A 121896-nucleotide genomic window follows, 5' to 3' on the forward strand; every position below is an offset into this window, starting at 1 on the left:
TGGAACGGAGTCCCAGATAAGATAATTCGCTTTTTGGTACAAAGTTCAGCAAGAACCTTCCAAATATCGTTATTTGGAAGGCCTTTGCTGAAATTCATACAAAAAGGAAAATTATCCTATCCGGGACACCATTCCAAAATAACTTTGGAGGACTTCGTCATGCCCTGGTTACTTCCGGCTAATGATGAAGCCATGGATTTCTTCAATACTTTGACACTAGGAAACCTCTCTCGACCCCTCGGCGATCCTCGACCCCTCGAACCCTCGACGACCCTGGAACCCTCGACCCCTAGATGACCCTGGAACCCTCGACCCTCGATCCCTCGACCCTATAGAACCCTCGAAGAAAGGAATAGCTAGAGAAGAAGGTCGAAGAAAAAAAGAAAAAAAAGAGGAGAAGAAGAAAGGAATAGTGGAGAAGAAGAGAAAATAGAATATTCTATTTTCTCTTCTTCTCCACTATTCCTTTCTTCTTCTCCTCTTCTTTTCCTTCTTTTTTCTTCTTATTTATTTCTCCTCTTCTTTTCCTCTCCTCTTCTTCTTTCTTTCCTCTTCTTATTTTCTTCTTTCCTATCCTTCTTTTTCTTATAAATTTTAGCATATTCTAAATTTTCTTCTAACTTTCTATATATGAACAAAAAACTTTCTATGAACAAAAAACTTTCTATAAATATATGAAAAAAAAATCTATGAACAAAAAAATTAAACTAACATACACATATACATTATACATTGTATATGAACATTATACATACACATATACATTATACATACACATATACATTATACATACACATAAACATTATACAAAATTTTCTATGAACATATACATACACATAGCCACATATGTACATACACATATACAAAAAATGAAGGGCAGGGGCGGCGGCACGGCAGGGCAGGGGCGGCGCGCGGCGGTAGCGAAGGGTAGGGGCGGCGCGCGGTGAGGCGGCGTGCGGCGGCAGCGAAGGGCAGGGGCGGCGCGCGGCGACCGCGCAAGGCAGGGGCGGCGCACGGCGGCAGCGAAGGGCAGGGGCGGCGGCGCGATGGCAGCGCGCGGCGGCGACGGCAGCCAGTACAGGGGGAGGAGCAGGGGAACGGGGCGGCGCTCACCGCGAGGTGGCGTCGGCGACGACGAAGAAGCTAGGCTCGGGGACGGTGGAGGCCCGCTCGGGGGCGAGGGCAGGGGCGCGCGGGCTCGACGACGGCGACGGAGACGCGACGGCGAGGCACGGGCGACGGCAGGGGCGGCGGACAGCGTTGGGACAGCCTGGCGGCGTCGGGGCAACTGGCGAGGGAAATGGTGAAAATTTCCCAAGCGTTGCTTATATAGCTAAGGCATTGGTCACGGTTCGTGGCACCAACCGTGACCAATGCCCCCCTTTAGTCCCGGTTGGTGCCACCAACCGGGACCAAAGGCCAATTTTCAGCAGCCCAAAGGGCGGGAAGCGGCGGCCTTTGATCCCGGTTGGTGGGGGCATTGGTCACAGTTCGTGACACGAACCGTGACCAATGCCCCCCTTTCGTCCCGGTTGGTGCCACCAACCGGGACCAAAGGCCTTGTGCGGTTGCTGCATCGAAAGTTTAGTCCCACCTCGCTAGTTGAGAGGGGTGCGCAGTGGTTTATAAGCCCCACTGCCGCACCCCTCTCGAGCTCCTCTCCATTGTAGGCTTACGGGCCTAATTGTCACTGCTATGCCTGTGGGCCTACTGGGCCTCCTGCGGGCCTGAATCCTGGCCCTTGGATGGGTTTCTAGTCGTATTCAGGCCGTGGGGGCCCGGTAGGTGGCATTTTTTTTGTTTTTTTGTTGCTTTATTTATTTTCTTTTGTTTTTTGCTTTATTTTTTAATTCTTTATGCTTTTAGTTTTAGAAAAATTATAAACTTTTTGTTAATGCCATTAGTTTTCAAATTTGAAAACACTTTTTTTGTTTTTTTTCTTTGTTGCTTTATTTATTTTATTTTGTTTCTACTTACAACAAAATACTTATTGTTGCTATTTTTTCCAGTTTTTTTTGTTTTCTGCATTATTTATTTTCTTTTGTTTTTTGCTTTATTTTTTTTATTCTTTTTGCTTTTAGTTTTAGAAAAATTATAAACTTTCTGTTAGTGCCATTAGTTTTCAAATTTGAAAACACTTTTTTAGTTTTTTAGATTTCTTTGTTGCTTTATTTATTTTATTTTGTGATTAACTTTACTATAAAAATAGTGTTTTCCTGTTTTTTGATTTGTTTTTTGCATTATTTATTTTCTTTTGTTTTTTGCTTTAATTTTTAATTCTGTTTGCTTTTAGGTTAGCAAAATTATAAACTTTCTGTTAGTGCCATTAGTTTTAGAAAAATTATAAACTTTCTGTTAGTGCCATTAGTTTTCAAATTTGAATAGTTAAAATTTGAATTCTTTGAAAATTGTTTGAATCACAAGTTTGTGATTAACTTACTAAAAAATGAGAATAGATGCGCTTATAGACAAAATTCAACCTAAATTCCTAGTAAATTTCTATGAATTTCAGAGAAATTCACTATGAATTTAGGTTAAACTTTTCTCTATTAGGGCATCTATTTTCACTTTGAGAGGAGCTCAACAAGGCAGAGAGGGAAGGGCTTATAAACCGGTGTGAGCCCCCTTCGGTTGGCGAGGTGGGACTAAACTCTGCCCGCAACGAGGACCAACCCTTTAGTCCCGGTTTGTGGCACAAACCGGGACTAATGGTCATGGGTCAGGGGCGAGGAGCAAAATTATAAACTTTCTGTTAGTGCCATTAGTTTTAGAAAGTTGAAAGTTGAAAGTTGGCATGGGCCAGGGACTAATGGTCATGGTATTACGAGGGCCGAACCATAAGACATGAAAGCATTTCAAATGAACTCTGAAAAAGTTGAAAGTTGGCATGGTATCATAATTTCACCCACATAGCATGTGCATGTACAAAACGGACAATGGTAGCATGTTCGTGTGTTACAAAGTTGGCATGGTATCATCATAATAGTTGCAGGAGAAAGTCTTCACTTTTTCTTCGCTTGTGTCATTTGCTTATTGCGTCGTAACCATGGATAATCTTCATTGTTTATCAAGATGCTTGGGTCAGCCTTGACATTGAAGGGAGGAATTTCATGAAACTTTTCATAATCTTCAGACATGTCTGTCTTGCCGTCCACTCCCAGGATGTCCCTTTTTCCTGAAAGAACTATGTGGCGCTTTGGCTCGTCGTATGATGTATTCGCTTCCTTATCTTTTCTTTTTCTCGGTTTGGTAGACATTTCCTTCACATAGATAACTTGTGCCACATCATTGGCTAGGACGAACGGTTCGTCAGTGTACCCAAGATTTTTCAGATCCACTGTTGTCATTCCGTACTGTGGGTCTACCTGTACCCCGCCGCCTAACAGATTGACCCATTTGCACTTAAACAAAGGGACCTTAAAATCAGGTCCGTAGTCAAGTTCCATATGTCCACTATGTAACCATAATATGTGTCCTTTCCGCTCTCGGTTGCTGCATCAAAGCGGACACCGCTGTTTTGGTTGGTGCTCTTTTGATCTTGGGCGATCGTGTAAAATGTATTCCCATTTATCTCGTATCCTTTGTAAGTCAATACAGTCAAAGATGGTCCCCTGGACAACAAGTACAACTCATCACAAACAGTGTTGTCACCTCTGAGACGTGTTTCCAACCAACTGCTGAAAGTCCTGATGTGTTCACATGTAATCCAGTCATCGCACTGCTCCGGGTGTTTGGAGCGCAGACTGTTCTTGTGTTCATCGACATACGGGGTCACCAAGGTAGAGTTCTGTAGAACTGTGTAGTTTTCTTGAGACCAAGAATATCCGTCCCTACATATTATTGAGTCTCTTCCAAGAGTGCCTTTTCCAGTCAGTCTCCCCTCATACCGTGATTTAGGGAGACCTATCTTCTTAAGGCCAGGAATGAAGTCAACACAAAACCCGATAACATCCTCTGTTTGATGGCCCATGGAGATGCTTCCTTCTGGCCTAGCGCGGTTACGGACATATTTCTTTAGGACTCCCATGAACCTCTCAAAGGGGAACATATTGTGTAGAAATACGGGCCCCAGGATGACAATCTCGTCGACTAGATGAACTAGGACGTGCGTCATGATATTGAAGAAGGATGGTGGGAACACCAGCTCGAAACTAACAAGACATTGCGCCACATCACTCCTTAGCCTTGGTACGATTTCTGGATCGATCACCTTCTGAGAGATTGCATTTAGGAATGCACATAGCTTCACAATGGCTAATCGGACGTTTTCCGATAGAAGCCCCCTCAATGCAACCGGAAGCAGTTGCGTCATAATCACATGGCAGTCATGAGACTTTAGGTTCTGAAACTTTTTCTCTGGCATATTTATTATTCCCTTTATATTCGACGAGAAGCCAGTCGTGACCTTCATACTGAGCAGGCATTCAAAGAAGATTTCTTTCTCTTCTTTCGTAAGAGCGTAGCTGGCAGGACCTTTATGAAGGAAATATGCCCTAGAGGCAATAATAAAGTTATTATTTATTTCCTTATAATCATGATAAATGTTTATTATTCATGCTAGAATTGTATTAACCGGAAACATAATACATGTGTGAATACATAGACAAACAAAGTGTCACTAGTATGCCTCTACTTGACTAGCTCGTTAATTAAAGATGGTTATGTTTCCTAACCATGAACAATGAGTTGATTATTTGATTAACGAGGTCACATCATTAGTTGAATGATCCGATTGACATGACCCATTCCATTAGCTTAGCACCCGATCGTTTAGTATGTTGCTATTGCTTTCTTCATGACTTATACATGTTCCTATAACTATGAGATTATGCAACTCCCGTTTGCCGGAGGAACACTTTGGGTGCTACCAAACGTCACAACGTAACTGGGTGATTATAAAGGAGCATTACAGGTGTCTCCAAAGGTAGATGTTGGGTTGGCGTATTTCGAGATTAGGTTTTGTCACTCCGATTGTCGGAGAGGTATCTCTGGGCCCTCTCGGTAATGCACATCACTTAAGCCTTGCAAGCATTGCAACTAAATGAGTTAGTTGCGGGATGATGTATTACAGAACGAGTAAAGAGACTTGCCGGTAACGAGATTGAACTAGGTACTGGAATACCGACGATCGAATCTCAGGCAAGTAACATACCGATGACAAAGGGAACAACGTATGTTGTTATGCGGTCTGACCGATAAAGATCTTCGTAGAATATGTAGGAGCCAATATGGGCATCCAGGTCCCGCTATTGGTTATTGACCGGAGACGTGTCTCGGTCATGTCTACATTGTTCTCGAACCCGTAGGGTCCGCACGCTTAAGGTTACGATGACAGTTATATTATGAGTTTATGCATTTTGATGTACCGAAGGTTTTTCGGAGTCCCGGATGTGATCACGGACATGACGAGGAGTCTCGAAATGGTCGAGACATAAAGATTGATATATTGGAAGCCTATGTTTGGATATCGGAAGTGTTCCGGGTGAAATCGGGATTTTACCGGAGTACCGAGAAGGTTACCGGAACCCCCCGGGAGCTAAATGGGCCATGATGGGCCTTAGTGGAAAAGAGAAGAGGCAGCCCTACATGGGCTGTGCGCCTCCCCCATCCCCTAGTCCTATTAGGACTAGGAGAGGTGGCCGGCCCCCTCTCTCTCTTTTCCCCCTCCCCGAATCCTATTCCAACTAGGATTGGGGGGGAATCCTACTCCCAGAGGGAGTAGGACTCTCCTGGCGCGCCTCCCTTGGCCGGCCAGCCTCCCCCCTCTAGTCCTTTATATACTGAGGCAGAGGCACCCCAGAAACACACAAGTTGATCCACATGATCTATTCCTTAGCCGTGTGCGGTGCCCCCTGCCACCATAGTCCTCGATAATACTGTAGCGGAGTTTAGGCGAAGCCCTGCTGCTGTAGTGCATCAAGATCGTCACCACGCCGTCGTGCTGACGGAACTCTTCCCTGACACTTTGCTGGATCGGAGTCCGGGGATCGTCATCGAGCTGAATGTGTGCTCGAACTCGGAGGTGCCGTAGTTTCGGTGCTTGATCGGTTGGATCGTGAAGACGTATGACTACTTCCTCTACGTTGTGTCATCGCTTCCGCAGTCGGTCTGCGTGGGTACGTAGACAACACTCTCCCCCTCGTTGCTATGCATCACATGATCTTGCGTGTGCGTAGGAATTTTTTTGAAATTACTACGAAACCCAACAGTGGCATCAGAGCCTAGGTTATTTATGTTGATGTTATATGCACGAGTAGAACATAAGTGAGTTGTGGGCAATATAAGTCATACTGCCTACCAGCATGTCATACTTTGGTTCGGCGGCATTGTTGGACGAGACGACCCGGACCAACCTTACGCGTACGCTTACGCGAGACCGGTTCCCCCGACGTGCTTTGCACATAGGTGGCTTGCGGGCGACTGTCTCTCCAACTTTAGTTGAACCGAGTATGGCTACGCCCGGTCCTTGCGAAGGTTAAAACGGAGTCTATTTGACAAACTATCGTTGTGGTTTTGATGCGTAGGTGAGATTGGTTCTTGCTTAAGCCCGTAGCAGCCACGTAAAACTTGCAACAACAAAGTAGAGGACGTCTAACTTGTTTTTGCAGGGCATGTTGTGATGTGATATGGTCAAGACATGATACTGAATTTTATTGTATGAGATGATCATGTTTTGTAACCGAGTTATCGGCAACTGGCAGGAGCCTTATGGTTGTCGTTTTATTGTATGCAATGAAATCGCGATGTAATGCTTTACTTTATTACTAAGCGGTAGTGATAGTCGTGGAAGCATAAGATTGGCGAGACGACAACGATGCTACGATGGAGATCAAGGTGTCACGCCGGTGACGATGGTGATCACGACGGTGCTTCGGAGATGGAGATCACAAGCACAAGATGATGATGGCCATATCATATCACTTATATTGATTGCATGTGATGTTTATCCTTTTATGCATCTTATCTTGCTTTGATTGACGGTAGCATTATAAGATGATCTCTCACTAAATTATCAAGAAGTGTTCTCCCTGAGTATGCACCGTTGCGAAAGTTCTTCGTGCTGAGACACCACGTGATAATCGGGTGTGATAGGTTCTACGTTCAAATACAACGGGTGCAAAACAGTTGCACACGCGGAATACTCAGGTTATACTTGACGAGCCAAGCATATACAGATATGGCCTCGGAACACGGAGACCGAAAGGTCGAGCGTGAATCATATAGTAGATATGATCAACATAACGATGTTCACCATTGAAAACTACTCCATCTCACGTGATGATCGGTTATGGTTTAGTTGATTTGGATCACGTAATCACTTAGAGGATTAGAGGGATGTCTATCTAAGTGGGAGTTCTTTAACTTGATTAACTGAACTTAAATTTATCATGAAACTTAGTACCTGATTAGTATCTTGCTTGTTTATGTTTGATTGTAGATAGATGGCTCGTGCTGTTGTTCCGTTGAATTTTAATGCGTTCCTTGAGAAAGCAAAGTTGAAAGATTATGGTAGCAATTACACGGACTGGGTCCGTAACTTGAGGATTATCCTCATTGCTGCACAGAAGAATTACGTCCTGGAAGCACCGCTGGGTGCCAGGCCTGCTGCAGGAGCAACGCCAGATGTTATGAACGTCTGGCAGAGCAAAGCTGATGACTACTCGATAGTTCAGTGTGCCATGCTTTACGGCTTAGAATCGGGACTTCAACGACGTTTTGAACGTCATGGAGCATATGAGATGTTTCAGGAGTTGAAGTTAATATTTCAAGCAAATGCCCGGATTGAGAGATATGAAGTCTCCAATAAGTTCTATAGCTGCAAGATGGAGGAGAACAGTTCTGTCAGTGAGCATATACTCAAAATGTCTGGGTATAATAATCACTTGATTCAATTGGGAGTTAATCTTCCAGATGATAGCGTCATTGACAGAATTCTTCAATCACTGCCACCAAGCTACAAGAGCTTCGTGATGAACTATAATATGCAAGGGATGAACAAGACAATTCCCGAGCTCTTCATGATGCTGAAAGCTGCGGAGGGAGAAATCAAGAAGGAGCATCAAGTGTTGATGGTCAACAAGACCACTAGTTTCAAGAAAAAGGGCAAAGGGAAGAAGAAGGGGAACTTCAAAAAAAGCGGCAAGCAAGTTTCTACTCAAGAGAAGAAACCCAAACCTAGACCTAAGCCTGAAACTGAGTGCTTCTATTACAAGCAGACTGGTCACTGGAAGCGGAACTGCCCCAAGTATTTGGCGGATAAGAAGGATGGCAAGGTGAACAAAGGTATATGTGATATACATGTTATTGATGTATACCTTACTAATGCTCGCAGTAGCACCTGGGTATTTGATATTGGTTCTGTTGCTAATATTTGCAACTCGAAACAGGGACTACGGATCAGGCGAAGATTGGTTTAAGGACGAGGTGACAATGCGCGTGGGAAACGGTTCCAAAGTCGATGTGATCACAGTCGGCACGCTACCTCTACATCTACCTTCGGGATTAGTATTAGACCTAAATAATTGTTATTTGGTGCCAGCGTTAAGCATGAACATTATATCTGGATCTTGTTTGATGCGAGACGGTTATTCATTTAAATCAGAGAATAATGGCTGTTCTATTTATATGAGTAATATCTTTTATGGTCATGCACCCTTGAAGAGTGGTCTATTCTTGTTGGATCTCGATAGTAGTAACACACATATTCATAATGTTGAAACCAAAAGATGCAGAGTTGATAATGATAGTGCAACTTATTTGTGGCACTGCCGTTTAGGTCATATCGGTGTAAAGCGCATGAAGAAACTCCATTCTGATGGACTTTTGGAACCACTTGATTATGAATCACTTGGTACTTGCGAACCGTGCCTCATAGGCAAGATGACCAAAACGCCGTTCTCCGGTACTATGGAGAGAGCAACAGATTTGTTGGAAATCATACATACAGATGCATGTGGTCCGATGAATATTGAGGCTCGTGGCGGATATCGTTATTTTCTCACCTTCACAGATGATTTAAGCAGATATGGGTATATCTACTTAATGAAACGTAAGTCTGAAACATTTGAGAAGTTCAAAGAATTTCAGAGTGAAGTTGAAAATCATCGTAACAAGAAAATAAAGTTTCTACGATCTGATCGTGGAGGAGAATATTTGAGTTACGAGTTTGGTGTACATTTGAAAAATTGTGGAATAGTTTCGCAACTAACGCCACCCGGAACACCTCAGCTTAATGGTGTGTCCGAACGTCGTAATCGCACTTTACTGGATATGGTGCGATCTATGATGTCTCTTATTGATTTACCGCTATCGTTTTGGGGATACGCTCTAGAGACGGCCGCATTCACGTTAAATAGGGCACCATCAAAATCCGTTGAGACGACGCCATATGAACTGTGGTTTGGCAAGAAACCAAAGTTGTCGTTTCTAAAAGTTTGGGGCTGCGATGCTTATGTAAAAAAGCTTCAACCTGATAAGCTCGAACCCAAATCAGAGAAATGTGTCTTCATAGGATATCCAAAGGAAACTATTGGATACACCTTCTATCACAGATCCGAAGGCAAGACTTTTGTTGCTAAATTCGGAAACTTTCTGGAGAAGGAGTTTCTCTCGAAAGAAGTGAGTGGGAGGAAAGTAGAACTTGACGAGGTAACTGTACCTGCTCCCTTATTGGAAAGTAGTACATCACAGAAAACTGTTTCTGCGACACCTACACCAGTCAGTGAGGAAGCTAATGATGATGATCCTGAAACTTCAGAACAAGATACTACTGAACCTCGTAGATCAACCAGAGTAAGATCCGCACCAGAGTGGTACGGTAATCCTGTTCTGGAAGTCATGTTGTTAGATCATGATGAACCTACGAACTATGGAGAAGCGATGGTGAGCCCAGATTCCGCAAAGTGGCTTGAAGCCATGAAATCTGAGATGGGATCCATGTATGAGAACAAAGTGTGGACTTTGGTTGACTTGCCCGATGATCGGCAAGCAATTGAGAATAAATGGATCTTCAAGAAGAAGACTGACGCTGACGGTAATATTACTGTCTACAAAGCTCGACTTGTCGCAAAAGGTTTTCGGCAAGTTCAAGGGATTGACTACGATGAGACCTTCTCACCTGTAGCGATGCTTAAGTCTGTCCGAATCATGTTAGCAATTGCCGCATTTTATGATTATGAAATTTGGCAGATGGATGTCAAAACTGCATTCCTGAATGGATTTCTGGAAGAAGAGTTGTATATGATGCAACCAGAAGGTTTTGTCGATCCAAAGGGAGCTAACAAAGTGTGCAAGATCCAGCGATCCATTTATGGACTGGTGCAAGCCTCTCGGAGTTGGAATAAACGTTTTGATAGTGTGATCAAAGCATTTGGTTTTATACAGACTTTTGGAGAAGCCTGTATTTACAAGAAAGTGAGTGGGAGCTCTGTAGCATTTCTGATATTATATGTGGATGACATATTGTTAATTGGAAATGATATAGATTTTCTGGACAGCATAAAGGGATACTTGAATAAGAGTTTTTCAATGAAAGACCTCGGTGAAGCTGCTTACATATTAGGCATTAAGATCTATAGAGATAGATCAAGACGCTTAATTGGACTTTCACAAACAACATACCTTGACAAAATTTTGAAGAAGTTCAAAATGGATCAAGCAAAGAAAGGATTCTTGCCTGTGTTACAAGGTGTGAAATTGAGTAAGACTCAATGCCTGACCATTGCAGAAGATAGAGAGAATATGAAAGATGTTCCCGATGCATCAGCAATAGGATCTATCATGTATGCAATGCTGTGTACCAGACCTGATGTGTGCCTTGCTATAAGTCTAGCAGGGAGGTACCAAAGTAATCCAGGAGTGGATCACTGGACAGCGGTCAAGAACATCCTGAAATACCTGAAAAGGACTAAGGATATGCTTCTCGTATATGGAGGTGACAAAGAGCTCATCGTAAAAGGTTACGTTGATGCAAGCTTTGACACTGATCCAGATGATTCTAAATCACAAACTGGATACGTGTTTACATTAAACGGTGGAGCTGTCAGTTGGTGCAGTTCTAAACAAAGCGTCGTAGCGAGATCTACATGTGAAGCGGAGTACATAGCTGCTTCGGAAGCAGCAAATGAAGGAGTCTGGATGAAGGAGTTCATATCCGATCTAGGTGTCATACCTAGTGCATCGGGTCTAATGAAAATCTTTTGTGACAATACTGGTGCAATTGCCTTGGCAAAGGAATCCAGATTTCACAAGAGAACCAAGCACATCAAGAGACGCTTCAGTTCCATCCGGGATCTAGTCCAGGTGGCAGACATAGAGATTTGCAAGATACGTATGGATCTGAATGTTGCAGACCCATTGACTAAGCCTCTTCCACGAGCAAAACATGATCAGCACCAAGGCTCCATGGGTGTTAGAATCATTACGGTGTAATCTAGATTATTGACTCTAGTGCAAGTGGGAGACTGAAGGAAATATGCCCTAGAGGCAATAATAAAGTTATTATTTATTTCCTTATAATCATGATAAATGTTTATTATTCATGCTAGAATTGTATTAATCGGAAACATAATACATGTGTGAATGCATAGACAAACAAAGTGTCACTAGTATGCCTCTACTTGACTAGCTCGTTAATCAAAGATGGTTATGTTTCCTAACCATGAACAATGAGTTGTTATTTGATTAACGAGGTCACATCATTAGTTGAATGATCTGATTGACATGACCCATTCCATTAGCTTAGCACCCGATCGTTTAGTATGTTGCTATTGCTTTCTTCATGACTTATACATGTTCCTATAACTATGAGATTATGCAACTCCCGTTTGCCGGAGGAACACTTTGGGTGCTACCAAACGTCACAATGTAACTGGGTGATTATAAAGGAGCATTACAGGTGTCTCCAAAGGTAGATGTTGGGTTGGCGTATTTCGAGATTAGGTTTTGTCACTCCGATTGTCGGAGAGGTATCTCTGGGCCCTCTCGGTAATGCACATCACTTAAGCCTTGCAAGCATTGCAACTAAATGAGTTAGTTGCGGGATGATGTATTACAGAACGAGTAAAGAGACTTGCCGGTAACGAGATTGAACTAGGTACTGGAATACCGACGATCGAATCTCGGGCAAGTAACATACCGATGACAAAGGGAACAACGTATGTTGTTATGCGGTCTGACCGATAAAGATCTTCGTAGAATATGTAGGAGCCAGTATGGGCATCCAGGTCCCGCTATTGGTTATTGACCGGAGACGTGTCTCGGTCATGTCTACATTGTTCTCGAACCCGTAGGGTCCGCACGCTTAAGGTTACGATGACAGTTATATTATGAGTTTATGCATTTTGATGTACCGAAGGTTGTTCGGAGTCCCGGATGTGATCACGGACATGACGAGGAGTCTCGAAATGGTCGAGAAATAAAGATTGATATATTGGAATCCTATGTTTGGATATCAGAAGTGTTCCGGGTGAAATCGGGATTTTACCGGAGTACCGGGAAGGTTACCGGAACCCCCCGGGAGCTAAATGGGCCATGATGGGCCTTAGTGGAAAAGAGAAGAGGCAGCCCTACATGGGCTGTGTGCCTCCCCCTTCCCCTAGTCCTATTAGGACTAGGAGAGGTGGCCGGCCCCCTCTCTCTCTTTTCCCCCTCCACGAATCCTATTCCAACTAGGATTGGGGGGGGGGGGGTGGAATCCTACTCCCAGAGGGAGTAGGACTCTCCTGGCGCGCCTCCCTTGGCCGGCCAGCCTCCCCCCTCTAGTCCTTTATATACTGAGGCAGAGGCACCCCAGAAACACACAAGTTGATCCACGTGATCTATTCCTTAGCCGTGTGCGGTGCCCCCTGCCACCATAGTCCTTGATAATACTGTAGCGGAGTTTAGGCGAAGCCCCTGCTGCTGTAGTGCATCAAGATCGTCACCACGCCGTCGTGCTGACGGAACTCTTCCCCGACACTTTGCTGGATCGGAGTCCGGGGATCGTCATCGAGCTGAACGTGTGCTCGAACTCGGAGGTGTCGTAGTTTCGGTGCTTGATCGGTTGGATCGTGAAGACGTACGACTACTTCCTCTACGTTGTGTCATCGCTTCCGCAGTCGGTCTGCGTGGGTACGTAGACAACACTCTCCCCCTCGTTGCTATGCATCACATGATCTTGCGTGTGCGTAGGAAAATTTTTGAAATTACTACGAAACCCAACAGTACGGTGACAGACACACCCGCGAGTACATTAAGGGCATGCATGAGTTTCTCGATGCGGCTGAGGCAAACAAGCAGAATGGTTTTATGTGTTGTCCATGCACTGAATGTGGGAATACGAGGTCTTACTCTAACCGGAAAATCCTTCACTCCCAGCTGCTTTACAAGGGTTTCATGCCACACTATAATGTTTGGACGAGGCACGGAGAAATAGGGGTTATGATGGAAGACGACGAAATAGGGGTTATAATAGGGTAGGTCCCAAAATATAGATTTCTTCTTCCACATGGGTGCGTGTCGCTCAGCGTCATTCGGAACAGCTAGTCCACCGGGACCCTTTCCAAAGATTACATAGTGTAAATCATTGCCCATAGCAAGCACGTGATCACCGGTGCGCATGGCGGGCTTCTTCCGGTGATATGCCTCGCCTTTGAAATGCTTGCCTTTCTTTCGACATTGATGGTTGGTCGGAAGAAATCGACGATGGCCCAGGTACACATTCTTCCTGCATTTGTCCACGTATATACTTTCAGTGTCATCTAAACAGTGCGTGCATGCGTGGTATCCTTTGTTTGTCTGTCCTGAAAGGTTACTGAGAGCGGGCCAATCGTTGATGGTCACGAACAGCAACGCCTTAAGGTTAAATTCCTCCTGTCTGTGCTCATCCCACGTACGTACACCGTTTCCATTCCACAGCTGTAAAAGTTCTTCAACTAATGGCCTTAGGTACACCTCAATTTCGTTGCCGGGTTGCTTAGGGCCTTGGATGAGAACTGGCATCATAATGAACTTCCGCTTCATGCACATCCAAGGAGGAAGGTTATACATACATAGAATCACGGGCCAGGTGCTGTGATTGCTGCTCTACTCCTCGAAAGGATTAATGCCATCCGCGCTTAAAGCAAACCATACATTCCTTGGGTCCTTTGCAAACTCATCCCAGTACTTTCTCTTGATTTTTCTCCACTGCGACCCGTCAGCGGGTGCTCTCAACTTCCCATCTTTCTTTCGGTTCTCACTGTGCCATCGCATCAACTTGGCATGCTCTTCGTTTCTGAACAGACGTTTCAACCGTGGTATTATAGGAGCATACCACATCACCTTCGCAGGAACCCTCTTCCTGGGGGGCTCGCCGTCAACATCACCAGGGTCATCTCGTCTGATCTTATACCGCAATGCACCGCATACCGGGCATGCGTTCAGATCCTTGTATGCACCGCGGTAGAGGATGCAGTCATTAGGGCATGCATGTATCTTCTCCACCTCCAATCCTAGAGGGCATACGACCTTCTTTCCTGCGTATGTACTGTCGGGCAATTCGTTATCCTTTGGAAGCTTCTTCTTCAATATTTTCAGTAGCTTCTCAAATCCTTTGTCAGCCACAGCATTCTCTGCCTTCCACTGCAGCAATTCCAGTATGGTACCGAGCTTTGTGTTGCCATCTTCGCAATTGGGGTATAACCCTTTTTTGTGATCCTCTAACATGCGATCGAACTTCAGCTTCTCCTTTTGACTTTCGCATTGCGTCCTTGCATCGACAATGACCCGGCGGAGATCATCATCATCGGGCACATCGTCTGGTTCCTCTTGATCTTCAGCAGCTTCACCCATTGCAGCATCATTGGGCACATTGTCTGGTTCCTCTTGATCTTCACCAGCTCCCCCCGTTGCAGCATCACCGTATTTAGGGGGCACATAGTTGTCATCATACTCTTCTTCTTCGCCGTCTTCCATCATAACCCCTATTTCTCCGTGCCTCGTCCAAACATTATAGTGTGGCATGAAACCCTTGTAAAGCAGGTGGGACTGAAGGATTTTCCGGTTAGAGTAAGACCTCGTATTCCCACATTCAGTGCATGGACAACACATAAAACCATTCTGCTTGTTTGCCTCAGCCGCATCGAGAAACTCATGCATGCCCTTAATGTACTCGCGGGTGTGTCTGTCACCGTACTGTTGGGTTTCGTAGTAATTTCAAAAAATTTCCTACGCACACGCAAGATCATGTGATGCATAGCAACGAGGGGGAGATAGTTGTCTATGTACCCACGCAGACCGACTGCGGAAGCGATGACACAACGTAGAGGAAGTAGTCGTACGTCTTCACGATCCAACCGATCAAGCACCGAAACTACGGCACCTCCGAGTTCGAGCACACATTCAGCTCGATGACGATCCCCGGACTCCGATCCAGCAAAGTGTCGGGGAAGAGTTCCGTCAGCACGACGGCGTGGTGACGATCTTGATGCACTACAGCAGCAGGGGCTTCGCCTAAACTCCGCTACAGTATTATCAAGGACTATGGTGGCAGGGGGCACCGCACACGGCTAAGGAATAGATCACGTGGATCAACTTGTGTGTTTCTGGGGTGCCTCTGCCTCAGTATATAAAGGACTAGAGGGGGGAGGCTGGCCGGCCAAGGGAGGCGCGCCAGGAGAGTCCTACTCCCTCTGGGAGTAGGATTCCACCCCCCCCCAATCCTAGTTGGAATAGGATTCGTGGAGGGGGAAAAGAGAGAGAGGGGGCCGGCCACCTCTCCTAGTCCTAATAGGACTAGGGGAAGGGGGAGGCACACAGCCCATGTAGGGCTGCCTCTTCTCTTTTCCACTAAGGCCCATCATGGCCCATTTAGCTCCCGGGGGGTTCCGGTAACCTTCCCGGTACTCCGGTAAAATCCCGATTTCACCCGGAACACTTCTGATATCCAAACATAGGATTCCAATATATCAATCTTTATTTCTCGACCATTTCGAGACTCCTCGTCATGTCCGTGATCACATCCGGGACTCCGAACAACCTTCGGTACATCAAAATGCATAAACTCATAATATAACTGTCATCGTAACCTTAAGCGTGCGGACCCTACGGGTTCGAGAACAATGTAGACATGACCGAGACACGTCTCCGGTCAATAACCAATAGCGGGACCTGGATGCCCATACTGGCTCCTACATATTCTACGAAGATCTTTATCGGTCAGACCGCATAACAACATACGTTGTTCCCTTTGTCATCGGTATGTTACTTGCCCGAGATTCGATCGTCGGTATTCCAGTACCTAGTTCAATCTCGTTACCGGCAAGTCTCTTTACTCGTTCTGTAATACATCATCCCGCAACTAACTCATTTAGTTGCAATGCTTGCAAGGCTTAAGTGATGTGCATTACCGAGAGGGCCCAGAGATACCTCTCCGACAATCGGAGTGACAAAACCTAATCTCGAAATACGCCAACCCAAGATCTACCTTTGGAGACACCTGTAATGCTCCTTTATAATCACCCAGTTACGTTGTGACGTTTGGTAGCACCCAAAGTGTTCCTCCGGCAAACGGGAGTTGCATAATCTCATAGTTATAGGAACATGTATAAGTCATGAAGAAAGCAATAGCAACATACTAAACGATCGGGTGCTAAGCTAATGGAATGGGTCATGTCAATCAGATCATTCAACTAATGATGTGACCTTGTTAATCAAATAACAACTCATTGTTCATGGTTAGGAAACATAACCATCTTTGATTAACGAGCTAGTCAAGTAGAGGCATACTAGTGACACTTTGTTTGTCTATGCATTCACACATGTATTATGTTTCCGATTAATACAATTATAGCATGAATAATAAACATTTATCATGATTATAAGGAAATAAATAATAACTTTATTATTGCCTCTAGGGCATATTTCCTTCAGTCTCCCACTTGCACTAGAGTCAATAATCTAGATTACACCGTAATGATTCTAACACCCATGGAGCCTTGGTGCTGATCATGTTTTGCTCGTGGAAGAGGCTTAGTCAATGGGTCTGCAACATTCAGATCCGTACGTATCTTGCAAATCTCTATGTCTCCCACCTGGACTAGATCCCGGATGGAATTGAAGCGTCTCTTGATGTGCTTGGTTCTCTTGTGAAATCTGGATTCCTTTGCCAAGGAAATTGCACCAGTATTGTCACAAAAGATTTTCATTGGACCCGATGCACTAGGTATGACACCTAGATCGGATATGAACTCCTTCATCCAGACTCCTTCATTTGCTGCTTCCGAAGCAGCTATGTACTCCGCTTCACATGTAGATCTCGCTACGACGCTTTGTTTAGAACTGCACCAACTGACAGCTCCACCGTTTAATGTAAACACGTATCCAGTTTGCGATTTAGAATCGTCTGGATCAGTGTCAAAGCTTGCATCAACGTAACCTTTTACGATGAGCTCTTTGTCACCTCCATATACGAGAAGCATATCCTTAGTCCTTTTCAGGTATTTCAGGATGTTCTTGACCGCTGTCCAGTGATCCACTCCTGGATTACTTTGGTACCTCCCTGCTAGACTTATAGCAAGGCACACATCAGGTCTGGTACACAGCATTGCATACATGATAGATCCTATTGCTGATGCATCGGGAACATCTTTCATATTCTCTCTATCTTCTGCAATGGTCGGGCATTGAGTCTTACTCAATTTCACACCTTGTAACACAGGCAAGAATCCTTTCTTTGCTTGATCCATTTTGAACTTCTTCAAAATTTTGTCAAGGTATGTTGTTTGTGAAAGTCCAATTAAGCGTCTTGATCTATCTCTATAGATCTTAATGCCTAATATGTAAGCAGCTTCACCGAGGTCTTTCATTGAAAAACTCTTATTCAAGTATCCCTTTATGCTGTCCAGAAAATCTATATCATTTCCAATTAACAATATGTCATCCACATATAATATCAGAAATGCTACAGAGCTCCCACTCACTTTCTTGTAAATACAGGCTTCTCCAAAAGTCTGTATAAAACCAAATGCTTTGATCACACTATCAAAACATTTATTCCAACTCCGAGAGGCTTGCACCAGTCCATAAATGGATCGCTGGAGCTTGCACACTTTGTTAGCTCCCTTTGGATCGACAAAACCTTCTGGTTGCATCATATACAACTCTTCTTCCAGAAATCCATTCAGGAATGCAGTTTTGACATCCATCTGCCAAATTTCATAATCATAAAATGCGGCAATTGCTAACATGATTCGGACAGACTTAAGCATCGCTACGGGTGAGAAGGTCTCATCGTAGTCAATCCCTTGAACTTGCCGAAAACCTTTTGCGACAAGTCGAGCTTTGTAGACAGTAATATTACCGTCAGCGTCAGTCTTCTTCTTGAAGATCCATTTATTCTCAATTGCTTGCCGATCATCGGGCAAGTCAACCAAAGTCCACACTTTGTTCTCATATATGGATCCCATCTCAGATTTCATGGCTTCAAGCCACTTTGCGGAATCTGGGCTCACCATCGCTTCTTCATAGTTCGTAGGTTCATCATGATCTAACAACATGACTTCCAGAACAGGATTACCGTACCACTCTGGTGCGGATCTTACTCTGGTTGATCTACGAGGTTCAGTAGTATCTTGTTCTGAAGTTTCATGATCATCATCATTAGCTTCCTCACTGACTGGTGTAGGTGTCGCAGAAACAGTTTTCTATGATGTACTACTTTCCAATAAGGGAGCAGGTACAGTTACCTCGTAAAGTTCTACTTTCCTCCCACTCACTTCTTTCGAGAGAAACTCCTTCTCCAGAAAGTTTCCGAATTTAGCAACAAAAGTCTTGCCTTCGGATCTGTGATAGAAGGTGTATCCAATAGTTTCCTTTGGATATCCTATGAAGACACATTTCTCCGATTTGGGTTCGAGCTTATCAGGTTGAAGCTTTTTTACATAAGCATCGCAGCCCCAAACTTTTAGAAATGACAACTTTGGTTTCTTGCCAAACCACAGTTCATAAGGCGTCGTCTCAACGGATTTTGATGGTGCCCTATTTAACGTGAATGCGGCTGTCTCTAGAGCGTATCCCCAAAATGATAGCGGTAAATCAGTAAGAGACATCATAGATTGCACCATATCCAGTAAAGTACGATTACGACGTTCGGACACACCATTACGCTGAGGTGTTCCGGGTGGCGTTAGTTGCGAAACTATTCCACAATTTTTCAAATGTACACCAAACTCGTAACTCAAATATTCTCCTCCACGATCAGATCGTAGAAACTTTATTTTCTTGTTACGATGATTTTCAACTTCACTCTGAAATTCTTTGAACTTTTCAAATGTTTCAGACTTACGTTTCATTAAGTAGATATACCCATATCTGCTTAAATCATCTGTGAAGGTGAGAAAATAACGATATCCGCCACGAGCCTCAATATTCATCGGACCACATGCATCTGTATGTATGATTTCCAACAAATCTGTTGCTCTCTCCATAGTATCGGAGAACGGCGTTTTGGTCATCTTGCCTATGAGGCACGGTTCGCAAGTACCAAGTGATTCATAATCAAGTGGTTCCAAAAGTCCATCAGAATGGAGTTTCTTCATGCGCTTTACACTGATATGACCTAAACGGCAGTGCCACAAATAAGTTGCACTATCATTATCAACTCTGCATCTTTTGGTTTCAACATTATGAATATGTGTGTTACTACTATCGAGATCCAACAAGAATAGACCACTCTTCAAGGGTGCATGACCATAAAAGATATTACTCATATAAATAGAACAGCCATTATTCTCTGATTTAAATGAATAACCGTCTCGCATCAAACAAGATCCAGATATAATGTTCATGCTTAACGCTGGCACCAAATAACAATTATTTAGGTCTAATACTAATCCCGAAGGTAGATGTAGAGGTAGCGTGCCGACTGTGATCACATCGACTTTGGAACCGTTTCCCACGCGCATCGTCACCTCGTCCTTAAACCAATCTTCGCCTGATCCGTAGTCCCTGTTTCGAGTTGCAAATATTAGCAACAGAACCAGTATCAAATACCCAGGTGCTACTGCGAGCATTAGTAAGGTATACATCAATAACATGTATATCACATATACCTTTGTTCACCTTGCCATCCTTCTTATCCGCCAAATACTTGGGGCAGTTCCGCTTCCAGTGACCAGTCTGCTTGTAATAGAAGCACTCAGTTTCAGGCTTAGGTCTAGGTTTGGGTTTCTTCTCTTGAGTAGAAACTTGCTTGCCGCTTTTTTTGAAGTTCCCCTTCTTCTTCCCTTTGCCCTTTTTCTTGAAACTAGTGGTCTTGTTGACCATCAACACTTGATGCTCCTTCTTGATTTCTACCTCCGCAGCTTTCAGCATCGTGAAGAGCTCGGGAATTGTCTTGTTCATCCCTTGCATATTATAGTTCATCACGAAGCTCTTGTAGCTTGGTGGCAGTGATTGAAGAATTCTGTCAATGACGCTATCATCTGGAAGATTAACTCCCAATTGAATCAAGTGATTATTATACCCAGACATTTTGAGTATATGCTCACTGACAGAACTGTTCTCCTCCATCTTGCAGCTATAGAACTTATTGGAGACTTCATATCTCTCAATCCGGGCATTTGCTTGAAATATTAACTTCAACTCCTGAAACATCTCATATGCTCCATGACGTTCAAAACGTCGTTGAAGTCCCGATTCTAAGCCGTAAAGCATGGCACACTGAACTATCGAGTAGTCATCAGCTTTGCTCTGCCAGACGTTCATAACATCTGGCGTTGCTCCTGCAGCAGGCCTGGCACCCAGCGGTGCTTCCAGGACGTAATTCTTCTGTGCAGCAATGAGGATAATCCTCAAGTTACGGACCCAGTCCGTGTAATTGCTACCATCATCTTTCAACTTTGCTTTCTCAAGGAACGCATTAAAATTCAACGGAACAACAGCACGAGCCATCTATCTACAATCAAACATAAACAAGCAAGATACTAATCAGGTACTAAGTTTCATGATAAATTTAAGTTCAGTTAATCAAGTTAAAGAACTCCCACTTAGATAGACATCCCTCTAATCCTCTAAGTGATTACGTGATCCAAATCAACTAAACCATAACCGATCATCACGTGAGATGGAGTAGTTTTCAATGGTGAACATCGTTATGTTGATCATATCTACTATATGATTCACGCTCGACCTTTCGGTCTCGGTGTTCCGAGGCCATATCTGTATATGCTTGGCTCGTCAAGTATAACCTGAGTATTCCGCATGTGCAACTGTTTTGCACCCGTTGTATTTGAACGTAGAACCTATCACACCCGATCATCACGTGGTGTCTCAGCACGAAGAACTTTCACAACGGTGCATACTCAGGGAGAACACTTCTTGATAATTTAGTGAGAGATCATCTTATAATGCTACCATCAATCAAAGCAAGATAAGATGCATAAAAGGATAAACATCACATGCAATCAATATAAGTGATATGATATGGCCATCATCATCTTGTGCTTGTGATCTCCATCTCCGAAGCACCGTCGTGATCACCATCGTCACCGGCGTGACACCTTGATCTCCATCGTAGCATCGTTGTCGTCTCGCCAAGCTTATGCTTCCACGACTATCACTACCGCTTAGTAATAAAGTAAACCATTACATCGCGATTTCATTGCATACAATAAAACGACAACCATAAGGCTCCTGCCAGTTGCCGATAACTCGGTTACAAAACATGATCATCTCATACAATAAAATTCAGTATCATGTCTTGACCATATCACATCACAACATGCCCTGCAAAAGCAAGTTAGACGTCCTCTACTTTGTTGTTGCAAGTTTTACGTGGCTGCTACGGGCTTAAGCAAGAACCAATCTCACCTACGCATCAAAACCACAACGATAGTTTGTCAAATAGACTCCGTTTTAACCTTCGCAAGGACCGGGCGTAGCCATACTCGGTTCAACTAAAGTTGGAGAGACAGTCGCCCGCAAGCCACCTATGTGCAAAGCACGTCGGGGGAACCGGTCTCGCGTAAGCATACGCGTAAGGTTGGTTCGGGTCGTCTCGTCCAACAATGCCGCCGAACCAAAGTATGACATGCTGGTAGGCAGTATGACTTATATCGCCCACAACTCACTTGTGTTCTACTCGTGCATATAACATCAACATAAATAACCTAGGCTCGGATGCCACTGTTGGGTTTCGTAGTAATTTCAAAAAATTTCCTACGCACACGCAAGATCATGTGATGCATAGCAACGAGGGGGAGAGTGTTGTCTACGTACCCACGCAGACCGACTGCGGAAGCGATGACACAACGTAGAGGAAGTAGTCGTACGTCTTCACGATCCAACCGATCAAGCACCGAAACTACGGCACCTCCGAGTTCGAGCACACGTTCAGCTCGATGACGATCCCCGGACTCTGATCCAGCAAAGTGTCGGGGAAGAGTTCCGTCGGCACGACGGCGTGGTGACGATCTTGATGCACTACAGCAGCAGGGCTTCGCCTAAACTCCGCTACAGTATTATCGAGGACTATGGTGGCAGGGGGCACCGCACACGGCTAAGGAATAGATCACGTGGATCAACTTGTGTGTTTCTGGGGTGCCTCTGCCTCAGTATATAAAGGACTAGAGGGGGGAGGCTGGCCGGCCAAGGGAGGCGCGCCAGGAGAGTCCTACTCCCTCTGGGAGTAGGATTCCCCCCCCCCCAATCCTAGTTGGAATAGGATTCGCGGAGGAGGAAAAGAGAGAGGGGGCCGGCCACCTCTCCTAGTCCTAATAGGACTAGGGGAAGGGGGAGGCGCACAGCCCATGTAGGGCTGCCTCTTCTCTTTTCCACTAAGGCCCATCATGGCCCATTTAGCTCCCGGGGGGTTTCGGTAACCTTCCCGGTACTCCGGTAAAATCCCGATTTCACCCGGAACACTTCCGATATCCAAACATAGGCTTCCAATATATCAATCTTTATGTCTCGACCATTTCGAGACTCCTCGTCATGTCCGTGATCACATCCGGGACTCCGAACAACCTTCGGTACATCAAAATGCATAAACTCATAATATAACTGTCATCGTAACCTTAAGCGTGCGGACCCTACGGGTTCGAGAACAATGTAGACATGACCGAGACACGTCTCCGGTCAATAACCAATAGCGGGACCTGGATTCCCATATTGGCTCCTACATATTCTACGAAGATCTTTATCGGTCAGACCGCATAACAACATACGTTGTTCCCTTTGTCATCGGTATGTTACTTGCCCGAGATTCGATCGTCGGTATTCCAGTACCTAGTTCAATCTCGTTACCGGCAAGTCTCTTTACTCGTTCTGTAATACATCATCCCGCAACTAACTCATTTAGTTGCAATGCTTGCAAGGCTTAAGTGATGTGCATTACCGAGAGGGCCCAGAGATACCTCTCCGACAATCGGAGTGACAAAACCTAATCTCGAAATACGCCAACCCAACATCTACCTTTGGAGACACCTGTAATGCTCCTTTATAATCACCTAATTACATTGTGACGTTTGGTAGCGCCCAAAGTGTTCCTCCGGCAAACGGGAGTTGCATAATCTCATAGTTATAGGAACATGTATAAGTCATGAAGAAAGCAATAGCAACATACTAAACGATCGGGTGCTAAGCTAATGGAATGGGTCATGTCAATCAGATCATTCAACTAATGATGTGACCTCGTTAATCAAATAACAACTCATTGTTCATGGTTAGGAAACATAACTATCTTTGATCAACGAGCTAGTCAAGTAGAGGCATACTAGTGACACTTTGTTTGTCTATGCATTCACACATGTATTATGTTTCCGGTTAATACAATTCTAGCATGAATAATAAACATTTATCATGATTATAAGGAAATAAATAATAACTTTATTATTGCCTCTAGGGCATATTTCCTTCACGTACATCCATTGCCGGTTCATCTGCGTGCATTATATATAATTAAGTGTCCAAATTAATAGAAGTTCATCATCACATTAAAACCAAAGTGCATACATAGTTCTCATCTAACAACATATAGCTCTCTAGAGCATCTAATTAATTAAACCATACATTGAAACTATGTAAAACATTTCAATGCGAAAACAAATGCGATCATAATCGCAACCAAGGTAACAATTGATCCAACGGCATAATGATACCAAGCCTCAGTATGAATGGCATATTTTCTAATCTTTCTAATCTCCAAGCGCATTGCATCCATCTTGATCTTGTGATCATCGACGGCATCCGCAACATGCAACTCCAATATCATCTTCTCCTCCTCATTTTTTTTTATTTTTTCCTTCAACAAATTGTTTTCTTCTTCAACTAAATTTAACCTCTCGACAATAGGGTCGGTTGGCATTTCCGATTCACATACATCCTACATAAATAAAATCTATGTCACGTTGGTCGGCATAATTTTCATAAACAATAAATGAACCAATAGTTATAAAGATAATATATATACCACATCCGAATCATAGATAGGACGAGGACCGACGGGGGCGGATACCAAAACCATCGCATTATATAAGATGCAATAATAAAAGTAAGAAAATAATACAAGTATCTATGTAAACATACAAGTAAGAATATTTTTCCTTTCAGAAAGAAGATAAAACAAGAGGCTCACCACGGTGGTGCCGGCGATGAGCTCGGCGCGGGTGATCGACGGCGGTGAAGACGGGGACGGGGCGTGACGGACCGCTAAACCTAGACAAATATTATGGAAAATGGAGCTTGGAGGTCAAGCTTGGAGAGGAGAAAGCTTAGGTAGTGTGGCTCGGGCATTCCATCGAACACCTTGTGTGCATAGGAGGTGAGCTAGAGCACCACCAAACCCTCTCCCCCTCGGCCAGAGAAAAACAGAGCACTGGGGTGCTCTGCTCGCGAGCGAGGGGTATATATAGGCACCTCATTGGTCCCGGTTGGTGACATGAGCCGGGACTAAAGGGGGGCCTTTGGTCCCGGTTCAAGCCACCAACCGGGACCAATGGTGGTGGGCCAGGAGCGAGGCCCATTGGTCCCGGTTCATCCCACCAACCGGGACCAAAAGGTCCAGATGAACCGGGACCAATGGCCCACGTGGCCCGGCCGGCCCCTGGGCTCACGAACCGGGACCAATGCCCACATTGGTCCCGGTTCTGGACTGAACCGGGACTAATGGGCTGACCCGGCCTGGACCAAAGCCCTGTTTTCTACTAGTGGTTGTCTATGTATCCGCACATGTATCTGAGTTTCCTATCAATACAATTCTAGCATGGATAATAAACGATTATCATGAACAAGGAAATATAATAATAACTAATTTATTATTGCCTCTAGGGCATATTTCCAACACGACCACGGCAGAAGATAGAGAAAAATGAGTGTCATCCCCTATGCCTCAGCCATAGGGTCTATTATGTATGCCATGTTGTGTACCATACCTGATGTAAACCTTGTCGTAAGTTTGGTAGGAAGGTACCAAAGTAATCCCGGCATGAAGCACTGGACAGCGGTCAAGAATATCCTGAAGTACCTGAAAAGGACTAAGGGTATGTTTCTCGTTTATGGGGGTGACGAAAAGCTCGTCGTAAGGGGTTACGTCAATGCTAGCTTCGACACAGATCTGGATGACTCCAAGTCACAAACCGGATACGTGTATATTTTGAATGGTGGGGCAGTAAGCTGGTGCAATTGTAAGCAAAGCATCGTGGCGGGATCTACATGTGAAGCGGAGTACATGACAGCCTCGGAGGTAGCGCATGAAGCAATTTGGATGAAGGAGTTCATTACTGACCTAGGAGTTGTTCCCAATGCGTCGGGCCCGATGACTCTCTTTTGTGATAACACTGGAGTTATTTCCCTTGTCAAGGAGCCCAGGTTTCACAAGAAGAACAGACACATCAAGCGTCGCTTCAACTCCATTCGTGAAAATGTTCAAGATGGAGACATAGATATTTGTAAAGTGCATACAGATCTGAATGTCGCAGATCCGTTGACTAAACCTCTTCCACGGGCAAAACATGATCAACACCAGAACTCTATGGGTGTTCGATTCATCACAATGTAACTAGATTACTGACTCTACTGCAAGTGGGAGACTGTTGGAAATATGCCCTAGAGGCAATAATAAAATGATTATTATTATATTTCCTTGTTCATGATAATTGTCTATTGTTCATGCTATAATTGTGTTATCTGGAAATCGTAATACATGTGTGAATACATAGACCACAACATGTCCCTAGTGAGCCTCTAGTTGACTAGCTCGTTGATCAACAGATGGTCATGGTTTCCTGACTATGGACATTGGATGTCGTTGATAACGGGATCACATCATTAGGAGAATGATGCGATGGACAAGACCCAATCCTAAGCATAGCACAAGATCGTTTAGTTCGCCTGCTAGAGCTTTTCTAATGTCAAGTATCATTTCCTTAGACCATGAGATTGTGCAACTCCCGGATACCGTAGGAGTGCTTTGGGTGTGCCAAACGTCACAACATAACTGGGTGGCTATAAAGGTGCACTACAGGTATCTCCGAAAGTGTCTGTTGGGTTGGCACGAATCGAGACTGAGATTTGTCACTCCGTATGAGGGAGAGGTATCTCTAGGCCCACTCGGTAATGCATCATCATAATGATCTCAATGTGACCAAGTGGTTGATCACGGGATCATGCATTACAGTACGAGTAAAGTGACTTGCTGGTAACGAGATTGAACGAGGTATTGGGATACCGATGATCGAATCTCGGGCAAGTAATGTACCGATTGACAAAGGGAATTGTATACGGGATTACTTGAATTCTCGACATCGTGGTTCATTCGATGAGATCATCGTGGAACATGTGGGAGACAACATGGGTATCCAGATCCCGCTGTTGGTTATTGTTCGGAGAGCTGTCTCGGTCATGTCTGCGTGATTCCCGAACCCGTAGAGTCTACACACTTAAGGTTCGATGACGCTAGGGTTATTAGGAAGACTTGTATGTGATTACCGAATGCTGTTCGGATTCCCAGATGAGATCCTGGACGTCACGAGGAGTTCCGGAATAGTCTGGAGGTGAAGATTTATATATGGGAAGTTGTCATACGGTCACCGGAAAGGTTCGGGGGCATATCGGTATTGTACTAGGGCCACCGGAGGGGTTCCAGGGGTCCACCGGGAGGGGCCACCTCTCTCGGAGGGCCTCATGGGCCGTAGAGGAAAGGGAACCAGCCCTTGGAGGGCTGGGCGCATCCCCCCCCCTTGGGCTCATGCGCCTAGGGTTGGGGGGGGAACCCTAGAGGGGGCGCCCCCTTGCTTGGGGGGCAAGCCCCCTCCCCTTGCCCCCCCCTCTAGATCTCATCTAGAGGGGGCAGGCCCCCTTCCCCCTTCCCCTATAAATAGAGGGGCGAGGGGAGGGCTGCACATGACATCCAAGGCGCAGCCCCTCCCCTCCCCAACACTTCTCCTCCTCCGCAAGAGCTTGGCGAAGCCCTGTCGGAGTACTGCCACTCCATCACCACCATGCCGCCGTGCTGCTGTTGGAGCCCTCTTCCTCAACCTCTCCCTCCTCCTTGCTGATCAAGGCGTGGGAGACGTCACCGCTCCGTACGTGTGTTGAACATGGAGGTGCCGTCCGTTCGGCGCTAGGATCATTGGTGATTTGGATCACGACGAGTATGACTCCATCAACCCTGTTCTCTTGAACGCTTCCGCTCGCGATCTACAAGGGTATGTAGATGCACTCCTCTCTCTCTCGTTGCTAGATGACTCCATAGATTGATCTTGGTGATGCGTAGAAAATTTTAATTTCTGCAACGATCCCCAACAACCCCCCCCCCTTCGCCGGTAGCGTGTAGCACCGCGTTAGAACACGTCTAGCTCTGCGTGTTATCCTGTTATATGCTCTTGCTTGCTATGTATTTACTGTTTCTCCCCCTCTTCTCTTCGGTAGACCCCGTGATGGCTGTCGATGCCACTGTGATCGACTACGTCACCGACGACCCGTCCTTGCCAGAGCAACCAGGCAAGCCCCCCCTTTGATCATCCCGATATCTCCCATTCCATTCTCTCATGCTTGCATTAGATTTTGCTACTGTTATTGTTTGATCCTATTCTGATGCATAGCCTGCTTTTGTATCTGCTGTTGTACTACTTGCTTATCCTAAACTACTTAGTATAGGTTGGTTAGTGATCCACCGGTGACCTCCACCTTGTCCTTGTTGCCCCTGCTTCATCATCGAAGACCCGATCAACGGGATCGAAGACCAGGCCCCAGCACCGCACATCCCTTTCCCCTTTTGTTGCTCGACTCTGCAGAGTTACTATCGAGTGCCGAGGGTGAGACCTCTACAGCACTTCTGATGTTAACCCTGTAGTGTAGCTATTTGGTCATGGTAATCGAGGGTGATTCCGCCTTAACCACTTCCGATACGACTTTGTCGTGCAACCCCTCAAGTGTGAACCTCGGGGGTGGTTCCTCTTACGTTCACCTTGATGATTACATCGAGTGGAATTCACCAGGGGTGATTCCTCGAGTTTTCCCCTTGATGTTTGGACACACAGTTACTTGGTTACTATGACTTTACACTGAAGCATGTTACTAAAGACGGGTCGGCCCTGAGGGGTACCCGCACGAGCATATTTGCGAGTGATGTGGAGTCGGGTTGACTTGGAGGGTGCCCGCGAGATAATTACGAGGCATGACCGGGCATTCCTAGCCCTTGCCGCAAGTCCTCGAGACGGGGCAACGGGGTCACATCTTTCGTGAGTCTCTGCTTGTTACCGCGCGTTCCCAATCCACTACGATTTGGATATTTGATCCGAGGGGCCTCTGGCCTGATAGCACTAACCATCACGTGGGCATAGTATGCGTGTTCTGCGTCGTATGCATCAGTCGAAGCTTAATAGACGTCGGCGACTGAGCGGCGCGCGCCGGGTTGGACTGGTAAGCTCCTGCCTTTTTAGGGAGGTAGCTAGGTCTACTCACCAGCCGCGTACGCAACGTGCAGGAGTTCCCGGGGAGATGACCCATGACCCCTGGGGCCATAGGTTTAGTCCGGCGTGCTGGCCTCTCTATTAAGCCTAGGTCGGGTTGCGGCGTATTGTTTGGCCGAGGCCGGGCATGACCCAGGAAAGTGTGTCCGGCCGGAGTTAATCGAGCGTGGTGGGTAAGTTGGTGCACCCCTGCAGGGAAGAAAACATCTATCGATAGCATGTCCTACGGTAACGGACACTTGGAGTTGTATCCCGATCGATACAACTAGAACTGGATACTTGTGATGAGAACTGGATGGTGATGAGAATTGGATTGTGATGATAACTGGATAGTATGGCTCTGGGATTACTTTCTCGCAGGGAGTCGAGAAAGGATCTCTGGCCGAGGTTGATAACACTACTACCGCTTTACTTTATGCTACTCTACTCCCTCCTGTTGCTGCAAGATGGTGGTTTCCAAAAGATGCTAGTCTTCGATAGGCTAGGCTTTCCCCCTTCTCTTCTGGCATTCTACAGTGCAGTCCACAGATACAACCCTTTTCATTGATACCGATGCATATGTAGTGTAGATCCTTGCTTGCGAGTACTTTGGATGAGTACTCACGGTTGCTTTGCTCCCCCTTTTCCCCCTTTCTTCTTCTTTCCGGTTGACGCAACCAGATGCCGGAGCCCAGGAGTCAGATGCCACTGTCGATGCCTACTACTACGTGGAGACCGCCGACGACCAGGAGTAGTTAGGAGGCTCCCAGGCAGGAGGCCTTGCCTTTTCGATTGTTGTTGCTTTTGTGCTAGCCTTCTTAAGGCAAACTTGTCTAACTCATGTCTGTACTCAGATATTGTTGCTTCCGCTAACTCTTTTGTTTTCGAGCTTGTGTATTCGAGCCCTCGAGGCCCCTGGCTTGTAATATAAAGCTTGTATTATTTTAATTTGTGTCTAGAGTTGTGTTGTGATATCCTCCCGTGAGTCCTTAATCTTGATCGTACACATTTGCGTGTATGATTAGTGTACGATTGAATCGAGGGCGTCACAAGTATGACACCGTTGATGGCGAGAAGAAGAGATGCCTCACATACACTGCCGACAATTGGGTTGATGGTGTGGAGTCCCGGGACACAATACAAGCAAGATGTAGTTGCTTCCCTCTCTTCTAAATGTTTGTTTTGACCTGGGTCACATATATTATAATTTACCTGACATGAATTTTATTTATCATGTAAAATGTACAGTCAAATTATGGGTTTTAATGGTTGCTTGCTTTTCAATACCAATTTAGATTATGATAGCAGTAGTTTGTTTTAATGGTCAAGGTGGACTTGATTGCGAGGCCATGGGGGAAATAGTAAATGTAACGTTTGAGGGGAGGTGCAACGATGAGACATGGTGGGTTTGTACCAACAATATGCAACAGTTAAGTTTTCTTAGTGAGAAGTTCAAAAAATAGGGACAAAGTTACATTTTAGTTAATCAAGTCTCTATATTATTTATGCGCAAAGAAAAAGTTCGTATTAGTTTGAAGTCTTATTTTTGTTGTGGTCGGAAAATAAGGTGGGATAAACATTTCTTGCAGCGTGTACATCCTTCGTTGTTCGCAAATCAGAAATAAAAATCAAAATATTCTTTTGTATCGATAAATATTATATATTTGTAGAAGTGCAAGATAAAAAATGAAGACGGGGCGAAAGGAGGGATGGGGAGAAGCTTAGATAACGCTTTGTCGTCTTGCAAGGAGACGATGGTTGTGAAGAAATGACGATAGCCCGGGGGGAGAAGTAAGCGAAATCAGTTTATTCATGTATGTTCAACAAATTTCTGAATTGAAACAAATTATTTGATCGCTATGTTTTTAACCATGGCAATGCACAGGCATTAAACTAGTAATTTTGTAATATGGGTGTCCGCTAGAAGCGTTAGTGAGCAAAGATATGCTCGCTAGCTAGACGCGTCCAACAAATAATCTTTCATGCACCTAAGCCATAGGTGCTCCCGAAGTAAAATACTCTCTCCGTCCCACAATGTAGGAAGTTTTCTGACACGAGCATTACGGGACGGAGGGAGTATAACGGAGAGAACTTCACCTGCTGATATTCAGGAGCGCGTTCTAGACCTTTTTAGATCATTCTTGTATTATTTTTCACTGGTGTGCTACCTGAATGAATGCACAGCCTGGGGAAAAATAAATATAGGTCGCGCGAGGACGGCGTGTGCTGCTGCCGTCTGGTACGACTGGCGTCGCGTGCCGCAGCTGGGTGGCGTAATCTCACAGAACGCCCCTGCAGAGTCCGTTTGTTAGCATGCATGCAGTTGTTATCACAGAAAGATGAGCCGTGCAGGAGCAGACCGATCGAGCCCACAATCATACACGCACCCATGATGCATATATATCTTGATCTCGGCCCATACATACCATCGGACGGACCGCGCGCACCGAAACAAAGCCGGCGGATTATCGTTCCGTTCCACCCGCACAAAACCTAACTCAATCCTCCAATCTCTCTCGGCAACTAGGGCATTACGATGGCCAGGACAAAGCAGGGCCTCCCAGTTTCCACGCAGGGTATACGGCGGCGGATACTGGTCGCGTCTGTCCTCCCCCAAAGCCCTACGGCCGCCGCCGGCGACGACGTTGTCGCGATCGAGCGTGAGGCCGTTGGGGAACCTGTGGCGAGGCGGACACGCAGTCGCCGCGCCCTCCACCGCCTCCCGGAGGACTTCGTGGTGTGGGAGATCCTCGTCCGCCTCCCTGCCAGGGACATCCTCCGCTGCCGTGCGGTCTGCCGCTCCTGGAGCCGCCTCGCCTCCGCCCCCGATTTCCTCCTCGCCCACCACCGGCGTCAGCCGTCGCTCCCCCTCGCCGTGCTCTACGGCGGCACGGCCAGTTCAAGTACAGAAGCTGGCCACCGAGTTTTGGGGCGAGGCCGAAGCCGGCCTGTCCTCGGGTTCGATGACCACGATGGCTGCATGCTGCACGCCTCCTGCGACGGCCTCCTCCTGCTAAGCATGTCTAACGGCTGCTTCAGCATCTGCAACCCAGCCACGCGCCAGTGCGCTTCACTCCCGGACCTCCCCACCGCAGGTGACATCAAAATCGCGGCACTGTACTTGCATCGCAAGTCCCGCGAGTACCGTGTCCTTTACCGGAAAGCAGCTGTGTACTACATCCTTACGGTGCCGGTGGGCTCGCCGAGCTGCATCGTGGTTCCTTCGGATAGCCCTGGCATGAAGCTTTGTTATTTGGCCCCACCCGTCGTGTTCCGCAATCACCTTCACTGGGGACCTGATTGGCCTCACTACGATGTCGGCCTACTTGTTTTCGACACAGTGGTCGAGTCATTTAGGTCCATGCGCTGCCCGGCTGGTGCTACCGGCGGCTCCGCTCATCTGTGTGACATGGAAGGTTTGATTGGCTTCAGTTGCTTAGACTATTTGAGGTTAGTCGTTACAATCTGGGTACTGGAGGACTACGAGAGGGAGGTCCGGGCATTCAAGTACCATGTTAAATTCCCAGCGGAGATCTTGTGTCGCAGTAGCATTGCATATACACGCCATTGCATTTTGTCCCATGAGGGAGATGTGCTGGTCTACAATATTTGTGACTGTCGCATGTTCCACTGTGACTGCGACGGCAAGTTGCTAGAGGAATTCCAGTGGGAATACAACTCACAACGTTTGAAAATTATTGGGCACAAGTTTAAAGAAAGCCTCGTCGAGCATGAGTTGTTCTCGAGGCGAGGTGTCGCATGTGTTGAACAACCAAGTTTCTTCCAAAGGCTCTAAATTAAGGTATCACAACATAACAGTACGTGGTTCTGATTGATCTATATACTTCCCATCTTTATGGATTTACTGTAGTGATTGCGTAGAGCTATTGTCTAGTTACATCGGGGAGTGTCTACATATTTGTAAACATTTTAGTGCCCATACATGCATAGATGCTTAAAGTATGTATAATAACTAAAGATGAAAACAATTAGCTAGTTTAATGCCTCTCCACTTATGAAGTGGTCAAATTGCTCAAATTTGATCCATCTAATTTGGGAAATTCTTGAATCGATCAGGGTGTAGGTACACCCCACCCCCACTAACTACAAAACTTAAGATGACATGTGTCATAAATGGAGAACGCAATTAAAATTGCGTGCTTGACATGATTAGAAAAAGGCGCGTTAGGAATTTCAGATCTTGTTAGTTGTTTTTCTATGCGATTCGTGAAGCGTGAAGATGAACTCGGCAAAGTTCAACATTAGAAGAAGTTAGCTGCCACTCAATTGGTGTTGGTCTATTTTTTTTCATAGCAAACGTTGGCACGGATAAAGTTTATTTGTCTTTTTTTTGGGTCAAAAACAGGGTTGTGACTTGGCGGTAGACAACAGCTTAACCACCATCTCTTTATGTTGTGTGAAAGTTTTCTATAGTAAAGATACAGTATAGTACATATACAACATCAAGACATACAAGTATGGTGGAATTTTTGGTGGATTAGTCAGCACTACTATTGTACTCCAGCATGTAAGGTATTGTGTCTTTGATGCCTCCTGAATTTAAGCTATTTTATTGATGTTTGAAATGCATTTTGGGTTTGTATGATTCGGGGGTGAATGTTATATTTCCATTTGTTACAGTTGTTCCCAAGAAACCGGACGCGGCCGCTCTCTCTGACTACAGGCCGATCAGCCTGATTCACATCATCGCCAAACTTTTCGCCAAGGTCCTCTCCCTTCATCTGGCGCCTAGGATGGGCCAGATCGTCTCCGCCAACCAGAGCGCATTCATCGCCGGCCGGAGCGTGCACGACAACTTCCTCCTTGTCCAGCAAACAGCGCCTGCTTCACAACCTCAAGGCCCCGCGCATCCTTCTCAAGCTCGACATTGCGAAGGCGTTCGACACCGTATCCTGGCCCTTCCTTCTTCAAGCTCTTCGCCACCCTGGCTTCGGGCATCGCTGGTGCGAATGGGTGTGCATCTTAGTCCCCACTGCATCCACGCGGGTTCTCATCAACGGCAACCCAGGCCCCCCAGTGGATCATGCCTGCGGGCTCCGCCAAGGCGACCCGATATCCCCGCTCCTCTTCGCGATCGTGATCGACACCCTGATTATACGGAGCCATGATTGGAGCCTGTTAGCACTATCACAACTGACCCTTTTTTATGGAGTTGTGTTTCTTATTTGGATTTGAATTTCCATGTAAAACTATATTCTTTCTTTGTTGTAAACCATTCAAACCTTTATGCACCTTGTAATATCTGATTACAAACTTAATTGTGCGGGCAAGAGGGGGAAAGGCCAAAACATGAGTATATGGGGATGCAAAATGCCAAAAAAAAACTCATCTAAGCCCTCCACCGAAAAAAAACACCGTTTGGTCCAAGAGGGGGGGGGGGGGCACCGCCCCCTGAGTTGTACATAGCTCCGCCACTAGAACCTACGGTTAATGACAGGGCCTATGTACCACAAGGCCTTGTACCAGTACAACCCGTTGGGCGCGACGTGGGCCGCCGGCAACCTCTTTTGGGGTCATTCCGTCTCGACCCCACCGCCTCCTTCAACGCGAGTGGTTGTTGATCGGGCTCCGCCATAGTTTTCCCTGGTGGCATCCCAGCCTTGTTGTACACCGACATCGTCACCACAAGGTGCAGATGCAGAACTTTGCCTTGTTCCCGAAGAACCATGTCGACCCGTTCCTACGCGAATGGGTGAAGCCCGCCGACAACATTGTCATCCCGAACCTATCCGGCATCCCTGGCGACACCTTCTGCGACCCTTGCACCTTGTGGATAGGCAGCGACGGCTTGTGGCATGTCACCATTGCGGCCAAGGTCGGTGGCCCCATAGTCATTGCCTCCACACTCGTCTGCCGGAGCAGGGACTTCCGGTGCGGGGAGATGATGCCTCACCATTGTACGAGTCACGTGCCGCCGTCATGGTCGAGTGCCCGACCTGTTCCCTGTGGCGGGGCCTAGCATGGGCGAGGGGCGGCTCGACTACGCTTCTATGTACCACAAGGGTGTGTACCACTTGTTCTACCAGTACAACCTGCTGGGCGCAACGTTTGCAGCAAGCTTTGGTACACAGGATAACCTGCATAGACACAAAAAAAACATGTGGGCGCCTGCATCATAGGCTATAAGAGAACAATATGATGCGCCATGTCCAAGCCCAAAACAATGTGGTGTCATTTTTTATATTTTCAATCGAATAAAGGGTAAAATCAGAAAAAAAATGCAGAATCTTGGCTCCGAAACTCCAGTGATTTCTTAATTTTTAAAAACAATTACAAGGTGCCTCTATAAGTTTCAGAACGACCCTTGCATGTATGTGTTAGAACACAGTATTGCTCAGTACAATTTCGTACAAAACAATTTCAAGCAGGGCTGCACAAAAAAGACGAATTGGTGATCTAGAATTGCAAACAACAGCAAGTCTATTTAGTATCATATATTAATTCTTTTACTGAAATACCGTGGGGGCTTCCCCCACTGTTCCAGTAATTATTTTACTGAAATCAGACATTCACCTAATTGTGAAAGATCAGACATAACACTCCCTTGCAGGCTAGCACCATAATTTTCTTATAATTGGGGGGGGGGGGGGGGGGGGGGGGGGGGGGGGGGGGGGGGGGGTCTTGTAATTTTAGTTACACTTGTGTCCGGTATAGAACATTATGATTTTTTTATCTGCATAAAAATATTCACCTAATGGTGAAAATATTTGTTGTTTAGAGAGAAATGCTGAACTTCCGAAGAAAAGGAACAATATAATAATTTCTAGAAGATGTTCGATCGCTCAAAAGAGGTATTTTTGTAAATAAAATGTCAGGGCAGCAGGGGTAAGCAGATTAGGGTGCTGCATAAAGCTTTCACAAAAATCTTGGTAGCCCACTATCCACCCTTGGCCTTCATCATGAAGCTTCCAGGAGAAAGAAGAAACCAAGTAAATACTAAATGGATTTCATCAGGGGCAGATATTGTGAAGATCAATGCTGACGCTGGGATTAACTTTCCTCTATGAAGTCCTTTGAAATTCCTTTAAACCAAACCGTCTCTACTAAGTTCTGATGACACGCACTAGTATAATTGATCATGTATGTAAAACTATACACCATCTTTTCTTATATGACCACAAAATGAAGTACTATATCTTTCTCTCATCTATGATATGATCCTAGCATTTTCTCTCATCAGTCATCATCGTCATCATCATCCTATAGTAACACAAAATAAGTCCAGTGTCCTATGCATGGGCGTCATCGTTGAGCCGAGGCGGTGGGGTACTAAGGCCTATCGTCGAGGCTATCGTTGCCACGGAAGCAATCCCCGGCATCGACGCTGACCTTACGACGCCACGGTCATGGCTGCTCGGTGGCGGTGACGACGGCGCGGAGGCTGAGGCCGAGCCCTGTCGCTGGAGCAGCGCGTGCTGAGAGCTGCCGCCGGGGGTCCAGTTGCTGCCGCCCGTCGGAAGATGGTGGCTTGGCATGCCCTGTCCCGGAGTGGCACCGCCGCCCTGCATGGGACGCAGCTCGATCTTGAGGTATGGCGGCAACCTGGGTGTCGTGGCATAATCGGAATGGCCATGGCCGTCGTCGTCTTCGTCCTCGTAGTCGAGGGAGCACACGGTGCTGGTCTCTGTGCGGATGGTGGAATCGTCGCCGCGCCGCTTCTTCCTCCTCTTCCTTGTGTCCTTGCCCCACCCGTGCATGGTTTCTCTGATCCTGTTGGGGATCAGGGCGGCTTTGTACTTTGATCCCATCTGTATGTTGTCGTATCGGCAACAAACAGTGTATTAGCCGTATTTTTTGCTGAAAAACAGCAGATGTGAATGTGGAACTATATGCATCCCCAGATGCATAATCGGATCTTGATGATTCATTCAACTAGTTTAAAATGTTCTTGTGGCGTGGCATGTGAATAAACAAATTGTTACCTGCGTGACAAGCGCATAAACGGGCAACGTACTGTAACTGCAGAGGAACTGTCCGGCAAACCTGAAATTATAGATTGTAGCTTATATCATAATGAGGGACATGATAAAATGAAGGGAACAACGAGAAACTAAGTAGTAGCTTGTCCAAACTGCTTCATTACCCCAATACAAGGCGGCAGTAAACCAGTAGGTGGTTTTTGATGAAGCATGACTCATAACCAAATTGCCACTGCAGCACAAGGATACAGGTATGTTAACTCCTCATGACACTTCTAGCAGAATTTCCCATAAATATATATGGTTAACAGTAGCCAAATAAGAAGTGGTACCCAGAACCAGAAGAAAGAGGCCAGCTCGAATGCATTCTGCAGAAATTTTTAAACCACGGCATGCATAAGTTTAGGTTTGTGCTTTATTTGTTTCGAACCAGAGGAAGTGTCATTTGAGCACATTAAAAAGCATTGCAGGTAATAATTACCTGGAAGAGAACAAAATGAATCAACCACAGGAGAAACTTTGGTTTCTTGAACCAAAAGAGATCATCGCGTGGCTTTATCCTTGGTCCAAATGCAGTCAGCTTTGCACCCTCTGATGTTAAAATCGCTATTATATGCTGCAGTTTCGCACCGACTAGAAGAACAAGCTATGGAGCATTTGAATCCAGTTGAGACCATCAAAATTTGAGGGGAAACTACCTACATTACTGAATATACAAGAAGCAGGCTGCGACTTACAGCAACAGGGAGGATGGCTATCCAAAAGTAGAGGTTAGATCCTGCGACAAAATCAAACCATGTCTGACGTTAGATAAACGAGGAAGCAGAAATATATCGCTGGAAGAAAAAGTAGTTCAAAGTTTACCATCAACATTAAATAGCATGAAAGCAACAACGAAGCCCCACAGCACTCCACTGCATCAAAGGATCGAGTTAGCTGATAAGATTTCTCCAATGCAAGAATAAAATAAAACAGAGCACGGTTAACATTCATAAGCAGGCAAGCATGCAGACAAGCTAACCTCACTCCAACAATCTTCTCAAACTCCTCTTCCATGGAGCGTATCATATAAGTGTGGAAGTCGTATGTTGGTGCAAGATTGTGGTTCTGAAATTATTAACAAGTCGAGCACGAGTGTGTGACTAATAAATATCAAGTTCGGTGTAACTTCAGTATGCCTTTCTCATAAGGTATAAGTTCAACAAAACAAATAAACAGAGTATCTGCCCGATAGATACAACATTTCTATCCAAGATGGCCCAGGATAACTATCTTACCATTATGAAACCCTTGCGAAGGATAAGGTAGTCGGCTCGAACAACAGATTGGCCAAATTGTGCGAGGAAGCAAAACTGTATAATGACACAACAAGAATCTTAAGTGGTGGCTATAACAGTGAAATAACAGTAGCTCTATACATGAAAGGAGAAATTTATGCCTAAGATGAGCAACAAGAATTATTTTCCTCAACATACCACCCACATGACCGCATTATTTTGACTCCAAAATCTGAATGAAGAGGATTTGGTAAGTGCTGGTGGTTGCCTTCTAGTTGCTGATGCATACGCAATCTCTGTTACAGACAAATTAGAAGAGGAACTGTCAGATGGAGGTTAATGTCAACATGGCTAAGTATACAGTGGCACCAATAACACGAGGATATTGCTTGCTACAGTTACAGAAGTAAAACAACGGTGTATTTGATGCATTAGAAGGTTTCTCCTACCTAGATTCTCAAAACATTTGTTTAGGAAAAGAAAACAAATATGATCACAAAATTATATTTAGAGGAATTAACGTGGTTGCAAAATTCAGACAAGAGGAACTGCTAAAGCAAGCATAAAAGAAGTGCTTAAAATCTTCCTAACCAAACCATGTAACAAATATTATCTCAGGATCTGCTATTTCGATGGGACCATATAAGAAACTTATACTGATTTCATCGTCCTCAATTGCTTCTGTTAAGTCATGCATTCTGAATTGCTTCTGTTTAAGTTATGCATTCTAAATTTGAGAAGCTCACAGATCTTCTTTGCGGCATGAATTCAGATGTGTTTCAACATTGTATCATGTCCTTTCTTCTGAAAGATGAAGGGGGTAAAGATAAGTACACTTACGGGAAAAAGATTCGTGATTATCTCTAAATGCTTCATCCTCCCATTTTCTCCATGTATGGACCTGCCAACATCCAAAGAATAGGCATCAAGCCCACATTCATGCCCATCTTCTAAATATAACAAACGAAGGTGAAAATGCTAATCCACATGATAATGGGGAAAAACCTTGAGTATAGCTAGCAACATCGTCAAGCAACTGTAAGTCACATGGGTTACCGCCATGACAAATATGAAGCGGTGGAGCTGCTCCAGACCCTCATGTGAAACAAACGACTCGAAGCCCTGCAACCGAAATGAGCTTCCTCAATCACCCAAAGGATTCCCAAACAAGTTTAGGCATTCCAAGGAAGCTTTGCAAACACACCTCGTGGCAACTCTCCACCTGATGGGACTGCGCCTTAAGGTTCCTCCTGAGAGAACGATGCAGGATGGCATCGATTATGTGGTTGCGCTTGCGAGTCAGCATGTGCTCGGTGCTCAATGAATCCTCCACCTCCTCTTTGGTGCACGGGGAGAACCTGCTGTTGTAGTACTTGGAGTCGATGCAGATACCGGAGATCATCCTCGACGTCGCCGCTAAAAGCAGGGATATGAAGCCGAGCAACATCATTTCTGCACCGAAACAGAGCAAAGCATTAGCTAACATTCCAGAGCATTCAGAGAAGAGGAATGAGAACAGAGGACAAACAAAGGAACAGCAGATGGGCAGGTACCTTCTTTCATCTTCTCCATTGCCTTGTGGAGCGGGTTCCGGTGAGTCTTCTTCAACCACTGAACAAGCACAAGAACGCCATGAATTAGTCCATCAAGTGATAATGAGAAAATTAAAATCGGGTGCTTTATGTTTGGAACTCAGTGCGCAACTTTCTGCTCGCTTATGGTTGGAATTCGGTGTGGCACACACACAGTACAGTACTAGGAAAAGTAATAGTGGATACTCCTAATAGGGATTTCGTTCCCTTTTCTAGAAGAAAGTAGAGGACAAAATTCCGTAACAGAGGAAAAAATGAGCCGTTTGAGTTGTTAGTATTCAGAAGAGCACTTGAGACCAACTGTTTGGTGTTTGGTGAAAAAGGGAAGAAAAGGACAGGAAAAAATTGCAGAGAGAGAGAGAGAGAGAGACTGACGTTGCTGAGGCGGTGGATGGAGCGCTCGACGATGAGCGAGGCGGCGACGAGGAGGGTGAGCACGGTGGCGACGGACCAGGTGGGCGTGAGCGCCAGCGACCGCATCTCCCCCGTCCCGCCCGCCGCGCCCTCGCCGCCCCCGGCCATCTTGCCTTGCCCTCACTCTCTTCTTGCTCCCACTTCCTTGTGTCCCGCGCGAGCGAAACCAAGACCAACACTGGAGAGATGGGCAGACGGACGCCTCCTATTCCTCTCCCAGGCCCGGCGCGCGCCGCCGCATTGCTCACCAGTCAGGGAGGACCCGGGGCGCGACGGCTACGCGGCGCGCCACGTCGCCGGTCGGCGGCGGGGAGCTCGAAAGGAGATGGAGATCTTGGAGGGGGAGCAGCAATGGATATCCTATCCCCCCTTGTTCTTTCTCTCTCGCTCTCTGTGTCGGCCGTGGCGGCCACGGCGCGTATATCTAGGCTGCTGCTGCTTGCTTCTCCCCAATGGCGCCGCGGACGGCGGGAGAAGAAGAAGAGCAAAAGTGGGGAGAGAATGCAGAGCAAGAGCAGGAGCAGGAGCGGATCGGCCTCCTCTGGGAGCCCGGCGCAGAGCCTGGCTAGGAAGGAAGTGGATGGACGGAGGCTGGAGAATGGCGGCAACAGTTGGCTCAACAGTGAGCACGGGAGGAAGAAGAAGAAGAAGAAGAAGAAGAAGAAGGAGCAGTGGAAGCAGCTAAATGCCAGCAGATTGAAAGGGGATCTGGACTGTCACATGGCGTAGTGGTACTCCTACTAATCTTCTTGGCATCTCACAGACCTCGCTCGCATGGATGGAATGGAATGAATCATTAGCCGCTGATTGGGCGTTAAACAAATGAGATGATGCGGGAAGAAGATTCGGAGGCGGGGTGGGGCTGCCTTCCTTCCTCGCTGCTTCTGCAAGTACAGGTACAGGGAGCTCTGACAGGAGCACGAGGGGGGGCGGGGGAGGCTGGCAGCGGCAGGCACATGACTGACTCCCTCGCCGTGAGCTACGTAGACGCTGACGTGCTCCGGCTGCCACCTGGGGCCGGCGGGGGGTGGGCTCCGGCGGGTCAGCGTCGCTGCATGTGCCGATGGATGCAGCCTACGTGCGTGTCCGGTGCGGCGGTTGGAGGCTTAATTAAACCTTTTCTCTCCCTCTCCCGCTTATCAGACAGAGCGAGGACGAGGCTATCAATTCAAAGGCAAAGGGAAGGCGTTGCCCCCACCCCGACCCGCCCCGCCGGCCTAGCAACCCTAGGTGTGCGCCTACGTGCGTGCTCCCGGAATTTGATGCGCTACCTAAACAAACCTCACCTCGCCTGGCCTGCGTGGGGCGCACGGTCAACTCCCATATCAGGCCAATCAAGAACTATTATTATTATTTGCGAAATAAAACCTATAAAATTAGTAAGTGTTGTCTAGAGATCGCCACGCAGAAACAAATAAATTTGTTATGATGCTGCTTAAGATTTATCGTGTTCTAAAGTGAACACTGCCGTTTACTCTCTCTCTCTCTCTCTCTCTCTCTCTCTCTCTCTCTGTAAACAAATATAGTGATCTAAACATTCTTATATTTCTTTACATAAGGAGTAGTACTAGTATAATATAAGAAAACAAATGTCAGCAAGTTTGTCATGTGACGTGCCTGAGGGCGCCAGATTTTTAACTCTAAAAATCTGACATTGGATGTGTATTGTAGTTCAAAAAAAAATGGTTAGCATCAGCCCTGGAGCATCATTTTCAAGTGTCTCTTGCTTAGCATCATAGTACGAATCAACTGGTTACGCGCTGGGCCGTTGACCTTCAGTGAGTGAATTTACCTCTTTGTTCCTGTGCAGCCCTCACATGCGCTGTGAGTGAAACATAGCCCCTGGTATAGTAAACAAACTGATGAAAGATGAGACCTCGGCATACAAAAAGAATGCGTGCGCCCATGCATCGCATCGGTCCAGAGAAGCGCATGTGCATGCATGAACCTACCCACCAATCTGCATCCAGTTCGATTTTGATTCTGCAGGGCAAACTTGAATGGCGCCATCGTATATCCACCAGAATCAACCAGCACAGTGCCCATTAATCCATGGCTCTGGCTGGGCCACCACAGCCCGTGTCCCTCTAACCTCTTTTTCCAATGTCACCAGGCCGGCTCAATTCCATTTCCACCGCGTGAATGGATTGTAAACAGAGCCAGGGAAACTCTGTTGCATTATTTTCTTTTCCTTCTGTATAATAAAGTTCCAACTCTGTTGTGTGTGTGATTTTTTTTTCTACAACACACAGAAGAACTCTGTTGTGTGTGATCCGTGATGTAGAGCTGTCCCTGCTGTAGTAGAGGTGCCGCCACCGATTTGTATCTTCATTCACTCGATGTAGGCGACGGTGCACCCGTAGTTGAGGGGGCTCTCGTCCTCGATCCTCACCACCCGGGGATGGCTCCGGAGGACGTCCAGTGCGCACTCCTTCACCGCCCCGGTGCCCATGCCGTGGACCACGAAGAGGACCTGGTATGGCCTGCACTCGTCGATCGCCATCTCCAGCTCTTGAGACGCCTCCCCGACCCTCCTCCCCCGCAGGTCCACCGTGTTCCTCGACGTCTGCACCGCCGGGGCAAAGGACACACTGCCAGTAGCCGCAGTCCCCGCCGGAGACCGCTTCTGCGCTCGTCCCTGCCAAATGCCGCCGTAGATGTAAAACATTAACTTAGCAGAACATTACAGGGCCTGCTGAATAATAGAGTAGCTTATACTGAGGGAGAACATTACAGGGCAGGATTGAAAAATCAACGTGATAATAGACAATGTTGGCCATACACCAATCATACGCTCCCTACATGATATATGATGGGAGTTCAGTTAATTAAGGTGCATGCATGGATCCACTCCACCGGTCTAGCTTTGCATGGACCAATGTGTGCCCAGTCCAGCCTAGCTTGCTCCACACTGCTGCGCTGCATCTACCCGAACTAAAGCCGGAATCATCAATAGTACCAGCAATGTCAGATTCAATGCATCCTGTAGGACTCGAGCTAACTCCGTTTCCCTCCCAAGATTGACATGCTAACATGCCACGTGTGGGACGAGGAGCGTACCGACATAAAGTAGGATGGTGGATATGCCATCAGTGCGTACGTGCGTGCGTGGCTCAAAAGATAATGGGCAGTTGGCTGGGGAACACATGATACCAGTCGTCTAATGGGGCATCCGACGACCCAACTCGATGGAAAGGAAAGATATATGCAAGCCTAAAGTTGAGTCCGTCCTTCGGAGAAACTGGATGTGCTAGCCTAGCGCATCGGACAGCGCAGATTTTCTGAAACGGTTAGAACGAACCAGCATTGAATACACCATGTTTCTATGCACAACAGCACATGATGGGACTACTGAATACTGATGAGTGTTAACGAGACCTGCTTTACCCAACTCAGCCTACAGATATTTGAATAGGGTCTGAGAAGAACCTAGATGCCAGTGAGAACCTCAGAAAAATATCATTTCATACTACATTTTATCACGGACATGGCAGTCAAAGAGACACCATTGGCCCTTGACCACAGTTATGTTGACGAAATATATTGTATGAACAATGTATATAGCTACACTATAAGTGGTTTCCAGCATTCCGAATAGGTTTACCATGTTGCAAGCTAAATGATGAGTAAAACCAAAATAAATGCAGCTGGATAATCTATTATAGAGCAGATGTAAAGCGCACCTTTCCTTGTGCCGAGGAAGAAGCCGATGTTTCCTTCGTGTCTCTCTGGGCCAACTTCATCTTGTTATTCTTGGCCCGGACCTTTATTTTTCCATACTGAACCATACAGCTCCCATCTTCACTGAGTATCTCAACAACAGTGGCCATACTCCCGCCTCCCAGTCCTTCCACATACACTTTGTCTCCAATTTGAGGAACATATAAACTTTTGTTCTCATCGTCGCTGACAGCAAACTCAGTTGGCTGATGAGCAGCAGCCAATGAGGCGGTCGCAGATTCTGCTTTCCTCATTATTGAGTTGTACTGTTCAAGTTTTGAATTCTTTAGTTGAACTTCAAAGTTCTTGATTAGAAGGTCCATCTGAGACTTTACAGACTTCAACTCTTGTTGCACCTTTTGAGACTCTCTTGCCTTCAAAGCAGCTACTCGGTTATCTAGCTCATCAGCTTCTAAGCGAATCTTCAAAATCAAATTATTATCAAGTGAGGTTTCAACTGAAAGTATGAGAATCACTACTGTGGAAATGTCAAAACAGATAATAACAATAAAGAGATGTACCTCATTGTAAAGATCCTCAACTTCTGAAAGAACAGATGCTACTTCATTTGCCTGGGACTCCAGAAGGTTTCTTTCGTCCAGCAGAGAGCCGTAAAGTAAACCTTGGCGTTCCTTCTGTTTGTCAGGCAATAGTTTCTCAACCCATTCTTGTGCACGATCAAGTACTTTCTGATCAAAGCCAATTGACTTTGCAATGCTCAATGCATTTGAATTACCGGTACTTCCCCATAATACTCGATATGTTGGTTTCAGGGTTTCCAAACAAAATTCCATTGCAGCATTCTCAAATCGATCATCAACAGCTTTAAGACGGCTTAGATCAGCATAATGGGTTGTCACGACAGCCAAGTTTAGTCTACTAGCAAGATACTTCAAAATGCTAGTTGAAAGGGATACACCTTCTGATGGGTCAGTACCGCTGCCAATCTCATCAATAAGAACAAGAGAATCTGTTGATACAACCTGCGCAATCTTGCGAAGACGTGATATGTTCCCGCTGAAGGTAGAGAGGCTATTCTCCAGAGACTTCAATCCAGAAAACAGTTTGCATCAATAAGCATATTTGTCCCGCAAGTGATTAGAGAAACTCTCTTCAAAAGACAGAGACTACCTGGTGGTCACCAATGTCTGCAAGAACCTGATCAAACCATGGAAGCCTAGGCCTTCCTTTGGCCGGGAAGAACATTCCAGCTTTTGACATTAGAGAGGCCAATCCCAACGTCTTCATAGTAGCAGTTTTGCCTCCAGTGTTAGGTCCGGAGATCACAACTATCCTAGTATCATTCTTCACATGCATGTCCAATGGAACAGGCATTGAAGGGACAGGGTGGTCTTCAGATAGTTGTTCTTTCCCCACTTCAGTTGCTTCAGTGGTGGCCGATTCTTCTGCAATGCCAAGGGACTGTTCAAGGAGCAAAGGATGTCGAATGCCTTCAATAAATACTGAATATGCGCCACTTGGGTCCGATTCACTACTGCTATCCCTGTCACTGAAGGCAGGCCTCACACCATTTATCCATAGGGCATATGAACCTCTAGCACAAGCCAGGTCCAGCTCCAGTATTTTCCCCATCAAATGCCTGATCTTCGTTCGGGAATCTGCTATTCTTGAAGTTAGTAAGCCCAATACCGCCAACTCCTCAGCTCTCTCATCTCCTGAGAGTTTGACTTCAGTGTTGTTCAGCTTGACGGCATCCCTTGGCTCCATAAAGTAGGTCGCACCAGAGCCACTGGAACTCAGAACAATTCCACCAGGCACCAAATGCTTGTGAGAAGCTTTAACACCAACACACATTCTAGAGCGGCGCTTAGTGACCACAGGGCTATCAGCCCCGCCTGCCTGGAAAATCTTCACAGATGTATCTCTCAACAGGGATTCTAGCATCTCGATGTTCATCCTCCTTTCCTTGCGGATCGTTCTTAGTCTTTCGCTGGCCCTATCAAGGACCATAGAGAGATTGGAGTCAAGGCAGAACTCGATCATTTTTACAAGCTCTGTCAAGAAGTCGCAGCCCTGCAGTATATCCAGAAGAGGGGAGTACCTGCAGAGGATGAACCAATAAAATATCTTAAGTTCTTATGCCATCGGTAACAATAATACAACCCAAGCTGAGTTGCATAACTGGATATAGTCCAAACCGCGCACTGCATTCAAAATTTTAGCCCCAAACTGTATGTTATTGCACAAACAAACCTTATGAGCTACAAGCTGAAACTACACTGATTCGAATTCAACAATGTTGTGTTTCAATGTTCCCTATATACAGAAAATTGTTCATCAAGCTGATTTGCGTAACTGGATATAGTGCAAACAGGGATCTGCATTTAGAATTTTAGCCCAAAATTGCATGTCACTTGCACAAAGAACCCTTATGAGCTACACTGATTCGACTTCATTTCATCAATGTTGTGTTTCAGTGTTCCGATACTGCTTTGCGCTGAACCTACTGTGTTTTGGTAGGTTTTGTGTCTGATGAAATAGAACCAGGGAGATTTTATGCAAAGAAAATGTTGCATTTCTACCAAATCACTGCTACATTTTAGCTCGATTCCATTCCCAGCCAACAATGAAGCTGAAGCAGTCCCTTACCTCCCATCTGCTGGCATCTCCTCGGCGAGCCTCTTCACTTGGTCGAACACCCCGCGCGCGGCCCGGAGGCTGCGCCCGACGCCGCATATCTCCCGCACGGCGAGCAGCCGGCCACGGGCGGCCGCGGCGACGACGGCGGACACGTCGCCCACGCCGCCGAAATCCAGCGGCGCCGTAAGCAGCGACGCGGCGGCGGTCTGCTCGAGCAGCCGCTCACTCTCCTCCCGGCTGCGGCCGACGGGGACCCGGCCCTCCCCGCAGGCGGCGCGGCCCGCGGCGGTGGCGGCGAAGTCGGCCAGCCGCGCGCACACGCCGCCCCATTCCAGCGCGGACTCAGCCTCCAGCCGCAGCTCCTCCGCCTCCGGGACTTCCGACGTGGCGGGCGCTGCTAGGGTTCGCGAGGCGGCCGTCCGGAGACGTCGCGGCGGAGCGCGTGGAATGCGCGAGAGGCGGGTGGGGAAGGAAACTGTACAGGGGAGTGTCGACGGCAGGCGGAGGCAGAGGTTTGATACGGCGGCGGCGACAATGGTGGCCATGGCCGCCGGAGTGGTAGTGGGAGGTCTCCGCTTCCCGCCGGAGACGGAGGTGGGAGTTGGAACACGCGGCCGCGTTCAGCCAGCCTTATCCATACCGCTTCATAGAGGGCTTGACGTACAGGAGAAATACGCCTTCTCCCGTCGTTTACGCGCACACTTTGCGTTGTGCCTGAGCCTCTGCAAATTCGTATACAGTGCAAAAACAGAGTGTCTGAATAATCTAGGAGTTTTACAGCTGAAAATTCATCGGGAAGTCATAAGAGTAGCAGAATAATTCACATTCCTCTCATAGATATTATCAGAAGTTCAGCACTGTACTTCCACATACAGTACAATAGAAGGGGGTACTTTCTCTGAATAATTCCAGAGAAATAACCTACACCTGGTGCTGTCCAATGAATGGGTGGATATACAACAATGGTGGGGAATGGATGCATGCGGTGGATCCAATTATACACAGGGAAACAACTACAAATCTGCACACATACATACTACATAGCGCACACGATCATATACGCTAGAAATCAGCAATGACATTGTAGCTCTACGGTTTTACTTGGCGAGGATGGTGGCGCCGCAGGCGGCCCCGGCGTGCTTCCCTTCGGCAAACACCAGGTTCCCCCTCACGAACGTCGACAGGACCTTGCCGGATAGCTCCTTCCCTAGGTAAGCCGAGATGTTCTGCAAACGAAGTGTGAAATGAGTATGGTTTTTGTTCGAATTGTAGGACTGTTGGGGCAGTGTAAAGATTCATAGTGTTTTGGGGAGTTGGGAAACGAACCCGGTGTTTGTGATATACAGCATGGGTGTCATCGAGGTGGAACTGCGCCTCGGGTTTCCACACCACGATGTCGGCATGGTACCCCGGCAGAATAGACCCCTGCAGAAATAAGTGATGCAGCTCTTGAGTTTTACGATTTTGATCCTATCATCGCGATCAACATTACATTTGGAGCAAATAAATATGCTATGTACTGTCTTTGTTTTATTTTTCTTTCAGATAGTGGAACTCCCCCGATCTCTGCTAAGATGCACTGCTTACCTTGTTCTTCTGCCCCGCGAGCTCAGCGGGCTTCTCGCTCCACCATGAGGCTAGCTGGTTCAGGGTGATGCCATACTTTTTCCCATGTGACCATGTTACAGGGAGGACAAACTGCAGAAATTTGCGGAAAAAACAGTGAGTTCTCATCAGTTCTGTATGTATGCAGTAGTTTAGCATTTTGATCCTGCTGAAAGTGAAACGTGCATGCTTACACAAACAGTTTAAGCAAACTAACCTGCAGAGATGAGATACCTCCCCATGCCTTCATGAAATTGCCTTCCTCCATTAGCTTGAGATCAGGAGTCGAGGGCGAGTGGTCTGAACTGAGCATGTCGATGTGACCATCCTGGCATTCGTCCGCGCAAAAGTTAGCCTAGCTAGAACTGTTGATCACAAGGTCGTAGTGAGTCGGAATCGAGGAGGATGGGAGATGGCATACAAGCAGGGCCTCCCAGAGGTTTTCCTTGTTGGCGGCGTCACGTATGGGAGGAGAGCACTTGAAACGAGTGTCCCCATCTGGAACTTCCTCGGCCGAAAATGCGAGGTAATGAGGACAGGTTTCTATAGTGACTTTTGCGCCGCTGTGTTTTGCATCCTGTAAGCACAAAAATTATCGGTAAAACACAGACCAAGAGAACCGAGGAAATGGTGGGTAAACTAGTATGTCGTCGCACCTTCAGAAGGTCGAGGGTAGTTTTTGAATCTGAGAGATGGACGATGTGAAGACGAGCTCCTTCTGACCGGCCTCCAACCTCGGTGTCCTTCATGGCACGGTTCAAATCTCTAACGGCTGATTCCTCCCTGGGTATAGGAGATCATAGAATTAATTAGTGAATCTCTGTAATCCATTCACTCTGAATTGTTCGGTCAAAAGAAAACACGTGGCACTCTCCAGCTCAGAGAGAGTGGTGACCAATTACATTTTGGCAAAATGTAAATTACCATGCTGGAGTTCTAGACTTCAGGTATGTTGCGTATGATCGAGGATCTAATTCGCCATCAAGCTCCTCATCACTCGACACATCCGGTATGCGTTCTGCGTGGATAAGTAAGGGCCTTTTGTACTTTGCCAATGTAACGAGGCCCTCCTATAGTTCGAAAACAGGACGATGAACTAGTTTAGGGACTTCATAAGCAGAATTATGAAAATCTTGTTGTGGCCAAGTTAAACATGGCAGAGCTGACAAATTAGCGCACCTCGATGTGAGTTGAATTTGTCATGGGGAAGTCGTTGATACCAGAGGGGCACATAAAAGACTGGAATAAAAGAAGAAGAAAATTCAGTCAGTTTCTCCTTGTAATGTCAGCATTTTTAGAAAAGGAAAGAAGAAACAGAGGTAGTAGACAATAGTGTCAACCAGAAATGATGAAGCATGTGTTAGTTGAGAAACTGACCTTAAGTCCTAACACTCCTGCATTCAGTAGACTCTCCAATTTGCTTGGGTTCAAGGCGTTCTCGGGTACAAGGCCTCCCCAAAACCCTACATGAGAAGATAAAGCAAGTCAGATATATTCAGAACTGGACATGAAACAGGTTCAGATGAAGCACAACTGAGAAGTGCTGAAATCCTATGCATATGGTAGATAAAGTAAATTCTCTGTTCTGACTCTTAACATTGCTAGTTTGCTGCGGTACTGAACCGTGCCACTTACCGACATCAACATATAGCTTATCTCGAGCTGCATCCACCTGAAAATCAAGTATGTTGGTGTTAGTAACAGAAAAGGCTGGGAGCAACCATGTGCACGTTATGGGCTAGTGTACTAGTACTGAAACGTCCAAGAAGGGAACACTCTGAACCTTGAGTTTGAGAGTTTCTTCTGACACCGTGGAAGGGAAGCTGTTGAGAGGCATGTCCACCAACGTAGTTATGCCACCTGAAAATGGAGGAATCAATTTGCAGAGCTACGGAGCATACATCTAATCCAATCTCTAAATCAGTCGTAATCCAAAACTGGAAGAGCCAGTAATGTTGCTTCTATATATGTTTGTTAACTTAAGAGGAAAACGATAGTTACTGTACTTAGCATATCAGGTTACTCCTGAATCCTGATTAGCACAGACAGATACAGGCGGAGGTGCTTTGGAGTGTGGCTCTGAACTAATTAATTATAACGGATTCGCACCTGCGGCGGCGGCTCTTGTGCCGGTGGAGAAGCCCTCCCACTCCTCCCGTCCAGGCTCGTCCAGATGCGCGTGCCTGAAAGAGAACGCCACCATGAAACTCAAGGCGAGTAATTATCTTCAGAGACAGTAATTCATTCAGTGACAGTTTGTTTGGCTTACACGTCGATGAGGCCGGGCATGATGACGGCGTCCCCGTAGTCGACGAGCGGGCGGCGGAGCACGAAGCTCCGGTAGTCCCCGACGGCGATGGCGTTGATCAGCCCTTCCTTCACCTCCACTGCACACACACATACACACCAATCACGTATCAGTTTGACTTTTTCTCGCGCATTTTCACCAGATATGCATGGAAGCGGGGGGTCAACCGTCAACGCCGGGACGATGGAGGCGAGATGGAAGGAGTGCCGTACCTGCGGCGGGGCCGACGCGGCCGAGCGCGACGACCCGCTGGCTGGCGATCCAGAAGTGGCCGTGCGGGAGCAGGCTGCACCCCTCCCCGCCCAGGCTCTGCAAGAGCGCGCCACAAAACACTATTCAGTCTCCGCCACCGTACCATTACCGCCGCATGCGGATTCGAGGGGGGCGCCAGGCGCCGCTCACCTTGGAGAAGGGCGCCGTGTAGAGGAGCGCGGCGGCGAGCGCCGCCGCCACGGCCAGCAGCGGCAGGACCCTGCCCGTCCCAGCCGCCATCGCTCGTCGCCTCCCTCTCTATATCTCTCCTGATGGCGAGAGTCCTGTCGTCTGCGTCTGCGTGCGTGCGTGCGTGCGCCTCGGTCCCGTGCGCGGCCACCACTGGCCAAGGCCAAGGCGACTTGCGTGCGCGGCTGATGCGGACGCGCGGGGGCATCGCCCGCCTCGGGCGCCGCGCCGTGGACGCGGCGCATGCACCGCAGATTCTTGTGGGCTCGGGCGGAGGTGAGTGAGGTCCAGTGGACGGGGTCCCGGGAGGGGCGTGGGGGCAGAGTTTGTTCGGGTACGTCGTTGCTGGGTGCTGGCTGGATCCCTCCAAGTGGCCGGGGCCCACGGGGATTTGGAATCTTTTTCTAAGCAAGCGTCAAAAAAAGGCACACGAGATTCTTTTCCATTCCGAGAAAAAAAAAGCAAATAAATGGGAGATTCCTGTGCGGGTGGGTGTCGTGTGACGGCTCTTCATTGGTTGCCCCTTGCCGGGACTCGGAGGCTTTTTTTTTTCTTTTGAGAAGCGACGACTCGTGCGCCCACATTCACGCAACCCAAATGATTAATCCATTTCTTCAAGAAAAATTTAAAAATCTGTGGTCAAGATTTTAGACATGACAAATCAAACGTTTTGCATGATAATTTAACCTCAGGTTGGTATTAAAAACATTTGATTTGTCACGCCTACAAATCTGATGTCCCCTGCATATTTTGGTCCGGTTTATCGTGAATAGATTTTTTTTACTTCTTCTTTTGGAGAAGTTGTGTTGTACTTTGTACTTGCACAACCTCGATGGATTACTTCTGAATAAATTAGAAATCATATGGAAGCGCATAGCAAATTCATACAACTAGTAATGTTGCAACACGCTTTTCGTCCACATCGGGCATGTCTCGCTGCAGATGGCTTGTACTGGAGCACCGGTCCGACAGTCAGCTGCGGATGAGGAACTGCGGTCACGGGCGCTGCCTTCTTGGCGGTTGCAACCCTAAAGCATCGCTCCGTGTAGGTGCTGTTGTACAAGTCTAACGGGACGACGAACATCATGAAGGGCTCTGACGGATCCATCTCAGCGGTGGTGAACGGCAAAACGTACAACGTAGGCGACCGGGGCGAAAAGGGCGTGCTTTGGCGCGAAAGGAGTGACATAATTGTGAAAATGTTTGGGTTCTAGATGAGGTTTTGAGTGGGTTCGGGGTATTGAAGTCTGACGTGGCGGACGTCCGGGCTCCGCGGAGCTCCCTCAGTTTGGGGGCGGCTTGTGAGATTTCTGATGGCCAAAATCAGTTTACTCCAATTTCATGATTCACATTGAAGGCTTAATGGTGTCTAGACTGTCCGGCTCAAATATTTAAAGAGTTTTGGTATCAAACAACGTCGGGTGATCCGAAGATGCCTTGAGCCATATGTGTGATACGTTAGGTCTGAAGGCAATTTCTAGTGTTCGTTATACTGTCATGATCAGAGAGCAGAAACTTGCGGGTATCGGCGCAGGTGGTCTAAATCGCTTTGTGGGTAGTTAGTTCTAGCATGTTTTGGATGGTGTTGGTGCCCGCGATGGATATACGCATCGGTTGTAGGCATCTTAGAAACTTGTTGCTCTCCACTATAAAAACTAGGTGATTTTCCCGGGCGTTGCGACGAGAATTTGAAGACTAATTTCAGATGTATTATCTACGAAGAAAATTGTTCAAATCAAGAGCTGCTATTTTTTAATGTAGAAACGTTTCATACGTGCACTATGTGTAAACAAAGAGTATGCATGTGGTTTGCTTGGGGTTGTAAAATAGTGTTAGTGGATGATGGCATGGCACATTTGTTGAGGTGAAAGGTCGCATGTTGAGAGAATTAGACTTTGTGAGGATCAACTATATAAAAATAGTAGATACGGCACAATATTATTTAGCTGTTTTTGCTCGTACGAAGGGTGGAACTATGCCATGGTTGGGTATGGCCCTCCTAATGTGATTGAGCTGAACATTGTTGATTGTAATCCTCCGGTGATTGTAATCCCGGGCGTTGTGACATCCATCAATAGCACAGGACCTAGCCACCTAGGCCCAGATCCCAGTGAGCCAGAGTCCGTTTGGATGCGTGGCTGGAAATAGGCCCGGGATTCCCCTTTCTGTCCTTTATTTTAAGAGAAATAAATCACAGATTCATTTCTCTTCTTGCCTTCGCCCGTCTTTGTATCTCGCTCGTCCGGCCGTCCGTCTGTCCATGGGTCAACTCCGTTCGTTTTTCTTGCCGGGAAACTCCATCCTTCTCTCTCATCTTTCTCGTCCGGCCGCATTTTTTTCAACGGTGGCAAAAAGAATTAATTTATTGATTAATTAAGAAGAAGAGACTTGCCCGGTCAAAAACGATACGAGCATGCCCCGCATGGATTATTCACAAAGCATCAATCTCCATGACCACATGGTCGACCCAACAACCACGTTCAACCCACATGCATGTTGTGCATTTCTTTCTGCTTTGTTCGTCCTCTTCCTACTTCCTTCTTTTCCCCTCCTTCTTTCGCTCGTCGGCGTCCTATCGATGGATGTCGCAGGCATATCACAGCCGGTACTTTCAGACGGAGAGAAGCGACAACTCGTACTAGGCTACATTCACCGATCCCATATATGTCCAATGCAATGTTTGTACTATTATTATGGATGTTTTTTTTGTATTTTTCTGCACAAGTTATTGATATTTTATATCATGAATAAGCAGGGCACACTCATACTACCGGCAGTGTTTACGCTAAATTCAGCACGGCTTTTTTTTTTCTTCCTTTTTTGCGACATTTTTGCCGGTTGGGAAGGCTTAGGTCTAGCAGAGGAAGGACAGAAGATGATGCACTACCACTTGTGTTTCTGTTGTTTTCTTACAACATGCTTCTTATCGGCTCAAACATTTTTTTCCTTTTTCTTTTTCTTGCCTTGCTTATTTCGTGCTGCGTCAACTTGCCATTGCATGATGTGGTACCAAACTGCCAGCCGCATTTTTGCTCGTTGCTTTGATATTATGTTGCACTTTTCGTTGGTTGATGTTTTTTTTCCTTTTTGAGATTCCACTAGTTCAAAGAGAGAAAATGTTTTTTTATATTTGCGAGACCTGGTGTCGGGAAACTGCGTGATGAGGCAGGATCTGTTTGGGTGGATTCAAGTGGTTGGGCCCCTTTTTGGATTTGGGCAATCTTTCTAGTTGTTAAAAATAGCCCGAGCTTATTTTTCTATTTTGAGAGAAATAAATCAGATATTCTTTCTGCATGGTGTATGATGCGAGATGGGCATGGGGAGGTGACGACTCACAACTGGTTGCTTGGCCTTGGAGATGGGCACTTGACGTGTATTACCTGATACTAGATTCATCGTTCCTGAGCAAAGATGCAAGATTCTCCACAGTCACACTAAATCGCCGCCAGAATTATTCTCCGGCCATCGCACGCCGTCTCCCACCCAACATTGTTGATGCCCACCTTTCTTCCTCCCTCGTCTGTTCGGTGAAAGATATAAGAAAACAACAATACAACAACCGTAGCTCACAGATGCAGTTGTTTGACACCACATCATGCAAAGTTAGTTTCGTTGCACCTTTTACTGGTTTATGTTCTCCTTTTTGAGATTTCACAAGTTCATGATTCGCTTGCGGTGGAGATGTTTATGATCAAATGGATCATGAGCTATGGATGGTGTGTGATCTGACGTGACCATGACATCAACTAGGGTCCGTCCATCATGTGATTATGCATATCAGCAGTAGTGAGCACTAGTACATTTTCTCTTTGATAAGAAGTCTCACCCAACTTGATTAACAAAACCCAAATAGTTTCACACTACCTTGAGGCAAGCAGATTGTCACAAACTGAGTTCAAATGCTAAACACTGAGCAAAGGTAAAAGAAAACAAAGACTCACTCCCCAATAGTGGAGCACAATCAAAAGATTAACATGCATTCTTCAAATTCTTCAAACATTTTAGGAGATCCACATGAAATTTGAAACTTCATGTTACAACAAACAAGTTGACAAAGTTAGGATATATTTTTTGACATGTAGTACTAATAATGAGGAGTCGACACATTTTCTGTATTTCTCAGTGTTCATACCAAAACTAAAGCTGAAGTTTTATGAAGCTAATAACCTTTTCGGGAGTTTCAAAGAGATCTTGGTCATACTATGGTGCTTGAGCACTCTCACGGAATGAAGCATGGAGGCAGACAGGTACTCCCTCCGTTCCGATTTACTCGTCGTGATTTTAGTTCAAATTTGAACTAAAACCACGACGAGTAAATCGGAACGGAGGGAGTAGAATCTAGGTGTGGTCTTAACTCCACATAAGAAAGAAAAATAGTGAGGCCACTGTATTGATAACCCACACCCAACGGAAGCAACGTCTCCTTGTGGACCACCTCTCTTTCTCTCTCCATCATTATCTTTGTTTCATCCATGGCTCGTTCCGGTCTAGTTCTAGGTCTCTCTCGTCTTTTCCCTCCCTTGTTTTTTTGCTTTTCTCAAGCACTTTTCGGTGAGGAAGTCGGCTCCTCTGCAAGAACTTGTTTGGCTATACAGGCAGTCGTCTTTTTGCGTTTTATCCTCCATGGCAGTTGCCCCTCAAGCATGCATCTGTGAGGTAGTAGTCCACCTTGGAGCGTAGTACATGCTCTTAAGCAACTCCAATCCGTCTGAAAAAACCTCAAGTACCAAAAAGATTTTGTTTGAAGGGAAAAGACACATCTAACCGATCCCTAAAAGCTTTTTAGTGCCCAACAAGTTTTGTATCAAGCTAAAAGCCAGCCCCTCCGACCTCATATATCAGATCAAAACAACAAATTTTGTTAGTGCCCAAAACACATCCTCTCCTTCTCCCACACTTAATGAAAAATGGGACACGCCTAGTGAGGTGGTTGGAAGATTTTGTTTGGGTATCACTTGTTATTGAGTATGGAAAAAACATTGGGCACTATTTTTTTGATGATGGATTAGGTTACACCATCCCACCCAGGAATTTATTAGAAATTAAGTTTTGGGGATTGGATTAGAGATGCCGTTATACTAGAAGGCATGTGAGTACTAGATTCGACATGTTCCTTTTTTTGGTTGTGCTCTACATGTTAGTGTTTTTCCATCTTCAAAACGAGAACACAAAAAAGACATGTATAAGTAGAGGCATCGCCTAAATTATTAATTCTCAAATTGGCGTAATATTACCAGTATTATGACCAATTTTTTTAAAGAAAGCCTTGACTAAATAGCCAATTATTGCACTAAGAAAACAAGTTTCACATTTACGTAGAACTTTGTTGCTAGTCCTTCCATAGGAATGGATGATGGGAGCCGCCTCATGATGGGGCTAGGTTTGTGGTCACGATTTTCATGGATCCGAGTGGTTGGGACCTTTGGGTATTTGAGAATCTTTCTAGACATTAAAATAGGTCGAGATTCTTTCCTCTTTTGCGAGAAATAAATCGGAGATTCTTCATGTGTGACGCGGGGAGGGTGGCAACTAGTAACGGGGCTGCTTAGACGTCAAGACACCAGGATGGACACTTGACCTACTAGATTCACCGAATCAACCGGCAGGCGCGCTGGATCTTGTTGGTCTATGTCACCTAATAAGAAGAGAGGGGAAAATTGTTGCTGAAATTCTTCGCCGGCCATCGCCCGCCGTCTCCCACCCATTGTTGAAGCCTTTATTGCTCGCTCATTCAGTCATGGGTTAATTTTGTCATTTTCTCTCCCATTTCTCACCCCGACCGCAACCTACCTTCATGGGGCGTCTCTTTCATTATTATTTTTCTTTTTCTTCCTCGTTGTTCCACTCCCCCTCCCCGCAACACTATTTCTGTCAATGGACATCCCACACTAAGTCAAACCCACAACTTGTAGTAATTGATAGTACTAATTGGCTTTCATGTGGTTGCCAAAGTTAGTAATGTTTTTCCCGCGATTCATGTTTCGACAGATGTACATTACCGCATGGAATTCAACCTTCCTGCGGGGTTTAGCAACATCATCTTGTACTAGTCGGTAATATGCCTTTTCCCTCTAAGGTGTGGACCAATAGTCGTTGCTTGTAGTTGCCCTCCCCATATCCATGACTATGAGGAGATGAGGAGGTCGGCATTCTAGACAAATATATCTCGTTGTAAAGAGAAATTTTATGATGCCCCTCTAACAAATTTATATTAATTGTCCATGTTTGTGTCATCCGATGGTAGTACTACTATTACCTCTTGGAAACTAAGATATGGTCAACAATCATGTAGGCTTAATATGGACTTCTATTCAAATAACGAAATAAATTAGTATGTCATTAAGGATGGTGCTCAACTAAGAAATATATCATGCAGAGTGCTAAAGTTTCTATGCCATTTTAATACATGCCACACCCTGGCAATTGATTTTTTTGTTTGCGGGGAATAAGTAATTTTTTTCAAGTCTCAGCCTTATAAGGAAATCCAGAAACAAGCAAAAATTACAAGACAATCTCTCGGGATCCCATCATCATCGATGTCTGGGATGAGACGGTGGTGCACCAATGCTCCTCTCTTCTTCAGCTTTGTAACCAGCGCCAACCTCTCCTGTGGACGAGAAGTTACCAAAGCTATGGTTCCGAACTAGTGCCCTATGAAATAGATACCAACGCTGAGACCATCACCTGCACCCCCTGAAAAAGGTGGACTATACCCGCCGTCATCACCAGAGACGCCGCCCACATCATCCCAAGACCTAGCACATGTGCCCCTCCTCCAACACACCTCCTCACCAACACTGCACCGCCGCTAGAGGAGGAGGCAATATGACTATGATGGGGCCAAAGGATGTGATCCCTACCGTGTGTGGTTGTATACATTGTCGTGCTGACCCCTCAGAGGAAACATAACCTCGTTGGATCCGAAGCTCCCCGAGCACCACAAACTGCACGCTCCCCATCGAAGCCCATAAGACAAACACATAGAGGAAGGAGTGGCGACACCCTTATTCACTCCGGCACCACCTCCGTCTCCACAATGATGCCAGCCAAAACCCTAGCTATCCACACCCTATCTACATGCCAGAGCAAAGATCCATGGTTCTCCCACCCTTCCGCCGACGGAGCAAACAACGAAGGGAAGGGAACCCACGGGTTTGCTGACGACCGCGTGGGGAAAACCAAACCACCTTGTAAATATTTTGTGCCCACTAGGATCTAGCTTGGTTGAGAATCAAATTCCGGTGGCCAGGAAGAAACTTTAAACCCCTCCAAACATGCTGGCAGCGGTTACTGTTGACAGTTGTGCCACCGAGAATTCTCGATATTTTGTTTTCATAGAACTTTAATTCTAGCTAATAGAGCAACAAAAATAACCACAGACCAATATGCCAAATGAGTTACTAATCTTTTTTTAAATACTTTATTTATGTATACCTAGAATAAATAGGTGAAGCGCACATTTGTGCTTTACTCCCTATAAATCCAATAAATTTCTCTCTTGGTGGCAACCAAGGGCCCATCCGCACACAGAGAAGCGTGGAGGGGCCTTCCCGACAGTTTCCGGGCCTCCCCCATTTCCTCCGAACCAGACAACCTCAAAAGCGCAAGGCCTCCGCCGCCTCCGCTCCCCCCTCCACCCCACCCCCACCCACCCCCCATTGCCCCTCCCGTGACCGGCGCCGCCGCACGCATCCTCCACCCACCCACCCCCCTCACGCCGAACGCGCCGTACGCGCGAACGCCCGCCGGACCGGACGAGCCGGCGCGCCGTCGTGAACAGGGTAAGGCGATGTTCTCCGGCGACTGGACGCCGCCGTGCGGCAGCTGCTGCACCAAGAAGTACGCGACTCTCGTCCAAATCCCATGTCGGTTGCCCCCCGCGCGCCCTCTCCCTCCCTCCCAATCTCTCCCCGCGCAAAGCAGGTTCTTGTCCTGTGGCTGATCGAGACTGACGGTTGGTTTGTTTGGTTGGTTGGTCGGGCGGTTGCCGTTTCGCCGACGCGCAGGGAGGGTGTTCTGCAAGAAGGGGTGCAACGCGGACGGCGACACCTGGGAGGAGTGTGAGTGCCCCCTGCCAACCACCAGCCGCGGAATGCAACTGTTTGATTGACTGATTGATCCGCTGGTTTGGTTTTGGTTTTAGATTTATTTTGGTTATTCATGTTCATCGTCAGTTTGGAATCTGATATATGCAATGTGGTTAATCTATATTAGCTTTTGCCTTCCTGAAGTGATTGCCCTGGAAAATAGAGTGAATTATCTATGTGTTGTTGAATTGGCATTGTTCCTGGTTCAGAGTTTAGTAGCATTCGGGAATAGTCCTTACCACATTCTGTTATCATACATAACGACCGTGATTGACAGCAAAATGTTGGAGGACGCCTTTCTTGTCGTATAGCATAGACGTTCGTTATTGTATCCGGGGACGCGCTTCTTGTCGTATAGTGTAGATGTTCGTTATTGTATCCGAGGACGCGCTCCTTGTCGTATAGCGTAGACGCTCATTATTTTTAAATATGGCTGTATGTTTAAATTGTACTAGTTGTAATCAGTGGATTATTATTTGTTTTCCATTCTTGGTGCCTTGCTTGCTTAGGAAATTGCATTTTCTCCATTATTTCCATGGCCTAGAAGAGCTTGCTTTTTAAACAATTTGTTTCTGTTGTTGAAACAAGTCTCTGATTTTTCTTACAGTAATGTCATCTTTATTACTTGTATATGCCTTTTTTTAAATGCTGGGTGACTGAAATAGCAGGTTGTTGTGTTTCTGGGTGACTGTAAAATAGCAGATTGTTGTCTTTCAATTTGTACACCCTGTCAATGTGCAAGCTAACTCACATGCTGTGAAATCCCCAGGCATAGGTAAATGCACTGAAATATGCTACAAGGATCCGGTGTTGGAAGATCGCCAGTGGAGTGCTTATATCGACCGGTCGCCAGGAGAGGACAGTTACTCCTTGGTGAGTTCTTCACCTGTTAATATAACATCTTCTAAATTGTTTCAGATGTCTTCTCATCACTCAACCCCTTCGACTATAAGTACAGAATCTGTTATGCAATAACCCATTTACCTATAAACCTGTTTAGATTGTACATACTCATGCTGGCGCTAACTCCTAAGTCTTTCTAGCCACAGAAAGACTAAGCTGCACTTTTTGACGCCTTGACTGCAACTGTGATATAGTGTCACAAAATTAACCTGACCATATGTAATTAGGATTAAGAGTGTGATACTGTGCTGTGAAAAGTGATTTGAAATAGTAAACGTTGATAGGTATTTATATAGGATTCACATGTTCTGACCATGAACAGGACACTCCTGATTCTATAGTATCTGCTGTACAGTATACATTTTTTCTGTGCGGCATCACAATATTTCCCTTCTGCTTACCATTTTCCTTGGAACACATATGTTAGTTTTGGGGATTTTTGTTGGGATAACTGAATCCTTGGTTTTCCCTGTATTTAAAACTTGTCCCAAGTGATAGCATGAGCCATTGAGCCCTCAGCTTTTCTGCTAACAGGCAGAACGCAGTTCAGCAGGTAGATAACTCTGAATTGTTACTTACTGTCAAGTTAGATTGCCCTAGTCCAGTTTGTTTGATTAATTTTGAAAATTTGGCATGCAAATCATAATGCTACTTGGATAGTCTGCTCAATATCTATCAGCTGGCTGGTTACTTATGGGGATAATTTTTATACATAGTTCCATGCCAGTTTAATGTGCAAGCTGTTTTGCTGTTAATTCCTGGATGGTGTGCAGTTTCCATATCTGCAAGTCTGTACGAGTCTGTCTTACTGCTGAAAGCTCTGCATTAAATAGTTTGTAAACAGCAGATTAGTATCTTCCTCTCCGTGACTGCTATTGTGATTTCTTTTTTTCTGACAGATTCAGTAACCAGTGTTTATTTCCTAATGAATTCAATTTTTTTTCTGCTCACCAGGAGTGCTTCAACGCGTGCATCTCTGGGTGTGGATACAGGGTAAGTTAACGGGGTTCCGCGCGAGCAATATGGCTTCCTCTTTGTTTATTGTGATGATATAATTAACCACATGACACCAGATGTCTCACATTGTGGTGTTGTGTTTTGCTTGTGTGATAATGACAGTTTGACATACCGGCGGAGAAAGTCGGGCTCATCAAGCCGAACAGGCCTTCCAAGCCCCCACCACCACCTCCTCCTGCGGTCGAACGGGCCAAGCCAGCCTCAGGGCCTCCTGCCGGGAGCGGTGAAGACGTGCCTGGCACATCGGCGTAGCCTATGATGATGCCAAATTTTCGTGTAAACTGTGGTAACTGCCGTCGTCGAATTACCCACCGTTGACCTTGGTTGTGATGGATGTTGTATGTTTGGGATGTTTGGCCCAACTCCAACCTCACCCTGGTGGGTGAGGAGTAGATGCTAACTATGGCAAAGCAAGCGTGTATGGAAGGGAACGGGTGTTCCAGTTCCACCCAGTTAAACCTGTTGTTGTCCAAGGAGCAGTCTTCATCTTGGGCGTTGCTTACTCTTTTAATTTAACCTAGCTACCTGGCTGCTGAACAAAAAGCACAAACAAAGATGGCATACGTTGAATATGAAATTCCCAACAATATCATCAACATTATTATCCAGGCACACGTTGCTAACAAAATTCTCCATTTGAAACATGCCGCATGTATAGAGTTTTTGTTAAAAAAGAAACTATTACCAGTATAGAAAAAAATGATTTCAGTTATGAAACATTATAGTACATCAGCAGAATTTGGCACATTATCTATAAATGTTAGCTGGAAAAGGGCGTTTTACTAAAATCACTGTCAACAAGCAAGGTGCTTATCGTCCCGCGCTGCAAATAGAAGATACGTATACATACATTTAGGCCTTGTTCGGTTGGGTGCGAATCCGAATGGATTGAAGGGGTTTGAAGGGGATTTAAAACTCTTGTAAGTCAAAATACAAGCCAATCCTTGCCAATCCCCTCCAATCCTCTTGGGAAGAGGATTAACCGAACAAGCCCTTAAGCTGCATCATAACCAAACATACCACAGCAGTAAGCCCATTGTTCCATAGCAGTAGCACGATCCACTTGTTATTAGTCAAGTGCGGCCTGAGGCTGCTCTGCGTACCTGGCAAGGGTTCAAGTGCGGCCGGCCATCCTCCCGCGGGGAAGCCGGGTCCGCCGGCCTGGATTGGGCATGTCACGTAACAAAGAGGCGGCGGTGGCGCCACAGGGGAGCGGCCGAGCAGCGACTCGATGGGCCGGCCCAGATTTTGCGCGTACAACTGCCTCTAGCCAGCCGGTTTTTTTCTTTTACTGGTTTTTGTTTTTTTGTTTTTTTTTCGCTTTCTGTTTTTTCCTTTTCAAGGTTACTTTATCTTTTTTTAACTAAGTTCATGTTCGAAAATTGTTCTTAAATTTATAAAAATGTTCTTGTCTTTAAAAAATTGTTCTTAAATTCAATTTCTGTTTTTTCCTTTTCAACGTTACTTTATCTTTTTAAACTAAGTTCATGTTCGAAAATTGTTCTCAAGTTTAGAAAAATGTTCATAAATTCGAAAAATGTTTGCGATTTTCATAAAATGTTGCGAATGCTTTTGTTCAAAACGAAAAATGTTCATGCTTTCAAAAAATGCTTTTATTGAAATTTTAGAAATATGTTATTCCTTTACAATTTTTTTCACATTTTCAAAAAAGTTCATGCTTAAAAATATCTACAAGAATTTAAAAAACAGTGATCATTTTCAAAAAATATTCTCGTTTTGAATTTTTTCACAGTTCTAGAATTTTGTTATGTTTCAAAAAATGTTCAGGAATTTCAATAAATATTCTCGTTTTCAAAATTTGTTCATAATTTCAGAAAATTGTTCATTTTTCGAAAAACTTTTGTGATCTCAACATTTTGTTCGCAATTTCAACAAATATTCCCATGTTTAAAATTTTGTTCGCGTTTCAAAAAAAACGTACAATATACCCTCCATTCCACAATGTAGTGCTTCCTCTATCCACGTGCTTCAACTTTGACCGTAAATTTAACTACCAAGACCGATTGCGGCGGGAGCAAAAATTATATCAGTGAATTCGTATTCGAAAGAAGTTTTTAATTATATAATTTTTTTCTTCCGCCGCAGTTGGTCTCGTTGGTCAAATTTATGGTCAAAGTTGAACCTCGGGAAGCGCGGGCGCACTATATTTTAGAATGAAGGGAGTATTTTGTTCGCATTTTAAAAAAAGTTCATGTTTTAACTTTTTTGGTGCTGAATTAAAAAAATGTTCCTGTTTGCCATTTTTATAAAACTAAAAACTGTTTGCTATCTCAAAACATGTTCATGTTTTTCGCAATTTGTTTGCTTTTCAGAAACATTTTTGAAAATTGTTCGCGTTTTTGGATTCTGTTTGGGGTTTGCAAATTTTGTTCTTGTTTCAGTTTCAAATCAGAATTACAAAACATCTTCACTTTCCCCAAAAAAAATGCGGCATTTGAGAACCGCTCGCAATATTTGAAATGGTTTCAAAATGTTTCCCGAATATCAACGCATCTGTCTATTCTTATACTCCCTCCGTTCGGAATTACTTGTCTCGGAAATGGATGTATCTAGAATTAAAATACATCTAGATACATCCATTTCTGCGGCAAGTAATTCCGAACGGAGGGAGTAGATATCTGCACCTTTATGTTCAGTTCATGGTGTGCGGTGTAGTGGCTAATGCCTCGCGGTTTCAGCGTGTGGTGTTGGGAACGAGTATTGGTAATTGCTGTTTTAATTTCAGTTTTGTTACCGTACTCTCTCGCTCGCTCCTCTGCGTTCGCTAGCCCAGCAGAAGCCCATCGCTAGCGGACAAAACAAAAGCAGTATTTATTACTTACAAACATTTTTTTGCAACTAAAATAAAAACTTACAAACTTTTTCCTTTTTGTCAGTTTTCCCTCCTTCCTCACAGCTTATATTATTTCTGCTTCGCGATTTCCATCAGGACAGACCATAGCTATGCACATGGTCCTCTGAAAAAGCGTTGTCAAAAAAAGGCAGCGTGTACATGGGCACGTAAAAGGATTTCCCTTTTTCTTTCTCAAATAAATTGATATATTTGGGGTAAAAAAATGCTATTTTAGAAAATATTCATGAATTGCAAAACAGTTCGCAGACATAAAAAATGTTCGTGAATCTTATAAAATTGAAAGTGTTTGAGAATTTTTAAAACATTCACAAATTTGAAAATTTTCATCAACTCACAAAATGTTCATGAATTCCAAAAAAAGTTCACGAGTATGAAAAAATATCGTTGATATAAAAATGTTTATGAATTTGAAGGTGTTTGAGAATTTTTAAAAAGTTCTTGAATTCATAAAAAATCATGAATTTAAAATATTTGGGATAGAAATTGCTATTTCAGAAAACTCCTAAATAGTTCGCACCTTCGCGGAGATAAAAAATGTTCGTGAATTGAAAAAACAAAGAACTGGAAAATGTTTGAGAATTTTAAAAAAAGGTTCACGAATTAAAAAAATGTTCAGGAATTTGAAAGATGTTCATGATTTGCAAACTGTTTGTGAAAAAAATAATATGATTGTGAATTTTAAAAATGCTAACAAGTTTGAAAATGTTTGTGGGTCTAAAAAATACATTTTCAAGATACATCGAAAACTTTTAATAGAAAACAAGACGAACATTTTACAAATATGCGGTGAACTTTTTTTTAGATGTGGTGACTATTTTTGAAAATACAAAAATTCAAAATCAGTATCAGAAAGGGAAAAAATTAAAATAATCAAATTTGAATATCAAAGGTGGACAAGCAACTGGGTCGGATTAGTTGCTTGTCGAGGGTGGACATGCAACTGTGTCGGTTGAGTTTCGCACTAGTGCAGAAAAGGCTAGTGATGGCGTGTCGACCCCGTGCCATCATTAACATATATACTGGTGGTGTGGGTTAGACACACCACAACTGCTTTTTCACAACACGCCACCAATATACCATGCAATAACAAAAAATTGACGTTTCCCTCCGTCAGCGACACAGAATGACGACTAACATGACAACATCACTGACGTTTGCACAACAGTTTAACAACTTAGCATAGAAGATTCAACAAGTTAGATAGGTAATCAACTGAGCACATAGCAGTTTTACAACTAATTAAGAAGTATAAGTACTCGATCAACATCAACTTAACATTAAACAGTTAGTGATCACTCATTTAGGATTGCCTTGATCTTGCGTAGCTTCCGCCGATTTGCATTGCTGATGTACGTGTCGAGCGTCGCTGGCATGGTTGAGTGCCCGGACCTGTTCCTGGTGATGGAGTTCGGAATGGAGGAGGGGCGTCGGGACTGCGTGTCCGGTACGGCGAGCGATGATGTGAGGCACGTGCTGAAGTCGAGCGTGATGAACACGACAGAGGACTACTAGGTTGTCGGGCAGTACGATGATGCGACAGGCATCTTTTCGCCAGAGGTGGACGGCTAGCGAAGCATCGAGGATTGCTGGACCACACGTAAGCGTCCAAATCCTTCTTAGACGCGCGCAAGAACTGATGCATGCTGTCGGTATGGCTGAATGAGTTTGATAGCTAGGATGACGACATCACCAGGGGCTGGTCTGGCATTCATGTGCGCTTTAAAATGGGTTTGGTTTCAAGCTGGCGCCTCGGGTGGCAAAATTAGTCACGTGCACCTTGTAACAATGATTTTGCTAATTGCTATCAAGTAAAATGCAAAATCGTTTAGGGGGGGGGGATGCCCCCCTCCCCTAGATTCATCCATGGGATGGTTCCGAAGAAGGTGTGGATGGATGGAGACGGGAAGCAGCTGCGGCAGTGGCCGGTTGTGGACATCGAGTTGTTGAGGAGCAAACGGGTCATCGGCTTGCTCGAACCGCATGTGAACGCTGTTCACATCTAGCATTGTAGATGGATTTTTTTTCACTGTTGCAAACTCATATTTTTGTTGTTTTTAGCTTTGGTACCTCATGTTGCAACAAATGAAGGAGCATGAGAGGACCATATCTCTCAGGAATTCGATCATTTGCTTTGTACGATGCATTGATCAAGTGAAATCAAGTGATAACTTGGGCAGTATTTCTCTCTCTTCTTCCAACAAACAAGTTGACCATTCGGTGGTGGGGAGTTTTGGAGGTGGGAGCCGGACGTACCCTGAGCACGCGGAAACAACAATATCCAATTGTACTGTTCAACATTGGGACCGGCACCGTGAAGGTGTCCAAACTCGACCGTAAACATCATCCCTGGAGGGTGATATGATATCACCAAGCATGGTATTATTGTAGCACTTTTAATGTGAAAAATACCTAGTGTCGAAACACTTGGGGATCTAGTAGGTGAGCTTCTATTCCCTTAAGTTACATATATGTCACTTATAACCTTTCATGAGATATCCAATTCTCATCTAGTTTTTCTTTTTGAGAATCAATTCTCATCTAGATGAGAAATACAGTACTAGCAAAACTGTTTTTTTTATTTTATACCAATAACGTTTGGACATTTCGTTTCGCTTACGACTTTGGTCCCTTTTTTTAAGGGTCTCAACAAAGATTTTTATTTTTTACAACTGGCTCAACAAAGATTTAATTAGAACCAAAAATTACGGTAGTGTGTATCCAAACAAAGGGCAGCCCCAACATTCGACGTAGTGTCAGAAAATTGTGTTGTGTTCCAATGATACCCAAAGTTCTGTTTGCGTTGTTCACGCCCTTCATCTACACTATGCCAGATTCAGGAACCATGAATACATGTTGAAATTCAATCTCAACTCTTTTGTTCTTACAAACCAGGGTATATATATCTCTCCTCAACAGCAAAAAAAGAAGGTACACACAGCAAAAACACTCTATGATCAAAAACTGAAGCGCCGATGAAGTCCACACAGCAAACAAACAATGGCGCTCGCCGCGGCAATTAATCCTCCTCCATGGGCACTTCTGGAACATTCCACCTGTCCTCTTCAATCGGCTTGGTGATCACGGAAACAGGTGAGCGTAAGGGCAGAGTTAAGGACACAACCGTGTCACAGGACAGTAGAAAGGCTTTGATTGCACAGGAATGAAATCATTTGCTTGAGCGGATATTAACATGCAAATCAAAGAACTTGAAATTAGTGGTGCGGGCAGTGAAGGATATATATCGACATATCGGTTGGCTTTTCTCCCCTGTTGGCGCTGCTCCGGAGCTCCCTGCGAATTTCTGGAGTCACCTGTATATACATGGACAGCGGCGAGCGTATTTCAGTAAAATAAGCAGCATTCCAAAATCCAAGATGCAGGCATGCGAATGGCGAAATGAGAGTCGTACCAAATAATGCTTCTGGTTATCTAACAAGCGCAAGAGTTGCTCCTTGTCTTTCTTCTCCAACTCATTCTTGTATCTGTTTAAAAAAATATTTAGCAACACATGGATGAACAAGTGGAAACTTTGCAACGGCGTCCATAATGGAACAATTTGAAATGAGAGGATTTCCGTATATGAACATTTTTCCCATTAAGCACTTTGCCCCAGTTATGAGAAAAGGTTCACAGAGAAGAAAAGCAGGTAAAGAGAACCTGCTATATCACAAGCACAGTAATTGTTTTGCTGAATTAAGAGTGATGCTTTTCAGATTAACCAAAATATGCCTTCAAACTTTACACATCCATCACTAACCTTTCCACAAAGGCGAGCAGTGACTGGTGCCATATAACAGGCATGCTCCTCTCATCGTCAAGAAACCGCATGAAATGGGCAAAAACAGCATCAAGTACACGGTACGGCAAAGCATATTTCTTATCCAGAAACAGCTTGATAAAGTAACTGCAAGAGAGATATTAATTAGCTTACAACATGTTCAGGGAATACAGAAAAGGAGATACATTTCAACCACTGTCCTACAAGAATCCAGGCATCTCAGCAAGTAAATATCACACAAACTATCCTCTTAGAAAGTATCAGGCACCTCAGTCGAATCCATCATGTTGCATGACAGAACTACTTGGCTTCAAAATTCAAATATGAACACTGCTCCGGAGCTCCCTGAGATACTGTAGAACAAGATTCTAAATTTTGAGGCGAAAATGATGGAATTCCTAGTGACAGCATGGTGGTCTCTATTTGGAACAATGTAATAACAGGCTTGTGAAAACCCTTTGGTCAAAAAGGCCAAGTCGTATAAATTGGCAGACAGACACACATGAAAGGACGTAGTAAAGGAAGTGCTGCTGTTTTTCTGCATAATATAACATCTGACTAGCTATAATATCTTTTACTGCGGCAAAATTTTATTTACTTATCAAGAAGTGTCATTTAACTAGTAATTGGTATTATCAAGAAAAGGCAATGCTTAGTCACAGAAGTATAAAGTTCATTGGGCAAAATTTGTGGATGTTCTTATACTACACGCAAACACACACACACACACACACACACAAAAGAACAGATTATAAGGTGCCACACTTCACCTAGTGGTGCCACAGTACTCCAAATCTGCTAGTTTCATTAATGCCGCGCTGCATCAAAATGATAAGTAGAGATAAGATATCAACTTTACAACCATCTTAGACAAGAATTTTACACCACATTAAGCTAACCTCGCATGGAGTGGAGGAATGGTGACTTTCTGGATAATACTACCAATAATTACTGCTTCACGCAGAGTGCAATTTCCTTCCTGCAGTCAGAAATTTGAGCTTATATAGTGAAGAGGAAAGGAAACAATACAAACATCATTCAGATGCAAGTCTAACTAGCACTAAATGTGGATTATGGTACGTCCAATGCATAAGCAATACAATCATACACCATACAAAATGAAACACAATGAATTTGCCACGCGTCCTAGAAAATTCTCTACTCTAAAGTCTTACCTGACAGAGTGGCAGCAAAATTCCTTTGAAAAAGGCAGCAGGCTTGTAGAGGGATTTTTTCATAGACTGATAAAGTGCAAAATGGAGCCTCTTGTTAGTTTTTATGTCATGGCGAAGACGCGGCAGCAGAATAGCTTCGTAGAACCGCACGGCGTTCTTCGCGTTCATGTTTGAAGAGAAGAGCCGTGTTGCTTGGTACACTGCGTTAGGAGACCAGTTCTGAGGCTCAGTTAACTGCAGCACATCTGCCCAGCATTCCAACGATGGGATACGCTTGAATGCTTTGGGAATCTTGCCACTGGTGTATCGGCTCAAGAGCTGGCCAACCCTGCGTATGACAAATTCAACAATCAGCACCCCGTATAAAAACAACGAGAAGAAGCTCATCTGTGCACTGGAACGGAGCAAGTAGCATGGCACATACTCTTTATAGAGTTCAATAATTCGGCTGTCCAACTTGACAGCAGGCCGTCCTTCTGCACAAGCACACACAGACTCAGGAATTCCATACACAAAACATACACATTGGACATCCTATTTCAATTTACTCGGCATCCAAAATGCGATTAAACTTTACTCAAAAGGGTTCCTAATCGGCGCAATGGTCAATAATTGATAAGAAGCGTCAGAGTTGAGAATGGATGCCTACCTGTTGAGACAGTGGCGTCCTTCTCCCTGATCTTCTGGAGGATGATATCACCAAGCGATCGTTTGGAGGAGGTGTCCTTGGACATGAATGCGGCGAGGGCCTTCTCGTCCTCCTCGTCGATCTCCGGCTACCAAAACCAGCAAATTGAAGTCAGCAACACCCAAAAAACAGTCCCATTTTACTATGACGACTGACGAAGCAAGGCAAGAGGACGCACCACACCGCCGTCGTACTCGCTCAGGGCGTCGAAGCCGTCGAACTCGTCGACGTCCTCGTCGTCATCGTCGCCGTCGGCAGCAGGGACGGGGAACGGCAAGGACGTGGACGGGGCGGAAACAGCTGCGGCGGCTGGTGTGGCGGCGGCGGCGACGAGGTCGCGGGAGTCGGCGAGGCCCTCCTCCTGCTGCTGCTTGAGGGCCTCGCGGAGGATCTTGGCGCTGATGGAGGAGGGCACGGACTCCTCCTCCTCGGCCTGGTGGCGCTTGGCGGCGCCGGAGCGGCGGCGCTTGCCGGCGTCGGCCACCGCGTCGGCGTCGGCGCCGAGCGGAAGGCGGCTGCCCTTGGGCTGCTTCTCGGCGGACTTGCGCTTCTTCCCGGCCATGGCCGCTGGCTCGGGCCTCGGTGGTCGGCGGGGCGGCGGGGGACGGAGGGAGACGGCGGTGGCTGCGTGGTAAAACCCTAGAGGAGGAACGAGGATGGCGGATTGGCGGGTTTTGTTTCTCTGGACTTGTGGAGGGCTCGCTCGTCATTGCTGGGCCTGCTTGCTTCTTCCCCTTGCTTAAGGGGCCGGCCCATCATGCCTCTGTTTTTTTTGGGAACAATGCCACAGTTAGATGTGCTATTTTTATATCTCACAAAAAAAGATGTGCTATTTTTACCTAAAAAAAAGAGAGGTTAGATGTGCTATTTACCCCTAAAAAAGGATGTGCTATTTTTGACAAATCATCAGAACTAGTAACATTCTAAATAATGTTTCTAAAAAAAATTAAACATTCTAAATTTATCTCGAAAAAATGTAACACATTCTAAACATGATAAAAAAGGTAAACATTCTCAATATGATATAGTTGCACTGGTTCCATTCTAAGACTGAATAGCACTACAGTACCTGTAATGGACATAGTGAACTATGCAGTTGTTTTGAGCTGATGTGGTTACTACCTCATACACTGATGGGGTAAACATGCCACAAGATATTTTGGTATAGATAATAGAGTATTGAGTGCATGCCTCTTGCTTCAATTAAACAAAACATAATGCACAGTTTTAGTTTCAAGCAAAATTACAAATCTCTCTGGACAATAAGAGTACAAAGCGCTTTCTTATTATAGTATAAATTTACATCATATGAACCTTGAAATAAACATAAATCTACTTGTCTAAAAGCTAGATACAAAGGTGACACAATGGATATATTTCTCAAAGAATCAACCTTCTAGCATGCTTGCATGGAAAACTACATGCAAAAGATGATTGAACTTGACATAGAGTCCATCACAGATTTGATGTCATTAGCGATATTCTTGGCATCTGTTGCAATACCAGCTAATCCTCTCCTAGCCAACCCAGCACAGTAGAGCCCATTTTCACCTTTCCAATGATTCGGATATTTTTGGATGGGCAGTCCGTTGCCATTTAACATGCTCTCAACATTGATAACTTGGCATATCAAATCAACATATGTTATAAATTTATGTCATGTCAAGGATATACTTACTTTGATGATGCCTTTTTTGATCAATCCAACAGTCCCAACATCAATTACTGCAGATCGGCCTGTTTCTGATTTGAGGGTCATTGGACCCATTTTCGGCCTTGTGATGCCATGCTGTGACAGGTCTCCAAATATTAAATACGCTGCCATCACAAGGAGTTTATCCACTAGATTCAATGGAAGACGGTGAGCAAGTGTCATCCCCAAACGAATTAATTCCTTTGTCATTACATGAATCTGCAACCACAAAACATGTCACACCTCTTTTGAAGTATGCATTATAAAAATAGAATTTCTTCTTTCAAGAAATAAATTTTTGTCATGTGGTTCCTCTAGTCTTTTAGTTGTTTGTGTGTGATATAAAATAGTCCATCTCTGTTTCTATGTGAAATACTTCCTATTAGTAATAACACTAAAAATTGCATCTCTTCTATTAATAACTATACTAAGAATTTGCGTTCATGCATCCAATGAAAATATATAGTGCATGTACGTACCGGGCTTCGTATAACAATCGATGTGTTGGCACCATGGGTCGCAAGGTCATAAGCAATTTCCATCCCGGAGTTGCCAGATCCAATGACCAATACATTCTTGCCAGAGTAGCTCTTGCCTGACTTGTAGCTTGAGAAGTGGATAACATCACCTAGAAAGTTTTCCAGTCCAGGGAACATTGGAATATTCTCTGCACTATTCTCACCACTTGCCACAACAAGAAACTTCGTCGTGAACTTGACTGTGGTGCACTTTGACATGTCCTTTGCCACAATGGACCAACATTTTGCATCATTGACCTATGTGGATGACTCCATGCTGGTGAGATACTTTGGTTGAATGTTGAAACGCTCAACATAGTCATCCAAGTACTTCACAAACAAGGTTTTTGGTATGTATGTTGGTGCATCTACAGGGTATGACATGTGTGGCAACTCACAGAACTCCTTTGCGAGATGCAGCTTGAGGCGATCATACGCGCGGTTGCGCCAGAGTGATGCGCTACAGCTCTCGCGCTCGACGATGACATAAGGAATTGAGAATTGGCTAAGGCATGCTGCCGTTGCGAGGCCTGCTGGCCCAGCACCAACAATCAACACTGTAACACCCTCCATTTCAAAGAGAAGACTTGACAAAGTTGTGGGATAAGTTCGGTGGTAGTCCGGTGGTTGTGTGTTTGCTCGATGAACTTTGGATGACATGCTCGTGTATGGGGGCATATATATACTGGTATCCTTCATGGGCCAATCTGTTTTATGGATTGAGGGATGAAAAAGGTAAATATTTATTGAGGCCTAATCCTAGTGTGTAGGAGTATTTCCATCTAAAAATGGAGCCGTTGTTGGTTGTGAAGGCGTGTACTGATACAAAATAGGTAGGAAACACACCGTTGATCGATTGTTGGTATTGGAAACTTATCGACCATCTTTTTTATGTGTAGATTAAAGATTCTTCATGTTTCTTTCCTTTTGCATCATCACCAATGACAATTACTACTCTAATAATATTCAAGTGTTTCTTCCTCTTTGTATACGATATAGGATATTATAAGGATAAGTCTGATTTCCAAACACACATTTATAGGCAAAGTCAAATATAATGTGGATGACAAAAGGAAACAATCATCTGAGAAGGATTTGTTACCTGATGAAGGTGTGTACCTGGGGTAGGAGCACGGACCCGTCCCAAAGAGTCCTACCCAAGGACATCCCTAGAAGAAATCACCCATCAATCGACTTGAAGGTACTCCACTCGACGGGTTCAAGACACTCGACCAAGAAGCTACCACTCGACCATGAAGCTATTCACTCGACTGCCAGGAGACCTACAGTCACTCCGTAGGCAAACGGTCAGCTGTTAAGTAGTCTTCATGGTCATTACACCACTTTATTAGAGGCGTTACCAGTAATGCCCCATCTTAAATGTACTTTAAACCCTGCATTACTGAGGGCAGGAGGGGGCCGGAGAACTCTATATAAGCCACCCCCCTCCTCAGTAGGAAGGGTTCGCACCCCTGTAATCTATACACGCATAATCCAATCGACCGCCTCCGGGCTCCGAGACGTAGGGCTATTACTTCCTCCGAGAAGGGCCTGAACTCGTAAACCTCGCGTGTAACAACTTCCCAATAGCTAGGATCTCGCCTCTCCATACTCATCCCCCCTACATCACTGTCAGAGTTAGAACCACGACAGTTGGCGCCCACCGTGGGGCCGGAATCTTAGCGCTTAGTTGGAGAAGTTGTGATTTTTCTCGATCCCTTTGATCATGTTTTCTTGCGGAGTTTTGGTGGAGGACCGCGAGATCCGTCTCGGCGCGCTCACCTTCATCGTCGACGACTCCGCCTGGCTTCAGGAGGCACCGCTCGACATCGACGCGCTCCCCGCCCGCGGTGCGACACATTTCCGCGCATGCGTTCGTGGCGTCCTCCTGCGGCAACCGTCGACCCAATATGGGTCGGCCCCCGTATCGTCTCCCCGCCCTGTCTCCCACCAGCGCAAGTGCTCCGGTCGGTCAAGACTTCAGTGGTGGGTGAGGCACGCCGTGGCCCGCCAATCAGCAGCCCCGCAAGTCGCGGCCATCGAGCCCGTCGAATCCCTCTACGGCCTGTTCGACTTGTCGACTGGCTCCGTGGAGACCGCATCCGAGTGCGACAGCAGCGATCCAGCGGCTGAGGTTCTGGCGGTCGATGGAACACACAGTCCCCCTGGTTTCCCTCGCACTGATGGAGGCGCGGGTGGGGGCGATCCGTCGCATCCCCACGACGAGTATCTCCCCGAACCTCTCACGTCATTGCAGCGAGAGGAGCTTCGCCGCCGGAACATGGACGCGCTCCGCACTCCTATCGTCGGAGAGACCCCCGAGGCCCGGGCCTTGGAGGACGCGCGTTTGGCCAACTTGGCCGAGCGCACTCGACTGGAGAATCTCCAGCGAGCACTCGACGAGCAAGCGCGTCAGCGGGCTCCCGAGTCTAGTCGACACCAGCTCTTCCCGCCGACGCAGGTATATCGAACCCCAGTTCAGAATCTGGCCGCCGCGGCCCGTATAGCAGAATCGATTCAGCCCTCCCAGTCGGAGGCTGGCAGGGGCTTGTTACAGATCAGAGCATTGCTCCGGGCGGCGAGAGACCAGAATTCCGCTGTCTCTCAGTCGCGGAATAGGATCCACAGTCGGTCTGTCGCAACAGATACAGTCGAGTCAGCTCACAGCCCGAGATCGCCCCCGAGGCATGAGGGACGTGGTGGCCAGCATGATCAGTACAGGAGGAATGAGCAGTATGATCACCGATTCGACCGTGATGATCGACGTCGAGTGCCAACCCCTCCCCCGAGGAGTGGGTCATATGCGCCTCGACGGCAAGATGACAGACGCCCTCATAGTGTTGGGCAGAGGATTCCAGTCGACCCCAGAGACCCAGGCTTTGATGCGAGATCCATCCTCGTTCAAGGTTTGGTTGACAGGAACAGAGCTCATCGAGAAGGCCACAACAGAGATGCGCCTACCAGCAGCAGAGTACGTGCTTCAGGGCCAGAGTGTTTCAGTCGAGCCATCAGAGCCGCAATGATACCTCCCAATTTCAGGTTGGCGACTGGAATCGGCAAGTTCACCGGTGAATCTAAGCCTGACACCTGGCTCGAAGATTACCAAGTGGCTGTACAGATTGGCGGTGGCAATGACGAGGTGGCCATGAAGCATTTGCCTCTCATGTTAGAGGGCTCGGCCAGAGCATGGCTAAATCAGTTGGCACCCAGCAGCATTTACACTTGGGAGGACCTCTCCCGAGTGTTTATCACAACCTTTGAAGGAACATGCAAGCGACCTGCAGGCCGAACCGAGCTGCGGTCTTGCGTGCAGAAGCCGAATGAAACTCTAAGGGAATACATCCAGAGGTGGATCACGCTGCATCACTCGGTTGAGAACGTGCCGGACCATCAAGCGGTTTGTGCCTTCAAGGAAGGTGTTAAATACAGAGAGTTGAATCTGAAGTTCGGTCGAACTGGAGAGATGTCTCTGAATCGGATGATGGAGATTGCCACCAAGTATGCTAACGGAGAAGACGAAGATCGACTCCGGAGTGGCAAGCAGAAAACAATCGCCCAGGAAACTGGAGGCAATTCCGGTCGAAAGCAGAAGTGGAAGGCCGAGCCAGCCGCCCCTGGAGAGGCCCTGGCCGTAACCCAGGGAAACTTCAAGGGAAAACCCAAGGGCACCTGGAAGCCCAAAAAAGTCAAGGATCAAGACGGAAATGATGTTTTGGATCTGCCATGTCACATCCACACCAAGAAGGATGAAGAGGGTAATTTTATTTACCCAAAGCATACCACTCGACAGTGCCGGCTCCTGATCCAGCAGTTCCAAGGAAAACAGTCCAAGGATAAGGAAAAATAGTCGGACAGAGTCGAGGACAAGGAAGACAGTGACGATGGATACCCCCAAGTCAATTCCACCCTGATGATTTTTGCCGATGTCGAAAGCAAAAGTCGACTGAAAGTCATTAACCGAGAGGTGAACATGGTTGCCCCGGCAACACCCAGTTACCTGAAGTGGTCCCAGACTGCCATCACATTCGACCAGTCTGATCACCCGACGCACATTGCCACCCCTGGGAGGCAAGCTTTGGTGGTCGACCCAATTGTTGAAGGCACCCGACTGACTAAAGTCCTGATGGATGGAGGCAGTGGCCTGAACATATTGTATGCTGAAACATTGAAAGGAATGGGCATTCCGATGTCCAGACTCAGCACCAGTAACATGAGTTTCCATGGAGTCATTCCTGGGAAGAAAGCCCAATCACTCGGCCAGATCGCTCTTGATGTGGTTTTCGGTGATTCAAAGAATTACCGCAAGGAAAAGTTGACATTTGAGGTCGTGGACTTCCAAAGTGCTTATCACGCCATTTTGGGCAGGCTAGCTTACACACGCTTCATGGCCCGGCCATGTTACGTGTACCTCAAACTGAAGATGCCTGGCCCCAAAGGTGTGATCACTGTCACAGGCAATCGGAAGAAGGCGGAAGAGTGCTTTCAGAAGGGCTCAAAGATTGCAGATGCTCAGATGGCAGTGGTCGAGCTGCAAGAGTACCAAAAGACTGCCGACCCAAGCGAGTTGCTACGAGCCAAGAAGCCTGCTTCAGAAACAGCTTTTCAGTCGTCCGGTGAAACAAAAACAGTCAACATTCACCCGACCGACCCCGACGCTGCCCCGACTCACATCTCAACGACGCTTGACTCCAAATAGGAAGAAGCGCTCATCTAGCTCCTCCGTGAGAACTGGGACATCTTCGCATGGAAACCCTCCGACATGCCTGGAGTTCCCAGGGGGCTGGCTGAGCACCGTCTACGGGTCGACCCAAAATTCAAGCCTGTGAAGGAACATCTTCGACGGTCCGCCGTCCAGGAGAAGCAAGCCATTGGCGAGGAGGTGGCTCGGCTCTTAGCAGCAGGGTTCATCCGAGAAATTTACCACTCCGAGTGGCTTGCCAATGTCGTCATGGTCCCCAAGAAGGACAAGTCACTTCACATGTGCATTGATTTCAAACATATCAATCGGGCCTGCCCGAAATATCATTTTCCTCTCCCTCGCATCGACCAAATAGTCGACTCGACTGCGGGGTGCGAGAGATTGTCTTTTCTAGATGCTTATTCCGGGTACCATCAGATCCGTCTGTATGGACCCGAAGAAATCAAAACAGCTTTCATCACCCCATTCGGATGCTTCTGTTATGTCACTATGCCATTCGGCCTCAAGAACGCCGGAGCCACGTTCATGAGAATGATTCAGAAGTGTTTACTCACTCAAATCAGTCGGAATGCGGAGGCATACATGGATGATATTGTGGTCAAGTCACGCAAAGGTTCCGACCTGCGAGCTGACCTTGCCGAAACTTTTGCCAACCTCAGGAGGTATGATATTAAGCTCAATCCATCAAAATGCACATTCGGAGTTCCAGGCGGAAAGTTACTCGGTTTTCTCGTTTCCGAACGAGGGATCGACGCCAATCCTGAGAAAATTGGCACCATACTCCGGATGAAGCGTCCTGTACGCGTGCACGATGTCCAAAAGCTTACAGGCTGCTTGGCCGCTTTGAGTCGATTCATTTCTCGCCTCGGTGAAAAGGCGTTGCCTCTCTACCGACTGATGAAGAAGTCTGACAAGTTCGAGTGGACTCTAGAAGCTGACGCAGTGTTTGCAGAACTCAAAGCTCTGCTCTCCACCCAGCCGGTGCTTGCTGCCCCAATCAGCAAAGAGCCTCTGCTGCTGTACATTGCGGCCACGGGACAAGTTGTCAGTACAGTACTCACGGTCGAGTGGGAAGAAGAAGGAAAGGCCTTCAGAGTTCAGCGCCCAGTCTATTATCTGTCTGAAGTTTTGACCCCTTCAAAACAAAGATACCCTCACTACCAGAAGCTTGTATATGGGATTTACATGACCACGAAGAAGGTTGCACATTACTTCTCTGACCACTCCATTATAGTCGTCAGCGACGCCCCACTGTCAGAGATACTTCATAACAGAGATGCAACTGGTCGAGTGGCCAAGTGGGCGATTGAACTCCTTGCCTTAGATATCAGGTTTGAAGCAAAGAAGGCTATTAAGTCCCAAGCAATCGCAGATTTCGTCGCCGAGTGGATTGAACAGCAGCTTCCGACTCAAGTTCACTCGGAGCACTGGACCATGTTCTTCGATGGATCTAAGATGCTGAATGGTTCCGGTGCTGGGGTAGTTCTAGTCTCCCCCCGAGGAGAAAAGCTCAGATACGTCCTCCAGATTCACTTCGATTCCTCCAACAATGAAGCAGAGTATGAAGCACTTCTGTATGGGTTGCGCATGGCCATTTCACTCGGCGTCCGTCGCCTCATGGTCTACGGCGACTCAGATTTGGTGGTTAATCAGGTGATGAAGGAGTGGGACGTCAGAAGTCCGGCTATGACCGGTTATTGCAACGCAGTGAGAAAGCTAGAAAAGAAATTCGAGGGGTTAGAGCTTCATCACATCCCCCGACTCAAAAATCAAGCAGCCGATGATCTGGCAAAGATAGGCTCCAAGAGAGAAGCCATTCCCAGCAATGTGTTTTTGGAGCACATCCGCTCGCCGTCAGTCCAGGAGGATCCTTTCACAGAAGAAGCCCCACAACCGAAAAGTGCCACAGATCCGACTGAAGTCGAAGTTCCTGCTGTGGTCGACCTGATCATGGAAGTCTTGGCCATCACTCCCGACTGGACGATACCATACATCGCGTATATCCTAAGGAAAGAGCTCCCAGAGGACGAGGAAGAGGCTCGACAGATCGTCCGCCGATCCAAGGCCTTCACAGTCATAAAGGGGCAGTTGTACAGAGAAAGCGCGACTGGAATCGGTCAGAAGTGCATAACTCCGGAAGAAGGTCAGATGATCCTTGATGAGATCCATTCGGGGACCTGCGGTCACCATGCGTCCTCCCGGACCATTATGGCCAAAGCATACCGAGCGGGATTTTACTGGCCAAGAGCAAATGAGATGGCAAAGGAGATAGTTGACAAGTGTGAGGGGTGTCAGTTCTACTCCAACATGTCCCACAAACCCGCATCAGCCCTGAAGACCATTCCACTCGTCTGGGCCTTCGCTGTCTGGGGACTGGACATGGTCGGTCCTCTGAGAACAGGCAGGAGCGGTTTCACCCATGTGCTTGTGGCAGTCGACAAGTTTACCAAGTGGATTGAAGCTAAACCCATCAGGAACCTCGATGCTGGCACTGCTATTAGTTTCGTCATAGGACTAACATTCAGATATGGAGTCCCTCACAGCATCATCACTGACAATGGGTCAAACTTCGATTCAGACCAGTTCAGAGCCTTTTGCGCCTCTCAAGGCACTCGTGTCGACTATGCGTCAGTCGCCCATCCCCAGTCGAATGGACAAGCTGAAAGAGCAAATGGTCTGATCCTCAAAGGACTAAAGCCTCGGCTAATGCGTGATCTCAAGCACGCAGCAGGTGCCTGGGTCGATGAGCTTCCGTCAGTTTTGTGGGGATTAAGGACCACCCCTAACCGGTCGACTGGAAGAACCCCATTCTTTCTTGTTTATGGAGCCGAAGCCGTTCTGCCAAGTGATCTCCTTCACAACGCTCCCCGAGTCGAGCTTTACACCGAAGATGAAGCAGAACAGGCTCGGCAAGATGCAGTAGACCTCCTGGAAGAAGAAAGAGAGATGGCCATGATCAGATCGACCATTTATCAGCAAGACTTGCGTCGATTCCATGCCCGACATGTGAAGAGTCGAGCCTTCCAAGAAGGAGATTTGGTCCTCCGAGTGGATCAACAGAAACCACACAAGCTTGCTCCTACTTGGGAAGGCCCCTTCATCATCACCAGAGTCCTCCACAACGGAGCGTATCACCTCTACAATGTTGATCGCCAGATTGACAAGCCGCGAGCTTGGAATGCGGAACTACTCCGCCCCTTTTACACTTAAGTTCCTTCCCATAAAGATGTAATAAGAGAAACTTCCGCAGTTCATTTTTATCAAAGTCAAGAGTGTTCCAATGATTGCTGTCACTTCTGTTTACATACAAGAACCCCCAGTGGGTGACTTAGCCGCGAACCCGTTTCGCCTAAGTTCAAAAAAAAATCCTACCGAGTGGAGAGCAAACCTCCCACTCGGGGGCTTAGCTGCAGTCCAGCACTCGCCTAAGTTCTCCTACGCAGAGACTTAGCTGCAGTCAGCACTCGCCTAAGTTTGAAAAATCCTATCGAGTGGAGAGCAAACCTCCCACTCGGAGGCTTAGCTGCAGTCCAGCACTCGCCTAAGTTCTCCTACGAAGAGACTTAGCTGCGGTCAGCACTCGCCTAAGTTTGAAAAATCCTACCGAGTGGAGAGCAAACCTCCCACTCGGAGGCTTAGCTACAGTCCAGCACTCGCCTAAGTTCTCCTACGAAGAGACTTAGCTGCGGTCAGCACTCGCCTAAGTTTGAAAAATCCTACCGAGTTGAGAGCAAACCTCCCACTCGGGGGCTTAGCTGCAGTCCAGCACTCGCCTAAGTTCTCCTACGCAGAGACTTAGCTGCAGTCAGCACTCGCCTAAGTTTGAAAAATCCTACCGAGTGGAGAGCAAACCTCCCACTCGGGGGCTTAGCTGCAGTCCAGCGCTCGCCTAAGTTCTCCTACGAAGAGACTTAGCTGCGGTCAGCACTCGCCTAAGTTTGAAAAATCCTACCGAGTGGAGAGCAAACCTCCCACTCGGGGGCTTAGCTGCAGTCCAGCGCTCGCCTAAGTTCTCCTACGAAGAGACTTAGCTGCGGTCAGCACTCGCCTAAGTTTGAAAAATCCTACCGAGTGGAGAGCAAACCTCCCACTCGGGGGCTTAGCTGCAGTCCAGCACTCGCCTAGGTTCTCCTACGAAGAGACTTAGCTGCGGTCAGCACTCGCCTAAGTTTGAAAAATCCTACCGAGTGGAGAGCAAACCTCCCACTCGGGGGCTTAGCTGCAGTCCAGCACTCGCCTAAGTTCTCTTACGAAGAGACTTAGCTGCGGTCAGCACTCGCCTAAGTTTGAAAAATCCTACCGAGTGAAGAGCAAACCTCCCACTCGGGGGCTTAGCTGCAGTCCAGCACTCGCCTAAGTTCTCTTACGAAGAGACTTAGCTGCAGTCAGCACTCGCCTAAGTTTGAAAAATCCTACCGAGTGGAGAGCAATCCTCCCACTCGGAGGCTTAGCTGCAGTCCCGCACTCGCCTAAGTATGAAACGCTTCTCATTTCCCAAGGACGACGAGAGGCAGGTCGACCGCCACCTTCTCCTTCGGAGCTGCACCACAGACACAAAGTTATTTTGAGTGAAGATCAAATCCCACTTGATGGGTCATCCACAAAGAGATTCAACGACAAATCAAGTTCAAATAAAGCCTAAAATATCCGAGAGACCTCAGATCGAAGTACTCGAGCCCACAGCTCGGCAGAGTTTAACTGTTACACTTCCACTCGGCATTCCGAGGCAAATTTAAGGCAGAGTTTAACGGATTACAAGATACACTCGGCATCCCGAGGCAAGTTTTTTCATTCCTCAGGAGGAGGAGGACTGGCAGGGGCGACAAACTCATCCAAGTTGATCCCATCTGCGATGCAGGTAGCAGCAGCAATAAATGTCTCCATGAAGTCCTGGAAGTTGTGCTTCCTCGTGTTGGCAACTTGGATGGCGGCCAGCTTCTCCTCCCGCACCTCCTTGCAATGGATGCGGACCAGAGACAGAGCCACGTCGGCACCACACCGAGCTGAAGACTTCTTCCACTCTTGCACTCGGTCAGGGATTCCGTTGAGTCGAGTCATCAGAGACTCGAGATCATTTTGGAGCGTGGACTCTGGCCAAAGCGTCGGGTCGATCCGCGTCATGGCGACCTTCAGTCGAGCCAAGTAATCCACGACGCCGTCAACGCGGGATTCCAGTCAGAGCAGGTTCATGGCAGCTTCGTCTTGCACCGGAGAGTTGATTGGATCCAAACCTGTTTCGATCCGCCCGGTCTCCTCTTTGAAGTTCTGGCAAAGTTCTACATGCACGACCCAAGGATAAGTCGAATTTCATAAAACTGAGTCGACACAAAAAGAACCAGTCGGAACTGATTGTGCACCTTCGAGCTTGATGTACAGCTTCTTGGCAAAGCTCCTCAAGTAGCTCTCCAGGTCGTCTCTCCTGCGAGCGATGCTTTCCATCTTCTCGCTCAGGGTGAGGTGCTCCTTCTTCCAACGCGAACACTCCCTGTTGGCTTCCTTCAGAGCAATCTTTAACTTGGTGTTCTTCCCTTCTAATTGGTCGACCGAAGCCAGCTTCTGCGCGGCCAGAGCGGTCTTGTCATCAGCCTCCTTACGGGCAGCAGCCAAGTCCTGATCCTTCTTCGCCAGAGCTTCTTTCAGTTTTTCCTGCAAAAATGATGATTGAGTCGGAGAAAGCGAAGAGATGCTCAAGCCTGAAAACTAACCAGTCGACAAAGGCGTCTTACCTGCGGCGCCGTCTCTGACCTTCTGCAGCTCCGTCCTGGCTAGCTCCAAATCGAGGTTCATTTGAATTTGCTGCTTCTCCAGGTCAGCCAAGCGGGTTCCAAGATCACAAGACTTCTGAAGTCGAAGGGGAGGAGTTGCAATCTCAGTAAAAAAAAGAAGAAGAGCAACAAAGACAATAAATACTAAGACTACGGTCGACTGCCAGTAGTCCACCATAGTCTCGGGGACTACACCCAGTGGGTGCACTTAGCGTGCCCCCACCGGTTCCTATCCCACCCGACCGACCCCTGAAGTCGAGTCAAAGACAAGTTGCTTCCGAGCAGCTAAGAGACAATAAGCCTACACCCAGTAAAAAAAAGAAGAGAGAGAAAGACGTCGACTGCCCGCAGTCGACGGGATACCGTTCCATTCGACATGGCCCGATCAGACAGAGCGAAGAAACTCAACTACGACTCAATTTAAAGACTACAGCCGACTGCCAGCAGCCGACCGTAGTCTCGGGGACTACACCCAGTGGGTGCACTTAGCGTGCCCCCACTCGTCCAAAAAAAACCCAGTGGGTGTACAAACTTAAAGATCTTCGGAAAAGAGATTCTTCAAAGAACATACCAAAACAGACCAAGTGTTGAAGTTGACTGACCTGGACATTGCTCTGAAGAGCCGAGCTTGCGTCGTAAGCCGCCTGGCAAGCCTCCCGAGCCACTTTTACCTGTTCCATCATGACTCCAGCCTGGCGTACAGCCTCCTTCGCAGCAGCCGCTTGGTCCTCGGGGACGGGGTACGCAGCAAAAAGCGAAGACGGATCTGCAGTCGACGTTGAAGGCTGCACACTCGTCAAAGGAACAGCGAAAGTCACGGAAGCCCGAGTGGGTTCGCCATCATCCCAAACTGCAGCTTCAGGCGCGGGAGTGGATTGCGGAGTCTTGCCAGCCAACACCTTCTTCTTCCTCTTCACCCTCAGTGGTGCGTTGTCGTCGTTGTCCGGAAGGTCGATAACATGAGGAGGAGCTGCAAGGAAAACATTCAATCGACCAACGCTTCAGTCGACTCGTAAGCAGGACGGCAGTGATCGTACCAGGGTTGGAGGTGGCAGCGTCCTCCATCTCTTGGTCGTCGTTCCTGGCGGAGACCTCAGAAGTTGCACCACTGCAAATCTCGAAAGTTAGTCAGTTGGCCCAGTGAATCGACCAAGGATCCGTCCACAGTCGACAAAGGAAAGCAAGTGTTGTCGTTACCCCGAAATGGTGGGAACAACTATCTTCATCTTGGGCAAGGCCTTGGGCGGCTTAGATGGCGCCGTTCGTGGGTGCTTGGGAGCCTTCCCGGTCGGCGGAGGAGAAGAAGTCCGAGGGCGTTTCAACGACTGCCCAACAGGAGCGGCCGCCTTGCCACGTTCCTGCGCTGGATCGTGGGTGAGCTTGGACCATCCCTCCGGGCGGGAGGGTTCAGCCTCCTCCTCCTCTTCACTTGAGAATATGTCGTCGCCCTCCTCTCCCTCACCGTCGGACTCCCACTCGACCTGGTCGTCCCCGCTCTCGCCTCCGCTCCCCTCACCTTCCTCGGTCGGCCCTTGTGCCCCGTTGGGCGTCGAGTACATCTCAGTGGTAGCCTGGAGGACAAAGGACAGGACGAAAGTCAGTCGACTTACACAAAGAAGACTAATACAGAAGGCCAGATATCCGACACGAAGACATACCTGATCCACTTCATATGAGTTGTCGAGTGGAATCACCCTTCTGGCTCCTCGGGGGTTGTCTTTGTTCCCCGTGATGCCTGACAGCCACCCCTCCAGCATCTCATCGGTGACCTCCTCCGGGTGGATCCGAGTGGTGTCGTCAAGGCCAGAATACAGGCACATCGGATGGTCTCGCGCCTGGAGCGGTTGGATGCGCCTCTGGAGAAAGACCTCTAACAAGTCCATCCCAGTCACCCCCTCATGGACAAGTTCAACCACTCGACCCGCCAATACCTTGACTTGGGCACTTTCCTCCGGCGTGACTTTCAGAGAGATAGGCTTCTCGGCTCGGTCGAGTGAAAAAGGAGGAAGACCGGTCGACTGTCCGGGGGTCGCCTGGTCCTGGCAGTAGAACCAGGTCGACTGCCAGCCGCGGACCGACTCCGGGAAGGTGATAGAGGGGAAACAGCTCTTCCCCCTCGTCTGGATCGCCAGACCCCTGCACAATTGGATGACTTGCATCTTCTCGTCACTCGACTTGGCCTTCTTCACCGACTGAGAGCGGCAAGTAAAGATATGCTTGAAAAGCCCCCAATGCGGACGGCAACTCAGGAAGGCCTCGCACATGGAAATGAACGCGGCAAGGTAGACTATGGAATTGGGGGTAAAATGATGGAGCTGCGCTCCGAAGAAATTCAAGAAGCTCCGGAAGAATGGACGGGGAGGCAGAGAAAACCCTCGGTCGATGTGGGTGGCGAGGAGCACGCACTCACCGTCGCGGGGTTGCGGCTCGATCTCCCTCCTCGGGAGACGCGCAGCCTCGTGGGGAATGGCTCCTCCCTCGACCATGTCGTCGAGATCTTCCTGCCGGAGCACCGATGGCATCCAATCGCCCTGAATCCAACCCTTGGGCAGGGTGGTCCGGGAGGAAGATCCACCTCGCGAAGACTTCTTTCCTTTCCCCGCCGCCGCCGCCTTCTTCGCGCGCTCCAAAGCAGTGGTCTTGCCCTTCACCATCGTCACCGGCGAGGTCTCGCACGGGCTAACGACGCTAGGGTACGGCCGAGGGTCGCAGGAGGGCTGGCGAAGGGAGAGAGGAAGAAAGAAAGAAGGAAGCAGAAGAGAAGCGCGCGGCTTGGAAACCCCAAGCCGGCAACTTATAAGGGGCCGCTCCCGAGTGGCTGACCGGTAGACCCAGGCAGCCCAGTCAAATCCCGCAACGGACGCGCGCGCAGTACGTGACGAAAAAGGCGACGCGAGGATCGAGGAGTTTCCGCTTTATCACTTCCGATTACTGCGGCTGCTCCCGTCCCGCGCGCTTCCCAAAATCCAAATCCTGTGAGATCCGCGGGCCGCAGAACCGCTTGCCAAAAATAGAGTATCCCGCTCGTACCAACACTCGGCATGTCGCAAGCAAGGATATTCACTCGACGAAGGGCTTGGAATGGATCAAGGCGACTGAAAGAGGTTGGTGACGTCGTCCGCGACAACTGACCCTGAGTGAGGCACTCTTACAGCCCCGAAGAACCGGTCGGAAAGGATCCCCAACTCTTCCCCCACTCTAACCTCGATCCATTCGGGGGCTAATGATGAAGGTGTGTACCTGGGGTAGGAGCATGGACCCGTCCCAAAGAGTCCTACCCAAGGACATCCCTAGAAGAAATCACCCATCAATCGACTTGAAGGTACTCCACTCGACGGGTTCAAGACACTCGACCAAGAAGCTACCACTCGACCATGAAGCTATTCACTCGACTGCCAGGAGACCTACAGTCACTCCATAGGCAAACGGTCAGCTGTTAAGTAGTCTTCATGGTCATTACAACACTTTATTAGAGGCGTTACCAGTAACGCCCCATCTTAAATGTACTTTAAACCCTGCATTACTGAGGGCAGGAGGGGGCCGGAGAACTCTATATAAGCCACCCCCCTCCTCAGTAGGAAGGGTTCGCACCCCTGTAATCTATACACGCATAATCCAGTCGACCGCCTCCGGGCTCCGAGACGTAGGGCTATTACTTCCTCCGAGAAGGGCCTGAACTCGTAAACCTCGCGTGTAACAACTTCCCAATAGCTAGGATCTCGCCTCTCCATACTCACCCCCCTACATCACTATCAGAGTTAGAACCACGACATTACCAACCATGTTAACCGGTTTTGTCGGCTAGTTTTGCATCCGGTTCAGTTGTATGATGGTCAGTTTTGGTTTTGCCTCCGGTTGAGTTGACGACCATTGCCATACCTTTGGTGTCAACACAACGAGCCGTTCGATGTTGTGAACAAAAAGAAGTGGAACTTTAGTTCAAATATTTGAAATCATTTTTTTAATATAAATTCGTTTCTATACTGAACACTCGTTTAATGTGAGGCCATATTTCAACTTTGGTACATGCATATTGTCCTATGCCTGAACATCAAATTGAACGCTCATTGTATTTTTAACTCTACACACCAGAGTGTGGATATATTTTGTTAAAAAGATAATAAACCAATTTACTGAAAATCAAAATTGTCAATCCTGTCTCAATGCGGTTTTGCAAACTTGTGTGGTTCCAAACTGACTGACACAGATTAATCACAATTGTACGCAACTTCCATGCAAAACTGAACTGGAGAAGTGGATCTCGTACAGTTCATCGGATTTTGATTTGCCCAACAGAATAATCCACTACCTTCTGTGACTTACATTTAGCATGGCACAAACTGCAGACTAAACCTATCGAATAGATGATTACATTCGATTTACGACCGTCGAGTCCAAATGATTTCAACATCTATCAGACTACCACTCTGCCTCCCGCAGTTGGATCTTCTAAAGACTTGTCTGCTGGGTAGGTATATTCAGGCCTTCCTCACATGAAGGATCGTGTGGTACAGACAAGTAGCATCTTCTCTTCTTTCCAGATGGTCACTTCCCTTGGATCATTTTTGCGTGCGGAGGAACTCCCGCATTTCTTGGTGGAACTCCCCACTCACTATCAACCACATCTTCTTCGCGTCCTCCCACAACAAGTACCCATTATCCCTTGCGTGGTCACAACATTGGTCAAACATGTCCTACGCAAATAAGCGGCACCCAGATGTAAGTATAGTGGTAATCAGACTACTAGAGTACATGTTTTGAAATGTGTCCAAGCACCGTCCATCCGCAAGGAGCTGAAAGGGTTTGATGGGTGAAGGGTTTATTAATCCAACTGTCCCAACTCAATCGTTGTGGGTCGGTTGGTTTCTAACTTGAGGGTCATTCGACCATTTTTGGTTTTGGGCCTTGTGACTCCATATACCTCGATCGATCTCCAAATATGACATTCGCTACCATCACAAAGAGGTCACCCACTAGATTTAGTGAAACAAAGTGAGCAAGTGTCATCCCAGCTAAATTAATTCTCTTGTCATCACATGAATCTGCAACCAAAGGACATGTCACGCCTCTTTTGAAGCATTCCTGATAGAACAAAATTTCATAGAATATCTTCTTTCAATTGTTATTTTTTGTCATGTAGTTCCTCTAGTTGTTTGTCGTTTGGGCGTGATATAAAACAGTCCATCTCTTATATATGTGAAATACTTTCTATTAGTAATAATACTGAAAAAATGCATCTCTTCTATGTAACCACAAATTCACGTTCTAAATAGTAATTTTCCGTCATATGGTGTTCCAACTTTTAGATTTAAGTTTCTAAATCAGTTCACAGATATTTTTAATGATTTATTAGTACGTCAGCTAGCCCATGTAGTTTCACACGTTGATAATTTGTGCCATTCGAAGACTGAATAGTACGTGGAGGATCTCCTCCTGTTGCTCCTGCTGCTGCTTGAGGGCCTCGCGGAGGATCTTGGCGCTGATGGAGGAGGGAACGAACTCCTCCTCCTCGGCCTGGTGGCGCTTGGCGGCGCCGGAGCGACGACGCTTCCCGGCGTCGGCCACCGCATCGGCGTCGGCGCCGAGCGGCAGGCGGCTGCCCTTGGGCTGCTTCTTGGAGGACTTGTGCTTCTTGCCAGTCATGGCCGCTGGCTCGGGCCTCGGTGGTGGTCTGCCGGGTAGGAGGTGGGGCGGCGGGGGACGGAGGTGGGGAGGGAGACGGCGGTGCTGCATAGTAAAACCCTAGAGGAGGAAGGAGGATGGCGGATTGGCGGGTTTTGTTTTTGTGGACTTGTGGACTTGTGGAGGCCTCGCTCATCATTGCTGGGCCTGCTTGCTTCTTCTCCTTGCTTAAGGGGCCGGCCCATCATGTCATACTCAGGAGGCTGGCCGAAAAATGCCTCAGATTTTTTTGAATGATTTGAAGATTGCTCGAACAATGCATCAGTTAAATGTGCTATTTTGAAAAAAGGGAAATCGGAATACAGAGGTACACTCCGCCAATCCATGAGCGTGTTAATATCATATTTCAGTTACTGGTTATAGTTGCTTTTAGCTAATTCAAGTTTAGCATTAGCAATCTTTGCCATCCGAGTATATTTTGTCTTGGAAGTCAGTAAATTCCAATGAGTCATCAGTTGATAAAAGCGATAGACAAAACTGGGAGAAGCTCATCCACTATATATGCTTTATTCCGTCAGTTCACATTGTAAAAAAGGGTACTTAGGATTTCTTATTGTCTTGATTCAAATGATGTTCTATATATCCCATTGACACTTTTATAAATCCAATGTTGGTGTTTCTCCAAAAAGAAAACAAATGATTGCTTGTTATGCCTTCAAATATAATGAACATTCAGTATATATGCAAGTAGCCGCCTTCTTCGTCATGTAAGTGCCTTATTTTTGAAATATATAATTGCGCATTTGAGTCAGATCTATATATCTAGGTAGATGACTAGGATCTCTCTAGAAGTGCCAACTAGAAAACAAACCGACATTATGAGAGAAAAGTTCTACTTATTATTTACAACTATAAAAATATGAGTAATGAGGCTGATTCCTCCAAATATTCCAAATACTTTGATGATGATTTTTTTATTAATCCAAAAGTCCCAACATCAATCACTATGGATCGGTAGGTTTCTAACTTGAGGGTCGTTGTGATCCATTTTTGGTTTTGGGCCTTGTGATGCCATGCCTCCATAGGTCTCCAAATATGAAATTCGCTGCCGTCACAAAGAGGTTATTCACTAGATTTAGTGAAAGATGGTGAGCAAGTGTCATCCCAACTGAATAAATTCTGTTGTCATCACATGAATCTGCAACCAAAAGACATGTCACACCTCTTCTGAAGCATGCATGATAAAACAAAATTTCATAGAATTTCTTCTTGCAAAAGTTAATTGTTTGTCATGTAGTTCCTCTAGTCGTTTGTTTGTTTGTGCGTCATATCAAACAGTCCATCTCTTATATATGTGAAAACTTTCTATTAGTAATAATCCCTGTTCAAGAATTCATCCGATTAACCAGTTAACTTGCCGATTAATCCCTACTCGTAGGGTCACCGAGTAGCCGATTAACTGATTAATCACCCGAGTAATTGATTAAATGGCCGATTAACTTTCCGATTAGCCTATTAATCCCCTACTCCCGAACCAACCGAGCAGCTACCAGTTAACGATTTCCTCAACAATGGTAATAATACTAAAAAAATGGATCTCTTCCAGTGGTAACTATACTAAAAAATTGTGTTCATGTACCCAGTGAAAATATATAGCGCATGTAGTACATATCAGGCTTCGTATAACAATCGGAGTATTGGCACCATGGTCGCAAGGTAATAAGCAATTTATATCCAAGAATATGCGGATGGATACCTTGGATCTCAGCCGATGGAAAACTTACTGCATACTGCAAACCCTGCGCTTCGGGCACAACAAACTGTGTCCACAACAGTTAAGGATACGTGTATCACGTAACCACAAATACACGTTCTAAATAGTAGTTTTCCGTCATATGGTGTTCTAAGTTTTAGTTTTAAGTTTCTAAATATGTTCACAAATATTTTTAATGATTTATAGTACGTCAGCTACCCCATGCAGATGCATGGGATGATAACTAGTGCCATTCTAAGACTGAATAGCACTACAGTACCGGCGATGGATGTAGTGAACTATGCATTTATTTTAGGCTGATGTGATTACTACATCCTACAGTTGTATACTGATGGGGTAAACATGCGACAAGAGATTTTGGTATAGATAATAGTGTATTGAGCGCATGCCTTTTGCACATATAATTTCAAGTAAATAAAATATAATACACAGTTGTAGGTTCAACCAAAATTAGAAATCTCTCCGCGTAATGAGAGTACATAGCCCTTGATTATAGTATAATAGTACATCTCTCTCCGGGGCTCATATGAACCTTAAAATAAACATAAATTTACTTGTCTAAAAGCTAGATACAAAGGTGACACAATGGATATATTTCTCAAAGAATCAACCTTCTAGCATGCTTGCCATGGTAAACTACATGTAAAAGATGATTTAACTTGACATAGAGTCCATCATAGATTTGATGTCATTAGCGATATTCTTGGCATCTGTTGCAATACCAGCTAATCCTCTCCTCGCCAACCCAGCACAGTAAAGCCCATTTCCACCTTTCCAATGATTCGGATATTTTTGGATGGGCAGTCCGTTGCCATTTAACATGCTCTCACCATTCTGGATTAAAAACACATAGACCATGTTAGCAGATTTAATAATGGTTACACCAAGAAAACAAACTCAGACATGTTCAAACACAAGCTATATTACCTTGAGCCACATATTTGCCGTGCTTTTGTATCCAGTTGCAAACACAATTGCATCAAATGACATTCTTTTGCTGCATTGAAATTTAATTATGTTGCCCTTGATCTTACTAATGCTCCCTTGAACCTTTAGGAGATAAAAAATACATTGATAACTTGGCATATCAAATCAACATATGTTATAAATTTATGCCATGTCAAGGATATACTTACTTTGATGATGCCTTTTTTGATCAATCCAACAGTCCCAACATCAATTACTGCAGATCGGCCTGTTTCTGATTTGAGGGTCATTGGACCCATTTTTGGCCTTGTGATGCCATGCTGTGACAGGTCTCCAAATATTAAATACGCTACCATCACAAGGAGTTTATCCACTAGATTCAATGGAAGACGGTGAGCAAGTGTCATCCCCAAACGAATTAATTCCTTTGTCATTACATGAATCTGCAACCACAAAACATGTCACACCTCTTTTGAAGTATGCACTATAAAAATAGAATTTCTTCTTTCAAGAAATAAATTTTTGTCATGTGGTTCCTCTAGTCTTTCAGTTGTTTGTGTGTGATATAAAACAGTCCATCTCTTTTTCTATGTGAAATACTTCCTATTAGTAATAACACTAAAAATTGCATCTATTCTATTAATAACTATACTAAGAGTTTGCGTTCATGCATCCAATGAAAATATATAGTGCATGTACGTACCGGGCTTCGTATAACAATCGATGTGTTGGCACCATGGGTCGCAAGGTCATAAGCAATTTCCATCCCGGAGTTGCCAGATCCAATGACCAATACATTCTTGCCAGAGTAGCTCTTGCCTGACTTGTAGCTTGAGGAGTGGATAACATCACCTGGAAAGTTTTCCAGTCCAGGGAACATTGGAATATTCTCTGCACTATTCTCACCACTTGCCACAACAAGAAACTTCGCCGTGAACTTGACTGTGGTGCACTTTGACATGTCCTTTGCCACAATGGACCAACATTTTTCATCATTGTCATATGTGGATGACTCCACGCTGGTGAGATACTTTGGTTGAATGTTGAAACGCTCAACATAGTCATCCAAGTACTTCACAAACAAGGTTTTTGGTATGTACGTTGGTGCATCTACAGGGTATGACATGTGTGGCAACTCACAGAACTCCTTTGCGAGATGCAGCTTGAGGCGATCATACGCGCGGTTGCGCCAGAGTGACGCGCTATAGCTCTCGCGCTCGACGATGGCATAAGGAATTGAGAATTGGCTAAGGCATGCTGCCGTTGCGAGGCCTGCTGGCCCAGCACCAACAATCAACACTGTAACACCCTCCATTTCAAAGAGAAGACTTGACAAAGCTGTGGGATAAGTTCGGTGGTAGTCCAGTGTTTGTGTGTTTGCTCGATGAACTTTGGATGACATGCTCGTGTATGGGGGCATATATATACTGGTATCCTTCATGGGCCAATCTGTTTTATGGATTGAGGGATGAAAAAGGTAAATATTTATTGAGGCCTAATCCTAGTGTGTAGGAGTATTTCCATCTAAAAATGGAGCCGTTGTTGGTTGTGAAGGCGTGTACTGATACAAAATAGGTAGGAAACACACCGTTGATCGATTGTTGGTATTGGAAACTTATCGACCATCTTTTTTATGTGTAGATTAAAGATTCTTCATGTTTCTTTCCTTTTGCATCATCACCAATGACAATTACTACTCTAATAATATTCAAGTGTTTGTTCTTCTTTGTATACGATATAGGATATTATAAGGATAAGTCTGATTTCCAAACACACATTTATAGGCAAAGTCAAATATAATGTGGATGACAAAAGGAAACAATCATCTGAGAAGGATTTGTTACCAACCATGTTAACCGGTTTTGTCGGCTAGTTTTGCATCCGGTTCAGTTGTATGATGGTCAGTTTTGGTTTTGCCTCCGGTTGAGTTGACGACCATTGCCATACCTTTGGTGTCAACACAACGAGCCGTTCGATGTTGTGAACAAAAAGAAGTGGAACTTTAGTTCAAATATTTGAAACCATTTTTTTAATATAAATTCGTTTCTATACTGAACACTCGTTTAATGTGAGGCCATATTTCAACTTTGGTACATGCATATTGTCCTATGCCTGAACATCAAATTGAACGCTCATTGTATTTTTAACTCTACACACCAGAGTGTGGATATATTTTGTTAAAAAGATAATAAACCAATTTACTGAAAATCAAAATTGTCAATCCTGTCTCAATGCGGTTTTGCAAACTTGTGTGGTTCCAAACTGACTGACACAGATTAATCACAATTGTACGCAACTTCCATGCAAAACTGAACTGGAGAAGTGGATCTCATACAGTTCATCGGATTTTGATTTGCCCAACAGAATAATCCACTACCTTCTGTGACTTACATTTAGCATGGCACAAACTGCAGACTAAACCTATCGAATAGATGATTACATTCGATTTACGACCGTCGAGTCCAAATGATTTCAACATCTATCAGACTACCACTCCACCTCCCGCAGTTGGATCTTCTAAAGACTTGTGTGCTGGGTAGGTATATTCAGGCCTTCCTCACATGAAGGATCGTGTGGTACAGACAAGTAGCATCTTCTCTTCTTTCCAGATGGTCACTTCCCTTGGATCATTTTTGCGTGCGGAGGAACTCCCGCATTTCTTGGTGGAACTCCCCACTCACTATCAACCGCATCTTCTTCGCGTCCTCCCACAACAAGTACCCATTATCCCTTGCGTGGTCACAACATTGGTCAAACATGTCCTACGCAAATAAGCGGCACCCAGATGTAAGTATAGTGGTAATCAGACTACTAGAGTACATGTTTTGAAATGTGTCCAAGCACCGTCCATCCGCAAGGAGCTGAAAGGGTTTGATGGGTGAAGGGTTTATTAATCCAACTGTCCCAACTCAATCGTTGTGGGTCGGTTGGTTTCTAACTTGAGGGTCATTCGACCATTTTTGGTTTTGGGCCTTGTGACTCCATATACCTCGATCGATCTCCAAATATGACATTCGCTACCATCACAAAGAGGTCACCCACTAGATTTAGTGAAACAAAGTGAGCAAGTGTCATCCCAGCTAAATTAATTCTCTTGTCATCACATGAATCTGCAACCAAAAGACATGTCACGCCTCTTTTGAAGCATTCCTGATAGAACAAAATTTCATAGAATATCTTCTTTCAATTGTTATTTTTTGTCATGTAGTTCCTCTAGTTGTTGGTCGTTTGGGCGTGATATAAAACAGTCCATCTCTTATATATGTGAAATACTTTCTATTAGTAATAATACTGAAAAAATGCATCTGTTCTATGTAACCACAAATTCACGTTCTAAATAGTAATTTTCCGTCATATGGTGTTCCAACTTTTAGATTTAAGTTTCTAAATCAGTTCACAGATATTTTTAATGATTTATTAGTACGTCAGCTAGCCCATGTAGTTTCACACGTTGATAATTTGTGCCATTCGAAGACTGAATAGTACGTGGAGGATCTCCTCCTGTTGCTCCTGCTGCTGCTTGAGGGCCTCGCGGAGGATCTTGGCGCTGATGGAGGAGGGAACGAACTCCTCCTCCTCGGCCTGGTGGCGCTTGGCGGCGCCGGAGCGACGACGCTTCCCGGCGTCGGCCACCGCATCGGCGTCGGCGCCGAGCGGCAGGCGGCTGCCCTTGGGCTGCTTCTTGGAGGACTTGTGCTTCTTGCCAGTCATGGCCGCTGGCTCGGGCCTCGGTGGTGGTCTGCCGGGTAGGAGGTGGGGCGGCGGGGGACGGAGGTGGGGAGGGAGACGGCGGTGCTGCATAGTAAAACCCTAGAGGAGGAAGGAGGATGGCGGATTGGCGGGTTTTGTTTTTGTGGACTTGTGGACTTGTGGAGGCCTCGCTCATCATTGCTGGGCCTGCTTGCTTCTTCTCCTTGCTTAAGGGGCCGGCCCATCATGTCATACTCAGGAGGCTGGCCGAACAATGCCTCAGATTTTTTTGAATGATTTGAAGATTGCTCGAACAATGCATCAGTTAAATGTGCTATTTTGAAAAAAGGGAAATCGGAATACAGAGGTACACTCCGCCAATCCATGAGCGTGTTAATATCATATTTCAGTTACTGGTTATAGTTGCTTTTAGCTAATTCAAGTTTAGCATTAGCAATCTTTGCCATCCGAGTATATTTTGTCTTGGAAGTCAGTAAATTCCAATGAGTCATCAGTTGATAAAAGCGATAGACAAAACTGGGAGAAGCTCATCCACTATATATGCTTTATTCCGTCAGTTCACATTGTAAAAAAGGGTACTTAGGATTTCTTATTGTCTTGATTCAAATGATGTTCTATATATCCCATTGACACTTTTATAAATCCAATGTTGGTGTTTCTCCAAAAAGAAAACAAATGATTGCTTGTTATGCCTTCAAATATAATGAACATTCAGTATATATGCAAGTAGCCGCCTTCTTCGTCATGTAAGTGCCTTATTTTTGAAATATATAATTGCGCATTTGAGTCAGATCTATATATCTAGGTAGATGACTAGGATCTCTCTAGAAGTGCCAACTAGAAAACAAACCGACATTATGAGAGAAAAGTTCTACTTATTATTTACAACTATAAAAATATGAGTAATGAGGCAGATTCCTCCAAATATTCCAAATACTTTGATGATGATTTTTTTATTAATCCAAAAGTCCCAACATCAATCACTATGGATCGGTAGGTTTCTAACTTGAGGGTCGTTGTGATCCATTTTTGGTTTTGGGCCTTGTGATGCCATGCCTCCATAGGTCTCCAAATATGAAATTCGCTGCCGTCACAAAGAGGTTATTCACTAGATTTAGTGAAAGATGGTGAGCAAGTGTCATCCCAACTGAATAAATTCTGTTGTCATCACATGAATCTGCAACCAAAAGACATGTCACACCTCTTCTGAAGCATGCATGATAAAACAAAATTTCATAGAATTTCTTCTTGCAAAAGTTAATTGTTTGTCATGTAGTTCCTCTAGTCGTTTGTTTGTTTGTGCGTCATATCAAACAGTCCATCTCTTATATATGTGAAAACTTTCTATTAGTAATAATCCCTGTTCAAGAATTCATCCGATTAACCAGTTAACTTGCCGATTAATCCCTACTCGTAGGGTCATCGAGTAGCCGATTAACTGATTAATCACCCGAGTAATTGATTAAATGGCCGATTAACTTTCCGATTAGCCTATTAATCCCCTACTCCCGAACCAACCGAGCAGCTACCAGTTAACGATTTCCTCAACAATGGTAATAATACTAAAAAAATGGATCTCTTCCAGTGGTAACTATACTAAAAAATTGTGTTCATGTACCCAGTGAAAATATATAGCGCATGTAGTACATATCAGGCTTCGTATAACAATCGGAGTATTGGCACCATGGTCGCAAGGTAATAAGCAATTTATATCCAAGAATATGCGGATGGATACCTTGGATCTCAGCCGATGGAAAACTTACTGCATACTGCAAACCCTGCGCTTCGGGCACAACAAACTGTGTCCACAACAGTTAAGGATACGTGTATCACGTAACCACAAATACACGTTCTAAATAGTAGTTTTCCGTCATATGGTGTTCTAAGTTTTAGTTTTAAGTTTCTAAATATGTTCACAAATATTTTTAATGATTTATAGTACGTCAGCTACCCCATGCAGATGCATGGGATGATAACTAGTGCCATTCTAAGACTGAATAGCACTACAGTACCGGCGATGGATGTAGTGAACTATGCATTTATTTTAGGCTGATGTGATTACTACATCCTACAGTTGTATACTGATGGGGTAAACATGCGACAAGAGATTTTGGTATAGATAATAGTGTATTGAGCGCATGCCTTTTGCACATATAATTTCAAGTAAATAAAATATAATACACAGTTGTAGGTTCAACCAAAATTAGAAATCTCTCCGCGTAATGAGAGTACATAGCCCTTGATTATAGTATAATAGTACATCTCTCTCCGGGGCTCATATGAACCTTAAAATAAACATAAATTTACTTGTCTAAAAGCTAGATACAAAGGTGACACAATGGATATATTTCTCAAAGAATCAACCTTCTAGCATGCTTGCCATGGTAAACTACATGTAAAAGATGATTTAACTTGACATAGAGTCCATCATAGATTTGATGTCATTAGCGATATTCTTGGCATCTGTTGCAATACCAGCTAATCCTCTCCTCGCCAACCCAGCACAGTAAAGCCCATTTCCACCTTTCCAATGATTCGAATATTTTTGGATGGGCAGTCCGTTGCCATTTAACATGCTCTCACCATTCTGGATTAAAAACACATAGACCCTGTTAGCAGATTTAATAATGGTTACACCAAGAAAACAAACTCAGACATGTTCAAACACAAGCTATATTACCTTGAGCCACATATTTGCCGTGCTTTTGTATCCAGTTGCAAACACAATTGCATCAAATGACATTCTTTTGCTGCATTGAAATTTAATTATGTTGCCCTTGATCTTACTAATGCTCCCTTGAACCTTTAGGAGATAAAAAATACATTGATAACTTGTCATATCAAATCAACATATGTTATAAATTTATGCCATGTCAAGGATATACTTACTTTGATGATGCCTTTTTTGATCAATCCAACAGTCCCAACATCAATTACTGCAGATCGGCCTGTTTCTGATTTGAGGGTCATTGGACCCATTTTTGGCCTTGTGATGCCATGCTGTGACAGGTCTCCAAATATTAAATACGCTACCATCACAAGGAGTTGATCCACTAGATTCAATGGAAGACGGTGAGCAAGTGTCATCCCCAAACGAATTAATTCCTTTGTCATTACATGAATCTGCAACCACAAAACATGTCACACCTCTTTTGAAGTATGCACTATAAAAATAGAATTTCTTCTTTCAAGAAATAAAATTTTGTCATGTGGTTCCTCTAGTCTTTCAGTTGTTTGTGTGTGATATAAAACAATCCATCTCTTTTTCTATGTGAAATACTTCCTATTAGTAATAACACTAAAAATTTCATCTATTCTATTAATAACTATACTAAGAGTTTGCGTTCATGCATCCAATGAAAATATATAGTGCATGTACGTACCGGGCTTCGTATAACAATCGATGTGTTGGCACCATGGGTCGCAAGGTCATAAGCAATTTCCATCCCGGAGTTGCCAGATCCAATGACCAATACATTCTTGCCAGAGTAGCTCTTGCCTGACTTGTAGCTTGAGGAGTGGATAACATCACCTAGAAAGTTTTCCAGTCCAGGGAACATTGGAATATTCTCTGCACTATTCTCACCACTTGCCACAACAAGAAACTTCGCCGTGAACTTGACTGTGGTGCACTTTGACATGTCCTTTGCCACAATGGACCAACATTTTTCATCATTGTCATATGTGGATGACTCCACGCTGGTGAGATACTTTGGTTGAATGTTGAAACGCTCAACATAGTCATCCAAGTACTTCACAAACAAGGTTTTTGGTATGTACGTTGGTGCATCTACAGGGTATGACATGTGTGGCAACTCACAGAACTCCTTTGCGAGATGCAGCTTGAGGCGATCATACGCGCGGTTGCGCCAGAGTGACGCGCTACAGCTCTCGCGCTCGACGATGGCATAAGGAATTGAGAATTGGCTAAGGCATGCTGCCGTTGCGAGGCCTGCTGGCCCAGCACCAACAATCAACACTGTAACACCCTCCATTTCAAAGAGAAGACTTGACAAAGCTGCGGGATAAGTTCGGTGGTAGTCCAGTGTTTGTGTGTTTGCTCGATGAACTTTGGATGACATGCTCGTGTATGGGGGCATATATATACTGGTATCCTTCATGGGCCAATCTGTTTTATGGATTGAGGGATGAAAAAGGTAAATATTTATTGAGGCCTAATCCTAGTGTGTAGGAGTATTTCCATCTAAAAATGGAGCCGTTGTTGGTTGTGAAGGCGTGTACTGATACAAAATAGGTAGGAAACACACCGTTGATCGATTGTTGGTATTGGAAACTTATCGACCATCTTTTTTATGTGTAGATTAAAGATTCTTCATGTTTCTTTCCTTTTGCATCATCACCAATGACAATTACTACTCTAATAATATTCAAGTGTTTCTTCCTCTTTGTATATGATATAGGATATTATAAGGATAAGTCTGATTTCCAAACACACATTTATAGGCAAAGTCAAATATAATGTGGATGACAAAAGGAAACAATCATCTGAGAAGGATTTGTTACCAACCATGTTAACCGGTTTTGTCGGCTAGTTTTGCATCCGGTTCAGTTGTATGATGGTCAGTTTTGGTTTTGCCTCCGGTTGAGTTGACGACCATTGCCATACCTTTGGTGTCAACACAACGAGCCGTTCGATGTTGTGAACAAAAAGAAGTGGAACTTTAGTTCAAATATTTGAAACCATTTTTTTAATATAAATTCGTTTCTATACTGAACACTCGTTTAATGTGAGGCCATATTTCAACTTTGGTACATGCATATTGTCCTATGCCTGAACATCAAATTGAACGCTCATTGTATTTTTAACTCTACACACCAGAGTGTGGATATATTTTGTTAAAAAGATAATAAACCAATTTACTGAAAATCAAAATTGTCAATCCTGTCTCAATGCGGTTTTGCAAACTTGTGTGGTTCCAAACTGACTGACACAGATTAATCACAATTGTACGCAACTTCCATGCAAAACTGAACTGGAGAAGTGGATCTCGTACAGTTCATCGGATTTTGATTTGCCCAATAGAATAATCCACTACCTTCTGTGACTTACATTTAGCATGGCACAAACTGCAGACTAAACCTATCGAATAGATGATTACATTCGATTTACGACCGTCGAGTCCAAATGATTTCAACATCTATCAGACTACCACTCTGCCTCCCGCGGTTGGATCTTCTAAAGACTTGTGTGCTGGGTAGGTATATTCAGGCCTTCCTCACATGAAGGATCGTGTGGTACAGACAAGTAGCATCTTCTCTTCTTTCCAGATGGTCACTTCGCTTGGATCATTTTTGCGTGCGGAGGAACTCCCGCATTTCTTGGTGGAACTCCCCACTCACTATCAACCGCATCTTCTTCGCGTCCTCCCACAACAAGTACCCATTATCCCTTGCGTGGTCACAACATTGGTCAAACATGTCCTACGCAAATAAGCGGCACCCAAATGTAAGTATAGTGGTAATCAGACTACTAGAGTACATGTTTTGAAATGTGTCCAAGCACCGTCCATCCGCAAGGAGCTGAAAGGGTTTGATGGGTGAAGGGTTTATTAATCCAACTGTCCCAACTCAATCGTTGTGGGTCGGTTGGTTTCTAACTTGAGGGTCATTCGACCATTTTTGGTTTTGGGCCTTGTGACTCCATATACCTCGATCGATCTCCAAATATGACATTCGCTACCATCACAAAGAGGTCACCCACTAGATTTAGTGAAACAAAGTGAGCAAGTGTCATCCCAGCTAAATTAATTCTCTTGTCATCACATGAATCTGCAACCAAAAGACATGTCACGCCTCTTTTGAAGCATTCCTGATAGAACAAAATTTCATAGAATATCTTCTTTCAATTGTTATTTTTTGTCATGTAGTTCCTCTAGTTTTTTGTCGTTTGGGCGTGATATAAAACAGTCCATCTCTTATATATGTGAAATACTTTCTATTAGTAATAATACTGAAAAAAATGAATCTCTTCTATGTAACCACAAATTCACGTTCTAAATAGTAATTTTCCATCATATGGTGTTCCAACTTTTAGATTTAAGTTTCTAAATCAGTTCACAGATATTTTTAATGATTTATTAGTACGTCAGCTAGCCCATGTAGTTTCACACGTTGATAATTTGTGCCATTCGAAGACTGAATAGTACGTGGAGGATCTCCTCCTGTTGCTCCTGCTGCTGCTTGAGGGCCTCGCGGAGGATCTTGGCGCTGATGGAGGAGGGCACGAACTCCTCCTCCTCGGCCTGGTGGCGCTTGGCGGCGCCGGAGCGACGACGCTTCCCGGCGTCGGCCACCGCATCGGCGTCGGCGCCGAGCGGCAGGCGGCTGCCCTTGGGCTGCTTCTTGGAGGACTTGTGCTTCTTGCCAGTCATGGCCGCTGGCTCGGGCCTCGGTGGTGGTCTGCCGGGTAGGAGGTGGGGCGGCGGGCGACGGAGGTGGGGAGGGAGACGGCGGTGCTGCATAGTAAAACCCTAGAGGAGGAAGGAGGATGGCGGATTGGCGGGTTTTGTTTTTGTGGACTTGTGGACTTGTGGAGGCCTCGCTCGTCATTGCTGGGCCTGCTTGCTTCTTCTCCTTGCTTAAGGGGCCGGCCCATCATGTCATACTCAGGAGGCTGGCCGAACAATGCCTCAGATTTTTTTGAATGATTTGAAGATTGCTCGAACAATGCATCAGTTAAATGTGCTATTTTGAAAAAAGGGAAATCGGAATACAGAGGTACACTCCGCCAATCCATGAGCGTGTTAATATCATATTTCAGTTACTGGTTATAGTTGCTTTTAGCTAATTCAAGTTTGGCATTAGCAATCTTTGCCATCCGAGTATATTTTGTCTTGGAAGTCAGTAAATTCCAATGAGTCATCAGTTGATAAAAGCGATAGACAAAACTGGGAGAAGCTCATCCACTATATATGCTTTATTCCGTCAGTTCACATTGTAAAAAAGGGTACTTAGGATTTCTTATTGTCTTGATTCAAATGATGTTCTATATATCCCATTGACACTTTTATAAATCCAATGTTGGTGTTTCTCCAAAAAGGAAACAAATGATTGCTTGTTATGCCTTCAAATATAATGAACATTCAGTATATATGCAAGTAGCCGCCTTCTTCGTCATGTAAGTGCCTTATTTTTGAAATATATAATTGCGCATTTGAGTCAGATCTATATATCTAGGTAGATGACTAGGATCTCTCTAGAAGTGCCAACTAGAAAACAAACCGACATTATGAGAGAAAAGTTCTACTTATTATTTTCAACTATAAAAATATGAGTAATGAGGCAGATTCCTCCAAACATTCCAAATACTTTGATGATGATTTTTTTATTAATCCAAAAGTCCCAACATCAATCACTATGGATCGGTAGGTTTCTAACTTGAGGGTCGTTGTGATCCATTTTTGGTTTTGGGCCTTGTGATGCCATGCCTCCATAGGTCTCCAAATATGAAATTCGCTGCCGTCACAAAGAGGTTATTCACTAGATTTAGTGAAAGATGGTGAGCAAGTGTCATCCCAACTGAATAAATTCTGTTGTCATCACATGAATCTGCAACCAAAAGACATGTCACACCTCTTCTGAAGCATGCATGATAAAACAAAATTTCATAGAATTTCTTCTTGCAAAAGTTAATTGTTTGTCATGTAGTTCCTCTAGTCGTTTGTTTGTTTGTGCGTCATATCAAACAGTCCATCTCTTATATATGTGAAAACTTTCTATTAGTAATAATCCCTGTTCAAGAATTCATCCGATTAACCAGTTAACTTGCCGATTAATCCCTACTCGTAGGGTCACCGAGTAGCCGATTAACTGATTAATCACCCGAGTAATTGATTAAATGGCCGATTAACTTTCCGATTAGCCTATTAATCCCCTACTCCCGAACCAACCGAGCAGCTACCAGTTAACGATTTCCTCAACAATGGTAATAATACTAAAAAAATGGATCTCTTCCAGTGGTAACTATACTAAAAAATTGTGTTCATGTACCCAGTGAAAATATATAGCGCATGTAGTACATATCAGGCTTCGTATAACAATCGGAGTATTGGCACCATGGTCGCAAGGTAATAAGCAATTTATATCCAAGAATATGCGGATGGATACCTTGGATCTCAGCCGATGGAAAACTTACTGCATACTGCAAACCCTGCGCTTCGGGCACAACAAACTGTGTCCACAACAGTTAAGGATACGTGTATCACGTAACCACAAATACACGTTCTAAATAGTAGTTTTCCGTCATATGGTGTTCTAAGTTTTAGTTTTAAGTTTCTAAATATGTTCACAAATATTTTTAATGATTTATAGTACGTCAGCTACCCCATGCAGATGCATGGGATGATAACTAGTGCCATTCTAAGACTGAATAGCACTACAGTACCGGCGATGGATGTAGTGAACTATGCATTTATTTTAGGCTGATGTGATTACTACATCCTACAGTTGTATACTGATGGGGTAAACATGCCACAAGAGATTTTGGTATAGATAATAGTGTATTGAGCGCATGCCTTTTGCACATATAATTTCAAGTAAATAAAATACAATACACAGTTGTAGGTTCAACCAAAATTATAAATCTCTCCGCGTAATGAGAGTACATAGCCCTTGATTATAGTATAATAGTACATCTCTCTCCGGGGCTCATATGAACCTTAAAATAAACATAAATTTACTTGTCTAAAAGCTAGATACAAAGGTGACACAATGGATATATTTCTCAAAGAATCAACCTTCTAGCATGCTTGCCATGGTAAACTACATGTAAAAGATGATTTAACTTGACATAGAGTCCATCATAGATTTGATGTCATTAGCGATATTCTTGGCATCTGTTGCAATACCAGCTAATCCTCTCCTCGCCAACCCAGCACAGTAAAGCCCATTTCCACCTTTCCAATGATTCGGATATTTTTGGATGGGCAGTCCGTTGCCATTTAACATGCTCTCACCATTCTGGATTAAAAACACATAGACCCTGTTAGCAGATTTAATAATGGTTACACCAAGAAAACAAACTCAGACATGTTCAAACACAAGCTATATTACCTTGAGCCACATATTTGCCGTGCTTTTGTATCCAGTTGCAAACACAATTGCATCAAATGACATTCTTTTGCTGCATTGAAATTTAATTATGTTGCCCTTGATCTTACTAATGCTCCCTTGAACCTTTAGGAGATAAAAATACATTGATAACTTGGCATATCAAATCAACATATGTTATAAATTTATGCCATGTCAAGGATATACTTACTTTGATGATGCCTTTTTTGATCAATCCAACAGTCCCAACATCAATTACTGCAGATCGGCCTGTTTCTGATTTGAGGGTCATTGGACCCATTTTTGGCCTTGTGATGCCATGCTGTGACAGGTCTCCAAATATTAAATACGCTACCATCACAAGGAGTTTATCCACTAGATTCAATGGAAGACGGTGAGCAAGTGTCATCCCCAAACGAATTAATTCCTTTGTCATTACATGAATCTGCAACCACAAAACATGTCACACCTCTTTTGAAGTATGCACTATAAAAATAGAATTTCTTCTTTCAAGAAATAAATTTTTGTCATGTGGTTCCTCTAGTCTTTCAGTTGTTTGTGTGTGATATAAAACAGTCCATCTCTTTTTCTATGTGAAATACTTCCTATTAGTAATAACACTAAAAATTGCATCTATTCTATTAATAACTATACTAAGAGTTTGCGTTCATGCATCCAATGAAAATATATAGTGCATGTACGTACCGGGCTTCGTATAACAATCGATGTGTTGGCACCATGGGTCGCAAGGTCATAAGCAATTTCCATCCCGGAGTTGCCAGATCCAATGACCAATACATTCTTGCCAGAGTAGCTCTTGCCTGACTTGTAGCTTGAGGAGTGGATAACATCACCTGGAAAGTTTTCCAGTCCAGGGAACATTGGAATATTCTCTGCACTATTCTCACCACTTGCCACAACAAGAAACTTCGCCGTGAACTTGACTGTGGTGCACTTTGACATGTCCTTTGCCACAATGGACCAACATTTTTCATCATTGTCATATGTGGATGACTCCACGCTGGTGAGATACTTTGGTTGAATGTTGAAACGCTCAACATAGTCATCCAAGTACTTCACAAACAAGGTTTTTGGTATGTACGTTGGTGCATCTACAGGGTATGACATGTGTGGCAACTCACAGAACTCCTTTGCGAGATGCAGCTTGAGGCGATCATACGCGCGGTTGCGCCAGAGTGACGCGCTACAGCTCTCGCGCTCGACGATGGCATAAGGAATTGAGAATTGGCAAAGGCATGCTGCCGTTGCGAGGCCTGCTGGCCCAGCACCAACAATCAACACTGTAACACCCTCCATTTCAAAGAGAAGACTTGACAAAGCTGTGGGATAAGTTCGGTGGTAGTCCAGTGTTTGTGTGTTTGCTCGATGAACTTTGGATGACATGCTCGTGTATGGGGGCATATATATACTGGTATCCTTCATGGGCCAATCTGTTTTATGCATTGAGGGATGAAAAAGGTAAATATTTACTGAGGCCTAATCCTAGTGTGTAGGAGTATTTCCATCTAAAAATGGAGCCGTTGTTGGTTGTGAAGGCGTGTACTGATACAAAATAGGTAGGAAACACACCGTTGATCGATTGTTGGTATTGGAAACTTATCGACCATCTTTTTTATGTGTAGATTAAAGATTCTTCATGTTTCTTTCCTTTTGCATCATCACCAATGACAATTACTACTCTAATAATATTCAAGTGTTTCTTCCTCTTTGTATACGATATAGGATATTATAAGGATAAGTCTGATTTCCAAACACACATTTATAGGCAAAGTCAAATATAATGTGGATGACAAAAGGAAACAATCATCTGAGAAGGATTTGTTACCAACCATGTTAACCGGTTTTGTCGGCTAGTTTTGCATCCGGTTCAGTTGTATGATGGTCAGTTTTGGTTTTGCCTCCGGTTGAGTTGACGACCATTGCCATACCTTTGGTGTCAACACAACGAGCCGTTCGATGTTGTGAACAAAAAGAAGTGGAACTTTAGTTCAAATATTTGAAACCATTTTTTTAATATAAATTCGTTTCTATACTGAACTCGTTTAATGTGAGGCCATATTTCAACTTTGGTACATGCATATTGTCCTATGCCTGAACATCAAATTGAACGCTCATTGTATTTTTAACTCTACACACCAGAGTGTGGATATATTTTGTTAAAAAGATAATAAACCAATTTACTGAAAATCAAAATTGTCAATCCTGTCTCAATGCGGTTTTGCAAACTTGTGTGGTTCCAAACTGACTGACACAGATTAATCACAATTGTACGCAACTTCCATGCAAAACTGAACTGGAGAAGTGGATCTCGTACAGTTCATCGGATTTTGATTTGCCCAACAGAATAATCCACTACCTTCTGTGATTTACATTTAGCATGGCACAAACTGCAGACTAAACCTATCGAATAGATGATTACATTCGATTTACGACCGTCGAGTCCAAATGATTTCAACATCTATCAGACTACCACTTTGCCTCCCGCAGTTGGATCTTCTAAAGACTTGTGTGCTGGGTAGGTATATTCAGGCCTTCCTCACATGAAGGATCGTGTGGTACAGACAAGTAGCATCTTCTCTTCTTTCCAGATGGTCACTTCCCTTGGATCATTTTTGCGTGCGGAGGAACTCCCGCATTTCTTGGTGGAACTCCCCACTCACTATCAACCGCATCTTCTTCGCGTCCTCCCACAACAAGTACCCATTATCCCTTGCGTGGTCACAACATTGGTCAAACATGTCCTACGCAAATAAGCGGCACCCAGATGTAAGTATAGTGGTAATCAGACTACTAGAGTACATGTTTTGAAATGTGTCCAAGCACCGTCCATCCGCAAGGAGCTGAAAGGGTTTGATGGGTGAAGGGTTTATTAATCCAACTGTCCCAACTCAATCGTTGTGGGTCGGTTGGTTTCTAACTTGAGGGTCATTCGACCATTTTTGGTTTTGGGCCTTGTGACTCCATATACCTCGATCGATCTCCAAATATGACATTCGCTACCATCACAAAGAGGTCACCCACTAGATTTAGTGAAACAAAGTGAGCAAGTGTCATCCCAGCTAAATTAATTCTCTTGTCATCACATGAATCAGCAACCAAAAGACATGTCACGCCTCTTTTGAAGCATTCCTGATAGAACAAAATTTCATAGAATATCTTCTTTCAATTGTTATTTTTTGTCATGTAGTTCCTCTAGTTGTTTGTCGTTTGGGCGTGATAAAAAACAGTCCATCTCTTATATATGTGAAATACTTTCTATTAGTAATAATACTGAAAAAATGCATCTCTTCTATGTAACCACAAATTCACGTTCTAAATAGTAATTTTCCGTCATATGGTGTTCCAACTTTTAGATTTAAGTTTCTAAATCAGTTCACAGATATTTTTAATGATTTATTAGTACGTCAGCTAGCCCATGTAGTTTCACACGTTGATAATTTGTGCCATTCGAAGACTGAATAGTACGTGGAGGATCTCCTCCTATTGCTCCTGCTGCTGCTTGAGGGCCTCGCGGAGGATCTTGGCGCTGATGGAGGAGGGCACGAACTCCTCCTCCTCGGCCTGGTGGCGCTTGGCGGCGCCGGAGCGACGACGCTTCCCGGCGTCGGCCACCGCATCGTTGTCGGCGCCGAGCGGCAGGCGGCTGCCCTTGGGCTGCTTCTTGGAGGACTTGTGCTTCTTGCCAGTCACGGCCGCTGGCTCGGGCCTCGGTGGTGGTCTGCCGGGTAGGAGGTGGGGCGGCGGGGGACGGAGGTGGGGAGGGAGACGGCGGTGCTGCATAGTAAAACCCTAGAGGAGGAAGGAGGATGGCGGATTGGCGGGTTTTGTTTTTGTGGACTTGTGGACTTGTGGAGGCCTCGCTCGTCATTGCTGGGCCTGCTTGCTTCTTCTCCTTGCTTAAGGGGCCGGCCCATCATGTCATACTCAGGAGGCTGGCCGAACAATGCCTCAGATTTTTTTGAATGATTTGAAGATTGCTCGAACAATGCATCAGTTAAATGTGCTATTTTGAAAAAAGGGAAATCGGAATACAGAGGTACACTCCGCCAATCCATGAGCGTGTTAATATCATATTTCAGTTACTGGTTATAGTTGCTTTTAGCTAATTCAAGTTTGGCATTAGCAATCTTTGCCATCCAAGTATATTTTGTCTTGGAAGTCAGTAAATTCCAATGAGTCATCAGTTGATAAAAGCGATAGACAAAACTGGGAGAAGCTCATCCACTATATATGCTTTATTCCGTCAGTTCACATTGTAAAAAAGGGTACTTAGGATTTCTTATTGTCTTGATTCAAATGATGTTCTATATATCCCATTGACACTTTTATAAATCCAATGTTGGTGTTTCTCCAAAAAGGAAACAAATGATTGCTTGTTATGCCTTCAAATATAATGAACATTCAGTATATATGCAAGTAGCCGCCTTCTTCGTCATGTAAGTGCCTTATTTTTGAAATATATAATTGCGCATTTGAGTCAGATCTATATATCTAGGTAGATGACTAGGATCTCTCTAGAAGTGCCAACTAGAAAACAAACCGACATTATGAGAGAAAAGTTCTACTTATTATTTTCAACTATAAAAATATGAGTAATGAGGCAGATTCCTCCAAACATTCCAAATACTTTGATGATGATTTTTTTATTAATCCAAAAGTCCCAACATCAATCACTATGGATCGGTAGGTTTCTAACTTGAGGGTCGTTGTGATCCATTTTTGGTTTTGGGCCTTGTGATGCCATGCCTCCATAGGTCTCCAAATATGAAATTCGCTGCCGTCACAAAGAGGTTATTCACTAGATTTAGTGAAAGATGGTGAGCAAGTGTCATCCCAACTGAATAAATTCTGTTGTCATCACATGAATCTGCAACCAAAAGACATGTCACACCTCTTCTGAAGCATGCATGATAAAACAAAATTTCATAGAATTTCTTCTTGCAAAAGTTAATTGTTTGTCATGTAGTTCCTCTAGTCGTTTGTTTGTTTGTGCGTCATATCAAACAGTCCATCTCTTATATATGTGAAAACTTTCTATTAGTAATAATCCCTGTTCAAGAATTCATCCGATTAACCAGTTAACTTGCCGATTAATCCCTACTCGTAGGGTCACCGAGTAGCCGATTAACTGATTAATCACCCGAGTAATTGATTAAATGGCCGATTAACTTTCCGATTAGCCTATTAATCCCCTACTCCCGAACCAACCGAGCAGCTACCAGTTAACGATTTCCTCAACAATGGTAATAATACTAAAAAAATGGATCTCTTCCAGTGGTAACTATACTAAAAAAATGTGTTCATGTACCCAGTGAAAATATATAGCGCATGTAGTACATATCAGGCTTCGTATAACAATCGGAGTATTGGCACCATGGTCGCAAGGTAATAAGCAATTTATATCCAAGAATATGCGGATGGATACCTTGGATCTCAGCCGATGGAAAATTTACTGCATACTGCAAACCCTGCGCTTCGGGCACAACAAACTGTGTCCACAACAGTTAAGGATACGTGTATCACGTAACCACAAATACACGTTCTAAATAGTAGTTTTCCGTCATATGGTGTTCTAAGTTTTAGTTTTAAGTTTCTAAATATGTTCACAAATATTTTTAATGATTTATAGTACGTCAGCTACCCCATGCAGATGCATGGGATGATAACTAGTGCCATTCTAAGACTGAATAGCACTACAGTACCGGCGATGGATGTAGTGAACTATGCATTTATTTTAGGCTGATGTGATTACTACATCCTACAGTTGTATACTGATGGGGTAAACATGCCACAAGAGATTTTGGTATAGATAATAGTGTATTGAGCGCATGCCTTTTGCACATATAATTTCAAGTAAATAAAATACAATACACAGTTGTAGGTTCAACCAAAATTAGAAATCTCTCCGCGTAATGAGAGTACATAGCCCTTGATTATAGTATAATAGTACATCTCTCTCCGGGGCTCATATGAACCTTAAAATAAACATAAATTTACTTGTCTAAAAGCTAGATACAAAGGTGACACAATGGATATATTTCTCAAAGAATCAACCTTCTAGCATGCTTGCCATGGTAAACTACATGTAAAAGATGATTTAACTTGACATAGAGTCCATCATAGATTTGATGTCATTAGCGATATTCTTGGCATCTGTTGCAATACCAGCTAATCCTCTCCTCGCCAACCCAGCACAGTAAAGCCCATTTCCACCTTTCCAATGATTCGGATATTTTTGGATGGGCAGTCCGTTGCCATTTAACATGCTCTCACCATTCTGGATTAAAAACACATAGACCCTGTTAGCAGATTTAATAATGGTTACACCAAGAAAACAAACTCAGACATGTTCAAACACAAGCTATATTACCTTGAGCCACATATTTGCCGTGCTTTTGTATCCAGTTGCAAACACAATTGCATCAAATGACATTCTTTTGCTGCATTGAAATTTAATTATGTTGCCCTTGATCTTACTAATGCTCCCTTGAACCTTTAGGAGATAAAAAATACATTGATAACTTGGCATATCAAATCAACATATGTTATAAATTTATGCCATGTCAAGGATATACTTACTTTGATGATGCCTTTTTTGATCAATCCAACAGTCCCAACGTCAATTACTGCAGATCGGCCTGTTTCTGATTTGAGGGTCATTGGACCCATTTTTGGCCTTGTGATGCCATGCTGTGACAGGTCTCCAAATATTAAATACGCTACCATCACAAGGAGTTTATCCACTAGATTCAATGGAAGATGGTGAGCAAGTGTCATCCCCAAACGAATTAATTCCTTTGTCATTACATGAATCTGCAACCACAAAACATGTCACACCTCTTTTGAAGTATGCACTATAAAAATAGAATTTCTTCTTTCAAGAAATATATTTTTGTCATGTGGTTCCTCTAGTCTTTCAGTTGTTTGTGTGTGATATAAAACAGTCCATCTCTTTTTCTATGTGAAATACTTCCTATTAGTAATAACACTAAAAATTGCATCTATTCTATTAATAACTATACTAAGAGTTTGCGTTCATGCATCCAATGAAAATATATAGTGCATGTACGTACCGGGCTTCGTATAACAATCGATGTGTTGGCACCATGGGTCGCAAGGTCATAAGCAATTTCCATCCCGGAGTTGCCAGATCCAATGACCAATACATTCTTGCCAGAGTAGCTCTTGCCTGACTTGTAGCTTGAGGAGTGGATAACATCACCTGGAAAGTTTTCCAGTCCAGGGAACATTGGAATATTCTCTGCACTATTCTCACCACTTGCCACAACAAGAAACTTCGCCGTGAACTTGACTGTGGTGCACTTTGACATGTCCTTTGCCACAATGGACCAACATTTTTCATCATTGTCATATGTGGATGACTCCACGCTGGTGAGATACTTTGGTTGAATGTTAAAACGCTCAACATAGTCATCCAAGTACTTCACAAACAAGGTTTTTGGTATGTACGTTGGTGCATCTAGAGGGTATGACATGTGTGGCAACTCACAGAACTCCTTTGCGAGATGCAGCTTGAGGCGATCATACGCGCGGTTGCGCCAGAGTGACGCGCTACAGCTCTCGCGCTCGACGATGGCATAAGGAATTGAGAATTGGCTAAGGCATGCTGCCGTTGCGAGGCCTGCTAGCCCAGCACCAACAATCAACACTGTAACACCCTCCATTTCAAAGAGAAGACTTGACAAAGCTGTGGGATAAGTTCGGTGGTAGTCCAGTGTTTGTGTGTTTGCTCGATGAACTTTGGATGACATGCTCGTGTATGGGGGCATATATATACTGGTATCCTTCATGGGCCAATCCGTTTTATGGATTGAGGGATGAAAAAGGTAAATATTTATTGAGGCCTAATCCTAGTGTGTAGGAGTATTTCCATCTAAAAATGGAGCCGTTGTTGGTTGTGAAGGCGTGTACTGATACAAAATAGGTAGGAAACACACCGTTGATCGATTGTTGGTATTGGAAACTTATCGACCATCTTTTTTATGTGTAGATTAAAGATTCTTCATGTTTCTTTCCTTTTGCATCATCACCAATGACAATTACTACTCTAATAATATTCAAGTGTTTCTTCCTCTTTGTATACGATATAGGATATGATGAGGATAAGTCTGATTTCCAAACACACATTTATAGGCAAAGTCAAATATAATGTGGATGACAAAAGGAAGCAATCATCTGAGAAGGATTTGTTACCAACCATGTTAACCGGTTTTGTCGGCTAGTTTTGCATCCGGTTCAGTTGTATGATGGTCAGTTTTGGTTTTGCCTCCGGTTGAGTTGACGACCATTGCCATACCTTTGGTGTCAACACAACGAGCCGTTCGATGTTGTGAACAAAAAGAAGTGGAACTTTAGTTCAAATATTTGAAACCATTTTTTAATATAAATTCGTTTCTATACTGAACACTCGTTTAATGTGAGGCCATATTTCAACTTTGGTACATGCATATTGTCCTATGCCTGAACATCAAATTGAACGCTCATTGTATTTTTAACTCTACACACCAGAGTGTGGATATATTTTGTTAAAAAGATAATAAACCAATTTACGCAAAATCAAAATTGTCAATCCTGTCTCAATGCGGTTTTGCAAACTTGTGTGGTTCCAAACTGACTGACACAGATTAATCACAATTGTACGCAACTTCCATGCAAAACTGAACTGGAGAAGTGGATCTCGTACAGTTCATCGGATTTTGATTTGCCCAACAGAATAATCCACTACCTTCTGTGACTTACATTTAGCATGGCACGAACTGCAGACTAAACCTATCGAATAGATGATTACATTCGATTTACGACCGTCGAGTCCAAATGATTTCAACATCTATCAGACTACCACTCTGCCTCCCGCAGTTGGATCTTCTAAAGACTTGTGTGCTGGGTAGGTATATTCAGGCCTTCCTCACATGAAGGATCGTGTGGTACAGACAAGTAGCATCTTCTCTTCTTTCCATATGGTCACTTCCCTTGGATCATTTTTGCGTGCGGAGGAACTCCCGCATTTCTTGGTGGAACTCCCCACTCACTATCAACCGCATCTTCTTCGCGTCCTCCCACAACAAGTACCCATTATCCCTTGCGTGGTCAAAACATTGGTCAAACATGTCCTACGCAAATAAGCGGCACCCAGATGTAAGTATAGTGGTAATCAGACTACTAGAGTACATGTTTTGAAATGTGTCCAAGCACCGTCCATCCGCAAGGAGCTGAAAGGGTTTGATGGGTGAAGGGTTTATTAATCCAACTGTCCCAACTCAATCGTTGTGGGTCGGTTGGTTTCTAACTTGAGGGTCATTCGACCATTTTTGGTTTTGGGCCTTGTGACTCCATATACCTCGATCGATCTCCAAATATGACATTCGCTACCATCACAAAGAGGTCACCCACTAGATTTAGTGAAACAAAGTGAGCAAGTGTCATCCCAGCTAAATTAATTCTCTTTTCATCACATGAATCTGCAACCAAAGGACATGTCACGCCTCTTTTGAAGCATTCCTGATAGAACAAAATTTCATAGAATATCTTCTTTCAATTGTTATTTTTTGTCATGTAGTTCCTCTAGTTGTTTGTCGTTTGGGCGTGATAAAAAACAGTCCATCTCTTATATATGTGAAATACTTTCTATTAGTAATAATACTGAAAAAATGCATCTCTTCTATGTAACCACAAATTCACGTTCTAAATAGTAATTTTCCGTCATATGGTGTTCCAACTTTTAGATTTAAGTTTCTAAATCAGTTCACAGATATTTTTAATGATTTATTAGTACGTCAGCTAGCCCATGTAGTTTCACACGTTGATAATTTGTGCCATTCGAAGACTGAATAGTACGTGGAGGATCTCCTCCTGTTGCTCCTGCAGCTGCTTGAGGGCCTCGTGGAGGATCTTGGCGCCGATGGAGGAGGGCACGAACTCCTCCTCCTCGGCCTGGTGGCGCTTGGCGGCGCCGGAGCGACGACGCTTCCTGGCCGCATCGGCGTCGGCGCCGAGCGGCAGGCGGCTGCCCTTGGGCTGCTTCTTGGAGGACTTGTGCTTCTTGCCAGTCATGGCCGCTGGCTCGGGCCTCGGTGGTGGTCTGCCAGGTAGGAGGTGGGGCGGCGGGGGACGGAGGTGGGGAGGGAGATGGCGGTGCTGCATAGTAAAACCCTAGAGGAGGAAGGAGGATGGCGGATTGGAGGGTTTTGTTTTTGTGGACTTGTGGACTTGTGGAGGCCTCGCTCGTCATTGCTGGGCCTGCTTGCTTCTTCTCCTTGCTTAAGGGGCCGGCCCATCATGTCATACTCAGGAGGCTGGCCGAACAATGCCTCAGATTTTTTTGAATGATTTGAAGATTGCTCGAACAATGCATCAGTTAAATGTGCTATTTTGAAAAAAGGGAAATCGGAATACAGAGGTACATTCCGCCAATCCATGAGCGTGTTAATATCATATTTCAGTTACTGGTTATAGTTGCTTTTAGCTAATTCAAGTTTGGCATTAGCAATCTTTGCCATCCGAGTATATTTTGTCTTGGAAGTCAGTAAATTCCAATGAGTCATCAGTTGATAAAAGCGATAGACAAAACTGGGAGAAGCTCATCCACTATATATGCTTTATTCCGTCAGTTCACATTGTAAAAAAGGGTACTTAGGATTTCTTATTGTCTTGATTCAAATGATGTTCTATATATCCCATTGACACTTTTATAAATCCAATGTTGGTGTTTCTCTAAAAAGGAAACAAATGATTGCTTGTTATGCCTTCAAATATAATGAACATTCAGTATATATGCAAGTAGCCGCCTTCTTCGTCATGTAAGTGCCTTATTTTTGAAATATATAATTGCGCATTTGAGTCAGATCTATATATCTAGGTAGATGACTAGGATCTCTCTAGAAGTGCCAACTAGAAAACAAACCGACATTATGAGAGAAAAGTTCTACTTATTATTTTCAACTATAAAAATATGAGTAATGAGGCAGATTCCTCCAAACATTCCAAATACTTTGATGATGATTTTTTTATTAATCCAAAAGTCCCAACATCAATCACTATGGATCGGTAGGTTTCTAACTTGAGGGTCGTTGTGATCCATTTTTGGTTTTGGGCCTTGTGATGCCATGCCTCCATAGGTCTCCAAATATGAAATTCGCTGCCGTCACAAAGAGGTTATTCACTAGATTTAGTGAAAGATGGTGAGCAAGTGTCATCCCAACTGAATAAATTCTGTTGTCATCACATGAATCTGCAACCAAAAGACATGTCACACCTCTTCTGAAGCATGCATGATAAAACAAAATTTCATAGAATTTCTTCTTGCAAAAGTTAATTGTTTGTCATGTAGTTCAAATATTTGAAACCATTTTTTTAATATAAATTTGTTTCTATACTGAACACTCGTTTAATGTGAGGCCATATTTCAACTTTGGTACATGCATATTGTCCTATGCCTGAACATCAAATTGAACGCTCATTGTATTTTTAACTCTACACACCAGAGTGTGGATATATTTTGTTAAAAAGATAATAAACCAATTTACTGAAAATCAAAATTGTCAATCCTGTCTCAATGCGGTTTTGCAAACTTGTGTGGTTCCAAATTGACTGACACAGATTAATCACAATTGTACGCAACTTCCATGCAAAACTGAACTGGAGAAGTGGATCTCGTACAGTTCATCGGATTTTGATTTGCCCAACAGAATAATCCACTACCTTCTGTGACTTACATTTAGCGTGGCACAAACTGCAAACTAAACCTATCGAATAGATGATTACATTCGATTTACGACCGTCGAGTCCAAATGATTTCAACATCTATCAGACTACCACTCTGCCTCCCGCAGTTGGATCTTCTAAAGACTTGTGTGCTGGGTAGGTATATTCAGGCCTTCCTCACATGAAGGATCGTGTGGTACAGACAAGTAGCATCTTCTCTTCTTTCCAGATGGTCACTTCCCTTGGATCATTTTTGCGTGCGGAGGAACTCCCGCATTTCTTGGTGGAACTCCCCACTCACTATCAACCGCATCTTCTTCGCGTCCTCCCACAACAAGTACCCATTATCCCTTGCGTGGTCACAACATTGGTCAAACATGTCCTACGCAAATAAGCGGCACCCAGATGTAAGTATAGTGGTAATCAGACTACTAGAGTACATGTTTTGAAATGTGTCCAAGCACCGTCCATCCGCAAGGAGCTGAAAGGGTTTGATGGGTGAAGGGTTTATTAATCCAACTGTCCCAACTCAATCGTTGTGGGTCGGTTGGTTTCTAACTTGAGGGTCATTCGACCATTTTTGGTTTTGGGCCTTGTGACTCCATATACCTCGATCGATCTCCAAATATGACATTCGCTACCATCACAAAGAGGTCACCCACTAGATTTAGTGAAACAAAGTGAGCAAGTGTCATCCCAGCTAAATTAATTCTCTTGTCATCACATGAATCTGCAACCAAAAGACATGTCACGCCTCTTTTGAAGCATTCCTAATAGAACAAAATTTCATAGAATATCTTCTTTCAATTGTTATTTTTTGTCATGTAGTTCCTCTAGTTGTTTGTCGTTTGGGCGTGATATAAAACAGTCCATCTCTTATATATGTGAAATACTTTCTATTAGTAATAATACTGAAAAAATGCATCTCTTTTATGTAACCACAAATTCACGTTCTAAATAGTAATTTTCTGTCATATGGTGTTCCAACTTTTAGATTTAAGTTTCTAAATCAGTTCACAGATATTTTTAATGATTTATTAGTACGTCAGCTAGCCCATGTAGTTTCACACGTTGATAATTTGTGCCATTCGAAGACTGAATAGTACGTGGAGGATCTCCTCCTGTTGCTCCTCCTGCTGCTTGAGGGCCTCGCGGAGGATCTTGGCACTGATGGAGGAGGGCACGAACTCCTCGTCCTCGGCCTGGTGGCGCTTGGCGGCGCCGGAGCGACGACGCTTCCCGGCGTCGGCCACCGCATCGGCGTCGGCGCCGAGCGGCAGGCGGCTGCCCTTGGGCTGCTTCTTGGAGGACTTGTCCTTCTTGCCAGTCATGGCCGCTGGCTCGGGCCTCGGTGGTGGTCTGCCGGGTAGGAGGTGGGGCGGCGGGGGACGGAGGTGGGGAGGGAGACGGCGGTGCTGCATAGTAAAACCCTAGAGGAGGAAGCAGGATGGCGGATTGGCGGGTTTTGTTTTTGTGGACTTGTGGACTTGTGGAGGCCTCGCTCGTCATTGCTGGGCCTGCTTGCTTCTTCTCCTTGCTTAAGGGGCCGGCCCATCATGTCATACTCAGGAGGCTGGCCGAACAATGCCTCAGATTTTTTTGAATGATTTGAAGATTGCTCGAACAATGCATCAGTTAAATGTGCTATTTTGAAGAAAGGGAAATCGGAATACAGAGGTACACTCCGCCAATCCATGAGCGTGTTAATATCATATTTCAGTTACTGGTTATAGTTGCTTTTAGCTAATTCAAGTTTGGCATTAGCAATCTTTGCCATCCGAGTATATTTTGTCTTGGAAGTCAGTAAATTCCAATGAGTCATCAGTTGATAAAAGCGATAGACAAAACTGGGAGAAGCTCATCCACTATATATGCTTTATTCCGTCAGTTCACATTGTAAAAAAGGGTACTTAGGATTTCTTATTGTTTTGATTCAAATGATGTTCTATATATCCCATTGACACTTTTATAAATCCAATGTTGGTGTTTCTCCAAAAAGAAAACAAATGATTGCTTGTTATGCCTTCAAATATAATGAACATTCAGTATATATGCAAGTAGCCGCCTTCTTCGTCATGTAAGTGCCTTATTTTTGAAATATATAATTGCGCATTTGAGTCAGATCTATATATCTAGGTAGATGACTAGGATCTCTCTAGAAGTGCCAACTAGAAAAGAAACTGACATTATGAGAGAAAAGTTCTATTTATTATTTTCAACTATAAAAATATGAGTAATGAGGCAGATTCCTCCAAATATTCCAAATACTTTGATGATGATGTTTTTATTAATCCAAAAGTCCCAACATCAATCACTATGGATCGGTAGGTTTCTAACTTGAGGGTCGTTGTGATCCATTTTTGGTTTTGGGCCTTGTGATGCCATGCCTCCATAGGTCTCCAAATATGAAATTCGCTGCCGTCACAAAGAGGTTATTCACTAGATTTAGTGAAAGATGGTGAGCAAGTGTCATCCCAACTGAATAAATTCTGTTGTCATCACATGAATCTGCAACCAAAAGACATGTCACACCTATTCTGAAGCATGCATGATAAAACAAAATTTCATAGAATTTCTTCTTGCAAAAGTTAATTGTTTGTCATGTAGTTCCTCTAGTCGTTTGTTTGTTTGTGCGTCATATCAAACAGTCCATCTCTTATATATGTGAAAACTTTCTATTAGTAATAATCCCTGTTCAAGAATTCATCCGATTAACCAGTTAACTTGCCGATTAATCCCTACTCGTAGGGTCACCGAGTAGCCGATTAACTGATTAATCACCCGAGTAATTGATTAAATGGCCGATTAACTTTCCGATTAGCCTATTAATCCCCTACTCCCCAACCAACCGAGCAGCTACCAGTTAACGATTTCCTCAACAATGGTAATAATACTAAAAAAATGGATCTCTTCCAGTGGTAACTATACTAAAAAATTGTGTTCATGTACCCAGTGAAAATATATAGCGCATGTAGTACATATCAGGCTTCGTATAACAATCGGAGTATTGGCACCATGGTCGCAAGGTAATAAGCAATTTATATCCAAGAATATGCGGATGGATACCTTGGATCTCAGCCGATGGAAAACTTACTGCATACTGCAAACCCTGCGCTTCGGGCACAACAAACTGTGTCCACAACAGTTAAGGATACGTGTATCACGTAACCACAAATACACGTTCTAAATAGTAGTTTTCCGTCATATGGTGTTCTAAGTTTTAGTTTTAAGTTTCTAAATATGTTCACAAATATTTTTAATGATTTATAGTACGTCAGCTACCCCATGCAGATGCATGGGATGATAACTAGTGCCATTCTAAGACTGAATAGCACTACAGTACCGGCGATGGATGTAGTGAACTATGCATTTATTTTAGGCTGATGTGATTACTACATCCTACAGTTGTATACTGATGGGGTAAACATGCCACAAGAGATTTTGGTATAGATAATAGTGTATTGAGCGCATGCCTTTTGCACATATAATTTCAAGTAAATAAAATATAATACACAGTTGTAGGTTCAACCAAAATTAGAAATCTCTCCGCGTAATGAGAGTACATAGCCCTTGATTATAGTATAATAGTACATATCTCTCCGGGGCTCATATGAACCTTAAAATAAACATAAATTTACTTGTCTAAAAGCTAGATACAAAGGTGACACAATGGATATATTTCTCAAAGAATCAACCTTCTAGCATGCTTGCCATGGTAAAATACATGTAAAAGATGATTTAACTTGACATAGAGTCCATCATAGATTTGATGTCATTAGCGATATTCTTGGCATCTGTTGCAATACCAGCTAATCCTCTCCTCGCCAACCCAGCACAGTAAAGCCCATTTCCACCTTTCCAATGATTCGGATATTTTTGGATGGGCAGTCCGTTGCCATTTAACATGCTCTCACCATTCTGGATTAAAAACACATAGACCCTGTTAGCAGATTTAATAATGGTTACACCAAGAAAACAAACTCAGACATGTTCAAACACAAGCTATATTACCTTGAGCCACATATTTGCCGTGCTTTTGTATCGAGTTGCAAACACAATTGCATCAAATGACATTCTTTTGCTGCATTGAAATTTAATTATGTTGCCCTTGATCTTACTAATGCTCCCTTGAACCTTTAGGAGATAAAAAATACATTGATAACTTGGCATATCAAATCAACATATGTTATAAATTTATGCCATGTCAAGGATATACTTACTTTGATGATGACTTTTTTGATCAATCCAACAGTCCCAACATCAATTACTGCAGATCGGCCTGTTTCTGATTTGAGGGTCATTGGACCCATTTTTGGCCTTGTGATGCCATGCTGTGACAGGTCTCCAAATATTAAATACGCTACCATCACAAGGAGTTTATCCACTAGATTCAATGGAAGACGGTGAGCAAGTGTCATCCCCAAACGAATTAATTCCTTTGTCATTACATGAATCTGCAACCACAAAACATGTCACACCTCTTTTGAAGTATGCACTATAAAAATAGAATTTCTTCTTTCAAGAAATAAATTTTTGTCATGTGGTTCCTCTAGTCTTTCAGTTGTTTTTGTGTGATATAAAACAGTCCATCTCTTTTTCTATGTGAAATACTTCCTATTAGTAATAACACTAAAAATTGCATCTATTCTATTAATAACTATACTAAGAGTTTGAGTTCATGCATCCAATGAAAATATATAGTGCATGTACGTACCGGGCTTCGTATAACAATCGATGTGTTGGCACCATGGGTCGCAAGGTCATAAGCAATTTCCATCCCGGAGTTGCCAGATCCAATGACCAATACATTCTTGCCAGAGTAGCTCTTGCCTGACTTGTAGCTTGAGGAGTGGATAACATCACCTGGAAAGTTTTCCAGTCCAGGGAACATTGGAATATTCTCTGCACTATTCTCACCACATGCCACAACAAGAAACTTCGCCGTGAACTTGACTGTGGTGCACTTTGACATGTCCTTTGCCACAATGGACCAATATTTTTCATCATTGTCATATGTGGATGACTCCACGCTGGTGAGATACTTTGGTTGAATGTTGAAACGCTCAACATAGTCATCCAAGTACTTCACAAACAAGGTTTTTGGTATGTACGTTGGTGCATCTACAGGGTATGACATGTGTGGCAACTCATAGAACTCCTTTGCGAGATGCAGCTTGAGGCGATCATACGCGCGGTTGCGCCAGAGTGACGCGCTACAGCTCTCGCGCTCGACGATGGCATAAGGAATCGAGAATTGGCTAAGGCATGCTGCCGTTGCGAGGCCTGCTGGCCCAGCACCAACAATCAACACTGTAACACCCTCCATTTCAAAGAGAAGACTTGACAAAGCTGTGGGATAAGTTCGGTGGTAGTCCAGTGTTTGTGTGTTTGCTCGATGAACTTTGGATGACATGCTCGTGTATGGGGGCATATTTATACTGGTATCCTTCATGGGCCAATCTGTTTTATGGATTGAGGGATGAAAAAGGTAAATATTTATTGAGGCCTAATCCTAGTGTGTAGGAGTATTTCCATCTAAAAATGGAGCCGTTGTTGGTTGTGAAGGCGTGTACTGATACAAAATAGGTAGGAAACACACCGTTGATCGATTGTTGGTATTGGAAACTTATCGACCATCTTTTTTATGTGTAGATTAAAGATTCTTCATGTTTCTTTCCTTTTGCATCATCACCAATGACAATTACTACTCTAATAATATTCAAGTGTTTGTTCTTCTTGTATACGATATAGGATATTATAAGGATAAGTCTGATTTCCAAACACACATTTATAGGCAAAGTCAAATATAATGTGGATGACAAAAGGAAACAATCATCTGAGAAGGATTTGTTACCAACCATGTTAACCGGTTTTGTCGGCTAGTTTTGCATCCGGTTCAGTTGTATGATGGTCAGTTTTGGTTTTGCCTCCGGTTGAGTTGACGACCATTGCCATACCTTTGGTGTCAACACAACGAGCCGTTCGATGTTGTGAACAAAAAGAAGTGGAACTTTAGTTCAAATATTTGAAACCATTTTTTAATATAAATTCGTTTCTATACTGAACACTCGTTTAATGTGAGGCCATATTTCAACTTTGGTACATGCATATTGTCCTATGCCTGAACATCAAATTGAACGCTCATTGTATTTTTAACTCTACACACCAGAGTGTGGATATATTTTGTTAAAAAGATAATAAACCAATTTACTGAAAATCAAAATTGTCAATCCTGCCTCAATGCGGTTTTGCAAACTTGTGTGGTTCCAAACTGACTGACACAGATTAATCACAATTGTACGCAACTTCCATGCAAAACTGAACTGGAGAAGTGGATCTCGTACAGTTCATCGGATTTTGATTTGCCCAACAGAATAATCCACTACCTTCTGTGACTTACATTTAGCATGGCACAAACTGCAGACTAAACCTATCGAATAGATGATTACATTCGATTTACGACCGTCGAGTCCAAATGATTTCAACATCTATCAGACTACCACTCCGCCTCCCGCAGTTGGATCTTCTAAAGACTTGTGTGCTGGGTAGGTATATTCAGGCCTTCCTCACATAAAGGATCGTGTGGTACAGACAAGTAGCAGCTTCTCTTCTTTCCAGATGGTCACTTCCCTTGGATCATTTTTGCGTGCGGAGGAACTCCCGCATTTCTTGGTGGAACTCCCCACTCACTATCAACCGCATCTTCTTCGCGTCCTCCCACAACAAGTACCCATTATCCCTTGCGTGGTCAAAACATTGGTCAAACATGTCCTACGCAAATAAGCGGCACCCAGATGTAAGTATAGTGGTAATCAGACTACTAGAGTACATGTTTTGAAATGTGTCCAAGCACCGTCCATCCGCAAGGAGCTGAAAGGGTTTGATGGGTGAAGGGTTTATTAATCCAACTGTCCCAACTCAATCGTTGTGGGTCCGTTGGTTTCTAACTTGAGGGTCATTCGACCATTTTTGGTTTTGGGCCTTGTGACTCCATATACCTCGATCGATCTCCAAATATGACATTCGCTACCATCACAAAGAGGTCACC

General features: G+C 44.8%; 11 protein-coding genes and 1 pseudogene across 15 annotated transcripts; 2 read left to right on the forward strand and 10 right to left on the reverse strand.

Annotated features, from left to right (window-relative positions):
• The first annotated feature begins 31443 nt into the window (after nt 1-31443).
• Nucleotides 31444-32703, forward strand: LOC147987677 (F-box protein At5g49610-like). The gene has a single exon (XM_087540400.1). The coding sequence runs from the start codon at nt 31444-31446 to the stop codon at nt 32701-32703; it is 1260 nt and encodes a 419-aa protein (XP_087396526.1).
• A 3188-nt stretch (nt 32704-35891) lies between these two features.
• Nucleotides 35892-42219, reverse strand: LOC147987678 (MLO-like protein 14). 5 transcript variants are annotated; one of them, XM_087545429.1, is made up of 16 exons: nt 42083-42219; nt 41923-41972; nt 39678-39735; nt 39329-39576; nt 39130-39246; nt 38965-39025; nt 38323-38420; nt 38125-38199; nt 37869-37954; nt 37712-37761; nt 37585-37625; nt 37329-37493; nt 37180-37215; nt 37012-37079; nt 36851-36911; nt 35892-36676 (listed from the first exon to the last, which is right to left on the reverse strand). In XM_087545429.1, the coding sequence occupies exons 3-16, from the start codon at nt 39694-39696 to the stop codon at nt 36158-36160; spliced, it is 1644 nt and encodes a 547-aa protein (XP_087401555.1). In that variant the 5' UTR covers nt 39697-39735; nt 41923-41972; nt 42083-42219; the 3' UTR covers nt 35892-36157. The 5 variants fall into 5 exon arrangements, with proteins under 5 accessions (XP_087401555.1, XP_087401556.1, XP_087401554.1 ...); XM_087545430.1 differs by having other exon boundaries at nt 41923-41989; nt 42083-42216; XM_087545428.1 differs by lacking the exon at nt 42083-42219 and having other exon boundaries at nt 41923-42049.
• Nucleotides 42220-42273: 54 nt separating this feature from the next.
• Nucleotides 42274-47122, reverse strand: LOC147987679 (DNA mismatch repair protein MutS, type 2). The gene is given in 6 exon segments (XM_087545426.1): nt 42274-42768; nt 43814-44272; nt 44372-44896; nt 44982-45912; nt 46461-46732; nt 46734-47122. Coding segments are annotated over 6 exon segments (2541 nt in total). The 5' UTR covers nt 46782-47122; the 3' UTR covers nt 42274-42462.
• A 137-nt stretch (nt 47123-47259) lies between these two features.
• Nucleotides 47260-50949, reverse strand: ALN (allantoinase). The gene is made up of 15 exons (XM_087545432.1): nt 50767-50949; nt 50577-50673; nt 50326-50443; nt 50166-50239; nt 49840-49916; nt 49692-49728; nt 49434-49519; nt 49236-49295; nt 48981-49126; nt 48713-48839; nt 48478-48633; nt 48274-48384; nt 48039-48149; nt 47778-47876; nt 47260-47677 (listed from the first exon to the last, which is right to left on the reverse strand). The coding sequence occupies exons 1-15, from the start codon at nt 50854-50856 to the stop codon at nt 47549-47551; spliced, it is 1518 nt and encodes a 505-aa protein (XP_087401558.1). The 5' UTR covers nt 50857-50949; the 3' UTR covers nt 47260-47548.
• A 7500-nt stretch (nt 50950-58449) lies between these two features.
• On the forward strand, nt 58450-61285 carry LOC147987681 (defensin-like protein). Its single transcript, XM_087545433.1, has 5 exons — nt 58450-58670; nt 58812-58865; nt 59662-59765; nt 60750-60788; nt 60915-61285. The coding sequence occupies exons 1-5, from the start codon at nt 58595-58597 to the stop codon at nt 61062-61064; spliced, it is 423 nt and encodes a 140-aa protein (XP_087401559.1). The 5' UTR covers nt 58450-58594; the 3' UTR covers nt 61065-61285.
• Nucleotides 61286-66519: 5234 nt separating this feature from the next.
• On the reverse strand, nt 66520-69985 carry LOC147987682 (bystin-like protein). Its single transcript, XM_087545435.1, has 10 exons — nt 69507-69985; nt 69290-69416; nt 69065-69116; nt 68641-68968; nt 68365-68444; nt 68236-68283; nt 67445-67591; nt 67097-67169; nt 66926-66998; nt 66520-66783 (listed from the first exon to the last, which is right to left on the reverse strand). The coding sequence occupies exons 1-10, from the start codon at nt 69888-69890 to the stop codon at nt 66704-66706; spliced, it is 1392 nt and encodes a 463-aa protein (XP_087401561.1). The 5' UTR covers nt 69891-69985; the 3' UTR covers nt 66520-66703.
• Nucleotides 69986-71443: 1458 nt separating this feature from the next.
• Nucleotides 71444-72423, reverse strand: LOC147987683 (putative indole-3-pyruvate monooxygenase YUCCA10 pseudogene; annotated as a pseudogene).
• A 17630-nt stretch (nt 72424-90053) lies between these two features.
• LOC147987684 (putative indole-3-pyruvate monooxygenase YUCCA10) lies at nt 90054-91641 on the reverse strand. The gene is made up of 4 exons (XM_087545436.1): nt 91030-91641; nt 90536-90769; nt 90327-90449; nt 90054-90233 (listed from the first exon to the last, which is right to left on the reverse strand). Exons 1-4 carry the CDS (start codon nt 91639-91641, stop codon nt 90054-90056), a joined length of 1149 nt encoding a protein of 382 aa, XP_087401562.1.
• A 4803-nt stretch (nt 91642-96444) lies between these two features.
• Nucleotides 96445-98119, reverse strand: LOC147987685 (putative indole-3-pyruvate monooxygenase YUCCA10). Its single transcript, XM_087540401.1, has 4 exons — nt 97421-98119; nt 96927-97160; nt 96718-96840; nt 96445-96624 (listed from the first exon to the last, which is right to left on the reverse strand). The coding sequence occupies exons 1-4, from the start codon at nt 98117-98119 to the stop codon at nt 96445-96447; spliced, it is 1236 nt and encodes a 411-aa protein (XP_087396527.1).
• Nucleotides 98120-102836: 4717 nt separating this feature from the next.
• On the reverse strand, nt 102837-104510 carry LOC147987686 (putative indole-3-pyruvate monooxygenase YUCCA10). The gene is made up of 4 exons (XM_087540402.1): nt 103812-104510; nt 103318-103551; nt 103110-103232; nt 102837-103016 (listed from the first exon to the last, which is right to left on the reverse strand). The coding sequence occupies exons 1-4, from the start codon at nt 104508-104510 to the stop codon at nt 102837-102839; spliced, it is 1236 nt and encodes a 411-aa protein (XP_087396528.1).
• Nucleotides 104511-109224: 4714 nt separating this feature from the next.
• Nucleotides 109225-110899, reverse strand: LOC147987687 (putative indole-3-pyruvate monooxygenase YUCCA10). Its single transcript, XM_087540403.1, has 4 exons — nt 110201-110899; nt 109707-109940; nt 109498-109620; nt 109225-109404 (listed from the first exon to the last, which is right to left on the reverse strand). The coding sequence occupies exons 1-4, from the start codon at nt 110897-110899 to the stop codon at nt 109225-109227; spliced, it is 1236 nt and encodes a 411-aa protein (XP_087396529.1).
• A 7687-nt stretch (nt 110900-118586) lies between these two features.
• LOC147987688 (putative indole-3-pyruvate monooxygenase YUCCA10) lies at nt 118587-120261 on the reverse strand. Its single transcript, XM_087540404.1, has 4 exons — nt 119563-120261; nt 119069-119302; nt 118860-118982; nt 118587-118766 (listed from the first exon to the last, which is right to left on the reverse strand). The coding sequence occupies exons 1-4, from the start codon at nt 120259-120261 to the stop codon at nt 118587-118589; spliced, it is 1236 nt and encodes a 411-aa protein (XP_087396530.1).
• Nucleotides 120262-121896: the final 1635 nt, after the last annotated feature.

The sequence above is a fragment of the Triticum urartu genome, chromosome 2A, assembly GCF_056163025.1.
Source record: "Triticum urartu cultivar PI428250 chromosome 2A, HENAU_Tu73, whole genome shotgun sequence".
NCBI classification, from domain to species: domain Eukaryota; kingdom Viridiplantae; phylum Streptophyta; class Magnoliopsida; order Poales; family Poaceae; genus Triticum; species Triticum urartu.

Excerpts from the sequence above, each read along its gene's own strand:
- LOC147987682 (XM_087545435.1), bottom strand. The coding sequence starts at position 69,890 with ATGGCCGGGAAGAAGCGCAAGTCCGCCGAGAAGCAGCCCAAGGGCAGC. Across the intron at positions 69,417-69,506 it reads GCGAGTACGACGGCGGTGTG|CCGGAGATCGACGAGGAGGA; the intron begins GTGCGTCCTCTT and ends TGGTTTTGGTAG. Across the intron at positions 67,170-67,444 it reads CTGCTCGCCTTTGTGGAAAG|ATACAAGAATGAGTTGGAGA; the intron begins GTTAGTGATGGA and ends TTTTTTAAACAG.
- LOC147987687 (XM_087540403.1), bottom strand. The coding sequence starts at position 110,899 with ATGTCATCCAAAGTTCATCGAGCAAACACACAAACACTGGACTACCAC. Across the intron at positions 109,621-109,706 it reads TCAAAAAAGGCATCATCAAA|GTTCAAGGGAGCATTAGTAA; the intron begins GTAAGTATATCC and ends TATCTCCTAAAG. Across the intron at positions 109,405-109,497 it reads CGGCAAATATGTGGCTCAAG|AATGGTGAGAGCATGTTAAA; the intron begins GTAATATAGCTT and ends TTTTTAATCCAG.
- LOC147987684 (XM_087545436.1), bottom strand. The coding sequence starts at position 91,641 with ATGGAGGGTGTTACAGTGTTGATTGTTGGTGCTGGGCCAGCAGGCCTC. Across the intron at positions 90,770-91,029 it reads CGATTGTTATACGAAGCCCG|ATTCATGTAATGACAAAGGA; the intron begins GTACGTACATGC and ends TTGTGGTTGCAG. Across the intron at positions 90,234-90,326 it reads CGGCAAATATGTGGCTCAAG|AATGGTGAGAGCATGTTAAA; the intron begins GTAATATAGCTT and ends TTTTTAATCCAG.
- LOC147987678 (XM_087545427.1), bottom strand. The coding sequence starts at position 40,238 with ATGGCCGGGGGCGGCGAGGGCGCGGCGGGCGGGACGGGGGAGATGCGG. Across the intron at positions 39,736-40,091 it reads CCATCCACCGCCTCAGCAAC|TGGTTGAAGAAGACTCACCG; the intron begins GTCAGTCTCTCT and ends GTGCTTGTTCAG. Across the intron at positions 39,026-39,129 it reads TGTTGCTAGCTATACTCAAG|GTCCATACATGGAGAAAATG; the intron begins GTTTTTCCCCAT and ends GGATGTTGGCAG.
- LOC147987685 (XM_087540401.1), bottom strand. The coding sequence starts at position 98,119 with ATGTCATCCAAAGTTCATCGAGCAAACACACAAACACTGGACTACCAC. Across the intron at positions 96,841-96,926 it reads TCAAAAAAGGCATCATCAAA|GTTCAAGGGAGCATTAGTAA; the intron begins GTAAGTATATCC and ends TATCTCCTAAAG. Across the intron at positions 96,625-96,717 it reads CGGCAAATATGTGGCTCAAG|AATGGTGAGAGCATGTTAAA; the intron begins GTAATATAGCTT and ends TTTTTAATCCAG.
- ALN (XM_087545432.1), bottom strand. The coding sequence starts at position 50,856 with ATGGCGGCTGGGACGGGCAGGGTCCTGCCGCTGCTGGCCGTGGCGGCG. Across the intron at positions 48,634-48,712 it reads CTACCCTCGACCTTCTGAAG|GATGCAAAACACAGCGGCGC; the intron begins GTGCGACGACAT and ends TTGTGCTTACAG. Across the intron at positions 47,678-47,777 it reads CTGTATATCACAAACACCGG|AACATCTCGGCTTACCTAGG; the intron begins GTTCGTTTCCCA and ends CTTCGTTTGCAG.
- LOC147987686 (XM_087540402.1), bottom strand. The coding sequence starts at position 104,510 with ATGTCATCCAAAGTTCATCGAGCAAACACACAAACACTGGACTACCAC. Across the intron at positions 103,233-103,317 it reads TCAAAAAAGGCATCATCAAA|GTTCAAGGGAGCATTAGTAA; the intron begins GTAAGTATATCC and ends TATCTCCTAAAG. Across the intron at positions 103,017-103,109 it reads CGGCAAATATGTGGCTCAAG|AATGGTGAGAGCATGTTAAA; the intron begins GTAATATAGCTT and ends TTTTTAATCCAG.
- LOC147987677 (XM_087540400.1), top strand. The coding sequence starts at position 31,444 with ATGGCCAGGACAAAGCAGGGCCTCCCAGTTTCCACGCAGGGTATACGG.
- LOC147987688 (XM_087540404.1), bottom strand. The coding sequence starts at position 120,261 with ATGTCATCCAAAGTTCATCGAGCAAACACACAAACACTGGACTACCAC. Across the intron at positions 118,983-119,068 it reads TCAAAAAAGTCATCATCAAA|GTTCAAGGGAGCATTAGTAA; the intron begins GTAAGTATATCC and ends TATCTCCTAAAG. Across the intron at positions 118,767-118,859 it reads CGGCAAATATGTGGCTCAAG|AATGGTGAGAGCATGTTAAA; the intron begins GTAATATAGCTT and ends TTTTTAATCCAG.
- LOC147987681 (XM_087545433.1), top strand. The coding sequence starts at position 58,595 with ATGTTCTCCGGCGACTGGACGCCGCCGTGCGGCAGCTGCTGCACCAAG. Across the intron at positions 58,671-58,811 it reads GACTCTCGTCCAAATCCCAT|GGAGGGTGTTCTGCAAGAAG; the intron begins GTCGGTTGCCCC and ends GCCGACGCGCAG. Across the intron at positions 60,789-60,914 it reads TCTCTGGGTGTGGATACAGG|TTTGACATACCGGCGGAGAA; the intron begins GTAAGTTAACGG and ends TGATAATGACAG.